Source organism: Oncorhynchus gorbuscha, linkage group LG09 (genome assembly GCF_021184085.1).
Source record: "Oncorhynchus gorbuscha isolate QuinsamMale2020 ecotype Even-year linkage group LG09, OgorEven_v1.0, whole genome shotgun sequence".
Taxonomy (NCBI): domain Eukaryota; kingdom Metazoa; phylum Chordata; class Actinopteri; order Salmoniformes; family Salmonidae; genus Oncorhynchus; species Oncorhynchus gorbuscha.
The window spans coordinates 87095595-87239773 of record NC_060181.1 but is presented as its reverse complement, the minus strand read 5'-3'; the positions used below and the strand labels follow the sequence as shown (position 1 = coordinate 87239773).

Below are 144179 nucleotides of genomic sequence, written 5' to 3'. Positions count from 1 at the left end.
CACCTCCTCCCTGTAGGCCGTCTCGTCGTTGTTGGTAATCAAGCTTACCACTGTTGTGTCGTCCGCAAACTTGATGATTGAGTTGGAGGCGTGCGTGGCCACGCAGTCGTGGGTGAACAGGGAGTACAGGAGAGGGCTCAGAACGCACCCTTGTGGGGCCCCAGTGTTGAGGATCAGCAAGGTGGAGATGTTGTTGCCTACCCTCACCACCTGGGGGCGGCCCGTCAGGAAGTCCAGTACCCAGTTGCACAGGGCGGGGTCGAGACCCAGGGTCTCGAGCTTGATGACGAGCTTGGAGGGTACTATGGTGTTGAATGCTGAGCTGTAGTCGATGAACAGCATTCTCACATAGGTATTCCTCTTGTCCAGGTGGGTTAGGGCAGTGTGCAGTGTGGTTGAGATTGCATCGTCTGTTGACCTATTTGGGCGGTAAGCAAATTGGAGTGGGTCTAGGGTGTCAGGTAGGGTGGAGGTGATATGGTCCTTGACTAGTCTCTCAAAGCACTTCATGATGACGGAAGTGAGTGCTACGGGGCGGTAGTCGTTTAGCTCAGTTACCTTAGCTTTCTTGGGAACAGGAACAATGGTGGCCCTCTTGAAGCATGTAGGAACAGCAGACTGGTATAGGGATTGATTGAATATGTCCGTAAACACACCGGCCAGCTGGTCTGCCCATGCTCTGAGGGCGCGGCTGGGGATGCCGTCTGGGCCTGCAGCCTTGCGAGGGTTAACACGTTTAAATGTCTTACTCACCTCGGCTGCAGTAAAGGAGAGACCGCATGTTTTCGTTGCAGGCCGTGTCAGTGGCCTCTATTGACAAGGGTTCAAATAACCACCGATGCAGAACCACCACGAAGCGGTTCTGTAGAATATTCCCTCAACACATTCCATTTCCATGCAGAGAAAACCCTGACCGTGCAGAACATGTCACAGAGAGAGACGTCTATGACCTCACAAACCCACATCATGTGACAGGGGTCATTTCTTCATTCATTCACACTATGAGGAAGAGAGGAACAGTTGAGCAATACTGAAAGTGGGGGAAGGAGGGTGGACGGAGAGAGGGGCTGAGGAGGGTGTGGAAGAGAGGGAGAGATGGGGGGGAGAAAGAGGAAGAGAGGAAGAAAAATGGTATGTTGGAAATAAGGAGCACATGACAGGAAGCTGTGGTGATTGTCAGTTCGTTTAGTCAGGATTTTAATGTGGTGTGTTTGTGTTTGTGTCAAATATTATTTGTCACGTGCTTCGTAAATAACATGTGTAAACTAACAGTAAAATGCTTACTTACAGGTCCTTTCCCAACAATGCGTAATTAAAGATAAAAAATGTTTTTTTAAATAGTGGTATGGGGAATAAATACACATGAAATAACGAATAAAATAACATGGTTTTATATAGGGAGTAACGTTACCAAGTCGATGTGCAGGGGAACGAGGTAATAACATGGTGATGTATAGGGAGTACCGTTACCGAGTCGATGCGCAGGGGAACGAGGTAATAACATGGTGATATATAGGGAGTACCAGTACCAAGTCGATGTGCAGGGGAACGAGGTAATAACATGGTGATATATAGGGAGTACCGTTACCGAGTCGATTTGCAGGGGAACGAGGTAATAACATGGTGATATATAGGGAGTACCAGATACGAGTCGATGTGCAGGGGAACGAGGTAATAACATGGTGATATATAGCGAGTACCAGTATCAAGTCGATGTGCAGGGGAACGAGGTAATAACATGGTGATATATAGGGAGTACCGTTACCGAGTCGATTTGCAGGGGAACGAGGTAATAACATGGTGATATATAGGGAGTACCAGTATCGAGTCGATGTGCAGGGGAACGAGGTAATAACATGGTGATATATAGGGAGTACCGTTACCAAGTCGATGTGCAGGGGAACAAGGTAATAACATGGTGATATATAGGGAGTACCGTTACCAAGTCGATTTGCAGGGGAACGAGGTAATAACATGGTGATATATAGGGAGTACCGTTACCGAGTCGATTTGCAGGGGAACGAGGTAATAACATGGTGATATATAGGGAGTACCAGATACGAGTCGATGTGCAGGGGAACGAGGTAATAACATGGTGATATATAGGGAGTACCGTTACCAAGTCGATGTGCAGGGGAACAAGGTAATAACATGGTGATATATAGGGAGTACCGTTACCAAGTCAATGTGCAGGGGAACGAGGTAATAACATGGTGATATATAGGGAGTACCAGATACGAGTCGATGTGCAGGGGAACGAGGTAATAACATGGTGATATATAGGGAGTACCAGATACGAGTCGATGTGCAGGGGAACGAGGTAATAACATGGTGATATATAGGGAGTACCAGATGCGAGTAGATGTGCAGGGGAACAAGGTAATAACATGGTGATATATAGGGAGTACCGTTACCAAGTCGATGTGCAGGGGAACAAGGTAATAACATGGTGATATATAGGGAGTACCGTTACCGAGTCGATGTGAAGGGGAACGAGGTAATAACATGGTGATATATAGGGAGTACCGTTACCAAGTCGATGAGCAGGGGAACGAGGTAATAACATGGTGATATATAGGGAGTACCGTTACCAAGTCGATGTGCAGGGGAACGAGGTAATAACATGGTGATATATAGGGAGTACCAGTATCGAGTCGATGTGCAGGGGAACGAGGTAATAACATGGTGATATATAGGGAGTACCAGTATCGAGTCGATGTGCAGGGGAACGAGGTAATAACATGGTGATATATAGGGAGTACCGTTACCGAGTCGATGTGAAGGGGAACGAGGTAATAACATGGTGATATATAGGGAGTACCAGTATCGAGTCGATGCGCAGAGGAACGAGGTAATAACATGGTGATAGGGTCCAGATTGTCTAGCCCGGCTGATTTGTAGGGGTACAGATTTTGCAGCTCTTTCAGAACATCAGCTGTACGGATTTGGGAGAAGGAGAAATGGGGAAGGCTTGGGCGAGTTGCTGTTGGGCGTGCAGTGCTGTTTACCGGGGTAGGAGTAGCCAGGTGAAAAGCATGGCCAGCTGTAGAAAAATGCTTATTGAAATTCTCAATTATGGTGGATTTATCAGTGGTGACAGTGTTTCCTATCTTCAGTGCAGTGGGCAGCTGGGAGGAGGTGTTCTTATTCTCCATGGACTTTACAGTGTCCCAGAACTTTTTTGAGTTAGTGTTGCAGGAAGCATGGTGGTGGCTGCATCATGTTATGGGTATGTTTGTAATCGTTGAGGACAGGAAAGTTTTTCAGGATAAAAAAGAAACTTATCAAAGCACAGGCAAAATCCTAGAGGAAAACCTGGTTCAGTCTGCTTTCCACCAGACACTGGGAGATGAGTTCACCTTTCAGCAGGACAATAACCTAAAACACAAGGCCAAATCTACACTGGAGTTGCTTACCAAGATGACAGTGAATATTTTCAGAGTGGCCGAGTTCTCGTTTTGACCTAAATCTGCTTGAAAATCTATGGCAAGACATGAAAATGTTTGTGTGGCAATGATCAACAACCAATTTGACAGAGCTTGAAGAATTCTGTACAATCCAGCTATCCAAAGCTTTTAGATACTTATCCATAAAGACTCACAGATTTAATCGCTGCCAACGGGGTTTTCTACCATTTATTGACTCAGGAGTGTGAATACTCATGTAAATGAGATATTTCTCTAATTAATTTTCAATACATTTGCTAACATTTCTAAAACACGTTTTCACTTTGTAATTGTGTGGTATTATTGTGTGTAGATGGGTGAGAGAGTAAAATCTATTTAATCCATGTTTTATTCAGGCTGTTACACAAAATGTGGAATAGGTTGAGGGGTAAGATTACTTCCTGAAGGCTCTGTATATACAAGGTAAGTTCCAATTCCATATTCACAATGTGCAGGGATACTGGAATGAGAAAGGTAGATATATATATATACGGGAAAGGTGACTAGGCATAATGATATGTGATAAACAGAGTAGAAGCAGTGTAGATTTTGTTTGTGTGTGTGTGTGTGTGTGTGTGTGTGTGTGTGTGTGTGTGTGTGTGTGTGTGTGTGTGTGTGTGTGTGTGTGTGTGTGTGTGTGTGTGTGTGTGTGTGTGTGTGTGTGTGTGTGTGTGTGTGTGTGTGTGTGTGTGTGTGTGTGTGTGTGTGTGTGTGTGTGTGTGTGTGTGTGTGTGTGTGTGTGTGGTGAGCTGCGATTGTGTGCACGTTCGCATGTGTGTCTGTGTGTAGTAATCAGCTGAGTACCCTTTTTCCACTGGGGAAGACAAACCTGTTCCATACCACGTGATTCTCTCTGTCACATACACTCTCTACACACACTTTCCCCATTCACAGCAGACAGTACTTCCTTCTAGAGTAGAGTAGACCTGAGAGTGAATGGAAAATTGAGATGAGCTGCTGTGTGTTTTATCATAGGGGACACAGTCAAAGACCCTGATACTGACACACAGCCCTGGGAGAAACATTCAGTCAGTGGGTGAAAGGCTGAGAGGGGTAAGATAGTGAAAGACTGAGAGGGGTAAGATGGTGAAATGGAGAGAGGGGTAAGATGGTGAAAGACTGAGAGGGGTAAGATGGTGAAAGACTGAGAGGGGTAAGATGGTGAAAGCCTGAGAGGGGTAAGATGGTGAAAGCCTGATAGGGGTAAGATGGTTAAAGGGAGAGAGGGGTAAGATGGTGAAAGTGAGAGAGGGGTAAGATGGTGAAAGACTGAGAGGGGTAAGATGGTGAAAGACTGAGAGGGGTAAGATGGTGAAAGACTGAGAGGGGTAAGATGGTGAACGCCTGAGAGGGGTAAGATGGTGAAAGCCTGAGAGGGGTAAGATGGTGAAATGGAGAGAGGGGTAAGATGGTGAAAGACTGAGAGGGGTAAGATGGTGAAAGAGTGAGAGGGGTAAGATGGTGAAAGACTGAGAGGGGTAAGATGGTGAAAGGCTGAGAGGGGTAAGAAGGTGAAAGGGAGAGAGGTGTAAGAAGGTGAAAGACTGAGAGGGGTAAGATGGTGAAAGGCTGAGAGGGGTAAGATGGTGAAAGACTGAGAGGGGTAAGATGGTGAAAGACTGAGAGGGGTAAGATGGTGAAAGACTGAGAGGGGTAAGATGGTGAAAGCCTGAGAGGGGTAAGATGGTGAAAGCCTGATAGGGGTAAGATGGTGAAATGGAGAGAGGGGTAAGATGGTGAAAGACTGAGAGGGGTAAGATGGTGAAAGACTGAGAGGGGTAAGAAGGTGAAAGGGAGAGAGTGGTAATATGGTGAAAGACTGAGAGGGGTAAGATGGTTAAAGGGAGAGAGGGGTAAGATGGTGAAAGACTGAGAGGGGTAAGATGGTGAAAGACTGAGAGGGGTAAGATGGTGAAAGACTGAGAGGGGTAAGATGGTTAAAGGGAGAGAGGGGTAAGATGGTGAAAGGGAGACAGGGGTAAGATTGTGAAAGGGAGAGAGGGGTAAGATGGTTAAAGGGAGAGAGGGGTAAGAAGGTGAAAGGGAGAGAGGGGTAAGAAGGTGAAAGACTGAGAGGGGTAAGATGGTGAAAGGGAGACAGGGGTAAGATTGTGAAAGGGGAGAGGGGTAAGATGGTGAAAGACTGAGAGGGGTAAGATGGTGAAAGACTGAGAGGTGTAAGATGGTGAAATGGAGAGAGGGGTAAGATGGTGAAAGACTGAGAGGGGTAAGATGCTGAAAGACTGAGAGGGGTAAGAAGGTGAAAGACTGAGAGGGGTAAGATGGTGAAAGGCTGAGAGGGGTAACATGGTGAAAGACTGAGAGGGGTAAGATGGTGAAAGACTGAGAGGGGTAAGATGGTTAAAGGGAGAGAGGGGTAAGATGGTGAAAGACTGAGAGGGGTAAGATGGTTAAAGGGAGAGAGGGGTAAGATGGTGAAAGGGACAGAGGGGTAAGATGGTGAAAGACTGAGAGGGGTAAGATGGTTAAAGGGAGAGAGGGGTAAGATGGTGAAAGGGACAGAGGGGTAAGATGGTGAAAGACTGAGAGGGGTAAGATGGTGAAAGACTGAGAGGGGTAAGATGGCGAAAGACTGAGAGGGGTAAGATGGTGAAAGGCTGAGAGGGGTAAGATGGTGAAAGACTGAGAGGGGTAAGATGGTGAAAGACTGAGAGGGGTAAGATGGTGAAAGACTGAGAGGGGTAAGATGGTGAAAGACTGAGAGGGGTAAGATGGTGAAAGACTGAGAGGGGTAAGATGGTGAAAGACCGAGAAATTAGATGGTAAAAGGCTGAAAGGGGTAAGATGGTGAAAGACTGAATGGGGTAAGATGGTGAAAGACTGAGAGGGGTAAGATGGTGAAAGACTGAGAGGGGTAAGATGGTGAAAGGCTGAGAGGGGTAAGATGGTGAAAGACTGAGAGGGGTAAGATGGTGAAAGGCTGAGAGGGGTAAGAAGGTGAAAGGGAGAGAGGGGTAAGATGGTGAAAGGCTGAGAGGGGTAAGATGGTGAAAGGCTGAGAGGGGTAAGAAGGTGAAAGGGAGAGAGGGGTAAGAAGGTGAAAGACTGAGAGGGGTAAGACATCAGGGGTAAGACAACGCAGGAGTGGCTTGGGACAAGTCTCTGAATGTCCTTGAGTGGCCCAGCCAGAGCCTGGACTTGAACCCAATCGAACATTTCTGGAGAGACTGAAAAGAATGAGAGAAACTCCCAACATACAGGTGTGCCAAGCTTATAGGGTCATTCCCAAGACAAACTTACGGCTGTAATCGCTGTCAAATGTGCTTCAACAAAATACTGAGTAACGGATCTGAGTACTCAATGTAAATGTCATATTTTGTGTTTTTTTGTTTGAAATACATTTGCAAAAATGTCTAAAAACCTGTTTTTGCTTTCTCATTTTGGGGTATTGAGTGAACATTGAGGAAGGAAAAAAGCAATTTAATCAACTTTAGAATACATTTGAACCTTTATATAGCCAGTCAAGTCAGTTAATAACACATTCTTATTTACAATAACAGTCTACTGGGGAACTGCCTTGTTCCGGGGCAGAGTGACAGATTTTTACCTTGTCAGCTTTGGGATTCGATCCGGCAACCTTTCGGTTACTGGCCCAATGCTCTAACCTCTAACTAGGCTACCTGCCGCCCCAAGGCACCTAGTGGTTGTAACGTAACAAAATGTGGAAAACTCAAGGGGTCTGAATACTTTCCGAAGGCACTGTAATTCCCACCCAGCCCGCCCAATGGCTGCCCACCCTGCCCGCCCAATGGATGCCCACCCAGCCCGCCCAATGGATGCCCACCCAGCCCGCCCAATGGATGCCCACCCAGCCCGCCCAATGGCTGCCCACCCAGCCCGCCCAATGGCTGCGCCCCTGCCCAGTCTTATGACATCAATAGATTAGGGCCTAATTATTTTTTTTTCATTAACTGATTTCCTTATATAGAACTGTAACTCAGCAACATCTTTGAAATTGTTTTATGTTGCATTCATATTTTTGTTCAGTATATTCAATTCAATTCGAGTCTTGATTGTCAGTTGTTGTAAAAGGAACCAAAACGTCTGACTCCTCTGTAAACTTAAGGGTTAACCTCACAAAGCAGAGACTGAAATCTGAGAACTGACAGAGGAAACAGAAAGAGATGGGGACTGGTGACTTCTGGGTATTGAAGAGAAGAGGAAGAATCCCTCCCTCGCATTGAGGGCTGTCCTTCTGCTATTCTGACTGACACAACCCACTCTCTCTCCCCCTGCTCTCTCTCTCTGTCTCTTTCCATCCCTTCCTCCTCCGTTAGTGCCGTCTTTGGTCTGACAAGGCAGGACTGGACAGGAAACCACAGAGGGGGACCACATTCAGTGTCGCGCACAGACGGTACTTGCTGAACTGTTAAATTGTTCCCTCCCTTACTGCTCTGGGCTAATTCAGCCTCAAGGAATGTGCTAGAGCTGAGTCACACTTCCTCCTGGATATGACAGCACTTCCTCCTGAATATGACAGCACTTCCTGTCCTCCACGCTACTGATGTAACCCCACCCTCTCCCTGCTTCCCTCACTCCTCCTCCCTCAACCCTCTCTTCCCCTCACCCCCGCCCAATCTGCTTCCTCTTAAATTTAAAGCTTTTAAGGGGACATTAACAACAGCCACAATCAATGGATCTCTGAGGCGCCTGTACAGGACGCCTCTCTAGCTTAGCACAGGACTACAATGGATCTCTGAGGCGCCTGTACAGGACGACTCTCTATCTTAGCACAGGACTACAATGGATTTCTGAGGCGCCTATACAGTACGCCTCTCTAGCTTAGCACAGGACTACATTGGATCTCTGAGGCGCCTGTACAGTACGCCTCACTAACTTAGCACAGGACTACAATGGATCTCTGAGGCGTCTGTACAGGACGCCTCTCTAGCTTAGCACAGGACTACAAACAGCTGTCATTCAGTCATTTGTTGAATTTACATTTTCTTTCTATCCTGTATGGGAAAGTTTAAATTCATCGATTGATGCATCAATTGAGTGAGTTGAAATGGAATGAAGCGCAACCTTTCTAAGTCATCCCTATCCTTCGTTTTTAAACTAAGCTCCCATTATGTTATCTATCTAGGGTTAAAGTTCAGGTTATGTTTAAGGTTAGGTTTAAAGTTAGGGTCCCATTCTTAGCCTGGTCAGATATAGAAAAGACTGTGGGATACACTTTTGTTATTAAACAATGGTTATTTGTGTGGCGTTTGCACAATCTGATCCACTTTATCACTGTGATTATTACAATGAGAACTAAAGTGAGCACCACAAGTATTGGGACAGTGACAATGTTATGGTTGTTTTGGCTCTGTACTCTGTACTTTGGATTTGAAATGATACAATGACTATGAGGTTAACGTGCAGACGGTCAGCTTTAATTTGAGGGCATTTTCATCCATATCGGGTCAACTGAAATTACTGCACTTTTTGCACATAGTCCTCCCATTTTAGGCCCACAAAGGTATTGGGAAAGATTCACTTATATGTGTATTAAAGTAGTAAAAAGTTTAGCATTTTGTCCCATATTCCTAGGATGCAATGATTAAATCAGTCTTGAGACCAAATTGTTGGATGCATTTGCTTTTTTGATTTCGTTGTACTACAGATTATTTTGTAACCAATAGTAATGAACGATAAATAATGTATTGTCGTTTTGGAGTCACTTTTACTATAAGTAAAAATAGAATGTTTCGAAACACTTCTACATTCATGTGGATGATACCATGGTTACGGATAATCCTGAATTAATCGTCAATTATGATGAGTGAGAAAGTTTACAGACAAACAAATATCATACCTGCCACAAAAATAAAAATAATGGAGGTCTGATATTTGTGCGTCTGCATCTTTCTCAGTCAGAATCATCCATAATTCACTCAGGACTGTAATTTCTGAACAGTTCAATATAACCTCAAATTAAAGCTGACAGTCTGCACTTTAACCTCATGGTCATTGTATAATTTCAAATCCAAAGTGATGGAGTACAGAGACAGAACAACAACAACATGTATCACTGTCCCAATACTGTTGGAGCTCATTGTATGATTCACAAGACTCTTGGGCTGGAGCCAAGGGACTCACTCAGTCCAAAACCCCCTTACTTCCCTCTCCTTCACTCACACACACACACACACACACACACACACACACACACACACACACACACACACACACACACACACACACACACACACACACACACACACACACACACACACACACACACACACACACACACACACACACACACACACACACACACACACACAGGGCTGTGCACAGACCTTTCAGGGGCAGGTGTTCAAATTTTAAAAAACAACTCTCTTCTGCTTGTAACAATCAACCAGTCTGCCCTACTGTATCACCTGCTCAGAAGACCAATACTCGGGGAACTAAAACTCTTTTCTTATTAAAATGCTATAGAAATGTCCTAAATGCATTCATTCCATGGTAGAAAAATAGAATCCTGTATGTAGGCAATTACCGCTGGATCTGCCAAAAGGTCTGGACTAGTATAGCACATGATAACCACAGAGTCACTGGTTCATCTAGCTGTTCCTTCTTAACTGCTACATTAGTAATGAAGTTATTAGAGATATTGAGGGAGCGTTGACCCTTCACCTACTTTACTCTGTATGATTGTAATGTGTCTGAATATGACTAAACCTAACCTTAGCCACAAGGGATTAACATGTGCCCACTGTTTCAAATGAGCAATGTGCTACAGGCACGTTGTAGGTTATTTACGGGAACATCCCTGTAAATATATATTTTTTTTACAACATTCAACTGACAAAAATAAAGTTGGGTTTGTAAAAAACCCTCACCTGTAGAGTAAAGATCTCCTCCAGTGATATCAATCTCTGACAACAACAAAAAGTCCCATCTCACGTGTTGCCCTTACAGAAAAATAACAGCAGAATAACAGTTATACTGCAATCTAACCACAAAATTACTGCAATAAAATAAAATAAATGTTATTTTTGGACAGAGTGTTGCAGTATACTGCACTTTGACTGAAATATTTTTTCCAAAGGGTCATGATACGGATTTTCTTGTGAACACTGCCACCACATGGCTTTTTTCTTTGTCAATATTGACCACATGCATCAAGTAGGACAGACTACATTGATGAATGTCTTTTTAATGGAAAAACTATGGAAACCGAGATAAACGAAATCTTTACCCAATGCAATCCTTCTAACAATAAGATGTATCATGTTTGGTATAACTAAGGCATGTGGAATGTCCTATCATATTCCTTTGGAGAGCACAAGTCTCTGACAAGAATGTCCTGTAACGCAAACTTAAAAGTACCCCATGTGTGTTACTCACAATGGGAAATAAACCCCCCATTAATAAAATAAATAAATATTGAAACATGCTATAACTAAACCATTGTGCCCAAACCAATTTAACATCTCACTGCAGAGCGACCTCAATTTAACGTCTCACTGCAGAGCGACCTCAATTTAACGTCTCACTGCAGAGCGACCTCAAGGTCTTAATCCCCAGATCTGCTTTCACTCCTGAATTAGTCATAGGTCATATAGGAATGCACAGGAGTGGTGTTGTTGACAAATATAGCGCGAGTAGACAGAGCTTCCCACTGAGTCCTCCTCCAGTCTGCAAAACACGGGTACGATTCAGTGGATGAAAGCAAAGTGAAGTAGTTTATTATTTTACACCTGGCATTATTATATTAATCCTGTGACTCGATGCGTTACGATGCAAACCTCTAGAAACAACACTCTGCACATCCGATGAGTCATGGCAGAGAGCAGCCTGTAACCTGACAGGAATCTAGGGGAATTCTACCAGAATGTGGCTTTACATGCATTAGCGATGCGCTGGTTGACTCATAACCCGCAGTCCCGATGTTTATATCTGTAGGGCAGACAGGTTTAGGGGTTGGAGGCGCCATATGGAGGGTGTGATGCACACAACACCAGCCACTTGAATAATGGGAATTGATGGGAATGATGTAAATATATCACTAGCCACTTTAAACAATGCTACCTTATATAATGTTACTTACCCTACATTATTCATCTCATATGCATACGTATATACTGTACTCTATATCATCTACTGCATCCTTATGTAATACATGTATCACTAGCCACATGAACTATGCCACTTTGTTTACATACTCATCTTATATGTATATACTGTACTCGATACCATCTACTGTATCTTGCCTATGCTGCTCTGTACCATCACTCATTCATATATCTTTATGTACATATTCTTTATCCCCTTACACTGTGTATAAGACAGTAGTTTAGGAATTTATAGTTAGATTACTTGTTGGTTATTACTGCATTGTCGGAACTAGAAGCACAAGCATTTCGCTACACTCACATTAACATCTGCCAACCATGTGTATGTGACAAATAAAATTGGATTTGATTTGAAATTGAGCACCGTACCGTGTCGCTGTGCACCTCTCAAATTGTTCAACAATTGGGAGGGCTTCGTATAGCTCTGCATTGACATGATTGGTTGAGGGTAGGTGAGGGCAAGAGGTACTGTATAAACACAAACTCACTTCCTTGACAACTTCCTTCACAACGGCTCTACCACTGCTCGGGAAGTGCAAGAAGTATGAATGTCCTGACTTCTGCAGAGGCCATTTCACTGTAAATGATGCACGACCTATGCAGAGGTCAGCATGAACATACAGCTCCTTTAAGGTAGTTCAATGTACCATAGCTATGTGGTAAAACACAAAGGCAAAATGGTGTGTTAACCTCTCAATCAAAACAGAGGGCTTTAGACACACCCACTCCTGTCCACACCTCTACTACTTTCCTTTAGACACACCCACTCCTGTCCACACCTCTACTACTTTTCTTTAGACACACCCACTCCTGTCCACACGCCTACTACTTTCCTTTAGACACACCCACTCCTGTCCACACCTCTACTACTTTCCTTTAGACACACCCACTCCTGTCCACACCTCTACTACTTTCCTTTAGACACACCCACTCCTGTCCACACGCCTACTACTTTCCTTTAGACACACCCACTCCTGTCCAGACGCCTACTACTTTTCTTTAGACACACCCACTCCTGTCCACACCTCTACTACTTTCCTTTAGACACACCCACTCCTGTCCACACCTCTACTACTTTCCTTTAGACACACCCACTCCTGTCCACACCTCTACTACTTTCCTTTAGACACACCCACTCCTGTCCAGACGCCTACTACTTTCCTTTAGACACACCCACTCCTGTCCAGACGCCTACTACTTTCCTTTAGACACACCCACTCCTGTCCACACCTCTACTACTTTCCTTTAGACACACCCACTCCTGTCCACACGCCTACTACTTTCCTTTAGACACACCCACTCCTGTCCAGACGCCTACTACTTTTCTTTAGACACACCCACTCCTGTCCACACCTCTACTACTTTCCTTTAGACACACCCACTCCTGTCCACACCTCTACTACTTTCCTTTAGACACACCCACTCCTGTCCACACCTCTACTACTTTCCTTTAGACACACCCACTCCTGTCCAGACGCCTACTACTTTCCTTTAGACACACCCACTCCTGTCCAGACGCCTACTACTTTCCTTTAGACACACCCACTCCTGTCCACACCTCTACTACTTTTCTTTAGACACACCCACTCCTGTCCACACCTCTACTACTTTTCTTTAGACACACCCACTCCTGTCCACACGCCTACTACTTTCCTTTAGACACACCCACTCCTGTCCACACCTCTACTACTTTCCTTTAGACACACCCACTCCTGTCCACACCTCTACTACTTTCCTTTAGACACACCCACTCCTGTCCACACCTCTACTACTTTCCTTTAGACACACCCACTCCTGTCCACACCTCTACTACTTTCCTTTAGACACACCCACTCCTGTCCACACCTCTAATACTTTCCTTTAGACACACCCACTCCTGTCCACACCTCTACTACTTTCCTTTAGACGCACCCACTCCTGTCCACACGCCTACTACTTTCCTTTAGACACACCCACTCCTGTCCACACCTCTACTACTTTTCTTTAGACACACCCACTCCTGTCCACACCTCTACTACTTTCCTTTAGACACACCCACTCCTGTCCACACCTCTACTACTTTCCTTTAGACACACCCACTCCTGTCCACCGCCTACTACTTTCCTTTGACACACCCACTCCTGTCCAGACGCCTACTACTTTTCTTTAGACACACCCACTCCTGTCCACACCTCTACTACTTTCCTTTAGACACACCCACTCCTGTCCACACCTCTACTACTTTCCTTTAGACACACCCACTCCTGTCCACACATCTACTACTTTCCTTTAGACACACCCACTCCTGTCCAGACGCCTACTACTTTCCTTTAGACACACCCACTCCTGTTACTACTTTAGACACACCCACTCCTGTCCACACCTCTACTACTTTCCTTTAGACACACCCACTCCTGTCCACACGCCTACTACTTTCCTTTAGACACACCCACTCCTGTCCAGACGCCTACTACTTTTCTTTAGACACACCCACTCCTGTCCACACCTCTACTACTTTCCTTTAGACACACCCACTCCTGTCCACACCTCTACTACTTTCCTTTAGACACACCCACTCCTGTCCACACCTCTACTACTTTCCTTTAGACACACCCACTCCTGTGCCTACTACTTTCCTTTAGACCACACTCCTGTCCAGACGCCTACTACTTTCCTTTAGACACACCCACTCCTGTCCACACCTCTACTACTTTTCTTTAGACACACCCACTCCTGTCCACACCTCTACTACTTTTCTTTAGACACACCCACTCCTGTCCACACGCCTACTACTTTCCTTTAGACACACCCACTCCTGTCCACACCTCTACTACTTTCCTTTAGACACACCCACTCCTGTCCACACCTCTACTACTTTCCTTTAGACACACCCACTCCTGTCCACACCTCTACTACTTTCCTTTAGACACACCCACTCCTGTCCACACCTCTACTACTTTTCTTTAGACACACCCACTCCTGTCCACACCTCTACTACTTTCCTTTAGACACACCCACTCCTGTCCACACCTCTACTACTTTCCTTTAGACACACCCACTCCTGTCCACACGCCTACTACTTTCCTTTAGACACACCCACTCCTGTCCAGACGCCTACTACTTTTCTTTAGACACACCCACTCCTGTCCACACCTCTACTACTTTCCTTTAGACACACCCACTCCTGTCCACACCTCTACTACTTTCCTTTAGACCACCCACTCCTGTCCACACCTCTACTACTTTCCTTTCACTCCTGTCCAGACGCCTACTACTTTCCTTTAGACACACCCACTCCTGTCCAGACGCCTACTACTTTCCTTTAGACACACCCACTCCTGTCCACACCTCTACTACTTTCCTTTAGACACACCCACTCCTGTCCACACCTCTACTACTTTTCTTTAGACACACCCACTCCTGTCCACACCTCTACTACTTTCCTTTAGACACACCCACTCCTGTCCACACCTCTACTACTTTCCTTTAGACACACCCACTCCTGTCCACACCTCTACTACTTTCCTTTAGACACACCCACTCCTGTCCACACCTCTACTACTTTCCTTTAGACACACCCACTCCTGTCCACACCTCTACTACTTTCCTTTAGACACACCCACTCCTGTCCACACGCCTACTACTTTCATTTGGACACACCCACTCCTGTCCACACGCCTACTGCTTTCCTTTAGACACACCCACTCCTGTCCACACGCCTACTACTTTCCTTTAGACACACCCAGTCCTGTCCACACATCTACTACTTTCCTTTAGACACACCCACTCCTGTCCACACGCCTACTACTTTCATTTGGACACACCCACTCCTGTCCACACGCCTACTACTTTCATTTGGACACCACCTCACCATATTGGGCTGCAGCTACCCAGTTCTCTTCACATCTGGAGGGACACAGGACCGCAACCTCAAAGGGCATGTGCGCTCGGTGACTCACAGGGGCGCGCGAGGAACCTATTTCTGGGCTGTATTTATAGAGCCATGCGCACATGTGGAGACAAAGTTTTACTACAGTAGTTGACAGACAGGAGACTGAATCTGAAGGACAGATAGGAGACAAGAGACTGAATCTGAAGGACAGACAGGAGACAAGAGACTGAATCTGAAGGACAGACAGGAGACAAGAGACTGAATCTGAAGGACAGACAGGAGACAAGAGACTGAATCTGAAGGACAGACAGGAGACAAGAGACTGAATCTGAAGGACAGACAGGAGACAGGAGACTGAATCTGAAGGACAGACAGGAGACAAGAGACTGAATCTGAAGGACAGACAGGAGACAGGAGACTGAATCTGAAGGACAGACAGGAGACAAGAGACTGAATCTGAAGGACAGACAGGAGACAGGAGACTGAATCTGAAGGACAGACAGGAGACAAGAGACTGAATCTGAAGGACAGACAGGAGACAGGAGACTGAATCTGAAGGACAGACAGGAGACAAGAGACTGAATCTGAAGGACAGACAGGAGACAGGAGACTGAATCTGAAGGACAGACAGGAGACAAGAGACTGAATCTGAAGGACAGACAGGAGACAGGAGACTGAATCTGAAGGACAGACAGGAGACAAGAGACTGAATCTGAAGGACAGACAGGAGACAGGAGACTGAATCTGAAGGACAGACAGGAGACAGGAGACTGAATCTGAAGGACAGACAGGAGACAAGAGACTGAATCTGAAGGACAGACAGAACAGTGTGGTCAGATTCTGGAACAAAGGGTTTTTTCATGTGCGTGTTCTTCATTGCACTGTCCTTGTTTATTCCTGTTGACTGTTGAACAACTGAATGGCAATATGAGATTGTGTCATTGTAATACCTTTACTATGGGACCAAGATACAATATGCTTGCCCTGTAGTCCTAGTGAAAGTTGGATAACGCAATTAAGAAAGCTGCCAGGAATTCAAATGGGGGAAAAAGAATGGCTAAATATTTCATTCATATTTTTTCTAAGCAGGACCAGAAAGGGAATAAACTACATCATGATCAGATTGCACTGTGATGGTCCTGATGGTTTAGAAGGGATAAAAACTGTCCATCTTCAACCAAAGATACAGCCTCTGCATTGGCTGAAGCATCGTAAAAGGCACCTTCAAATGTAACTGCATAAACTATATTTAAAATCATAAAATATAAATTCCATGTATTAGCATATTCTGGTTGAGAAACAGAATCTTTCCAATCCCTATCCCATGAACATGCTTCTAACCCAGTGAACCATGTCCGTCACATTTTTTCAACAGCCCACCACTTCCACCACTGACTGTGCTTCCCTATGGGCTGGTGAAATATTATTCTACCCTGCTGTACATCCAGTTTCCTCTCCCAAAACATTGACATGTGTGTTATGTGCTGAAGTGTGTGTGACTCACGGGATATAAGAGTAAAAACGAACTGGAATGCAACGCACTCCATCTGAGTCACCCACTTAAAATACACCTTCATCATTTAACAACTGCTTTGAACTAAGAATCTGTTCTTTCTTGTATGGGTGGGTGTCAGAGGAGGCTGGTGGGAGGCACTATAGGAGGACAGGCTCATTGTATTGGCTGGAATGGAATTAATGGAAGGGTATCAAACACATGTAACAAATGAAACATGTTTGACTCCGTTCCATTTGAATATGTCTGATGTGTGGAGTAATTACAATGTTGTTGATCCGTCCACAGTTTTCTCCCATCACAGCCATTAAAATCTGTAGCTGTTTTAAAGTCACCATTGGCCTCATGGTGAAATCCCCGAGCGGTTTCCTTCCTCTACGCCTACGGCAACTGAGTTAGGAAGGACGCCCGTATCTTTGTAGTGACTGGGTGTATTGATACACCATCCAAAGTGTAATTAATAAATCATTAATAAACATGCTCAAATGGATATTCAATGTCTGTTTGTTTGTTTTCAAATCTGCCAATAGGTGCCCTTCTTTGCAAGGCATTTGAAAACCTCCCTGGTCTTTATGGTAAAATCAGTGTTTGAAATTCACTGCCTGACTGAGGGACCTTAAAGATAATTGCATGTGTGGGGTACAGAGATGAAGTAGTCATTAAAAAATCATGTTAAACACATGCAAATTATTATATGATTTGTGAAGCACAATTGTATGCGACTTGTGTGACGGGTACAGGTTTCTATGGGTACAGGTGTCTATGGGTACAGGTGTCTATGGGTACAGGTGTGTATGAGCACATTCTTATCCCTGAATGTATTTAGGCTTGCCACAGCAAAAGTGGTTGAATACTTATTGACTTAAGACACTTCAGCTTTTCAATTGTAATTCATTTGCGAACATTTCGAAAAACATAATTCCACTTTGAATATTATGGGATATTGTGTGTAAGCCAGTCACATGAGATCTCTATGTAATGAATGTTAAGTTCTGGCTCGAACACAACAACATGTGGAAAAGGTTGAGGGGTTGTGAGTACTTTCTGAAGGTACTGTATTATTACTGGTGTCACTACGTCAGACTTGCCACTGGGTTACCCTCTGAAGTTTAGCTAGAGGGACACCTACTGGTTATGCATTAGTTCTGCACACTACAATTATAAGACCAGAATGTTCATACATAAAAAGGCCCAAAGCAGCCATTTTTATCTCAATATCAAATTATGAAGTACCTTACTGTGACTGTTTTCAATTAAAATTGTTTAAAAGAATACATTAAAAAAAGACATTTCTCAAACAAGAATTTAGCTAGGACTGGCTGGGAGTGGTCTGAGTGGGGAGGGGAAAACTGAAAACTAGCTGTTGGCAAAGAGGTTTGGAACTCTCTTTCATATTGGTCTATTAACTAATTAAACACCGGACAAATCTCCATCCAACCAAAACAGGCTGAAATTTTCTGCGGTCATTTCAAACAGTTTTTACACTAAAAGGGCATTATTATAATTTTCACAATTTTCACATTATTGTTCCAACCTCATAGTGTGGAAATATATATAAAACACAGAGAAATCACATTTTTCACTGCACTGGGCCTTTAGCTAAGTAAGGCAACACAAGATTGTTTATTCACTTAGTTCAATTAATCAATCAATCAAATGTATTTATAAAACACTTTTTACATCAGCAGACGTCACAAAGTGCTATACAGAAACCCAGTCTAAAACCCCAAACAGCAAGCAATTAAACATGGGACTAACACTTTACATGTTGCGTTCATATTTTTGTTCAGTGCTTCTTATTATTATTATTATTATTTCCCTATTGAACACAACCAGGATTATTTTGCTCGTAATTCAGGGGTGTTCCTTTAAGCGTGACTGTAACTCCGTATTAGAGTAACTCCGTAATTTACTGAGATGATGTAATTGTCTACAAAGAGAAGAAAATGCTACCCTGCGAGCAGTGAGTGTACAAACAGAACATCTAAAAACTGTCAGATAAATAGTTCTAATAACCAGAGTCCTAAGGTTAAACAGTAGTTGTCTGAAGTAACTGCAAAGTTCCTTTACCTTATGAAACAAAAAAACAATATGTTCCACTGTTCTATCAGATCTACAAAAGCCCAGTGGGGATATGTAATGATGTCTGCTGTCTTTGTGTACAGTGGCATCATATGGAAGATTGGGTTGGAATTGCGGGGGAAATAGACCCACACACAGACTAAGAGAGAGAAGCTGATTTCTGGCAGTATTTTCGAATTTAGTATTTTATTAGGATCCCCAATTAAATGCTGCCAAGGCATCGGCTACTCTTCCTGGGGTCCAAACAGAAATACCTTATTTACATAAATATTAAGACAATTTGCTGAGATTTGAAATTGAGCTCAGGTGCATTCTGTTTCCATTGATCATCCTTGAGACGTTTCTACTGTAACGGTTTTCCCCTCTTCCCCTCTTCTGAGGAGGAGTAGGAAAGATCAGACCAATGCGCAGCGTGGTAAGGGTCCATATTTTAATGAAATATAACCAAACACTGAATACAAAAGAACAAGAGAAATAAATGAAAACCGAAACAGTTCTGTATGGTAAAACACAGACACAGAAAACAACTACCCACAGCCCCTAGTGGGAAAACAGGCTGCCTAAGTATGGTTCTCAATCAGAGACAGCGATCGACAGCTGCCTCTGATTGGGAACCATACCGGGCCAAACACAGAAATACAAAACCTAGAATACACAACATAGAATACCCACCCCAACTCACGCCCTGGCCAAACTAAAGCAGAGACATAAAAATGGAACTAAGGTCAGGACATCTACAACTTGATTGGAGTCCACCTGTGGTACATGATTTGGAAAGGCACACACCTGTCTATATAAGGTCCCACAGTTTACAGTGCAAGTCACAGGAAAAACCAAGCCATGAGATCAAACAAATTGTCCATAGAACTCCAAGACAGGATTGTGTCGAGGCACAGATGTGTGGAAGGATACCAAAACACTTCTGCAGCATTGAAGGTCCCCAAGAACACAGTGGCCTCCATAAGAAGTTTGGAACCACCAAGACTTTTCCCTAGAGTTGTCCGCCTGGCCAAACTGAGCAATCGGGGGAGAAAGGCCTTGGTCAAGGAGGTGACCAAGAACCCGATGGTCTCTCTGACAGAGCTCTAGAGTTCATCTGTGGTGATGGGAGAACCTTCTGAAATGACAACCATCTCTGCAGCACTCCACCAATCAGGCCTTTATGGTAGAGTGGCCAGACGGAAGCCAATCCTCAGTAAAAGGCACATGACAGCCCGCTTGGAGTTTGCCAAAAGGTACCAAAAGACTCTCAGACCATGAGAAACAAGATTCTCTGGTCTGAGGAAACCAAAATTGAACACTTTGGTCTGAATGCCAAGTGTCACGTCTGGAGGAAACCTGGCACCATCCCTACGATGAAGCATGGTGGTGGCAGCATCATGCTGTGGGGATGTATTTCAGTGGTATGAATTGGGAGACTAGTCAGGATCAAGGCAAAGATGAAGGTAGCAAAGTACAAGGAGATCCTTGATTAAAACCTGCTCCAGAGTGCTCAGGACCTGGGGCGAAGGTTCACCTTACAATAAGACAACGATTCTAAGCAAACAGCCAAGAAAACAGGAGTGGCTATGGGACAAGTCTCTGACTGTCCTTGAGTAGGGCAGTCACGAAATTTCATCAGCCAGTGATGAACTGTCAGTCTTACGGTAATTGACCGAAAAGTAACATAAACACATTTAGCATCTCCTGGCTTCCACACATAACCTACAACCCAGATCGAGGGAGATTATCAGTAGTCTTGTATGTCTTCCATTTCCTAATAATTGCTCCCACAGTTGATTTCTTGCAGATTCAGTCTTCCCAGCCTGGTGCAGGTTTACAATTTTGTTTCTGGTGTCCTTTGACAGCTCTTTGGTCTTGGCCATAGTGGAGTTTCGAGTGTGATTGTCTGAGGTTGTGGACAGGTGTCTTTTATACTGATAAGTTCAAACAGGTGCCATTAATACAGGTAACGAGTGGAGGACAGAGGAGCCTCTTAAAGAATAAGTTACAGGTCTATGAGAGCCAGAAATATTGCTTGTTTGTAGGTGACCAAATACTTATTTTCCACCATCATTTGTAAATAAATTCATAAAAAATCCTACAATGTGATTTTCTGGATTTTTTTCTCTACATTTGTCTGTCATAGTTGCAGTGTACCTATGATGAAAATTACAGGCCTCTCTCATCTTTTTTAAGTGGGAGAACTTGTACAATTGGTGGCTGACTAAATACTTTTTTGCCCCACTGTAGCTCAGTATTTGAATAATTTATTTTATACAGTCAATGGGTAGGTCCACGGTTAATTTTGAGACTCCCCCTTAACTCAGTCTGTCTCTCTCCCTCTCTCTCTCTCTCTCTGACATATTGTCCTGCCTGGGTCAGGTTGTGCCCCCCTCCTTACAGCTCCGCCCCCCCACCCAGAGCCTCACTCTGCTCTGCACAGCCCTGCTGCCCTGACTGCTGCTCACATCCAGGGAGAGGGTGGCCGAGCCAACCAGGCTACCCAGGTATGCCGGAGACGTGTCCCTGTTGCTGAGAGTAGGTGCAGACCCGAGCTGGAGGATCATGGCAGCAGTAAGATCTCTGAGGGACCTGCTTAAACCCCTGAGGCCCAGCAACCCACGCTACGCCTACAGATACCCAGAGTGCAGATACAAGCAGGAATACAGAGAGATGGCAGGACTACACTACCCATACTTCCCTGCTAGAACAAAAGGCTACCCGGCGATCTACTTGCCACTCATCTTCGCTAGAACAAACGGCTACCTGGCGATCTACTGGCAACTCATCTAGAACAAAAGGCTACCGGGCGATCTGATTGATCCTTGTCATAGACAATGTTAAGTCCACAGGTGCAGATATGACCAGATATGAAACCTGGTGGGACTGCAGAGCTTTGAGATCGGACTGGCACAGGGACTTTAGAAACGTTATGGAACAGGACAGAACTGATGCCAGGGGGGTGTGTGCTGGAATTGACTATGCATACAAAGGGGGTGGTGCTTCTACACAGGGTTGTGCATGTGATCTGTCGTAACAGCTTGTAGTGCTTGCTTGTGTAGTAATGAGGCCTGTCAAAGTTAACTAATTCACTTTTTGTCATTTTAGTGTACTAATATTTTTTAATTGTGATAAACCGCATTGTGATCAAATACACTGAAAACATCCGAAATACATAATCTACAGCTAAATACAACAATGTGATGTCAAAAGTTGACAGTGATGTTAACGTAATGTTAAAGTAATGCTTTATTAATGTACCTGATTGTGGCGTGGGCACAGATGAGGATCTACCTGTGCAGAGCAACACATGCCCCTTTGCCCTTCCAGTCTCCAAAGTGCCCTTTTTGTGGTGGTATAATTTCCCCCAAAAGTTTTTTTTTTTCTTTCCCCCATACATTTTGGGTCGGTTGTTCTTTAAATTCTCATCTATGTTTCAGAATCAAAAAGTTGAGAGTCTTGATTCTTGACCAGTTTGCAACGTGGGCATGCACATCCAGTGACCAAAAGTAACTTTAAAAAAAATGTATTCCAGTTTCGCAAAAACAGAGTTGGCCTAAGTTTATCATCCATAGAAAATTCAGTTTATCAAAATCTACGAGTGAGTCATTTTCACTAGAACAAAAGGCTAGCTGGCGATCTACTAGCAACTAATCTAGAACAAAAGGCTACCTGGCGATCTACTAGCGACTCATCTAGAACAAAAGGCTACCTGGAAATCTACTAGCGACTCATCTAGAACAAAAGGCTACCTGGAAATCTACTAGCGACTCATCTAGAACAAAAGGCTACCTGGAAATCTACTAGCGACTCATCTAGAACAAAAGGCTACCTGGCGATCTGATTGACCCTTGTCATATTTCAGATACTGTAGGGGCAGTCCGGTGGCTAGGGGCAGATCATACACACATGCCCGACTTAGACACAGGCAGTAGTGCTGACAGAACACTGGCAATAGATTAGTGTTTGTCAACCATTTCCCGTACCAGTGACTGTTGAGACATGGTCCTCCTCTTTCAACCAGCTCACGCCATGGCTGCAGATCCAACTTTTTCTGGATTTTTTTGTCCCTGACTACAAGATCAGGAGCTTCCAGAAGATTGTGTGTATGCAGAGAACGCGCTACTCAGGTGAAAGGTGCCTGTTTAATAAAGTTAGATCAAGCTGAATCGACGTATGCAAGATCGCACATAATGATCACAGTATTCGACATAACAGAACCAAGTATAACAGCATAGCGTTACTGTAAGACAAAAGAGCAACCGCATTTAATCGTGAATGATATATTCTTAAAGTTTTACCCACAGTACTCCAACCATTTGATCTCAGATCAGTTTCATGGGGATATATGCATTTAAATCTGGAATTTTTGAAGTAGCCTTCAGTGATGTTTTGAATGATGTACAATGAGCTAATTTCAGAGCAGATGGTGTGAACTGTAGCGTAGCCTACCTGTGTATTTTGCCTAGTGGCGTGCGCTGTTCATTTTGGCCACGCGCAAAAAATGAGGTGAAGGTTTAGTCTTACAGTAACATTACACTATGCTATTATATTCAGTAATGTTTTGTAGAATACTGTGATGCGTGTTTAGTATAGAACATACAGTAGACAACTCCAGATCTTTTAGTCGGAGGACTAAAGATCCAGAAAACGTTGGATCCACAGCCAAAACAACTACAATATTTCAAAACACCCCAGGAGATAACTGTTCCTCTGTCTGGAGATACAACTCACCACTATAACTGTTCCTCTGTCTGGAGATACAACTCACTACTATAACTGTTCCTCTGGAGATACAACTCACTACTATAACTGTTCCTCTGGAGAGACAACTCACCACTATAACTGTTCCTCTGTCTGGAGATACAACTCACCACTATAACTGTTCCTCTGTCTGGAGATACAACTCACCACTATAACTGTTCCTCTGGAGATTACAACTCACCACTATAACTGTTCCTCTGTCTGGAGATACAACTCACCACTATAACTGTTCCTCTGTCTGGAGATACAATACTGTTCCTCTGTCTGGAGATACAACTCACCACTATAACTGTTCCACTGTCTGGAGATACAACTCACCACTATAACTGTTCCTCTGTCTGGAGATACAACTCACTACTATAACTGTTCCTCTGGAGATACAACTCACTACTATAACTGTTCCTCTGGAGATACAACTCACCACTATAACTGTTCCTCTGGAGAGACAACTCACCACTATAACTGTTCCTCTGTCTGGAGATACAACTCACCACTATAACTGTTCCTCTGTCTGGAGATACAACTCACCACTATAACTGTTCCTCTGTCTGGAGATACAACTCACCACTATAACTGTTCCTCTGGAGATACAACTCACCACTAGAACTGTTCCTCTGTCTGGAGATACAACTCACCACTATAACTGTTCCTCTGTCTGGAGATACAACTCACCACTATAACTGTTCCTCTGTCTGGAGATACAACTCACCACTATAACTGTACCTCTGTCTGGAGATACAACTCACCACTAGAACTGTTCCTCTGTCTGGAGATACAACTCACCACTATAACTGTTCCTCTGTCTGGAGATACAACTCACCACTATAACTGTTCCTCTGTCTGGAGATACAACTCACCACTAGAACTGTTCCTCTGTCTGGAGATACAACTCACCACTATAACTGTTCCACTGTCTGGAGATACAACTCACCACTATAACTGTTCCTCTGTCTGGAGATACAACTCACTACTATAACTGTTCCTCTGGAGATACAACTCACTACTATAACTGTTCCTCTGGAGATACAACTCACCACTATAACTGTTCCTCTGGAGAGACAACTCACCACTATAACTGTTCCTCTGTCTGGAGATACAACTCACCACTATAACTGTTCCTCTGTCTGGAGATACAACTCACCACTATAACTGTTCCTCTGGAGATACAACTCACCACTAGAACTGTTCCTCTGTCTGGAGATACAACTCACCACTATAACTGTTCCTCTGGAGATACAACTCACCACTATAACTGTTCCTCTGGAGAGACAACTCACCACTATAACTGTTCCTCTGGAGATACAACTCACCACTATAACTGTTCCTCTGTCTGGAGATACAACTCACCACTATAACTGTTCCTCTGGAGAGACAACTCACCACTATAACTGTTCCTCTGGAGATACAACTCACCACTATAACTGTTCCTCTGGAGATACAACTCACCACTATAACTGTTCCTCTGGAGATACAACTCACCACTATAACTGTTCCTCTGTCTGGAGATACAACTCACCACTATAACTGTTCCTCTGGAGAGACAACTCACCACTATAACTGTTCCTCTGTCTGGAGATACAACTCACCACTATAACTGTTCCTCTGGAGATACAACTCACCACTATAACTGTTCCTCTGTCTGGAGATACAACTCACCACTATAACTGTTCCTCTGGAGATACAACTCACCACTATAACTGTTCCTCTGGAGATACAACTCACCACTATAACTGTTCCTCTGGAGATACAACTCACCACTATAACTGTTCCACTGTCTGGAGATACAACTCACCACTATAACTGTTCCTCTGGAGATACAACTCACCACTATAACTGTTCCTCTGGAGATACAACTCACCACTATAACTGTTCCACTGTCTGGAGATACAACTCACCACTATAACTGTTCCACTGTCTGGAGATACAACTCACCACTATAACTGTTCCTCTGGAGATACAACTCACCACTATAACTGTTCCTCTGGAGATACAACTCACCACTATAACTGTTCCTCTGGAGATACAACTCACCACTATAACTGTTCCTGTCCTTTAGCCATTTGGTTTGCCTCGCTGTTTGTGCTGTCTCAGCATCTTCTCTGCTGTCAATCTGTACTTCTTCTTGTTCTCTGTCTGTCTGCCTGCTTAAGCCTGATACGTTATGTTGCCAGAGTGCCTGTCATATGTGTTCCCGTGAATCAACACCTACCCTATGTGTTAATTATTATTATTACGGGGCTCCAGACTAACATTTTCCCTTGGCCCCTGACCAAATCATTGAGTAGTCATCTTACAAAGTAGTTCATTAAGAACTTAATAAATATACTGAGCTCTTCAAGAAATACATTATTTCATCTAACACGTCCAAGCAGGAATGCATGACAAGATATTTTCTGCAACCTAATCCAGTGATTGTCAAGAATTTGGGGTTGACAATTAGACTATAGTTACTCTTATTTTACTGTCAAAATAGGACTCCTTTCCAGATTTATTTTTGTTCAATAGAGATGAATTACATACATATTTATGTGCAATAAGTAATATCACAGGTATTTTGGGTTTAACACCTAAGGAAGTGGAACCTCAACACATTAACTACAGTGAGGTCCAAAAGTATTGGAACCGTGATACATTTAGTTGTTTTGGCTCCGTACTCCAGCACTTTGGATTTGAAATTATACAATGACTTTAATTAAGGTTAAAGTGCAGACTGGCAGCTTTAATTTGACGTTATTTTCATTCAGATCAGGTGAACTGTTTAGAAATTAACACACTTCTTATACATAGCCCAACCCATTTTTAGGGGACAAAAAGTATTAGGACAAATTCACAAAAGTAGTAAAAAGTAAAGTATTTGGTATCATATTCATAGCATGCAATGACAACATCAAGCTTGTGACTCTACAAATGTGTTGAATGCATATTGCCAGATGGCCAATCCACCCTACTACTGGCTATATGTCTAAAGAGATGCAGCTGTAACATGGCACTGCTTTCAACCTTATAGGATGAAGATGGAATATTGTGGTAATTTGGAGCCCTCTGCATGCAGGCTGCCCTCCACAATGACAAAGTGAAAACATGTAAATAAATGTTAGCAGATCTATTGAAAATGAGATACAGAAATATCTCATTTACATAAGTATTCACACCCCTTAGTCAATACATGTTAGAATGACCTTTCTGGGTTAGTCTCTAATAGCGTTGCACACCTGGATTGTACAATATTTGCACATTATTCTATTAAAATTCTTCAAGCTCTGTCAAGTTGGTTGTTGATCATTGGTAGAAAGTCATTTTTAAGTCTTGCCAGAGATTTTCAATTTGTTGACTGTGGCCTGTGGAATGTTGTCCCACTCCTCTTTAATGGCTGTGTGAAGTTGCTAGATATTGGCGAGAACTGGAACACGCTGTCATACACGTCGATCCAGAGCATCCCAAACAGGCTCAATGGGTGACATGTCTGATGAGTATGCAAGCAATGGAAGAACTGGGAAATGTTCAGCTTTGAGGAATTGTCTACAGACCTTTTGACATGGGGTCGTGCATTATCATGCTGAAACATGAGGTAATGGCGGCAGATGAATGGCACGGCAATGGGCCTCAGGATCTCATCACTGTATCTCTGTGCATTGAAATTGCCATCAAAAAAAGTATGTGTTTATTGTCCGTAGCTTATGCCTGCCCATACTATTACTCCACCATGGGGCACTATGTTTACAACATTGACATCAGCAAACCGCTCGCCCACGCGACGCCATATATGGCTGTTTGCCATCTGCCCATGAAGAGCACACGTCTCTGAAGTTGGTTGCGACGCCAAACTGCAGTCAGGTCAAGACCCTGGTGAGGACGACGAGCTTCCCCGAGACTGTTTCAGACAGTTTGTGCTAAAATTATTCGGTTGTGCAAACCCACAGTTTCCTCAGCTGTCCGGGGGGCTGGTTTCAGACGATCCCGCAGGTGAAGAAATGTGGAGTTCTGGGCTGGTGTGGTACAACATGGTCTGCGGTTGTGAGGCTGGTCGAACGTATTGCCAAATTCTCTAAAACGACATTTGGAGGCAGCTTATGGTAGAGAAATGAACAAATTATCTAGCAAAAGCTCTGGTGGACATTCCTGCAGTCAGCATATCATTGGCACACTTTCTCAAAAATTGAGATATGTGACATTTTAAAGTAGCCTTTTATTGTTCCCAGCACAAGGTGCACCTGTGTAATGATCATGCTGTTTAATCAACTTCTTGATATGCCACACCTGTCAGGAGGATGGATTATCTTGGCAAAGGAGAAATGCTCAGTGACAGGGATGTAAACAAATTAATGCACAAAATATGAGAGAAACAAGCTTTTTGTACGTATGGAACATTTTTATTTCAGCTCATGAAACATGGGACCAACACTTTACATGTTGCGTTTATATTTTTGTTTAGTGTATGAAGTGTGGTGACGTGTTGGATTTGCCCCCAACAAAATGCTTTGTATTCAGGACAAAGTTTATTTCTTTGCCACATTTTTTTGCAGTTTTACTTTAGTGCCTTATTGTTTTGGAATGGAAAGGCTTCCTTCTGTTCACTATGTTGTTTACGAGGCCAATAGTGACTTTAAAACCGTTACAGAGTATTAATGGCTGTGATAGGAGTCAACGGAGGATGGATCAACAACATGGTAGTTACTCCACAATACTAAAATGAAATCCCTGAGAGGTTTTCCTTCCTCTACAGAAACAATTAAGAAGGACTCCTGTATCTATTGACTGGGTATATTGATACACCATCCAAAGTGTAAATAATAACTTCACCATAGTCTAACGTATATTCAACGCCGGTTTTTTCTATACCCATCTACCAATAGGTGCCCTTCTTTGCGAGGCATTGGAAAAGCACCAACAAACATCGAGGGGTGTAAATACTTTCTAAAAAGGCACTGTAGCCAGAGTATGGCTATGAGTAACAAAAGGAACAGTAGCAGCAGCGTTTATGAGTGGGAAAGGATGGTGTGGTGTCAGTATGTGAATCCAGAGATGAACTCAATTTCATTTTGATAGCCCTAGTAGTAATGCTTGCCTTCGTCAGACCTCAGCAGTGGTGTATTGGAGAAGTGGGTATACTCTTCATTTTTCCCAAAATCTCCCAAAATACACGCTGAATGACCTAAAATTATCAATCCCATAATTGGTTTTTAGTAGACCTACTATTGAAATATGAGGCTGTCAAATGAGTCAGAAATTCACAGGCTTCAGAGGCTTATTTTTCTTCAGGTTCTCTCTCTCAAAGTTCCACTTCTTTTTCTAGAAAAACAACATAGGATGTTTTAAGTCCACAACAATCCTTAAACCACATCGGGAAAATCGTAGAAAAGTAGATTTGAGTGTAGTTACCCTTTATTTCAACCGTGCAGGCACTTAGCACTGTTGTTTGGTTTCTGTAGTGGACACGAGATGGATTACTGACGCAAACAATCACCATATCAGTGTGCCAGGTAAGTATATGCTACTTTGGGAGATACAGCAGTTAACGTTGAATGGAGGATTTCGGGAAAGCCATTCCATCTACCAGAAGAGTGTTAAGGCCTATCATTAGCATCGCTATATTCATTAGCATCGCTATGTCTTACCTTGTTTCAAAGCAGCCTATAGCCAAAATCCCACCATAGAAACGTGGAGGCAATTATTTAATAAAGACTTCCTCATATGCGCTCTCCTGTTCTTTTGGTTTTCAAAGCAACTTTCTTTCATAACCAAATGCATTATCCTCGTTATATTAGCAACCCAAATGCATTATCCTCGGTATATTAGCAACCCAAATGCATTATCCTCGGTATATTAGCAACCCAAATGCATTATCCTCGTTATATTAGCAACCCAAATGCATTATCCTCGTTATATTAGCAACCCAAATGCATTATCCTCGTTATATTAGCAACCCAAATGCATTATCCTCGTTATATTAGCAACCCAAATGCATTATCCTCATTATATTAGCAACCCAAATGCATTATCCCCGTTATATTAGCAACCCAAATGCATTATCCTCGTTATATTAGCAACCCAAATGCATTATCCTCGTTATATTAGCAACCCAAATGCATTATCCTCATTATATTAGCAACCCAAATGCGTTATCCTCGTTATATTAGCAACCCAAATGCATTATCCTCGTTATATTAGCAACCCAAATGCATTATCCTCGTTATATTAGCAACCCAAATACATTATCCCCGTTATATTAGCAACCCAAATGCATTATCCTCGTTATATTAGCAACCCAAATGCATTATCCTCGTTATATTAGCAACCCAAATGCATTATCCTCGTTATATTAGCAACCCAAATGTAGTTTTTGCATCTTTGGATCGCCCCTCTTTCTAAATTTCTAATGGGATATTTCCATCTCTGTCCATGAAACTGCTCGCATGTGTGGTGTGCATTTTATTAGTGTCTTCGCGCAAATTGCATTTAGAAATATTTGTGAGTAGGCCTACCACCGTGTGCACATCGCTGTGCTAAAAATGTGAAGTAGTTTATCAACACTATAAGCTAAAAGTTCTGATCTGTTCCATCAGTCTTCATTTATATTGCATATACCTCCACTACACTACTTTGACACGCATCGTGGGGATTAAGGAGTATGCTCAATGCCGACAAAACGTAGTGGGTATACCCACCACTGCACAACTGGACCTTGGCTAGCCAGTATCAGGTAGTGAAGTGGTCAGCAGCTGACCTTGGCTAGCCAGTATCAGGTAGTGAAGTGGTCAGCAGCTGACCTTGGCTAGCCAGTATCAGGTAGTGAAGCGGTCAGCAGCTGACCTTGGCTAGCCAGTATCAGGTAGTGAAGCAGTCAGCAGCTGACCTTGGCTAGCCAGTATCAGGTAGTGAAGCGGTCAGCAGCTGACCTTGGCTAGCCAGTATCAGGTAGTGAAGCGGTCAGCAGCTGACCTTGGCTAGCCAGTATCAGGTAGTGAAGTGGTCAGCAGCTGACCTTGGCTAGCCAGTATCAGGTAGTGAAGTGGTCAGCAGCTGACCTTGGCTAGCCAGTATCAGGTAGTGAAGTGGTCAGCATCTGACCTTGGCTAGCCAGTATCAGGTAGTGAAGTGGTCAGCAGCTGACCTTGGCTAGCCAGTATCAGGTAGTGAAGTGGTCAGCAGCTGACCTTGGCTAGCCAGTATCAGGTAGTGAAGCGGTCAGCAGCTGACCTTGGCTAGCCAGTATCAGGTAGTGAAGTGGTCAGCAGCTGACCTTGGCTAGCCAGTATCAGGTAGTGAAGTGGTCAGCAGCTGACCTTGGCTAGCCAGTATCAGGTAGTGAAGCGGTCAGCAGCTGACCTTGGCTAGCCAGTATCAGGTAGTGAAGCGGTCAGCATCTCTGTGCATCAGAGGAGAGATGAAACAAGAGAAGAAACACGAGAGAAGTTCCAGATGTAAATGAATACAACTTCTGTTTAATGACTCGAACATCCTTCAAACAATAAAACCATTTCAAGGAGTCTCTGGAAAAATGCTTTTCTAAAGCAGTTTTATTTGTATAGAAAACGTAGGAAGGGTCGTGTATAAAACTCCTTTAAATGGCAGGTCATCTGTGGGAGAAAAAATGACAGCATTCGATCAACAAATATTTTCAAGCAATAAATATACATTTTATAAATAGTGTAAATTTACAACAAAGGTTAGAGAAAAAAAAGTCTCTTGGTGACTTGGCTGTTAATTTCTCTCTCATTGGAATACTATTTTACCTACAGAACCAAACCATATGGTTCCAAAATAACAAAAACAGTAAAAAAATATATATATTACTTTACAAAATGTTTTCTTCTTCTTATTTTCTTGCCCAAAGACGACTTCTATTGACTAACATACAAAAGACCAGTGATTCTAGGACGTAGACTCAAGGGGGACACACACCAACTCAGAGCACGTTTGTATCAGCCCACAAACATCATTAAAAAAGGGAAATGTGTATCAAGTCAATAGTCTTTGTGTGATGTTGATACTGAAGTATATTTAAAACCATATAGTAGACTTTTACTCAAGTAGTATTTTACTGGTGGCTGGTGATTTTCTATCAAGGTATCTTTACCTCTACTCAAGTATGACAATGGGGTACTTTTTCCACCACGGCTGGTGGAGAAGGCAGCAGTAATGCCCTCCCCCTCCAGTCCTCTAGGAGGAGACACCTCACCTCCACTCTGGGCAGGTTGCATAGACGCACAGCTTTTCACCCAGCTGCCTTGTGGAATATCTACAGAAAGCAGAAGAGGACTGCTGGCTCACTTCCTGAATATCAGAAAAGGGGCTTCCGGTGGCTTCTGGGAGTACAGCATGGATTCTTATTGTCCTCAGAACAACAGAATGTTACCGTCAAGAGGATGATGGCAAAGGAGGAGCCTGTGGAGGGAGAACGAGATAGGGATGAGAGAGAGATGAGATTCATGTAAACTGGTTGAAGACTTACTAATGAACAAGCTAGTACCTTTTTTCAAAAAAATAACTCATGAATTTAACTCACTAGTGTGTAGACTTACTACTGTGAATGCCACCATGTGTAGGGTAATGCTTTTTATGGGATGTCCACATATTGACATCATATGTAGGGTAATGCTTTGTAAGGGGTGGAAGTAATTATGCAAGGAAGAATGATTGCTTAGTGAAAGTGAATGTTGGCTCCTCGCATAATGCACATTTCCTTCTGCATCTGGATTGTCAATATCCTGTTTGTGTCAATTTTTCCACTTGTTTAAACTTCCATCCTTGGAACAGTAACTTAAACTAAAAAAGAAACGTTCTCTCACTTTCAACTGTGTTTATTTTCAGCAAACTTAAAGGGGAGGGGGGCAAAATCAAAAGTGACAGTCAGTATCTGACCACCAGCAGCATTAAGTTCTTAGTGCTAGGGGGCAGTATTCAGAAGTTTGGATTAATGAGGTGCCCAAAGTAAACTGCCTGTTACTCAGGCCCAGAAGCTAGGATATGCATATAATTGGTAGTATTGGATTGAAAACTCTAAAGTTTACAAAACTGTTAAAATAATATCTGTGAGTATAACAGAACTGGCGAAAACCCGGAGGACAATCAATCCAGATTTTTAAAATATACAATGGTTGGAATGGGAATATAAAAGCAAGTCATTCCAGATTGCAGTTCCTAGGGCTTCCACTAGATGTCAAGTCTTTAGAAAGAGTTTCAGGCTTGTTTTTTGAAAAATTATCTAGAATTTTGTGGCTCTCATTTTGGCTGTAGTGTTTGTAGTGCGTTCTGGTGAGGGCGTGCACTTCATTATTTATCTCCGATAATGACAATACTATTCTCAGTCTTACATTTGATTGTTTATTTACATATTAGGGTACCTGAGGTTTGATTAGGAACGTTGTTCGTGGTCCTTCTGTAGCTCAGTTGGTAGAGCATGGCGCTTGTAATGCCAGGGTAGTGGGTTCGATCCCCGGGACCACCCATACGTAGAATGTATGCACACATGACTGTAAGTCGCTTTGGATAAAAGCGTCTGCTAAATGGCATTTATTATTATATATTATTATTATATTTGTTTGACTTGTTTTGAAGAAGTTTATTCATTTTGTATGCATTTTGAATGAGGGAAACCGGTGGATTACTGAGTCAAGCGTGCCATTGAAACATACTTTTTGGGGATATAAAGCACGTTATCGAACAAAATGACCATTCGTTATGTAGCTGGGACCCTTGTGATTGCAACTAGATGAAGATCTTCAAAGGTAAGCAATTTATTTTTTCGCTATTTCTGACTTTTGTGACGCATCTGCTTGGTTGGAAAATGTATGTAATGCTTTTGTGTGTGGGGCGCTGTCCTCAGATGTTGCAGCATGCCTAAGCGGCTGGATTAACAAGAAGCTTTTAAATTATGTATGATACTTGTATTTTCATGAATGTTTATTGTTCCGATTTCTGTCATTTCAATTTGGCGTTCTGCAATTTCACTGGATGTTGGCCAGGTGGGACGGTAGCGTCCCAATGATCCGCAAGAAGTTAAGTACTGCAGTGTATCTCCTCCTCATGGACTGCACCAGATTTGCCAGTTCTTGCTGTGAGATGTTACCCCACTCTTCCACCAAGGTACCAGCAAGTCCTCTGACATTTCTTGGGGGGGGCAGGTGGGGCCCTGGCACTCACCCTCTGATCCAACAGGTCCTAGGCGTGCTCAATGGGATTGAGATCGAGGCTCTTAGCTGGCCATGGCAGAACATCGACATTGCTGTCTTGCAGGAAATCACACACAGAACAAGCAGTATGGCTGGTGGCATTGTCATGCTGCAGGGGCATGTCAGGATGAGCCTGTAGGAAGGGTACCACATGAGGGAGGAGGATGTCTAACCTGTAACGCATAGCATTGAGATCGCCTGCAATGACAACAAGCTCAGTCTGATGATGCTGTGACACACCGCTCCAGACCATGACGGACCCTCCACCTCCAAATCGATCCCACTCCAGAGTTGGTGCAACGCTCATTCCTTCGACAATAAACGTGAATCCAACCATCACCCCTGCCTTACAACAGGCCTACAAGGTCTCAGTCCAGGCTCTGTCAACCTATTGCGGACAGTCTGAACACTGATGGAGGGATTGTGCATTCCTGGTGTAACTCGGGCAGTTTTTGTTGCCATTCTGTACCCGTCCCTCAGGTGTGATGTTCGGATGTACTGATCCTGTGCAGGTGTTGTTACAAGTGGTCTGACACTGCGAGGACAATCAGCTGTCCGTCCTGTCTCCCTGTAGCGCTGTCTTAGGCGTCGCACTGTACGGACATTGCAATTTATTGCCCTGGCCACATCTGCAGTCCTCATGGCTCCTTGAAGCATGCCTAAGGCACGTTCACGCAGATGAGCAGGGACCCTGGGCATCTTCATTTTGATGTTTTTCAGTAGAAAGGCCTCGTTATTGTCCTAAGTTTTCATAACTGTGACCTAATTGCCTACCGTCTTTAAGCTGTTCTTGTCTATATTACTTCATCTAAATACTCCTCCTTGGTGGACTTGTACAACATTTTTACATGTTTTAATACATAACCATTCTCTTTCAGGGCGATGAATCTATCAAAATGTATTGAAAATACCAGAACACTTCTCTCCTGTGTGCAAACAAATATGTCTGTCACAGACTCAATGGCCGAAACCCAGAGTTGATACAATGTTGCAAATTTGCTAGCGAGAACTCAAGACAGGCAGAGTATCTACACACAATACCCTATAATGACAAAGCAAAAACTGTTTTCTAGACATTTTAGCAAATGATTTAACAATAAACCTGAAATATCACATTTACATAAGTATTCAGGCACTTTACTCAGTACTTTGTTGAAGCACCGTAGGTAGCGACTACAGCCTTGTGTATGATGCTACAAGCTTTGCACACCTGTATTTGGAGAGTTTCTCCCATTCTTCTCTGCAGATCCTCAAGGTATGTAAGGTTGGATGGGGAGCATCGCTGCACAGCTATTTTCAGGTTTCTCCAGAGATGTTCGATTGGGTTCAAGTCCGGTCTCTAGCTGGGTCACTCAAGGACATTGAGACTTGTCCCGAAGCCACTCCTGCATTGTCTTGGCTGTGTGTTTAGGATCATTGTACTGTTGGAAGGGGAACCTTTGCTCCAGTCTGAGGTCCTGAGCGCTCTGGAGCTGGTTTTCATCAAGGATCTCGATGTACTTTGCTGTGTTCATCCTTCCCTCAATCCTGATTAGTCTCCCAGTCCCTGCCGCTGAAAAACATCCCCAAAGCATAATGCAACCACCACCATGCTTCACAGTAGTAGTAAGGTTTCCTCCAGATGTGACACATGGTAATCAATCTTGATTTCATCAGACCAGAGAATCTTGTTTCTCATTGTCTAAGAGTCCTTTAGATGCCTTTTGGTAAACCAAGCGGTCTGTCATGTACCTGAGGAGTGGCTTCCATCTGGCCACTCTACCATAAAGGCCTGATTGGTGGAGTGTTGCAGAGACGATTGTCCTTCTGGAAGGTTCTCCCATCGGAGAAGGACAACCATCTCCACAGAGGAGCTCTGGAGCTCTGTCAGAGTGATCATTGGGTTCTTGGTCACCTCCTTCTCCCACGATTACTCAGTTTAGCCAGCTCAAGGAAGAGTCTTGGTGGTTACAAACTCCTTCCATTTAAGAATGATGGAGGCCACTATTCTTGGGGACCTTCAATGCTGCAGAAATGTTTAGGTACCCTGTCCCGGATCTCTACAGACAATTCCTTTGACCTCATGGCTTGGTTTTTGCTGACATGCACTGTCAACTGTGGGACCTTATATAGACAGGTGTGTGCCTTTCCAAATCATGTCCAATCAAAAGAAATGTACCACAGGTGGACTCCAATCAAGTTGTAGAAACATTAAGTATGATCAATGGAAACAGGATGCACCTAAGCTTAAATTTGAGTCTCATAGCAAAGGGTTGAGTACTTCAGTAAATAAGGTCTGTTTTTTATTTATAATGTATTTGCAAAAAAAATCTAAAAAACAGTTTTTGCTTCGTGATTATGGGGTATTTTGTACGTTGAAGAGGGAAAACATTAAATACATTTTAGAATAAGGTTGTAACGTTAGAAAATGTGAAAAAAGGGAAGGGGTTCTGTAGCTCAGTTGGTAGAGCATGGCGCTTGTAACGCCAGGGTAGTGGGTTCGATTCCCGGGACCACCCATACGTAGAATGTATGCACACATGACTGTAAGTCGCTTTGGATAAAAGCGTCTGCTAAATGGCATATATTATTATATTAAAACTATCCAAATTAACTATGTATGTATATACAGTACCAGTCAAAGAATTTGGACACCTACTCATTCAAGAGTTTTTCTTGACTTTTCAAAACTATTTTCTATAATGTAGAATAATAGTGAAGACATCAAAACTATGAAATAACACGTGAAATCAAAAATTATTTATATATATATTTTTGATTTTAGATTCTTCAAAGTAGCCACCCTTTGCCTTGAAGACAGCTTTGTATACTCTTGGCATTTTTATCAATATCTTGTAGCAGCATCTTGGTCTTCTTGCCATTGCAAATTACACACACTCTCACTATATACTCTAAGTAAGTCAGTAGACCGAAAACTACTGATACCGTGTAGATAACATTGAGATGATAATTAGAATATACCAACACAAAAGAATTAGCCCTTCCTGTTTTTCAATCACAAATATGACTCATTTCAGGAAACTAGGTGTATGTCGCGCGTCACAGGAGAGCCTTCACTTCACAGGAGAGCCATTTGAACTTAAACTTTAATTATATATATTTTTTAATCGTTTTTTGGCAGAAATACCTTCTGGAATATGTGAACTTTGGTGTGCCTTAATAACCTTTTTGGGATAGGGGGCAGCATTTTCACTTTTGGATGAATAGCGTGCCCAGAGTGAACTGCCTCCTACTCTGTCCAAGAAGCTAATATATGCATATTATTATTAGTATTGGATAGAAAACTGTTTGAATGATGTCTGTGAGTATAACAAAACTCATATGGCAGGCGAAAACCTGAAAAAAATCCAACCAGGAAGTGGGACATCAATTAGTAGTTTTTCAAAGCTTTGCCTTCCTAGGGCTTCCACTAGATGTCAACCGTCTTTTGAAACTTGAATGAGGATTCTACTATAAAGGAGGGGCTCATGAGACCTCTTTGAGCAGAGAGCCTTGGTCTCATGACGCGCGCTCCTGACAGAGTTACCTCTCGTTCCAGTGCTTCTCTGAAGACAAAGGAATTATCCGGTTGGAACTTTATTGATGTTTCATGTTAAAAACATCCAAACGATTGATTCCATACATCGTTTGACATGTTTCTGAAGGACTTTTTTTGTCTGGATGAAGTGCCTGCGCCTCATGAAGATGGATTAGAGGGCTGAACACGCTAACAACAAGTGGCTATTTGGACATAAATGATGAAACTTTATGGAACAAATCAGTCATTTATTGTCGAACTGGGATACCTGGGAGTGCCTTCTGATGAAGATCATCAAAGGTAAGTGAATATTTATGGTGTTGTTTCGAACTTTGTTGATTCCAAAATGGCGGATATTCCTCTGGCTGTTTTGGGGTCTGAGCGCCATTCTCAGATTATGCCTTTTCCGTAAAGTTTTTTTGAAATCTGACACAGCGGTTGCATTAAGGAGAAGTCTATCTTTAATTCTGAGAATAACACTAGTATCTTTTATCAATGTTTATTATGAGTATTTCTGCAAAATCACCGGATGTTTTGGAATCAAAACATTACTGCATGTAAGGTGCCGATGTAAACTGAGATTTTTGGATATAAATATGCACATTATCGAACAAAACATACACAATACATGTAACATGATGTCCTATGAGTGTCATCTGATGAAGATCATCAAAGGTTCGTGATTCATTTTATCTATATTTCTGCTTTTTGTGACTGGCTGTGTTTTTTTGACTTGCCGGTGATCTAACATAATCATATGTTGTGCTTTAGCTGTAAAGCATTTTTTCAAATTGGACACAATGGGTAGATTAACAAGATGTTTATCTTTCATTTGCTGTAATGGACTTGTTAATGTGTGAAAGTTACATATAAAAAAAAAAAAAATTGAATTTCGCGCACTGCCTTTTCAGCGGAATGTTGTTGAGGGGTTCCGCGCGCTAGATGGCATACAACAAACTTGTATGCCATCTGTAAATACAAATAAAATTGTTGGTTTAGCCATGTAAAAAGTCAGCAACCTTCCCGCTAGCCATGATTGGCTGAGATAATGAGTGGGCTGGACATGCCGAGAGATGAGTTCGGATTGGTCTGCCATGTAGCTCGCTTCTGTCTATAATATTAGCTGGTCAGTATGTGTAGGTAATCCTTTCTAATGGGGCTTAAAAAAAAAGATATCACAAAGTAGAACTACATAAGTGTTGCTCTCCACTGTCTGGAGGACCAAGTTTTGAAATCAGTGGAATTAGAGTATGACAGCTAAGGAAATGCAGAATATTCTGCCTGTTTGATTGCAAATATGCAAACGAAAAGTGAACACACAGCAGGCGGTTGTATAAATCACCCGTCTCCGGATTACATATTCAAATCCATTTGCATTGCTAATTATAGCCTAATGTTAGCTAGCTAACATTGCACCTGGTTGTTTTGAGTTGGGATTATGGTTCATTGTTTACCTAGCTAGCTAGCTAGAGCACAGAATAACTGGCACATTTACGAACGCTCAACACCCGTTGAATATGGCCTGTGTCAGTGAACTTTGGCAAAAAAGCATAATTAAATTGTTGCCAACAGCACAGTTGCAGTCACCAAACCTCTGGATAACATAAAAACAGCCTACCCAGCTCTGTTAGAACACTCCCAGAAAACACTCTGGCCCTCCAGATGAAATTTACGAACACACCCGTAGTAATCTTTGGTTGTTTAGTACACAGCCTCACATGTGAATTTTTAAAGAGATGGGTGGGGTTAAAGCTTAAGATGGTGTGAACGATACTGAATGGTTGTAGACAAAGATGAGCTCTCCAGTAGTAGTGCCAAAACATTCAAAGGCCATTTTCTCAAAAGTGATTTTACAAATGTATCAACTTTCAAAGCAGAATTACTTTCCCATTGTTCCTCAACTGTAGTGTATGAAATATAATTTTAGAGCTCCGAGTCTCTACTTTTATCGATTGTAAAAAACACAATTTCAAATTTTGCTACATATGACCGAACGAATCGAGACGGTCGGTCACAATTGGTGATTACACAATAATGCATTGTTTGTGTCTCCTCGCTCATCCATTCTCCCTCGTTCTCATCCATCATACTTGTTTCTTAATTTATTTAATCTGTTATATGTGTGAAATTAGTTTCGGTACAATTTAGGTTCGCCCTATGGGACTCCCAATCACGGCAGGTTGTGATAGAGCCTGGAATCGAATCAGGGTCTGTAGTGACGCCTCCAGCACGGAGATGCAGTGCCTTAGACCACTGCGCCATTCAGGAGCCCAGGGTATCAACTGGGCACCGTACCTTCCACTGTTGTGAGAAGGAGCAGAGCATGCCCTACTGTCGGGAAGGAGGAGGAAAACCATTCATAAAATGGCATGCTGGTTAGAACGCCAGTTCTGCTTGTGACATTAAGATTCTAACAATGACAGTGTGGATTAAAGGATAAGTCAAAGACGGGCAGAGTAATAAATGGTTTTAAATTCACGAGCAGTCAAAATGGCTGCTTTAGCTGGTCTAGTGTTAACCTACTGGTCATCATATAGTCACTCGTGTCCTTGTTGACTTACGAGTGTGAACTGGTCGTAGACCTGTGTGAGGTCGTCCATCTTGTACTGCTCCAGCACCACAAAGTTGTCCAGGTTAGAGCTCCCCCTACGGGCACAGTCCTGACAGTGCACCACGTAATTCTTCCTGCTGTTGCTCTCACTGGTTACAAACAGTAGGGCAAACACCTCCACCTGGAAATAGGGCAAAAGTGAGTGTGTGAGGAGAGGTAGATGTGTTTGTTTTGCTTTTACTCTCCTTGTGGGGACCAGAAGTCCTCACAAGGAGAGTAAAACAAGGACAATTCAGACAAGAGGGGACATTTCGCCAGCCCCTACAAGGAAAAGGGCTATTTTAGGTTTAGGGGTTAAATGATACTTCGGGATTGTGGCAACGAGGCCCTTTAGTTACTTCCCCAGAGTCATCCCCACAAGAGGAGAACACATGTTTTACTCCAGCAGCAACGAGCTGAGGAGCAGCAGGAGAACCACATGTTTTACTCCAGCAGCAACCAGCTGAGGAGCAGCAGGAGAACCACATGTTTTACTCCAGCAGCAACCAGCTGAGGAGCAGCAGGAGAACCACATGTTTTACTCCAGCAGCAACCAGCTGAGGAGCAGCAGGAGAACCACATGTTTTACTCCAGCAACAACCAGCTGAGGAGCAGCAGGAGAACCACATGTTTTACTCCAGCAACAACCAGCTGAGGAGCAGCAGGAGAACCACATGTTTTACTCCAGCAACAACCAGCTGAGGAGCAGCAGGAGAAATCCCACTCAGAATAGACTCTGTATGCTGTGTGCATGTGATAGTTGTGTTGGACAAATAAGATGGTGACTAACGAAGAAAAAAAAAACTGGCCAATTTATTTCTAGTAAATTAGGCAAATTAACCAATAGACTGATAAGCATGACGGTCAACTGTATTTCTATGAAGTGGTATTACCATTAATTAATAAAAAGCATTATTTTGCAAGGGGATAATTGTTTCTCCCGGTCGTTTTGGTCGGCAACAGTTTTACATAATCGGCCATACCTCCTTTTTTAAAATCATCACCGGCTAACGGAAACCCCACTTACGGAAAATAGGATTTTTGAATTGGAATCAATTGTTTGAGCCCCACAAGGACAGAGTGTGTGTGTACCTCACAGATGCTGCAGTAATGTGCGGGTTCGTCCCTGGTCCTGCCGTGCCACACCAGCTCCTTGCCTGACGCCTGGAGTAGCTCCCGCAGCATCTGACACTGCTTCAATGTCCGCAGCAGACAGTACCTAGCAGAGACCGAGACACACAGGGGTTAGGTGTGTGTGTGTGCGTGCACGAGCGCAGGTGTTTATGAGTGAGAGGCCGAGCAAAAGAAAATTGTGCATGTGTGAGAGGCCGAGCAAAAGGGAATTGTGTGTGTGTGTGTATGTGTGTGTGAGAGACTCACTTGATCATCTGGAAGAGCTTGCTGTCGGAGACTTTGATATTCCTGGCCATGTTCCAGGAGAGGTGTATCATGGGGACAATGGACTTGACGCTCTGCAGCTTATTCCATTCATATCGCTCTGCTGCCAGCTTATACTGGTACGCTGAGGAGGGAGGGAGGGAGAGAAAGAGAGACAGAAAGAGAGCGCAAGAGAGATTGAGAGAGAGCGGGGGAGAAAGATAAAGTGAGGGAGACAGAGGGGGAGAGGGAGAAGGTAGAAGGGGGTTATTAATGACAATATCATTTCAATTTCACAATGTCAAGGCTTGTCAGAATCCATCTATCATATTTAAATGATGCTCCAACGAATTCAGCATTAAAACCCATAAAACAGCAGTGCATGTTCATAGTAAGTATATCCCCCCCCTTGTTCTCCCCGTCTTACCAGTGAGGGGTCCTACGTTCCAGGCGATGTTGTTGCACCAGCCAATGGCCTGGACCCAGTGGACGGTGCCCGTGTTGAGCCACACCAGGTCTCCGGGGCGCTGGATGAAGCGGTAGACGGGGACATCTGCCTCGTACAGGTCCTCCAGGTTGGGCCACCATGACCCCATCAGGAAGTTGATGTTGTTCCTGGAGGAGAGAGACACACAGGATGTTAGAAATACAATTACTGCCGACTCCTTGCAGTTCATCAAATCAAATAGATTGTTCCATCATCAATGAATGATTGTTACATCATCAATGAATGATTGTTACATCAATGAATGATTGTTACATCATCAATGAATGATTGTTACATCAATGAATGATTGTTACATCATCAATGAATGATTGTTACATCATCAATGAATGATTGTTACATCATCAATGAATGATTGTTACATCATCAATGAATGATTGTTACATCATCAATGAATGATTGTTACATCATCAATGAATGATTGTTACATCATCAATGAATGATTGTTACATCATCAATGAATGATTGTTACATCATCAATGAATGACTGTTACATCATCATTGAATGATTGTTACATCATCAATGAATGATTGTTACATCATCAATGAATGATTGTTACATCATCAATGAATGAAAATATGAAAAAAACTATTCTACTTTCATTAGCATTAGGTCAACTATAGTCAAAGCAGAGTAAGACGTGTCTGTGACTTCAGATTGTATTGGCTGTAAACTGACAGAGGTAGGAGATGCACTCTGTGTTGAGCTAGAAGCAGGAGATTTTTGTTGACATACTTTTCACAGAAGTCGTTGATGATTCCCCAGTAAGGCTGGGGCACAGAGAACCACTCACAGTCCCCCGGGCCAATGTTGATGTTCACTGAACAGAAGTTGTTGTTCTCTTGGTGACCTAAAAGACAAGACAAATACCTCATAAAACAAAATGACTACAAAAAAAAACAAGTTGTGTGTCAGACCTGGAATCAAATATATGATTATTTGTTATTTAAATACATATTTTCTGTGTATTTGAGTACATTTACATTTAAGTCATTTAGCAGACGCTCTTATCCAGAGCGACTTACAAATTGGTGCATTCACCTTATGACATCCAGTACTTTCAAATAATGTGAATCAACCACTAAGCATTTTATTATGTTTTATTGTCACATACAACAGATAGGTGCAGTGTAATGTGTTGTTTTACAGGGTCAGACATAGTAGTATGATAGGTGTTGTTTTACAGGGTCAGACATAGTAGTATGATAGGTGTTGTTTTACAGGGTCAGACATAGTAGTATGATAGGTGTTGTTTTACAGGGTCAGACATAGTAGTATGATAGGTGTTGTTTTACAGGGTCAGACATAGTAGTATGATAGGTGTTGTTTTACAGGGTCAGACATAGTAGTATGATAGGTGTTGTTTTACAGGGTCAGACATAGTAGTATGATAGGTGTTGTTTTACAGGGTCAGACATAGTAGTATGATAGGTGTTGTTTTACAGGGTCAGACATAGTAGTATGATAGGTGTTGTTCTACAGGGTCAGACATAGTAGTATGATAGGTGTTGTTTTACAGGGTCAGACATAGTAGTATGATAGGTGTTGTTTTACAGGGTCAGACATAGTAGTATGATAGGTGTTGTTTTACAGGGTCAGACATAGTAGTATGATAGGTGTTGTTTTACAGGGTCAGACATAGTAGTATGATAGGTGTTGTTTTACAGGGTCAGACATAGTAGTATGATAGGTGTTGTTTTACAGGGTCAGACATAGTAGTATGATAGGTGTTGTTTTACAGGGTCAGACATAGTAGTATGATAGGTGTTGTTTTACAGGGTCAGACATAGTAGTATGATAGGTGTTGTTTTACAGGGTCAGACATAGTAGTATGATAGGTGTTGTTGTACAGGGTCAGTCATAGTAGTATGATAGGTGTTGTTTTACAGGGTCAGACATAGTAGTATGATAGGTGTTGTTTTACAGGGTCAGTCATAGTAGTATGATAGGTGTTGTTGTACAGGGTCAGTCATAGTAGTATGATAGGTGTTGTTGTACAGGGTCAGTCATAGTAGTATGATAGGTGTTGTTTTACAGGGTCAGTCATAGTAATATGATAGGTGTTGTTTTACAGGGTCAGACATAGTAGTATGATAGGTGTTGTTTTACAGGGTCAGTCATAGTAGTATGGCGTCCCTAGAGCAAATTAGGGATAAGTGCCTTGCTCAAGTGCACGTTGACAGGTTTTTCACCTTGTCGGCTCAGGTATTCAAACCAGCGACCTTTCGGTTACTGGCCCAATGCTCAAATAGCTGAGTTAAATGCATGGGACTTCATTTGAGTCAGTGTATTTGAGTATTTCTAAATACATTCCAATATTCAACTCCTCGTCTTAAAAAAAAAAAAAAACATTTCAATATTTACTTGGAAATGTGAAAGTAACGTAGATATTTGAAATAGTATCTGAACCCAGGTCTGGTGTTTGTGTTGCATTTAGGTGTGTGTGTGTATGAGTGCATCTGTGTCTGTGTGTACCTGGCGTCCTGCTCCCAGGGACCTTCATGTAAAGCTGGACAGTGTTCATGCCCAGGATGGTGTGTCCTACGTGGCTGAGCAGGTTTCCAGCAGACACCACCCTGGCAAAGGCTGGCAGCTTACTGAGCTCCTGCAGATGCAGTTTCCACCTTGGATGAGGTCAGAGGGCAAGGGTCAGCACTAAACTCTACAGCACAGACACACACCGCACGCAACCTCATAGATCCTCATCATGAAAACAATGCCTAATCCAAAACCAGCCCTTCTCCCTAAGCCATACCTCGTGTCTGTTTCTACCACCAAACGGTCTGGAGACAGCTCCACCTGTAGACCCTAACCAGTCTGTTTTTGGACCATGCGATATAATCTGGTTTACATGAAAAGGTCAAACTAAAGTCTCTCGTTAACCGAACTACATAATGTTGTCAGTGAGAGTTGTGTGGAACACTTACTTCCTATCGTCGGACAGGTCGATGTTGGTGCCAAACTTGATGTGTTTGAAGGGCCCTTTCTTCCGGCACACCACACTGCAGGATCATGGGAGATGTAGTTTAGACAGAGCAGAGCGATATGACACACAGACCGAGACAGACGGCCAGGGAGGGAGGGAGGGACAGAGACAGACAGACGGCCAGGGAGGGAGGGAGGGACAGAGACAGACAGACGGCCAGGGAGGGAGGGAGGGACAGAGACAGACAGGCGGCCAGGGAGGGAGGGAGGGACAGAGACAGACAGACGGCCAGGGAGGGAGGGAGGGACAGAGACAGACAGACGGCCAGGGAGGGAGGGACAGAGACAGACAGAGGGCATCTTACCTCTCTGCGTTGGCTGCCTCTGCTTCCAGCTCCATCTTCTTCTCCTCCTGGGAAATACATTCAATATAAATTTACGTTGTCTAGTTTGAGTGACAGAGTCAGGAGAGAACATGTGAATATACAGTGTCTGATAGGGGTTGGTTCTCAGCACAGTGAACACACGGCCTTTCAGAGAACAGGACCCAGCTCAAAACTTATTGAGTTAATCAACAAGGTATTGTATTGAGAGCATTTGCAATGGTGATGGTTCCCTGTGTCGGTCTGTCTGTGTGCCAGTCACGGACCAGGATGTCTTGCTCCCAGGCAGACTAAATAACTTTTTTGCCCGCTTTGAGGACAATACAGTGCCACTGACACGGCCTGCAACGAAAACATGCGGACTCTCCTTCACTGCAGCCGAGGTGAGTAAGACTTTAAACGTGTTAACCCTCGCAAGGCTGCAGGCCCAGACGGCATCCCCAGCCGCGCCCTCAGAGCATGCGCAGACCAGCTGGCCGGTGTGTTTACGGACATATTCAATCAATCCCTATACCAGTCTGCTGTTCCCACATGCTTCAAGAGGGCCACCATTGTTCCTGTTCCCAAGAAAGCTAAGGTAACTGAGCTAAACGACTACCGCCCCGTAGCACTCACTTCCGTCATCATGAAGTGCTTTGAGAGACTAGTCAAGAACCATATCACCTCCACCCTACCTGACACCATAGACCCATTCCAATTTGCTTACCGCCCAAATAGGTCCACAGACGATGCAATCTCAACCACACTGCACACTGCCCTAACCCATCTGGACAAGAGGAATACCTATGTGAGAATGCTGTTCATCGACTACAGCTCGGCATTCAACACCATAGTACCCTCCAAGCTCGTCATCAAGCTCGAGACCCTGGGTCTCGACCCCGCCCTGTGCAACTGGGTACTGGACTTCCTGACGGGCCGCCCCCAGGTGGTGAGGGTAGGCAACAACATCTCCACCTTGCTGATCCTCAACACTGGGGCCCCATAAGGGTGCGTTCTCAGCCCTCTCCTGTACTCCCTGTTCACCCACGACTGCGTGGCCACGCACGCCTCCAACTCAATCATCAAGTTTGCGGACGACACAACAGTGGTAGGCTTGATTACCAACAACGACGAGACGGCCTACAGGGAGGAGGTGAGGGCCCTCGGGAGTGTGGTGTCAGGAAAATAACCTCACACTCAACGTCAACAAAACTAAGGAGATGATTGTGGACTTCAGGAAACAGCAGAGGGAACACCCCCCTATCCACATCGATGGAACAGTAGTGGAGAGGGTAGCAAGTTTTAAGTTCCTCGGCATACACATCACAGACAAACTGAATTGGTCCACTCACACAGACAGCATCGTGAAGAAGGCGCAGCAGCGCCTCTTCAACCTCAGGAGGCTGAAGAAATTCGGCTTATCACCAATATCACTCACAAAATGGGAAATGATGTAAAATATATTACTAGCCACTTAAAACAATGCTACCTTATATAATGTTACTTACCCTACATTATTCATCTCATATGCATACGTATATACTGTACTCTATATCATTGACTGCATCCTTATGTAATACATGTATCACTAGCCACTTTAACTATGCCACTTTGTTTACATACTCATCTCATATGTATATACTGTACTCAATACCATCTACTGTATCTTGCCTATGCTGCTCTGTACCATCACTCATTCATATATCTTTATGTACATATTCTTTATCCCCTTACACTGTGTATAAGACAGTAGTTTTGGAATTAGATTAGATTACTTGGTTATTACTGCATTGTCGGAACTAGAAGCACAAGCATTTCGCTACACTCACATTAACATCTGCTAACCATGTGTATGTGACAAATAAAATTGGATTTGATTTGCCTGTATCCTTCAGCCGCTGCCTCTACTAACCCGTAGTGAATCCTGGAAGGACGACGCCTGATATTGGGCGTACTTGGCGATGGTGGTGTGTGACTGGCTGCTCTGGCAGCGCCACATCTTCCTGGTGCCGCTCAGGTCCCAGTTCTCATCGGTGGGCTGAGACAGCTGAGTCCGCACCTCCACCAGGTGGTCTGGGTTAGCCTCCACCAGGGACTTAGTAGAGAACAGACCCAGGTCTGACAGAGTGGGGGAGAAGGGTGGAGGGAGAGAGAGACGGGTGGAGGGAGAGAGAGACGGGTGGAGGGAGAGAGAGACGGGTGGAGGGAGAGAGAGACGGGTGGAGGGAGAGAGAGACAGAGAGCAGGAGAGAGAGACAGAGAGCAAGAGAGAGAGACGGGTGGAGAGAGAGAGAGACAGAGAGCAGGAGAGAGAGACAGAGAGCAAGAGAGAGAGACGGGTGGAGGGAGAGAGAGACAGAGAGCGAGAAGGGTGGAGGGAGGGAAAACAGCGAGGGAAAGGAAAGATGTGGGAGACAGAGAAAGGGATGGGAAATGAGGAAAAGTGGAGAGATAAAAAGAGAAAGGTGCATCACAACTTGCATCTGCAAAAAATGTCACTTCAGCTAATTCCTGACAGCATGGCTAAAAAGTATTTCCCAGTGCAGTTAAACAAAGAGTTCAGAAGCACTCTAGCTTAATGAAATACAAACTATTTATCCATCCAGATATTTTGAGTGAGTTTCAAGCAGGTACACTAGGGGCACCGTACTACTACGGCTGACCCTGTAAAACAACACATTACACTGCACCTATCATACTACTATGACTGACCCTGTAAAACAACACCTATCATACTACTATGACTGACCCTGTAAAACAACACCTATCATACTACTATGACTGACCCTGTAAAACAACACCTATCATACTACTGTCTGACCCTGTAAAACAACACCTATCATACTACTATGACTGACCCTGTAAAACAACACCTATCATACTACTATGTCTGACACTGTAAAACAACACCTATCATACTACTATGACTGACCCTGTAAAACCACACCTATCATACTACTATGACTGACCCTGTAAAACCACACCTATCATACTACTATGACTGACCCTGTAAAACCACACCTATCATACTACTATGACTGACCCTGTAAAACCACACCTATCATACTACTATGACTGACCCTGTAGAACAACACCTATCATACTACTATGACTGACCCTGTAAAACAACACATTACACTGCACCTATCATACTACTATGACTGACCCTGTAAAACCACACCTATCATACTACTATGACTGACCCTGTAAAACAACACCTATCATACTACTATGACTGACCCTGTAAAACAACACCTATCATACTACTACAGCTGACCCTGTAAAACAACACCTATCATACTACTATGTCTGACCCTGTAAAACAACACCTATCATACTACTATGACTGACCCTGTAGAACAACACCTATCATACTACTATGACTGACCCTGTAAAACAACACCTATCATACTACTATGACTGACCCTGTAAAACAACACCTATCATACTACTATGTCTGACACTGTAAAACAACACCTATCATACTACTATGACTGACCCTGTAAAACAACACCTATCATACTACTATGTCTGACCCTGTAAAACAACACCTATCATACTACTATGACTGACCCTGTAAAACCACACCTATCATACTACTATGTCTGACCCTGTAAAACAACACCTATCATACTACTATGGCTGACCCTGTAAAACAACACCTATCATACTACTATGACTGACCCTGTAGAACAACACCTATCATACTACTATGACTGACCCTGTAGAACAACACCTATCATACTACTATGACTGACCCTGTAAAACCACACCTATCATACTACTATGACTGACCCTGTAAAACAACACCTATCATACTACTATGTCTGACACTGTAAAACAACACCTATCATACTACTATGACTGACCCTGTAAAACAACACCTATCATACTACTATGTCTGACCCTGTAAAACAACACCTATCATACTACTATGACTGACCCTGTAAAACCACACCTATCATACTACTATGTCTGACCCTGTAAAACAACACCTATCATACTACTATGGCTGACCCTGTAAAACAACACCTATCATACTACTATGACTGACCCTGTAGAACAACACCTATCATACTACTATGACTGACCCTGTAGAACAACACCTATCATACTACTATGACTGACCCTGTAAAACCACACCTATCATACTACTATGACTGACCCTGTAAAACAACACCTATCATACTACTATGTCTGACCCTGTAAAACAACACATTACACTGTACCTATCATACTACTATGTCTGACCCTGTAAAACAACACCTATCATACTACTATGACTGACCCTGTAAAACCACACCTATCATACTACTATGACTGACCCTGTAAAACCACACCTATCATACTACTATGACTGACCCTGTAAAACCACACCTATCATACTACTATGTCTGACGCTGTAAAACAACACATTACACTGCACCTATCCAGTGTGTGTTGATGCAACAGTAGAGAACTGATGGAGTGAGGGAGCCAATATATTTTATATGCAGCAAATACTTTACTCCACATGCTACATTGAATGTAATGACACTCTCTGCTGGCAGGTGGTGCTGTTCTCATACATGTAAAAGTTGTTCAACAGGCACACACACACCCCCCAAGCCAGTGAATGAATGCACACACACACACACACACACACACACACACACACACAGCTTTACTACGTTAAACAAAAATGAGACAGAAGGACTAGACAGCTGACTGGAATGCGACCAGCAGCAGTACTGTGTGTAATGGCGGTATATGACTGCCAGCCGCGCGTGTAACTCACCCAGTTTGAGCGCCCCGGCCAGCCCTCTGATGACAGTGACAGGGTTGGAGGGGTTGGTGCAGAACTGGTGAAGCGGAGGGAAGAAGGCATCTCTCTTATTCTCCAGCTACACACCATGGGAGAAACAGACAGATCAGAGACCACACACACACACACACACACACACACACACACACACACACACACACACACACACACACACACACACACACACACACACACACACACACACACACACACACACACACACACACACACACACACACTCTCTCTCTCTCTAATGTCGAGTATAGCCAAACCACACTACCAAACTGTAACCAACTGACTACCAGATGATTTACATTTAAGTCATTTAGCAGATGCTCTTATCCAGAGCAACATACAGGAGCAATTAGGGTTAAGTGCATTGCTCAAGGGCACGTCGACAGAGCCTCGTCAGCTCGGGCATTCGAACCAGCAACCTTTCAGTTACTGGCCAAACGCTCTTACCACTAGCCTACCAGCCCACCTCTAACCACCAGCCCACCTCTAACCACCAGCTGCCCTAAATGTTGACTTGAAATGCAAACTAGACCATTAGTTGTAATAAACACTAAGACCATAGAGCCCAGGCCAGCCATAGAGCCCAGGCCAGCCACAGAGCCCAGGCCAGCCACAGAGCCCAGGCCACCCATAGAGCCCAGGCCAGCCACAGAGCCCAGGCCAGCCACAGAGCCCAGGCCACCCATAGAGCCCAGGCCACCCATAGAGCCCAGGCCAGCCACAGAGCCCAGGCCAGCCACAGAGCCCAGGCCACCCATAGAGCCCAGGCCAGCCACAGAGCCCAGGCCACCCATAGAGCCCAGGCCAGCCATAGAGCCCAGGCCAGTAGGAACGACAACTACATTTATCTGAGAGAGTAAAAAGCACAGGAATGAAATCCCAACCAGTGTTTCTGTTAGGAAAATGAGGCGCAGGATATTTGACCGGCAACATTATAAATTTACCGGACATTGGAGAAATCTGCCGGACCCATATGCATAACCTGATTAGGGCGTCCACCCACAGTGCTCCGAGTGACATCACACTTAGAATATGGTAATACAGATTAACAGGTCGAGGATGCAACTTTAAAAAGTAACGAGTCTGACGCAACAGATCAGAACGTTTATCTTAAAATATGAATAAGCTATTATTTATTCACATTACAAGCGCAGCAATGCGCACAAGGCAGTAAGTAGTAGGCTACAAGTGAATGTTTGTTCCATAATGCAAACGGCAGGAAAGCAGTGTCAAAAGGGCGCCTGTCACTCAAACGGTGACAGAGATTCAAATAGCTGTTAGAAATGTAGAAAGAGAGGAGATCTAATAGGCTACTTTGAAGACATGCCTCATATGTTTTAAAATGTTCAGGTTTCAAACACTTAAGTAGTCACAGCCTACTGCCGTCAGCTCATTGCAAAGTGGCGTGTGACACGCTGATGAAGCCTGCCTTCTGATGGTTGTTTGAGATGCTGCAGCAGCAGCTCTCACGCTGATGAAGCCTGCCTTCTGATGGTTGTTTGAGATGCTGCAGCAGCAGCTCTCATGCTGATGAAACCTGCCTTCTGATGGTTGTTTGAGATGCTGCAGCAGCAGCTCTCACGCTGATGAAACCTGCCTTCTGATGGTTGTTTGAGATGCTGCAGCAGCAGCTCTCATGCTGATGAAACCTGCCTTCTAATGGTTGTTTGAGATGCTGCAGCAGCAGCTCTCATGCTGATGAAACCTGCCTTCTGATGGTTGTTTGAGATGCTGCAGCAGCAGCTCTCACGCTGATGAAGCCTGCCTTCTGATGGGTGTTTGAGATGCTGCAGCAGCAGCTCTCATGCTGATGAAACCTGCCTTCTGATGGTTGTTTGAGATGCTGCAGCAGCAGCTCTCATGCTGATGAAACCTGCCTTCTGATGGTTGTTTGAGATGCTGCAGCAGCAGCTCTCATGCTGATGAAACCTGCCTTCTGATGGTTGTTTGAGATGCTGCAGCAGCAGCTCTCACGCTGATGAAGCCTGCCTTCTGATGGTTGTTTGAGATGCTGCAGCAGCAGCTCTCACGCTGATGAAACCTGCCTTCTGATGGTTGTTTGAGATGCTGCAGCAGCAGCTCTCACGCTGATGAAGCCTGCCTTCTGATGGTTGTTTGAGATGCTGCAGCAGCAGCTCTCACGCTGATGAAACCTGCCTTCTGATGGTTGTTTGAGATGCTGCAGCAGCAGCTCTCACGCTGATGAAACCTGCCTTCTGATGGTTGTTTGAGATGCTGCAGCAGCAGCTCTCACGCTGATGAAGCCTGCCTTCTGATGGTTGTTTGAGATGCTGCAGCAGCAGCTCTCACGCTGATGAGGCCTGCCTTCTGATGGTTGTTTGAGATGCTGCAGCAGCAGCTCTCACACTGTCTGACAGAGTTACTGCTCCTCTGTATCTGTATGTTGTATGCATGTGATAAATAAGATATATAATGAATATACTGTAGCCTACACACACACACACACACACACCAATTTAATTCCACTAAATTCTGCAAATTCAAGAGGGATCTTTTCTTTTCTTCTTCTCCCGGACAATTGGCCAGCGCCAATTTCATTCATCTGCTTTTCTAAAAATAAAAATAGTCCAAAAGCCGACTATTACAGGCTAACGGAAACCCTAATCCCAACATACAGACATGAGTAAAAACCCTCACAGCTATTTACTCACGTAGATACTGGGTGTGGAGGGGTTGAGTTTGTCCTTCGGCAGCGAGGGTGAGGGGGGCTGGGGGGGCCTGGGCGGGGGACACTGATCAAGGAAGATACTTCTGCTGGACAGGCCATTCTTCCCCAGGTTCCTAAAGACACAGGGGGGGGGGGGGGGGTGATAGAGAAAACACCAGGCCTCAGAAACAGTATTTTTAAACTGCTCCAATAACAATGCTTTTTGTTGTATCTCTCCCATCTCTCCTCTTTAATTGGCTAGGTGAGACAGCACAGATCCCATCTCTCCTCTTTAATTGGCTAGGTGAGACAGCACAGATCCCATCTCTCCTCTTTAATTGGCTAGGTGAGACAGCACAGATCCCATCTCTCCTCTTTAATTGGCTAGGTGAGACAGCACAGATCCCATCTCTCCTCTTTAATTGGCTAGGTGAGACAGCACAGATCACTGTTCAGCTAAGAGCAGCAGCACAAACCAACACGGTGAATCTGGAGTCTGGACATGCATTGTGGAGTGGAAAACAGATCACCGTTAAAACAGATTCCAGATTAACTGGTACTATGGCTAAACAGTTTTTATTTGACTTTTGACAAATCAGATCAGCTTTGGGGAAAAAACTCCCCCTGTGCTTTGGGGAAAAAATAAATCTGATGTGAAAATTTGGTCTAAAGACCAAATAGTGAGGAAAAAAAAGAAAGATTCTAATTGGGCTGCCTGTGTAAACAGCCTATTGAAGTGCTTCAGTAAGAGAAAGAAGCCTAGAGAAGCTAAGCTCCAGTCATATACAGAACTGTAGATGTACAGTAGAATAACAGCTATGGCTTAGGTTGTGTACACACAGGGCTTACTGCTCAGGAACTCTACAACCCTGTCAGTTCCTGGCCACTTCCTGTAAACACTAAATCAAATCAAATCAAATCAAATTTATTTATATAGCCCTTCGTACATCAGCTGATATCTCAAAGTGCTGTACAGAAACCCAGCCTAAAACCCCAAACAGCAAACAATGCAGGTGTAAAAGCACGGTGGCTAGGAAAAACTCCCTAGAAAGGCCAAAACCTAGGAAGAAACCTAGAGAGGAACCGGGCTATGTGGGGTGGCCAGTCCTCTTTCTGGCTGTGCTAGGTAGAGATTATAACAGAACATGACCAAGATGTTCAAATGTTCATAAATGACCAGCATGGTCAAATAATAATAAGGCAGAACAGTTGAAACTGGAGCAGCAGCACAGTCAGGTGGACTGGGGACAGCAAGGAGCCATCATGTCAGGTAGTCCTGGGGCACGGTCCTAGGGCTCAGGTCCTCCGAGAGAGAGAAAGAAAGAGAGAATTAGAGAGAGCATTAACAGTCCTCTTCTGGCTGTGCCAGGTGGAGATTATAACAGAACGTGGCCAAGATGTTCAAATGTTCATAAATGACCAGCATGGTTGAATAATAGTAAGGCAGAACAGTTGAAACTGGAGCAGGAGCATGGCCAGGTGGACTGGGGAAGCAAGGAGTCCTCATGTCAGGTAGTCCTGGGACATGGTCCTAGGGCCCAGGCCAGTTGAAACTGGAGCAGCAGCATGGCCAGGTGGACTGGGGACAAAGGAGTCATCATGTCAGGTAGTCCTGGGGCATGGTTCTAGGGCTCAGGTCCTCCGAGAGAAAGAAAGAAAGAGAGAAGGAGAGAATTAGAGAACAGCACACTTAGATTTACACAGGACACCGAATAGGACAGGAGAAGTACTCCAGATAAACAAACTGACCCTAGATGTACACATAAACTACTGCAGCATAAATACTGGAGGCTGAGACAGGGGGGTCAGGAGACACTGTGGCCCCATCCGAGGACACCCCCGGACAGGGCCAAACAGGAAGGATATAACCCCACCCACTTTGCCAAAGCACAGCCCCTAAACAGATGTGCTATTAACAAATAACCCATCCATCCAGACACATCCCCTAGGGCCCAGCCTAGTCACTGGTGTCCACCCGAGGACATCCCCCTAGCCTATCAGAGAGGAAAGCTAGTGGAGATCTGCCATGTTCATCATGTACAGGTCCTTCAGATCTACACTTTTTATTGATTGTATTTAACTAGGCAAGTCAGTTAAGAACAAATTCTTATTTACAAAGACAGTGGGTTAACTGCCCTGTTCAGGGGCAGAATGATAGATTTTTACCTTGTCAGCTCAGGGATTCGATCTAGCAACCTTTCAGTTACTAGTCCAACGCTCTAACCACTAGGCTACCTGCCGCCCCCTAATGAGCACAACAATGAAACAACTATTTGGTAACCCAGAGCGGAACGTAACAGGTAAGACTAACTAAAAGGCAAACTAAGGGTTAACTAAAAGGCTAACTAAGGGTTAACTAAAAGGCAAACTAAGGGTTAACTAAAAGGCAAACTAAAGGGTTAACTAAAATGCCAACTAAAGGGTGAACTAAAAGGCAAACTAAAAGGCTAACTAAAAGGCTAACTAAAAGGCTAACTAAGGGTTAACTAAAAGGCTAACTAGGGGTTAACTAAAAGGCTAACTAAAAGGCTAACTAAAAGGTTAACTAAAAGGCAAACTAAAAGGTTAACTAAAAGGCTAACTAAAAGGTTAACTAAAAGGCTAACTAGGGGTTAACTAAAAGGCTAACTAGGGGTTAACTAAAAGGCTAACTAAAAGGCTAACTAAGGGTTAACTAAAAGGCTAACTAGGGGTTAACTAAAAGGCTAACTAAAAGGCTAACTAAAGGGTTAACTAAAAGGCTAACTAAAGGGTTAACTAAAAGGCTAACTAAAGGGTTAACTAAAAGGCTAACTAGGGGTTAACTAAAAGGCTCACTAAAGGGTTAACTAAAGGGTTAACTAAAATGCCAACTAAAGGGTGAACTAAAATGCCAACTAAAGGGTGAACTAAAATGGCAACTAAAGGGTTAACTAGAAGGCTAACTAAGGGTTAACTAAAAGGCTAACTAAAGAGTTAACTAAAAGGCTAACTAGGGGTTAACTAAAAGGATAACTAAAGGGTTAACGAAAAGGCCAACTAAAGGGTTAACTAAAAGGCTAACCAAGGGTTAACTAGAAGGCTAACTAATGAAAGGGGGATACCTAGTCAGTTGTACAACTGAATGCATTTAACTGAAATGTGTCTTCCACATTTAACCAAACCCCTCTGAATTCTTGCTCAGGGGCGGAACGACAGATTTTTACCTTGTCAGCTCGGGGTTTCAAACCAGCAACCTTTCGGGTTACAAGTCCAGCGCTCTAACCACTAGGCTACCTGCCACCAACTAAAGGCTAACTAAGGGCTACAGGCCCTTAAGGCCAGGCTGGCTGGCTACAGCACAAAGACCTTCAAGAGGCAACTCAAACCACAGTTGTCTTTTTCACCAAAATAAATAAGTCATCAGCAACTCAGCCAGCCTGCCACACCAGCCAGTCAGCCACACCAGTCAGTCAGTCAGCCACACCAGTCAGTCAGTCAGCCACACCAGTCAGTCAGTCAGTCAGTCAGCCACACCAGTCAGTCAGTCAGTCAGTCAGTCAGTCAGCCACACCAGTCAGTCAGTCAGTCAGTCAGCCACACCAGTCAGTCAGTCAGTCAGCCACACCAGTCAGTCAGTCAGTCAGTCAGTCAGCCACATCAGTCAGTCAGTCAGTCAGCCACACAGTCAGTCAGTCAGTCAGTCAGTCAGCCACACCAGTCAGTCAGTCAGTCAGTCAGCCACACCAGTCAGTCAGTCAGTCAGCCAGTCAGTCAGTCAGTCAGTCAGTCAGTCAGTCAGTCAGTCAGTCAGTCAGTCAGTCAGTCAGTCAGTCAGTCAGTCAGTCAGTCAGTCAGTCGGCCACACCAGTCAGTCAGTCAGCCGGCCACACCAGTCAGTCAGCCACACCAGTCAGTCAGCCACACCAGTCAGTCAGCCACACCAGTCAGCTCCATTTGACTCAGACAGTGAACTCTAGTTAGTATGACATTTACAATGAAACACTGCATAACAATACAGACTTTACCACATCCATACATACACTCCGATCAAAACGCAAATGGGCTACAATTGAAGTGTGATGTGACAGAAGGATATGATGTCCTACCTGCATGCTTTGAGCACCTGGTTTGAGCTGGGGTAGATGGATACTGAGGACCATGAGGCCAGGGCTGGCCTTCTGTGAGACAGCTCAGTGGGATCCACCTTGACTGGGCTGCGAGAGTCCTCTAGCCCCTTACCATTGACCTGTGGGGTAGTGGTGGTACCGGTGGTTCCTCTGTTGGATGGGCTGCTGTTAAGGCTGGCGAGGTTGCTGGCTGTCGGGGGGTTAGTGGAGCGGTGGGGGGAAGGGGTGGTGACGGACATGGCTGAGAGGGGCGAGGACGCCACAGAGTGTTCCGACAGGGGTTTGGGACCTCCATGGTGGACACCCGGGTGGATGTTGTTGACCTTGATATTATCGTCCGTGGTGGCTCCTTGATTAACACCACGATGATGATGATTATTATTACTATCGTGGTTTTCATCATCCTTATTATTGTCCTTTCCTCTGAGCAAGGCTGAGAGCTGAGGGTCGTCTGAACTGAACGCGTCCGGAGGAGGAGAGCCGGGCTGGGATTGGCTCTCCGAGCTGTACGTGGTGGTCACCGCTCCCTGCTGGATGTGATTAGCCAATCCGCTGCTGCTTCCTAAAGGTGTGGTCTCTTTGGTTTGGGCCCCTGAGGTAGTGGTGGTGGAGGGGAGGGGAGAGGAGGGGAGATAGTTTGAGGCACCGCCCCTCTGTGGCGAAGAGGAGAAGGAGGAGAGGGAGGAACAGGAGGAGGAAGAGGAGGCAGGGCAGGGCCCGGTGGAATGTCCGACCTGATTTAGACTTTGAGAACCAGGGCCAGCTGCCTGGGTAGGATGGGAGGGGGAGGAAGGGTGTTCTCCATTGGGACCTGCCGAATATGAACCTGGACCTTTGTGAAGCCCCTGACAGAGAAACAAAACAACAACGGACATTAGAGGGTGAGACAAAACAGCAATGAACATTAGAGAGTGAGACAAAACAGCAACGGACATTAGAGGGTGAGACAAAACAGCAATGAACATTAGAGAGTGAGACAAAACAGCAATGAACATTAGAGAGTGAGACAAAACAGCAATGAACATTAGAGAGTGAGACAAAACAGCAATGAACATTAGAGAGTGAGACAAAACAGCAATGAACATTAGAGAGTGAGACAAAACAGCAATGAACATTAGAGAGTGAGACAAAACAGCAATGAACATTAGAGAGTGAGACAAAACAAGAAAGAGTGAGTCCTAGAAAGAGTGAGTGCTAAAAGAGAGCTAGAACGAAGGAGATTAGACAGACAATATGAGCAGCTCAACTGAGACAGTACCATCAATATGTACCTCTGGGGAGTTGGTGTGTTGCTGGCTCTTCCAGGCCTCCTCTGCATTACTGGTACTGTTACTGCAGTGACTGGTGTTGTTGCTGGTAGGGGTACTGGTATCACTAGCGGCTGCGCAGTTGTGAGGTAGACAGTTCTGCTGCAGGTAAGGCACGTTTCTGTTACTCCCGCCACTTTCCGTTAGACCCCCCGGTAAAGTCCCTGCACCCGGTAAACCGGGAGTGTGATTATTGCCCATGGTCCCCGCCTTCTGATTACCCAGCTGTCCCAGGTGACATAAAGATAAAGGTCCGTTGGCCATTGGCTGAGGAGTGCAGGGAGGGTGGGCTGTGGTGTGACTGATAGGTGAAGCCCGGGAGAGGGGGTGAGGTGAGGGGAGGGAGTTTGGAGATAGCGAGGGGCCGTTGGGTTGTGTGGGCCACAACTGGCCTGCTGCCTGCTGTTTCACCTAGAAAATAAAAACGGAGAGATGGAAGAGAGACAGAAAACCTGTACTAGCACGTCCTTTTCTTATATATAGCACTCCAAATGTCTTTAAACACTGGAATGGAACGATGGCTTAAGTTATTCATACATAAAGCCACAGGTTTGTTTGAGTGTGTGTATGTACCTGCTGTTGATGCTGCTGCATGAGGGAGAACTGCTTTTCCAGCTGATCCAGCATCTGTACCTGTGGTGGTTTCAGACTGGTCCGGTTGGTCCAGAGCTGATCCAGGAGCTAGAGGTGGAGGGAAAGGTATTTAGAACCATCCTTAACGATTTACATTCTGAATTGTTTCTCTTAAGACTTTTATTCTTACTATTCAGTCCTCAAGTTGCTTTGGAAAAGGGCTGAGTCTAAAATTACTCGAATTAAAACCCAGTAAAGCTGATTGATGCTCCACAGCGTCAAACACTGACGTCATTTTGAATCCTGAATCTCCCCGTGTGTTTATACTAGAGACCTACCGTTGAGCTGCAGCTCCCCGTGTGTTTATACTAGAGACCTACCGTTGAGCTGCAGCTCGACCCTGCCTCACACTGGAAGCGGCGCAGGTCCTAATCCAGGCACTTGTCATCTCCCGTCTGGATTACTGCAACTCGCTGTTGGCTGGGCTCCCTACCTGTGCCATTAAACCCCTACAACTCATCCAGAACGCCGCAGCCCGTCTGGTGTTCAACCTTCCCAAGTTCTCTCACGTCACCCCGCTCCTCCGCTCTCTCCACTGGCTTCCAGTTGAAGCTCGCATCCGCTACAAGACCATGGTGCTTGCCTACGGAGCTGTGAGGGGAACGGCACCTCAGTACCTCCAGGCTCTGATCAGGCCCTACACCCAAACAAGGGCACTGCGTTCATCCACCTCTGGCCTGCTCGCCTCCCTACCACTGAGGAAATACAGTTCCCGCTCAGCCCAGTCAAAACTGTTCGCTGCTCTGGCCCCCCAATGGTGGAACAAACTCCCTCACAACGCCAGGACAGCGGAGTCAATCACCACCTTCCAGAGACACCTGAAACCCCACCTCTTTAAGGAATACCTAGGATAGGATAAGTAATCCTTCTCACCCCCCCCCCCCCTTTAAGATTTAGATGCACTATTGTAAAGTGACTACTTTAAAGTGACTACATCTACTGGATGTCATAAGGTGAATGCACCAATTTGTAAGTCGCTCTGGATAAGAGCGTCTGCTAAATGACTTAAATGTAAATGTATACTAGACATACCGTTGAGCTGCAGCTCCCCCTGTGTGTTTATACTAGAGACCTACCGTTGAGCTGCAGCTCCCCCTGTGTGTTTATACTAGACATACCGTTGAGCTGCAGCTCCCCGTGTGTTTATACTAGAGACCTACCGTTGAGCTGCAGCTCCCCCTGTGTGTTTATACTAGACATACCGTTGAGCTGCAGCTCCCCGTGTGTTTATACTAGACATACCGTTGAGCTGCAGCTCCCCCTGTGTGTTTATACTAGACATACCGTTGAGCTGCAGCTCCCCGTGTGTTTATACTAGACATACCGTTGAGCTGCAGCTCCCCGTGTGTTTATACTAGAGACCTACCGTTGAGCTGCAGCTCCCCCTGTGTGTTTATACTAGACATACCGTTGAGCTGCAGCTCCCCGTGTGTTTATACTAGAGACCTACCGTTGAGCTGCAGCTCCCCCTGTGTGTTTATACTAGACATACCGTTGAGCTGCAGCTCCCCCTGTGTGTTTATACTAGACATACCGTTGAGCTGCAGCTCCCCCTGTGTGTTTATACTAGAGACCTACCGTTGAGCTGCAGCTCCCCCTGTGTGTTTATACTAGAGACCTACCCGTTGAGCTGCAGCTCCCCTGTGTGTTTATACTAGAGACCTACCGTTGAGCTGCAGCTCCCCTGTGTGTTTATACTAGAGACCTACCGTTGAGCAGCAGCTCCCCCTGTGTGTTTATACTAGAGACCTACCGTTGAGCTGCAGCTCCCCGTGTGTTTATACTAGACATACCGTTGAGCTGCAGCTCCCCCTGTGTGTTTATACTAGAGACATACCGTTGAGCTGCAGCTCCCCCTGTGAGTTTATACTAGAGACCTACCGTTGAGCTGCAGCTCCCCCTGTGTGTTTATACTAGACATACCGTTGAGCTGCAGCTCCCCGTGTGTTTATACTAGAGACCTACCGTTGAGCTGCAGCTCCCCCTGTGTGTTTATACTAGAGACCTACCGTTGAGTTGCAGCTCCCCCTGTGTGTTTATACTAGACATACCGTTGAGCTGCAGCTCCCCCTGTGAGTTTATACTAGAGACCTACCGTTGAGCTGCAGCTCCCCCTGTGTGTTTATACTAGAGACCTACCCGTTGAGCTGCAGCTCCCCCTGTGTGTATACTAGAGACCTACCGTTGAGCTGCAGCTCCCCCTGTGTGTTTATACTAGACATACCGTTGAGCTGCAGCTCCCCCTGTGTGTTTATACTAGACATACCGTTGAGCTGCAGCTCCCCCTGTGTGTTTATACTAGAGACCTACCGTTGAGCTGCAGCTCCCCCTGTGTGTTTATACTAGAGACATACCGTTGAGCTGCAGCTCCCCCTGTGTGTTTATACTAGAGACCTACCGTTGAGCTGCAGCTCCCCCTGTGTGTTTATACTAGACATACCGTTGAGCTGCAGCTCCCCCTGTGTGTTTATACTAGACATACCGTTGAGCTGCAGCTCCCCCTGTGTGTTTATACTAGAGACCTACCGTTGAGCTGCAGCTCCCCCTGTGTGTTTATACTAGAGACCTACCGTTGAGCTGCAGCTCCCCCTGTGTGTTTATACTAGAGACCTACCCGTTGAGCTGCAGCTCCCCCTGTGTGTTTATACTAGAGACCTACCGTTGAGCTGCAGCTCCCCCTGTGTGTTTATACTAGAGACCTACCGTTGAGCAGCAGCTCCCCCTGTGTGTTTATACTAGAGACCTACCGTTGAGCTGCAGCTCCCCGTGTGTTTATACTAGACATACCGTTGAGCTGCAGCTCCCCCTGTGTGTTTATACTAGAGACATACCGTTGAGCTGCAGCTCCCCCTGTGTGTTTATATTAGAGACCTACCGTTGAGCTGCAGCTCCCCCTGTGTGTTTATACTAGAGACCTACCGTTGAGCTGCAGCTTCCCCTGTGTGTTTATACTAGAGGCCTACCGTTGAGCTGCAGCTCCCCCTGTGTGTTTATACTAGAGACCTACCATTGAGCTGCAGCTTCCCCTGTGTGTTTATACTAGAGGCCTACCGTTGAGCTGCAGCTCCCCCTGTGTTTATACTAGAGACCTACCATTGAGAGTGTCCCTATTTGTGTTATTGGTGACATTTGTTTGTAGCTCCAACAATTTGGTCTGGACAGTTGGTTTTGTGAGAAGACTTCTTCAAAGTCAGAATGTCCGTCAAATTGATAAAATGAGTGAAAAAAATGATGACAAAATATGGATCTAAAATATATAACTACAAATCCTGACTTATATATCTCTCAGATACAAACACTTTAAAACATTGTTTGTAAAAATCCAAATAACTTCACAGATCGTCATTGTAAAGGATTTAAACACTGTTTCCCATGCTTCTTCAATGAAGCATAAACAATTAATGAACATGCACCTGTGGAACGGTCGTTAAGACACTAACAGCTTACAGACTGTAGTCAATTAAGGTCACAGTCATGAAAACTTAGGACAGTAAAGAGGCCTTTCTACTGACTCTGAAAAACACCAAAAGGAAGATGCTCAGGGCCCCTGCTCATCTGCGTGAACATGCCTTAGGCATGCTGCAACAAGGCCTGAGGACCACAGATGTGGCCAGGGAAATAAATTGTAATATCTGTACTGTGAGACGCCTAAGACAGCGCTACAGGGAGACAGGACGGACAGTGGCAGACCACGTGTAAACAACACCTGCACAGGATCGGTACATCCGAACATCACACCTGCGGGACAGGTACAGGATGGCAACAACAACTGCCCGAGTTACACCAGGAACGCACAATCCCTCTACCAGCGCTCAGACTGTCCGCAATAGGCTGAGAGAGGCTGGGCTGGGGGTGTGTAGGCCTGTTGTCTGGTGAGGACCTGCCTTACATCACCGGCAACAACGTAGTCTATGGGCACAAACCCACCATCGCTGAACCAGACAGGACTGGCAAAAAGTGCTCTTCACTGACGAGTCGCGGTTTTGTCTCACCAGGGGTGATGGTTGGATTCACGTTTATTTTCAAAGGAATGAGCGTTACACCGAGGCCTGTACTCTGGAGCGGGATCGATATGGAGGGTCCGTCATGGTCTGGGGCGGTGTGTCACAGCATCATCGGACTGAGCTTGTTGTCATTGCAGGCAATCTCAACGCTGTGCATTACAGGGAAGACATCCTCCTCCCTCATGTGGTACCCTTCCTGACATGAACCTCTAGCATGACAATACCACCAGCTATACTGCTCGTTCTGTGCGTGACTTCCTGCAAGACAGGAATGTCAGTGTTCTGCCATAGCCAGCGAAGGGCCCGGATCTCAATCTCATTGAGCACGGCTGGGACCTGTTGGAATGGAGGGTGAGGGCTGGGGCCTTGGTGGAAGAGTGGGGTAACATCTCACAGCGAGAACTGGCAAAAGTGGTGCAGTCCATAAGGAGGAGATGCACTGCCTTACTTAATGCAGCTGGTGGCCACATCAGATACTGACTGTTACTGTTACTTTTGATTTTGACCCCCCCTTTGGTCAGGGACACATTATTCCATTTCTGTTATTCACATGTCTATGGAACATGTTCAGTTTATGTCGCAGTTGTTGAAACTTGTGTTCTTACAAATATTTACACATGTTAAGTTTGTTGAAAATAAACGCAGTTGACAGTGAGAGGATGTTTCTTTTTTTGCTGAGATATATATATATATATATATTAGAGGCCGGCCGATTAATCGGAATGGCCGATTAATTAGAGCCGATTTCAAGTTTTCATAATCTGAAATAGGTATTTTTGGCACCGATTTGCCATTTTTTATATATACCTTTATTTAACTAGGCAAGTCAGTTAAGAACACATTCTTATTTTCAATGACGGCCTAGGAACAGTGGGTTAACTGCCTGTTCAGGGGCAGAACGACAGATTTTCACCTTGTCAGCTCAGAGGATCCAATCTTGCAACCTTACAGTAAACTACCCCAACGCAATAAAGACCTGCCTCTCTCTCGTTGCACTCCAAAATGAGACTGCAGTATGCCAAGGTAAATTGCTAGCTAGCATTAAACTTATCTTATAGAAACAATCCATCATAATCCCTCGTTAACTACACATGGTTGATGATATTACTAGATATTATCTAGCGTGTCCTGCGTTGCATATAATCTGACTGCTCATACAAGTATCTGACTGAGCGGTGGTAGGCAGAAGTAGGCGCATAAACATTCATTCAAACAGCCCTTTCGTGCGTTTTGCCAGCAGCTCTTCGATGTCCGTCAAGCATTGCGCTGTTTATGACTTCAAGCCTATCAACTATCAACTCCCGAGATGAGGCTGGTGTAACCGAAGTGAAATGGCTAGCTAGTTAGCGTGCGCTAATAGCGTTTCAAACGTCACTCGCTCTGAGCCTTATAGTAGTTGTTCCCCTTGCTCTGCATGGGTAACGCTGCTTCGATGGTGGCTGTTGCAGTTGTGTTGCTGGTTCGAGCCCAGGGAGGAGCGAGGAGAGGGACGGATGCTATATGGTTACACTGGCAATAGTAAAGTGCCTATAAGAACATCCAATAGTCAAAGGTTAATGAAATAGAAACGGTATAGAGGGAAATAGTCCTATAATTCCAATAATAACTACAACCTAAAACTTCTTACCTGGGAATATTCAAGACTCGTGTTAAAAGGAACCACCAGCTTTCATATGCTCTCATGTTCTGAGCAAGGAACTGAAACATTAGCTTTCTTACATGGCACTTATTGCACTTTTGCTTTCTTCTCCAACACTTTGTTTTTGCATTATTTAAACGAAATTGAACATGTTTCACTATCTACTTGAGGCTAAAGTGATTTTATTGATGTATTATATTAAGTTAAAATAATTGTTCATTCAGTATTGTTGTAATTGTCATTATTACAAAAAAATACAAAAAAATAATAATAAATAAATAAATAAAATCGGCCGATTAATCTGTATCGGCTTTTTTTGGTCCTCCAATAATCAATACCGGCGTTGAAAAATCATAATTGGTCGACCTCTAATAGATATATTTATGTTTTATTTCACAATCAAATGGCTTCATCGTCATCTTAAAACAATTACATATGTTAACTTAGTAGATATGGCAATTTATGGGCTTAGACCTATAGGGGTTAACAAATACCCACCTGTAGTCTCTGTGGCGTTAGGTACCAGCTGGGGATCTGCTGTTGTACCGGGTCGTTTGTCCACAAGTCGACACCACTCTGTGCTCAGAGAAAAGAGAGACGCTCGTCAATCTAAATGTTTCATTCAGCGTCATTCCTTTATGCGTTCACCAGTTGTGTGATGGAGTGGACAGTTCCTAGGCTTTAGTACCAGAGCTGGATTGTAAAGGCACCACATGGATGAAAACTTACTGAAAAAGGGCAGGACTACCTGGACATGTCCAATAAGAAACACTCACTTTAGTTATCCGTTGAAACACATTTGAATGAATGCCTTAATGAATAGGGTCAGTTGGGTGGGTAAAAGACTGAATCCTACCTTAGCTGGGCTGGTGGTGCATTTTCTCTTGGCAGGGCTGGCCTGACTGTCAGTGTGGCTTGGATGGGGAGAGACCTGTGTCTGCACCTGGCCTCCCTCACCTCCCTGGTGGGGCTTACATGCCTGGGGGGGGGGGCAGGAGAGGAGGGGGAGGCAGGAGAGGAGAGGAAGGTTATGGGGGGGGGGGGGGCAGGAGAGGAGGGGGAAGGCAGGAGTGGAGGGTTATAGAGGGGGCAGGAGATGAGGGGTATGGGGGCAGGAGAGACCGGCGAGGAGTGGGTGAGTTATAGGGGGAGGTAGGCGAGGAGTGGGAGGGGTGGTGGGGGGGAGGAGAGGATGGTATAGGGGGGCAGGTAAGGAGTGGGGGGGTGGTGGGGGGGGGCAGGAAGGAGAGGAGGGTATAGGGGGAGGCAGGTGAGGAGTGGGGGGTGGGGGATAGGAAGGAGAGGAGGGTATAGGGGGAGGCAGGTGAGGAGTGTGGGGGTGATGGGGGGCAGGAAGGAAAGGATGGTATAGGGGGAGGCAGGCGAGGAGTCGGAGGGGGATAGGGTGGCAGGAAGGAGAGGAGGGTATAGGGGGGAGGCAGGAGAGGAGTGGGATGGTTATGGGGGGAGGGAAGAGAGGAGGGGGTCAGAGCAGATGCCACAATCCTGGCAACAACCTAAGTGATACTTCTCATCAGGAATCTCAGAGCCAACAAACTGTGTGAAGTCTTTTTTTCTTGGCAAGAGGAATGCGATGAAACATAAGAAACAAAAATATCTGGCTTACCACCGTTTACCATCAAACCTTTGGTGCCAAGGTCGTTTTAATGTCAAACAGTCATCCAAGAAAAAAAGACAACACATACAAGTTGACAATGAATGAAATATTCATAGTCACTAACAGATAAACAGCATATCAGTAGTTTACATTCATTCTGTACATGTCATGTCCAACAGCTAGTCAGGGTGAGGAGATGGGGTGAGAAAAGTGACTTGACTTATGACCTGTACTGCTGTATAATGAACCACACAGAGAATTACACCTGGTAAATCTACTGTATTATGAACCACACCTAGTTAAATGTACCGTATGTGAGCTTAGTGTTTGTGAGGGGGATTCTCTCAACTCCTTTGGTTTGTCTGCACTGATACAAAACGTTTCTAGACGGTCAGGCGAATGCAGATAAGGCTACAGAGCATCCACTCTATTCAACAATGCTGAATTTGCAGATCAGTGCCAATGAGGGGAGGAAGACGAGGAAAGATGAAGGCTATTAAGATGCACCGGGACAGGTTAGTTTAGGTAGTAGTAGTAGCAGGGGTTTGTTATCTGGGGGGGTCTCTAGAGGTCTCACCTGCTGCTGTGCCTGTGGCCCTGGGCTGCCTGCTGCAGTGTTCAGGCCCCCCTGTCTGGAGGTGAGCTCAGCGGGGATGGGCAGGCTCCACGCCTCCTCAATACTAGGAAGCATTTTACCACCCTTCCCCCCCGCAACACTACCTGTCTGAGGGTGAGCCTATAGGAGGGGGGGGGGGCATAAAGACACATTTCAGTATTTCAGTACTGCTCTACGTTATGTTAGGACAACCCACGGACACTGCTGACCGAGCACCTTGTTACACTATTAGGTAATTGCACATTAAATACAGCCTCTCCAGAGATGAGATGAGGTCAAATGAAAATAATCACTCAAAGAATGGTCAATGTCATGACATTATGTCTTACGATTACTGGTGAGAATGTGTAGTATGACATCAATATGAATCAGTGATCATATCTCAATGATTCAAATAAAAAAATTGAATAATCACAGCCTGTACAATAAACAGGGACACACACATGTATAAAATACAACTCTTTCAGAGAGTGAATAATGTCATTGGCTTTAAAACACATACACACACTGCAACACAACACACAGCACTACGTTTAACAGAAAACAGCCAGTCAAATCATTTGTTTCTGCTTGGTGTGTGTGTGTGTGTTTACATATCTCTGCATGTGTGTGTATGTATCCCTCCCTCTCTGCGTCCCTGCCTACCTGGAGCAGTTTAATGCGGTGTATGAGGGCAGCGGTGTTGGTGCAGGCCTTGCTGCGCGTGGCGTTGATGTAACACTTGATTGCGTCGTGCGGCTGCCCGCAGGACTCGTAGAGCGTGCCCAGGTCCATCCAGGCAGCCGCATGACTGTGGTCCAGCTGCACTGCACAGATGTACGCCTGCAGAGCATCCATAGGCTGGTTCTGCTGCTGGTACAGAACACTGGGGGAGGGAGGGGGGGAGGAGAGAGAGGGGAAGGAGGGAAAGAGGGAGAGGGGAAGGAAGGAAGGGAAGAGAGAGAGGGGAGGGAGGGAGAGGGGAAGGAAGGGGAGAGAGGGGCGGGAGAGAGAAGGAGGGGGGGAGAGGGGGTGGGAGAGAGAGGAGTGGGAGAGAGGGGAGGGAGGGAAGAAGGAAGAGAGAACGTGAGAAAGAACAAGTGAGGGGGAGAGGGGGGAGTGCATGGAGTTTTTAGTGTCCTCTCTCCCTCGAGTGGCCACACGCCAAGTCTATCCATATTTAACTCTAGGGACCACTACCTCCCTCCTGTTGCCATGGCCAACACCTACAAGCCTTCAGATTGAGTAATCATTTAAGACTTCTCCAAGGATCCTACAGACAGATGATAGGTGAGTACACGCTGGCTGCAGTGTCAGGTCTTACCCTATGGAGCACCAGGTGTCAGCGCTGGACTCAGACTTGTCAATGGACTGTCTGTAGGAGATGAAGGCATCCTGGACTTTCCCAATACTGGAGTAGCACCTGGAGAGAACACACATTATGCTTAGTACTATCAATATGAGTATGAAGAGAGAGATACTGTCAGACCGTCAGAGACCAAGAGGTGAGAGACCGAGAGGGAGCGAGAGTGAGACCGACAGGAAGCGAGAGTGAGACCGAGAGGGAGCAAGAGTGAGACCGAGAGGGAGCAGCGACTCCTGTGGCGGGCCGGGCGCAGAGCACGCGCTAACCAAGGTTGCCAGGTGCACGGTGTTTCCTCCGACACATTGGTGCGGCTGGCTACCGGGTTGGATGCACGCTGTGTTAAGAAGCAGTGCGGCTTGGTTGGGTTGTGTATCGGAGGGCGCATGACTTTCAACCTTCGTCTCTCCCGAGCCGTACGGGAGTTGTAGTGATGAGACAAGATAGTAGCTACTAAACAATTGGATACCATGAAATTGGGGAGAAAAAAGGGGTAAAATTCTAAACAAAAAAAGGTCAATCTGTAGTGTTTTCAGAAAGTATTCATACCCTTTGACTTAATGCACATTTTGTTGCTACAACACAACCCATCTACACGAAATACCGCATAATGATAAAGTAAAAACATGATTTTATAAATGTTTGCACATTTATAGAAAATGAAATACAGAAATATCTGTATTCACACCCCCGAGTCAAAACTTTGTAATCGCACCTTTGGCAGCGATTACAGCTGTGAGTGTTTCTGGGTAAGTCTCTAAGAGCTTTCTCCACACCAACGTTTGCCCATTGGTCTTTTCAACATTCTTCAAGCTCTGTCAAATTGGTTGTTGATTGTTGCTAGACAACCATTTTCAGGTCTTGTCATACATTTTCATGTAGATTTAAGTCAAAACGGTAACTGGACCACTCAGGAACATTCACTGTCTTCTTGGTAAGTAACTCCAGTGTAGATTTGGCCTTGTGTTTTAGGTTATTGTCCTGCTGATAGGTGAATTCATCTCCCAGTGTCTGGTGGAAAGCAGACGACCAGGTTTTCCTCTAGGATTCTGCCTGTGCTTTGCTTCATTCTATTCCTTTTTATCCTGAAAAAACTACTTAGTCCTTAACAATTACAAATATACCCATGACATGATGAGGGTGGTACTCAGTGTTGTATTGGATTTGCCCCAAACATAACACTTTGCAGTCAGGACAAAAAGTGAACTGCTTTGTCACATTTTTTTCAGTATTACTTCAGTGCCTTGTTGATACAGGGATGCATGTGTTGGAATATGTTTATTCTGTACAGGCTGCCTTCCTTTCACTGTCTATTAGGTTAGTATTATGGAGTAACTACAATGTTGTTGATCCCTCTTCAGTTTTCTCCTATCACAGCCATTCAACTCCGTAACTGTTTCCAAGACACCATTGGCCTCATGGTAAATCCCTGAGCGGTTTTCTTCCTCTCCGGCTACTGAGTTAGGAAGGACGCCTTTATCGTTGTAGTGACTGGGTATATTATTACACCATCCAAAGTGTAATTAATAACTTCACCATGCTCAAAGGGATATTCAATGTCTGCTTTTCTTATTTTTACCAATCTACCAATAGGTGCCCTTCTTTGCGAGGCTTTGGAAAACCTCCCTGTTCTTTGTAGTTTAATCTGTGCTTGAAATACACTGCTCGACTGAGGGACCTTATAGATAATTGTATATATATATTTTATATGACATACATTTTTTGTTTGTTAATTAGTAAATAGTAGCCTACAGCAAAGTGTGTTTAAATAATTTCTAAATTATTTTAAATCAAAACAATTTCTGCTAGTTAGTTTTAGCTTGCTTGAGCCTGCTAACTGAGGAGTGTTAATTCACTTGTTTCAATACATGTTTCATTTTAAAACATGTATCTTACAAAGGAGTTGTTTAATCTAACTGCTTAACTATTTATCTGTACATGGAATTGTATTTGGGGTTTTTCTCATCTTTACAGGAAAATGCCACGGGCCCTATCTGATGTGTGGAGACATTTCACTGCCGCTAATATAGAAGGAAAAGCTGTGTACATTTGCAAATACTATTCCAAATCATATGTGAAGAATGCAACAAAGATGCTGAATCATCTGGCCAAGTGCATGAAGTTCCCTCAGCGCTCACAACAAGCAACCTCTGACAAAAGTCCCTCTACTTCTATTCGAGGTGAAAATTATGAATCAGACACCGTATCGATAGCAACAGCTCATGGTCCTCCTGGAATCTGAAGGTTTTTGACTTAATGGAGAAACAGAGAAATGCTGATGAATGTCTTGCTCGAGCTGTGTATGCAACTGGTTCACCCCTGATGCTCACAGGCAATGTGACATGAGAAAGAGCAAGAATGCCAAGGAGAAAACAATCAAACCCACAGCCCGTCAAATTAGACGGTGTGGAGTGTGAACCAGGATGCCTGGTTCTGGACAGTGACTTCCTGCTTAGTGGAGAGCTCTGTGAGTTTGGAGTCACAGAGATCATGGGGCTGGACAGAGACACAGGTATGACAGTGTTCTCTCTGAGTGATGACGGCACCAGCCTTCCAGCTTCGGGTGACTCAGCCTTCCCAGCATTCCTCTCCTGTAAGGGGTGCCGCCAACTGATGGGGGCCGACCTTGACCTGGGAGCAGGACTTGACTTGGGGGCGGGACTCTACTGCCTGAGCTGCGAAGAGGGCCTCCAATCAGAATCACACACAGCCATGGAGGATACCTCACAGGGGGAGGAGCCAACCCCGGCTGTCCAATCCAGTGGGGGGAAGAACAGGAAGAGGAGTAAGGCGGGTGATGAAGAAGTCTGCATGAAGCTGTACACGTGCTCTCTGTGTAGTTTCTCCTCTCGCTACTCCAACCATCTCAAACGCCACATGAGAACCCATGACGGAGAGAAGCCCTACCGCTGTCCCCACTGCCCCTACGCCTCTACACAGAGGGTCAACCTGCAGAGACACACGCGCACACACACCGGGGAGAAGCCCTACCTCTGCAACGCCTGCAGCTATGCCTGTAGTTCCCTGGGGAACCTGCGGAGGCACCAGCGCTCGCACAGCCAGGAGCCTCAGCCCCGGCCGCAACGCACACACACACTGAAGAGACGCAGCAGACGAAAACACAGAGAAAACGGTGAAGATGCCATTTTGTCAGACCTGACAGTGTGTGTGAGGAAGGACTCTGATTTCCTCCAGTCCCTAGGGGGGGTAGCCTCTCCCTCCCTCCCCCCCTCTCCCTGATCTCCTCTTCCCCCTCTGTTGTCGCTCCTGTGGCCTCACCCTGGAAGGAGAGAGAGAGGCGGAGGGCAGAGAACTGATGTGTAGTCAATGTTCTGAGTTTGTCCTCTCTAAGGATATAGGCTCCTCCAGCCCCACTGACACAGACTCGCACACAGTCCGGCCGGGGGCCAGCAAGCTGTACCGCTGCCCTCTCTGCCCCTTCCTCTCCCTCTACCCCAACCACCTGGCCCGACACGCCCACACCCACAGCGGGGAGAAGCCCCACCGCTGCCCTCAGTGCCCTTACGCCTCGGCCCACCTGGACAACCTGAAACGCCACCTCCGGGTCCACACGGGGGAGAAGCCCTACCGCTGTCCCCAGTGTGCCTACGCCTGCGGGAACCTGGCCAACCTGAGGCGTCATGAGAGGATTCACTCTGGAGCCAAGCCGTTCCACTGCTCTGTGTGTGGCTACAGCTGTAACCAGAGTATGAACCTGAAGAGACACATGCTGAGACACACGGGGGAGAAGCCGTATGGCTGTGCTGAGTGTGACTACACTACGGGACACTGGGACAACTACAAACGCCATCAGAGGAAACACGGACACAACACACACAGCTGGGACAAACACACACACCAGGACACTACAGCAGACAGCAACACACAGCACTGAGACACACACACACACGCACACACACACACACACACACACACACACACACACACACACACACACACACACACACACACACACACACACACACACACACACACTCCACTGAGACACACACACACACTCCACTGAGACACACACACACACACTCCACTGAGACACACACACACACTCCACTGAGACACACACACACACTCCACTGAGACACACACACACTCCACTGAGACACACACACACTCCACTGAGACACACACACACACTCCACTGAGACACACACACACACTCCACTGAGACACACACACACACTCCACTGAGACACACACACACTCCACTGAGACACACACACCACTGAGACACACACACCACTGAGACACACACACACACAGCACTGAGACACACAGCACTGAGACACACACACATATACGTAGAATGTATGCACACATGACTGTAAGTCGCTTTGGATAAAAGCGTCTGCTAAATGGCATATATTATTATTATATTATTATATTGGAAGAGATTTCTGAATGTTCTTCGCCCAGCATACACCCCTCCAAACAGACATGCTTTATCTACTCATTTACTGAATGCAGAGTTCCACAGAGTTCAAGTGAAGGTCAAGCAAATCATAGAGAAAGCAGACTATTGCAATCATCTCTGATGGGTCATTGAATGTTCGTGGGCAAGGAAGAATGAACTACATAATCTCCACCCCTCAACCAGTATTCTACAAGAGCACAGACACAAGACACACCGGTCTCTACATTGCAGATGAGCTGAAGGCAGTTATTAACGACCTTGTGCCACAGAAGGGATTTGCAGTGGTGACAGACAATGCTGCGAACATGAAGGCTGCTTGGTCTAAAGTGGGAGGAGTCCTACCCTCACATCACACCCATTGGCTGTGCTGCTCATGCATTGAATCTGCTCCTCAAGGACATCATGGCACTGAAAACAATAGATACACTCTACAAGACAGCCAATGAGTTGGTTAGGTATGTGAAGGATAATCAAGTTAAAGCAGCAATCTAGCTCACCAAGCAAAGTGAGAAGAATAAGAGCACCACATTGAAGCTGCCAAGCAACACCCATTGGGGGTGGTGTTGTCATCATGTTTGACAGTCTCCTAGAGGGGAAGGAGTCTCTCCGAGAAATGGCCATATCACAGTCTGCCGATATAGACAGCCCCATCATGAGGATCCTCCTGGATGATGTATTTTGGGAGAGAGTGGTAAGCAGCCTGAAACTCCTGGATCATTGGGGATCATTCAATATTCCCTTTTGTTGTTCAGTGAAATCATCCCATGTGAAGTCAGCTCTTTTAATTTCAAGTTAAAATCGTAACTAAACCGTTTTTTTTTCCTACAGGAAGGATTTAATCATTTGCAATTCTGTCTACTTATGATAAGGTAAACAGTTTATGTTTCTGTCTCCATATGATATGGTAAATAGATCCAATGCAAAAAACATCTACATTTAAATGGTATTAATATTAATTTGCATATATTTCCGTTAATTCCCATGGAAAGTATCCACCCCTAAATACTCCCCAAAATGTACAACCCTGCTGAAGGCACTGGATATATACCCAATGATTCTTGAATAATATAACCTACAAGCGCTTCATAAGCTTACTTCAACTGTCAAACTCCATCAGAACCACAAATATAACATGGTTTGGGGTGAGTTGGACCGCAGAGTGTAGGAAAAGCAGGCAACAAGTGCTCAGCATATGTGGGAACTCCTTCAAGACTGTTGGGAAAAGCATTCCAGGAGAAGCTGGTTGAAAGAATGCCAAGAGTGTGCAAAGTTGTCGTGAAGGAAAATGTGGCTATTTGAAGAATCTTAAATATAAAATATACTTTGATTTGTTTAACACTTACCCCTATTTAACACGATTCCATATGTGTTATTTCATAGTTTTGATGTCTTAACTATTATTCTACAATGTATAAAATAGTATAAAATAAAGAAAACCCTTGAATGAATAAGTGTTCTAAAAATTTGGACCGGTAGTGTAAATAAATGCTGTATAGCCTCATAACATGGTTAAAACAATAATCTTCATATCATGGATGGTCAGTCGTTGCATTAATAGCGCTGTCTATTCATCTGAGTGGTCACATTTCTCCAGGCCCATCCCTCAGCGTTTTACCAAAACAGATGTCGACTTGCCCTTTAAACAGCTGCATATTATCAAGATGTCAGTGTCCCCAACGAAAAGGTAAACAGGTCCATAGCAAATGCAGCATATGGGCATTCATTTTTCACGTGTAAATAGCACTTTTCAGTAGTGCTCAAAGCATGCCACTCCATGAGAACAGCATTTATTTATCAACTCAAATCAATGAGCCCAATCAGTCCTCAATGACAACAAAATCATAAACAACAGAGTAGGGCTGGCTAATAAATCTTTTGTTTTGGGTCATGCTCAGGCAAAACAATTTGACTAATCTATACCTTCATATTTCCAAGTGCTATTCTTGAAGATCTAGGGGTATAACATTTATTGGAATGACTGGCATTCTGATAGACTTTGGTTTTTAATGTAAAGATATCATTCAATTGTATTATTTATGTAGTAGAAGGCGATGGGTCTCAAGAAGCCTACATAACCATCCCATATAGTAAAATTGAACATCCATATTTAGCCATGTGAACATTAACAGTGATTTATCCTGCAATAGATGTTGTTCAATTGGTAACATACATTTTGTCTTCTTCTAATGCCTCTTAAGGGGAATGTAATCTAAAAGTAACTGAATGTAATCAGATTACATAACTGCGTTTGGGTAATCCAAAAGGTTCGTTACCGATTACAATTTTGGACAGGTAACTAGTAACTAACATATTACATTTATAATGTAACCTACCATTTATAAAGTAACCTACCTTTTAACTTCTCTCAGAGCCGCTAACACAACAACATACTGCTGCAGCCCTTAGTTGTACTACAGGATTCACAGACAGGAGGCCATCTATCCACTGCAACACTGTCTGCCACACTAGCCAGACCAGGTTAACTGTGGTCTAATGATCTATACTAAAACAAGTGGATTAAATAAGTAAGCACTATATAAAAGCCTTTATAAAAGCGTGTGGAATAACAGAAAGCAACAATTCCATCTAATTAATAGCTCAGATTTACAGAGCTATTAATCAATAGGTCTCTGTGTAACACCGCTGTCTTCCCAGAGAGTACAGACTTGGATCAATAATAATCAGAGGAGGAGCAGCTCTGAAACCGCTCCAGTTTCTAGGCCTATAGATTGTAGAGAAACAGCTGAGACAGGAGCTGCAGAGAGAAAAGACCTTCAGGGCCGAGTCTTATTCAACACACAGCGGTTTAAAGTTTTTACACACTCGCTAAAAGGAAAACAAGAGCCCGCAGGAATTCACTATGAAAGAAAATGCTTTTACCTGCCGAGGAAGTACCAGGACTGTCCAGAGTTGGGGTCTGCTTCTAGTGACTTCTGCAGACACTGGATGGCATAGCTGTCCTTGGAGCCTGGGTCCCCTAACCGCTCCACTGTGTGATGCATCCAGCCTGGAGGAGACCAGGGGAGTTAGCAGGGTGAAGGATCCAACAACCACCACTGCTAGTCTGGGTCCAGGGCTAGCATTCTGCTAGCTGGTCAATAGAACCACTGCTAGTCTGGGTCCAGGCCTAGCCTTCTGCTAGCTGGTCAACAGAACCACTGCACTTTACACCACTGCTAGTCTGGGTCCAGGGCTATCCTTCTGCTAGCTGGTCAACAGAACCATTGCTAGTCTGGGTCCAGGGCTAGCCTTCTGCTAGCTGGTCAACAGAACCACTGCTAGTCTGGGTCCAGGGCTAGCCTTCTGCTAGCTGGTCAATAGAACCACTGCTAGTCTGGGTCCAGGGCTAGCCTTCTGCTAGCTGGTCAACAGAACCACTGCTAGTCTGGGTCCAGGGCTAGCCTTCTGCTAGCTGGTCAACAGAACCACTGCTAGTCTGGGTCCAGGGCTAGCCTTCTGCTAGCTGGTCAACAGAACCACTACACTTTACACCACTGCTAAGTCTGGGTCCAGGGCTATCCTTCTGCTAGCTGGTCAACAGAACCATTGCTAGTCTGGGTCCAGGGCTAGCCTTCTGCTAGCTGGTCAACAGAACCACTGCTAGTCTGGGTCCATGGCTAGCCTTCTGCTAGCTGGCCAACAGAACCACTGCTAGTCTGGGTCCAGGGCTAGCCTTCTGCTAGCTGTTCAACAGAACCACTGCTAGTCTGGGTCCAGGGCTAGCCTTCTGCTAGCTGGTCAACAGAACCACTGCTAGTCTGGGTCCAGGGCTAGCCTTCTGCTAGCTGGTCAACAGAACCATTGCTAGTCTGGGTCCAGGGCTAGCCTTCTGCTAGCTGGTCAACAGAACCACTGCTAGTCTGGGTCCAGGACTAGCCTTCTGCTAGCTGGTCAACAGAACCACTGCTAGTCTGGGTCCAGGACTAGCCTTCTGCTAGCTGGTCAACAGAACCACTACACTTTACTCCAATAGTAAGTCAACACAACTGATCCTGCAGGTACTTCTGCTAGTCCATTACCAGGTCTAGTACTACACTAATATCCACAACATATTAAAACTACACTAGACTGTCAGTCAGAGAGGGGAACACTGCTGTCTGCCTGGTATGTAAAAGCACCAGTCTCATAAAAAGGACCAAAAGGCTCATCTATCTAGAGCTTTCTAAAGAAGAGGGAGGAGAAAGAGGGAGGGAGGGAAGGAGAGCGGGGGATTCGTCGTCCATACACACATCAGCCGTGTCTTCAAAGGTCTAAACAACTCACCCCTGGGGTCGCTCCCACCTCTCTCTCTCTCTACACACACCTCCCTAAGGACGGGCACACACACAGACAAAAACACACCTCCCTAAGGACGGACACACACAGACACAAACACATCTCCCTAAGGACGGACACACACAGACACAAACACGCCTCCCTAAGGACGGGCAGACACACACATACACAAACACACCTCCCTAAGGACGGGCACACACACAGACAAAAACACACCTCCCTAAGGACGGACACACACAGACACAAACACATCTCCCTAAGGACGGACACACACAGACACAAACACACCTCCCTAAGGACGGGCAGACACACACATACACAAACACACCTCCCTAAGGACGGACACACACACAGACACAAACACACCTCCCTAAGGACGGACACACACAGACACAAACACACCTCCCTAAGGACGGGCACACACACACCTCTCTAAGGACGGACACACACAGACACAAACACACCTCCCTAAGGACGGGCACACACACAGACACAAACACACCTCCCTAAGGACGGGCACACACACAGACACAAACACACCTCCCTAAGGACGGGCACACACAGACACAAACACACCTCCCTAAGGACGGGCACACACAGACACAAACACACCTCCCTAAGGACGGGCACACACACACCTCTCTAAGGACGGACACACACAGACACAAACACACCTCCCTAAGGACGGGCACACACACAGACACAAACACACCTCCCTAAGGACGGGCACACACACAAACACAAACACATCTCCCCATCGCTCAACACAACAGCTGTGGCGAGCCTTGCTGGAAGGCCACCACCAAATAACATTTTATTGATCACCCACATATTTATCAGATGTTATTGCTGGTGTAGCGAAACACTTGTGTTCCCTAGTAGGGTGGCTGGCAGGGCAGAAAAAGAGAATGTTTTTCAGACCCGAGGGAACATCCCAAACTGGGGGAAGACGGCAAGAAAAAAGACAAGAGCTGTCTGTGTTCAGAGAGGACTACGTCGGGGAAGGTATGTGTGTATAGTGTGGGGGTTGGGGTACAGACACTAACACCTCCATAATGAGCAGTTGCATGAGTCAGGCCAGGGCAGAGAGAGACTTGGGAAACGTGTGATGGGAGCAGGGAAGAGGTGGGGATCTGGGAATACTGTCCCAGTTGGGAATATGGTAAACAATAAGGAGCACAACTTCTCCCACAATGCAATGCAATCCTGTGTCATCAGCCTTATACACCTGGTACATAGTAGTACCTTCAGCAACAAATGGTGCCGTTTGAGGACATGTGGAAGAAATGTATTAGGGTGCTGGAGATGGGGCTAGTGGATATGGGCAGGTGTGATGCAGTAATGTTTGTATGTTTTGGTATTGTTTATAAAAAATATATAAAAAAATACTAGAGAGGCATAAATGTGGTAAAGTAACTTGACTCAAAACACCACACACTCGTCCTATAGACACTGCTCTAGAAAGTTAAACACTTTTTGTACATAACATGTAAAAGAATGCACTTTTTAAATAGAACCTTCAAGAACAAACTAGGATACATATTCAACAAGACGCAAAGACAAATATAGGTTCATGTTATCAAAAGGACAAGTGACATATTGCTTGTAACAAGTGGGCCCAAATGCATCGTCTTCGATGCCGTAGTACATAGGAGAGAGGAAAGAGGACTTACCTAGTTGCTGCAGTGTAGCAGCCTTCACCTGTGCAGGAAGATTCTCTGTCTGGAGTAAATTCTCATACGCTTCTTTTGCTGTTCTGAATTTCTTCTGCAGAATGACAGTGGGGGAAAGAGTGATAGAGAGAGGGGGGAAAGAGTGATAGAGAGAGGGGGGAAAGAGTGATAGAGAGAGGGGGGAAAGAGTGATAGAGAGAGGGGGGGAAAGAGTGATAGAGAGGGGGAAAGAGTGATAGAGAGAGGGGGGAAGAGTGATAGAGAGAGGGGGGGGAAGAGTGATAGAGAGAGGGGGGGGAAAGAGTGATAGAGAGAGGGGGGAAAGAGTGATAGAGAGAGGGGGAAAGAGTGATAGAGAGAGGGGGAAAGAGTGATAGAGAGGGGGGAAGAGTGATAGAGAGGGGGGAAGAGTGATAGAGAGAGGGGGGAAGAGTGATAGAGAGAGAGGGGGGAAGAGTGATAGAGAGAGGGGGGAAGAGTGATAGAGAGAGGGGGGAAGAGTGATAGAGAGAGGGGGAAAGAGTGATAAAGAGAGGGGGGAAAGAGTGATAGAGAGAGGGGGAAAGAGTGATAGAGGGGGAAAGAGTGAAAGAGAGAGGGGGGGAAAGAGTGATAGAGAGAGGGGGAGGAAAAGAGAGAGAGGGGAAGGATGTTTAAAGCCAGACCAAAGAGTCCGTGTGTTTTATGGTCTCACTGGTCAGAGACAGAAGTTTGGACACATCAGACCACCACCAGATACACTACAGGCTAAAAGTATGTGGACACCCATTCAAATTAGTGGATTCGGCTATTTCAGCCACACCTGTTGCTGACAGGTGTATAAAAATCAAGCACCCAGCCATGCCATCTCCATAGACAAGCAGTGGCAGTAGAATGGCCTTACCGAAGAGCTCAATGACTTTCAATGTAGCAGCATCATAGGATACCACCTTTCCAACAAGTCAGTTCGTCAAATTTCTGCCCTGCTAGAACTGCCCCGGTCAACTGTAAGTACTGTTATTGTGAAGTGGGAAGTCTAGGAGCATCAACGGCTCAGCCACTAACTGGTAGGCCATACAAGCCCACAGAACGGGACCGCCGAGTACAGAAGTGTTTTTGCATTCCAGTTGAAGCAGGCAGCAGGTGTTTTTGCATTCCAGCAGGCCAGGCAGCAGGCTGTTAGCCAGCCTGCCAGCATAGTGGAGTCTGCCACTAGCACAGTCAGTGTAGTCAGCTCAGCTATCACCATTGAGACCGTGTCTGTGCCTCGACCTAGGTTGAGCAAAACGAAACATGGCGGTGTTCGCCTTAGCAATCTCACTAGGATAAAGACCACCTCCATTCCTGTCATTCCTGTCCATTCCTGTCATTACCACCTCTATTACTCCATTCCTACTCATTCCAAGGCTTCTCTATTTTTACTGTTTGGACACACCTACTCATTCCAAGGCTTCTCTATTTTTACTGTTTGGACACACCTACTCATTCCAAGGCTTCTCTATTTTTACTGTTTGGACACACCTACTCATTCCAAGGCTTCTCTATTGTTACTGTTTGGACACACCTACTCATTCCAAGGCTTCTCTATTGTTACTGTTTGGACACACCTACTCATTCCAAGGCTTCTCTATTGTTACTGTTTGGACACACCTACTCATTCCAAGGCTTCTCTATTTTTACTGTTTGGACACACCTACTCATTCCAAGGCTTCTCTATTGTTACTGTTTGGACACACCTACTCATTCCAAGGCTTCTCTATTTTTACTGTTTGGACACACCTACTCATTCCAAGGCTTCTCTATTGTTACTGTTTGGACACACCTACTCATTCCAAGGCTTCTCTATTGTTACTGTTTGGACACACCTACTCATTCCAAGGCTTCTCTATTGTTACTGTTTGGACACACCTACTCATTCCAAGGCTTCTCTATTGTTACTGTTTGGACACACCTACTCATTCCAAGGCTTCTCTATTTTTACTGTTTGGACACACCTACTCATTCCAAGGCTTCTCTATTTTTACTGTTTGGACACACCTACTCATTCCAAGGCTTCTCTATTTTTACTGTTTGGACACACCTACTCATTCCAAGGCTTCTCTATTTTTACTGTTTGGACACACCTACTCATTCCAAGGCTTCTCTATTTTTACTGTTTGGACACACCTACTCATTCCAAGGCTTCTCTATTGTTACTGTTTGGACACACCTACTCATTCCAAGGCTTCTCTATTGTTACTGTTTGGACACACCTACTCATTCCAAGGCTTCTCTATTTTTACTGTTTGGACACACCTACTCATTCCAAGGCTTCTCTATTGTTACTGTTTGGACACACCTACTCATTCCAAGGCTTCTCTATTGTTACTGTTTGGACACACCTACTCATTCCAAGGCTTCTCTATTTTTACTGTTTGGACACACCTACTCATTCCAAGGCTTCTCTATTTTTACTGTTTGTGTAACCCAAAAAAAATGTGTTAAATCAAAATATATTTTATATTTGAGATTCTTCAAAGTAATCACCCTTTGCCTTGATGACAGCTTTGCAAACTCTTGGCATTCTCTCAACCAGCTTCATGAGGTAGTCACCTGGAATGCATTTCAGTTTATTTGTGGAATTTCTTTCCTTCTTGGTATACAGAAGATAGCCCTATTTGGTAAAAGACCCAAGTCAATACTATGGCAAGAACAGCTCAAATAAGAAAAGCGAAATGACAGTCATTACTTTAAGACAAAGGTCGGTCAATCCGGGAAATCAGAGTTCAAGTAACAGACATCTCAACAACTATTCAGAGAAGACTGTGTGAATCAGGCCTTTATAGGTCAAATTGCTGCAAAGAAACAACTACTAAAGGACACCAATAAGAAGAGACTTGCTTGGGCCAAGAAACACGAGCAATGGACATTAGACCGGTGGAAATCTGTCCTTTGGTCTGATGAGTCCAAATGTGAGATTTTTGGTTCCAACCGCTGTGCCTTTGTGAAACGCAGAGAAGGTGAAAGGATGATATCCACATGTGTGGTTCCCACCATGAAGCATGGAGGAGGTGGTGTGATGGTGTGGGGTTGCTTTGCTGGTGACACCGTCTGTGATTTATTTAGAATTGAAGGCACACTTAACCAGCATGTCTACCACAGCATTCGGCAGCGATACGCCATCCCATCTGGTTTGGGCTTAGTGGGACTATCATTTGTTTTTCAACAGGACAATGACCCAACACACCTCCAGACTGTGTAAGGGCTATTTGACCAAGAAGGAGAGTGATGGAGTGCTGCATCAGATGACCTGGCCTCCACAATCACCCGACCTCAACCCAATTGAGATGGTTTGGGATAAGTTGGACCGTGAAGGAAAAGCAGCCAACAAGCTAGCATATGTAGGAACTCATTCAATACGGTTGGAAAAGCATTCCTTGTAAAGCTGGTTGAGGGAATGCCAGGAGTTTGCAAAGCTATCATCAAGGCAAAGGGTGGCTACTTTGAAGAATCAAAAATCTACTTAGATTTGTTTAACACTTTTTTTGTTAGTACATGATTCCATATGTGTTATTTCATAGATGTCTTCACTATCATTCTACATTATAGAAAATATTAAAAATAAAGAAAAACCCTTGAATGAGTAGGTCCAAACTTGACTGACTCGATAAGCGCATTCACAAAAAGTTAGCATTTTATAAGTGTGTGTAGACTATGTGTTGGTACTTTAATTCCATACAGATACAGCTGACAATACATGTTGTTAATGTTTCTAGTTGTCACTAACAGGTCCATTCGAGGCGGACGACATGTTGACTGTTGCCTTGTTTCAGTTTGCATATGCCTCTACTTCCTGCTGTCACAAAGGACAAAGAAATAACGGTTTGTGTAGACCACAAGGTAAACAGACCACAAGGTAAACAGACCACAGGGTAAACAGACCACAGGGTAAACAGACCACAGGGTAAACAGACCACAGGGTAAACAGACCACAGGGTAAACAGACCACAAGGTAAACAGACCACAGGGTAAACAGACCACAGGGTAAACAGACCACAGGGTAAACAGACCACAAGGTAAACAGACCACAGGGTAAACAGACCACAGGGTAAACAGACCACAGGGTAAACAGACCACAGGGTAAACAGACCACAGGGTAAACAGACCACAAGGTAAACAGACCACAGGGTAAACAGACCACAGGGTAAACAGACCACAGGGTAAACAGACCACAGGGTAAACAGACCACAGGGTAAACAGACCACAGGGTAAACAGACCACAAGGTAAACAGACCACAAGGTAAACAGACCACAAGGTAAACAGACCACAAGGTAAACAGACCACAGGGTAAACAGACCACAGGGTAAACAGACCACAGGGTAAACAGACCACAGGGTAAACAGACCACAGGGTAAACAGACCACAAGGTAAACAGACCACAAGGTAAACAGACCACAAGGTAAACAGACCACAGGGTAAACAGACCACAGGGTAAACAGACCACAGGGTAAACAGACCACAAGGTAAACAGACCACAAGGTAAACAGACCACAAGGTAAACAGACCACAGCTACCTTCCCTTTTAGGAGTAATGACAACAACTGATAAGGGATTAGAAGATATGCCATTTTATAAGGTATATAGTGATACTAGGTCACTCGAAGATCTATACGAGGTCAACTCAACCTATCCACCACCAAAATGTACAGCAGACTTCTCAGCATCCTTCACTACCAGCACCAGAGAAAAGGGGGAAATAAGGAAGGATTTCTTACCTGAATCTCATATAAATGAGCGATGTGGAACTGAACTGTAAATAGAAAGAGAGAGTTAAACTGATACAAAGGACTGGAGATTAAATCACTTTCATAGTGTGCTCTCTCACATTTCCCCTTAGAGATGAAACCAAACAGAAGCTCCAGCTGGTAGAAATTCATGAAATGGAGAAAAACATGTTGTTGTTTTTTACAGCGAGAGCTATGGCAAATATATCCATGCACTGCCTCTGCCTCCCCCTGTGGTACTGCTTCTGACTCCCCCCTGTGGTACTGCTTCTGACTCCCCCCTGTGGTACTGCTTCTGACTCCCCCCTGTGGTACTGCTTCTGACTCCCCCTGTGGCACTGCTTCTGACTCCCCCTGTGGCACTGCCTCTGACTCCCCCTGTGGCACTGCCTCTGCCTCCCCCTGTGGTACTGCTTCTGACTCCCCCTGTGGTACTGCCTCTGACTCCCCCTGTGGCACTGCTTCTGACTCCCCCTGTGGCACTGCTTCTGACTCCCCCTGTGGCACTGCTTCTGACTCCCCCTGTGGCACTGCTTCTGACTCCCCCTGTGGCACTGCTTCTGACTCCCCTGTGGTACTGCTTCTGACTCCCCCTGTGGCACTGCTTCTGACTCCCCCTGTGGCACTGCCTCTGCCTCCCCCTGTGGTACTGCTTCTGACTCCCCCTGTGGCACTGCTTCTGACTCCCCCTGTGGCACTGCTTCTGACTCCCCCTGTGGCACTGCTTCTGACTCCCCCTGTGGCACTGCCTCTGCCTCCCCCTGTGGTACTGCTTCTGACTCCCCCTGTGGCACTGCTTCTGACTCCCCTGTGGCACTGCCTCTGCCTCCCCCTGTGGTACTGCTTCTGACTCCCCCTGTGGTACTGCTTCTGACTCCCCCTGTGGTACTGCTTCTGACTCCCCCTGTGGTACTGCTTCTGACTCCCCCTGTGGTACTGCTTCTGACTCCCCCTGTGGTACTGCTTCTGACTCCCCCTGTGGTACTGCTTCTGCCTCCCCCTGTGGTACTGCTTCTGACTCCCCCTGTGGTACTGCTTCTGACTCCCCCTGTGGTACTGCTTCTGACTCCCCCTGTGGTACTGCTTCTGACTCCCCCTGTGGTACTGCTTCTGACTCCCCTGTGGTACTGCTTCTGACTCCCCCTGTGGTACTGCTTCTGACTCCCCCTGTGGTACTGCTTCTGACTCCCCCTGTGGTACTGCTTCTGCCTCCCCTGTGGTACTGCTTCTGACTCCCCCTGTGGTACTGCTTCTGACTCCCCCTGTGGTACTGCTTCTGCCTCCCCTGTGGTACTGCTTCTGCCTCCCCCCTGTGGTACTGCTTCTGAGTCCCTGGGTGCAGACGGAAGGACTCTGCATGGTGTGTGGCAACAGATGGGAGAGAGGTTAGGTCCCCAATGTGTGTGTGTGTGTGTGTGTGTGTGTGTGTGTGTGTGTGTGTGTGTGTGTGTGTGTGTGTGTGTGTGTGTGTGTGTGTGTGTGTGTGTGTGTGTGTGTGTGTGTGTGTGTGTGTGTGTGTGTGTATGCATAAAATTGCTCACATGTACGTGTGGCAGAGTCTGGGCTCTAGCGAGCAGCTCTTTGCTGATCCCTTCTAATGTGGTCTCCTAGGCAACTCAATCTAAGGCAGGTGGTCGGAATGAGCGTGTGTGTGTGTCGCCTTGAAAACCCCAGGGTCATGCATAGACCATGGGGAAATGGCACGGCAACCGGGAGTATATAATGAAATTATAAAAATACCCAGATAGCGTTCTGTGCCCTTTCCTTTACGTGGGTTAACACTGACAAATTACATTACATTACATTACATTACATTACATTACATTACATTTAAGTCATTTAGCAGACGCTCTTATCCAGAGCAAGTCAACCTGACACTGTCATTATGGATAATGCATCATCTCACATAGCCAGTGAGTACGTAACTCCACATACTGGGGAAAACAGGAAGGGGAATTCATTGGGGTTTCAGTGACGGTACCAAACAGGAAGGGAATGGTGTGCTTGAGTGTGAGTGTAGAAGAGAGAAATGGGGATGTAATGGTTCTTACTTTCAGCTTTGGACAAAGTGCAGGGGTTGGAGTCAATCAAAGCCAGCTGAAAATGCTGCAGAGAGAGAATGCATGTCATTAAGTAGGGTTTCTATGCAGAGTTCGTCCATTATGACAAAAGGTTAGCATTTCACATGAAGTAGACAAAACATGTCTGGTCCCGCCAGGCTTACAAACAACAGCTAAAGTATGACAGCGCAACGGACAGAGAGGACGTTCAAAGACCGGGTTGACCATGTGACTAGCCTGCACAACCCTGCTGCAGTGTCTCCTCAACAGCAGACCCAACTCTCCGCGGACGCACACGGCCTGACAACCAGCCTCTCCAACCCGGTTCCTGGAGAGCTACAGTCCTGTGGGGGAGTTTTCCAACCCGAATCTAGCACATACAAATCTAATAATTAGCTGGTTGATAAGCTGAATCAGGTTATTTACACCAGGGTTGGAGTGAAAATATACAGGAGGGTAGAGGACAGGGTTGGAGTGAAAATATACAGGAGGGTAGAGGACAGGGTTGGAGTGAAAATATACAGGAGGGTAGAGGACAGGGTTGGAGTGAAAATATACAGGAGGGTAGAGGACAGGGTTGGAGTGAAAATATACAGGAGGATATAGGACAGGGTTGAAGTGAAAATATACTGGAGGGTAGAGGACAGGGTTGAAGTGAAAATATACAGGAGGTTAGAGGACAGGGTTGAAGTGAAAATATACAGGAGGATAGAGGACAGGGTTGAAGTGAAAATATACAGGAGGTTAGAGGACAGGGTTGGAGTGAAAATATACAGGAGGATAGAGGACAGGGTTGAAGTGAAAATATACAGGAGGGTAGAGGACAGGGTTGGAGTGAAAATATACAGGAGGATAGAGGACAGGGTTGAAGTGAAAATATACTGGAGGGTAGAGGACAGGGTTGGAGTGAAAATATACAGGAGGATAGCTCTCCAGGGAAAGGGTTGGAAAGCCCTGCCTTAGAAAATATAATTTCCCCAACTCCCCTAGTCCTGTGTGTAGACCTGATTGGGACTGGATATGTGTATAGGGTATGTTGTTCCCATGGTGACCATTAAAACCTACTCAAAACCTAGAGTCCTCAGAGCATACGCAGACCAGCTGGCTGGAGTGTTTACGGACATACTCAATCTCTCCCTGTCCCAGTCTGCTGTCCCCACTTGCTTCAAGATGTCCACCATTGTTCTTACCCAAGAAATCAAAGGTAACTGAACTAAATGACTATCACCCCGTAGCACTCACTTCTGTCATCATGCAGTGCTTTGAGAGGCTGGTTAAGGATCATATCACGTCTACCTTACCTGACACAATAGACCCACTTCAACTTGCTTAACGTCCCAATAGATCCACAGACGATGCCATCGCACTGCAGACTGTCCTATCCCGCCTGGACAAAAGGAATACCTATGTCAGAATGCTGTTCATTGACGACAGCTCAGCCTTCAACACCATAGTACCATCCAAGCTCATCATTAAGCTCAAGGCCCATGGGTCTGAACTCCGCCATGTGCAACTGAGTCCTGGACTTCCTGATGGGCCGCCCCCAGGTGGTGAAGGTAGGAAACAACACCTCCACTTGGCTGATCCTCAACACTGGGGACCCACAATGTTGCGTGCTCAGCCCCCTCCTGTACTCCCTGTTCACCCATGACTGCGTGGCCACGCACAGCTCCAACTCAACCATCAAGTTTGCAAATGAGACAACATTAGAAGGCCTGATTACCAACAATGACAAGACAGCCTACAGGAAGGAGGTGAGGGCCTTGACAGAGTGGGGCCAGGAAAATAACCTCTCTCTAGACATCAACAAAACAAAGGAGCTGATTGTGGACTTCAGGAAACAGCAGAGGGAGCACGCCCCTATCCATATTGACGGGACAGCAGCGAAGAAGGTGGAAAGCTTCAAGTTCCTTGGCGTACACATCACTGATGATCTGAAATGGTCCACCTACAGAGACAGTGTGGTGAAGAAGGCGTGACAGCGCCTCTTCAACCTCAGGGGCCCGAATAAATTATTCTTTGCCCCTAAGACCCTCAGAAACTTTACAGATGCACAATTGCTAAAAAGATCATCAACCACCCAAGCCATAGCCTGTTCACCCCGCTATCATCCAGAAAACGAGGTCAGCACAGGTGCATCAAAGCTGGGACCGAGGGACTGAAAAACAGCTTCTTTCTCAAGGCCATCAGACTGTTAAATAGCCATCACTAGCCGGCTAACATCCGGCAACTCAACCCTGCATCTTAGAGGCTGCTGCTCTTACATAGACATGGAATCACTGGTCACTTTAATAGTGTTTGCATTGCTGCCTCTTTTAGCCTGTCATCTCATGTGTATATCCCTGCATTCTATTCTACTGCATTTTAGCCAAAGCCACTCCGACATTGCTCGTCCTAATATTTATATATTTCTTAATTCCATTATTTTACGTGGAGTTAGAGGTATTGTTATCAATTGTTAGATAACTGCACTGTTGGAGCTAGGAGCAAGCATTTTCATCTCAACCACAATAACATGTGATTTGATATGGAGATATGGAATGGCTCGATCAGACAACACTCCTCCAAGGTCTCCCATATATCAAAACCCACCGTGTCTCTCATATATCAAAACTCCACCAAGGTCTCCCAGCGGGGTATATCAAAACTCCTCCCAAGGTCTCTCTATATCAAAACTCCACCAAGGTCTCTCATATATCAAAACTCCATGGTGTCACAGTATATCAAAGCCCCACCAAGGTCTCATCCTTATCATCAAAACTCCACCAAGGTTCCCTCATATATCAAAGCTTGATGCCTTGATAAGGTCTCTCTTTCCTATCAAAACTCCACCAGGTTCTCACTTTCAAAACTCCCCAAGGTCTACCTATATCAAAATTCCACCAAGGTCTCCTTCTTTCAAAACTCCACCAAGGTCTCCCACCCTATCAAAACTCCCCCCACTCACAAGGTCAGGCATATATCAAAACTCATCACCAAGCTGTTCTTCCATATATCAAAACTCCCCTCCAAGTCTCCCATACCACTACCAGGTCTGTATATCAAAACTCCACCAAGGTCACCCATATGACAAAACTCCACCAAGGTCTCGGATGGTATCAAAACTCCCACCAAGGTCTCTCACTATATCAAAACTTCCATCCATCAGGTCTCCCATTTGACAAAACTTCCTCCAAGGTATCCCTATGACAAAACTCCACCAAGGTCTCCCTCCTATATCAAAACTCCATCCTTTGACTCCCATATATCAAAACTCCACCAAGGTCTCCTATATCAAAACTCCAAGGTCTGACTCCATATAACAAAACTCCACCAAGGTCCCGGATATAAGGAAAACTCCACCTGCAGGTCTGGCATATAACAAACCCTCCTCTCCTACATTTCTCCTCCACCTGTCTCTGCTGCTAAAAAACTTTCCACCAAGGTCTAAATATCAAATCTGCCCACCAAGCTGTCTCCCATATATCCTCCCTCCTGAATCCTCCCCTCCCCCTCCTCCATATCTGCAAAGAGGACAAGGTCAACCATTTTGAAAAAACACCACCAAGGTCATCCGATCAAAACTCCTCAAGGTTGCTAAGTCAAAAACACCACCAAGGTCTGCTCATATATCAAAACTCCACCAAGGTCTCCCTATATCCAGAAAACTCCACCAAGGTCTCCCATATATCAAAACTGCCCGCTTGACCCTAGGTCTCTCTTATCAGAAAACTCCACCAAGGAGACCTTCTATATCAAAACTCACCAAGGTCTCATCAACTCATCCCCACCAAGGTCTCCCTATCAAAACTCTTCACCAAGGTCTCCCTTCTAAAAAACTCCACCAAGGTCCTCCATATATCAAAACTACCACCAAGGTCTCCCTTATATCTTTTCTCTCCAAAACTCTTATCAAAACTCCACCAAGGTCTCCCTATCTCTCTCTGAATGACCTTCTTGATCCAAATCAGTCAGGTTTCAAGATATCAAAACTCCACCAAGGTCTCTCCTCTATCAAAACTCCACGGAGGCGCTCCGCACTGCTAAAAACTCCACCCTCCTCTGCTCTCATCCTTCAAAATCCACCAAGGTCTGCCATTCGACAAAACTCCACCATCAGATCCTCCATATCTCAACCCTCTCCAAGGTCTGGGCATCTCAAAACTCCACCAAGGTCTCCCATATGACAAAACTCCACCAGGTCTCCCATAGATCATCTGTCTCCCACCAAGGCTCTCACCACTGGTGTCAAAACTCTGTTCAAGGCCCTCTCCTATTATCAAAACTCCACCAAGGTCTCTCTATCAAAACCTCACCAAGGTCTCCCTATCAAAACTACCAGTCTCCAACAAACAAAATCTTCTCCTTTCCCCCTTCTGATGACCAAAACTCCACTCTGCATGTCTCAGACATATCAAAGTGTGGATGAAGGATCACCACCTCAAAACTCGGCAAGACTGAGCTGCTCTTCCTCCCGGGGAAGGACTGCCCACCAAGGTCTCCCATCACAGTTGAAAACTCCACCAAGGTCTCCCATATAACAAAACTTCGTGATCCTGGACAACACCCTATATCAAAACAACATCAAGGTCGGTGGCCCTTCCTATAGGTTCAAAACTCCACAAGGTCCGCATATACAAAACTCCACCAAGGTCTCCCACATATCAAAACTCCACCAAGGTCTCCCATAGGTCAAAACTCCACCAAGGTCTCCCGTCTGGATATCAAAACTCCACCAAGGCTCTCCCTGCCTGTGCCATTAAAACCCTTCAACTCATCATATCAAAACTCCACCAAGATCCGTCTATATCAAAACTCCACCAAGGTCTCTCATATCATCAAAACTCCACCGTTCTCTCCACTGGCTTCCAGTTGACAAAACTCCACCAAGACCAGGTCTCCCATATATCAAAACTCCACCAAGGTCCAGGCTCTATCAGGCCCAAAACCCAAACAAGGGCACTATCAAAATCCACCTCTGGCCTCTCGCCTCCCTATATGAGGAAAACTCCACCAAGGTCAGCCCAGTCAAAACTCCACCTCTGGTCCCCCATATGGAACAAAACTCCACCAAGGACGCCAGGACAAAATCACCACCTTCCGGAGACACCTCAAAACCCCACCTCTTTCAAAATACCCAGGATAGGATCAAAATCCACCTCACCCATAAGACAAAATGCACATTGTAAAGTGTGTTCCACTGGATGTCATAAAAACTCCACCAAGGTCTCTCTGGATCAAAACTCCACCAAGGTCTTAAATGTAAATCCAAATTCTCCCATAGACATGGAATCACTGGTCACTTTAATAGTGTTCAAAACTCTTTACTCATCTCATGTGTAAAACTGTATTCTATTCTACTGCATTTTATCAAAACTCCACCATTGGTCTCCTAATATTTATAATTTCTTAATTCCATTATTTTACTTTTAGATGTGTATTGTTATCAATTGTCCAGATATTCTCCCACTGTTGGAGCTAAAGCTCCACATTTTCACTACAACCAAAATAACAAGGTTTGATATGGAGATATCAGAAACTATAGGCAACCAAGGTCTCCCAATAAAAACTCCACCTAGGTCTACCCCTAGGTATAACAAAACTCCACCAAGGTCTCCCATATATCAAAACTCCACCAAGGTCTCCCATATATCAAAACTCCACCAAGGTCTCTCATATATCAAAACTCCACCAAGGTCTCCCATATATCAAAACTCCACCAAGGTCTCCCATATATCAAAACTCCACCAAGGTCTCCCATATATCAAAACTCCACCAAGGTCTCCCATATATCAAAACTCCACCAAAGTCTCCCATATATCAAAACTCCACCAAGGTCTCCCATATAACAAAACTCCACCAAGGTCTCCCATATATCAAAACTCCACCAAGGTCTCCCATATAATCAAAACTCCACCAAGGTCTCTCATATATCAAAACTCCACCAAGGTCTCCCATATATCAAAACTCCACCAAGGTCTCCCATATATCAAAACTCCACCAAGGTCTCCCATATATCAAAACTCCACCAAGGTCTCCCATATGACAAAACTCCACCAAGGTCTCCCATATATCAAAACTCCACCAAGGTCTCCCATATATCAAAACTCCACCAAGGTCTCCCATATATCAAAACTCCACCAAGGTCTCCCATATATCAAAACTCCACCAAGGTCTCCCATATATCAAAACTCCACCAAAGTCTCCCATATATCAAAACTCCACCAAAGTCTCCCATATCAAAACTCCACCAAGGTCTCCCATATAACAAAACTCCACCAAGGTCTCCCATATATCAAAACTCCACCAAGGTCTCCCATATATCAAAACTCCACCAAGGTCTCCCATATATCAAAACTCCACCAAGGTCTCCCATATGACAAAACTCCACCAAGGTCTCCCATATATCAAAACTCCACCAAGGTCTCCCATATATCAAAACTCCACCAAGGTCTCCCATATATCAAAACTCCACCAAGGTCTCCCATATAACAAAACTCCACCAAAGTCTCCCATATATCAAAACTCCACCAAGGTCTCCCATATATCAAAACGATGGTTGTGTTAAACTATTTTACTGCAAAAGCGGTTAAATCTATAGATATTTAGACACGCTCCCATATCTGAAACAGTAAATGGTAATGCCTGGGGGGGGGGACACACACACAAAGTAATGTAACCCAAAATTGCACGGCCAGATTGATGTGGAATATGAGTAGTCAATTGTCTGCCCTACATATAACGCATTCGAAAGTATTCAGACCACTTGACCTTTCCCCCCTTTTGATAAGTTCCAGCCTTGTTCTAAAATGTATTAAATTAATTGTTTTCCTCATTAATTTACACACAATACACCATCGTGACAAAGCAAAAACAGGGTTTAGACTTTTGTAAATGTATTTAAAATAAGAAACAAATACCGTATTTCCATAAGTATTCAAGTACTTTGCAATGAGACTCGAAATTGAGTTCAGGTGCATCCTGTTTCCATTGATCATTCGAGAGATGTTCCTACAACTTGATTGGAGTCCACCTGTGGTAAATTCAATTGATTGGACGTGATTTGGAAAGGCACACCTGTCTATATAAGTTCCCACAGTTGACAGTGCATGTCAGAGCAAAAACCAAGCCATGAGGTCGAATGAATTGTCTATAGAGCTCAGAGACAGGATTGTGTTGAGGCACAGATGTAAAACATTTCTGTAGCATTGAAGGTCCCCAAGAACACAGTGGCCTCCATCATCCTTAAATGGAAAAAGTTTTGAACCACCAAGACCACTCCTTGAGCTGGCTGCCAGGCAAAACTGAGCAATCACGGGAGAAGGGCCTTGGTAAGGGAGGTGACCAAGAACCCGATGGTCACTGCCAGAGCTCCAGAGTTCCTCTGTGGAGATGGGAGAACCTTCCAGATGGAAGATCAACATTCTCAAGGCTCCACTATTTCAACATTTTGTTGTATTAAATCATTAGAGTCTAAACTGTGACTTAGAATGAAATGAAAAATGCCTTATTAGGCTCCATCTACAGTGCCTTTGAATATTTAAAAAAAAACATGAGTGTGGCCAGTGTGGCTTCAGGCTCATGCGTTGGTGCCCGAATAGCAGACCAGCAGTGAAGAATATCAGAACTTGCAGAGCCACTGGGAATGCTAAACACCCTTCTGGTCACCCTTTCCAGGCTGGGCAGGGATGTATAGTTGTTTTTTTCCCTGTAGGTAAGCCTAAAGGATTATAGGCAAAATAACCCTATCAAAATAGAAAGCTTCTTGAGAGGTAACTTGCCAGGCCTATTGGGCCTAAATCAATGGCAGCCTATTGTATAGATAATATAACGAAAATTAATTAAACTTTTAAGAGATCTGATTTTTTTTGTTTTGCTACAATGACACACTTCGCTAGCTATCCACCTCCTTCCGTTATGTTATAGCACGTGCACATACCATGTCCACCATCATGCTTTTGGGATACTTATCTTTTCAGATTTCACAATGATTCTTTAATTGTGGACACTACATCACCACACTCCCTCTCTTGCTCTTGGTCCTCCTAATCTTTAGCGGAACACAAGTAGACCACAAATGCATGCTGGGCTGGGCATGCAATGAGCTCGTGAAGTGAGTGTACCCGAGGTAGGCGGCAGGCCCCAGTCTCAACATGTAGTTCAGGCCTCTACTGGTTTCAGTGTCATGTTCTGGTCATGACCCAGTAATGCTGGACAGCTGCAGGCTTTTGTTCCAGCCGAGCTATACCACACCTGATACCACAACCTACATTTAGGCACCAAGTGTTAGTGTTGGGCTGAAGCGAAAGCCTGCACATGCTACACCCCTATCAGAGTATTACTAGCAGAGCGAAGCTGGAGTGGAGCGAGCAATGGAGCGTGCCCAATTTGACTGGAGCGTGGCGCCAATTTCCCCAAAGGCTGGAGTGTTGGCCTTCTTGCCCGGTCCAATTACGCTCCAGTAACTTTCACTTCACGAGCTCAGGGCATGCCTGGCCCAGCATGCATTGGTAGTCAAAGATGAGGAGGAAATGTAGTGTCCACAACTAAAGAATCATTGTGAAATCTGAAAAGACAAGTATCCCAAAAGCATGATGGTGTACTTAGTACATGCACATGCTATAACATAAAGTAACCAGGTGGGTAGCTAGTGTGTCATTGTAGCAAAGTATTTCTAAACTAAAAATCAGATCTCCTAAAAGTTTTGTTCATTTGTTCTATTATCTATACAATAGGCCATCATTGATTTCGGCCTAATATGCCTGGCATATTACCTCTCAAGGAGATTTTCTGTTTTGATAAGGACATTAGGTAAAATAACCCTTATGTCTACCAAGAGAGAAAAATAATTAATAAAACACATCTCTGCCCAGCTTGGTAAGAGTGGCCTGAAGGTTGTTTAGCATCCCCAGTGGCTCCCCAAGCGCTGAGAGGGTAGTCTCTACTGCTGGCCTGCTCTCCGAACGCTCAGAGGGTAGTCTCTACTGCTGGCCTTCTCTCCGAGCGCTGAGAGGGTAGTCTCTACTGTGGGCCTGCTCTCCGAGCACTGAGAGGGTTGTCTCTACTGCTGGCCTGCTCTCCGAGCGCTCATAGGGTAGTCTCTACTGCTGGCCTGCTCCTCGAGCGCTCAGAGGGTAGTCTCTACTGCTGGCCTTCTCTCCGAGCGCTGAGAGGGTAGTCTCTACAGCTGGCCTGCTCTCCGAGCGCTGAGAGGGTATACTCTACTGCTGGCCTGCTCTCCGAGCGCTGAGAGGGTAGACTCTACTGCTGGCCTGCTCTCCGAGCGCTGAGAGGGTATACTCTACTGCTGGCCTGCTCTCCAGACATCATCGCTTGAGCCTGAAGCCAAACTCATGTTTCGAAATGTTGTCTAAATGCTGAGTGCCAGCCTAGAGTGTCCCTCTCGCAATTGCTTCACAATGTAGTTTTATAGACTATGGCCTAGAAATAATTGAAATAAAATAGCATAAATAATACGTTTTTATTCGTTTTTAGACTACCTGTCTGGATGAGTATTTATATGCTTTTTAAAAACGACATGTAGCCTATTTGAAATTAGTGATTTTAATGAATGGAGCAAATTCGGAGCATCAGTTTTTTTTTTTTTAAATGTAAAAAAAAATTCCTTCGGGGGAGCGGTTTTTAGCAGAGCGGTTGGAAAGGTTGTGCGCAAGCTTGGAGCTTGGAGCTTTGATTTCCGACTGCTCAGCTCAGATACTCTGACGCCTACACAAATACACCATGACAATAATGCTTAAGCTCCAAGAAAAAAAAACATATCACAGGTTCTGCAGCACACCTTATTACTCTGTGTTAGACAACATCTTATTGCCATCACCAGCCTGTGACACACCAACAGAACATAGTATAATTAAGCAGTAAGGCACGAGGGGGTGTGGTATATCGTCAATATATCACGGCTAAAGGCTGTTAGGCGCGACACAAACTCCCGAGGTGCCTTATTGCTATTATAAACTGGCTACAAACATAATTAGAGCAGTAAAAATGTATGTTTGTCATACCCGTGGTATACGGTGACATATACCATGGCTGTCAGCCAATCCGCATTCAGGGCTCAAACCACCCAGTTTATAATAAAATACATACTGTAACATATGAACACTCTGTACTGGTAATGCAACACTGGAAACAGGAAGCAAAGGAATGTAACCCAAATCAAAGAGATAAGGCATAACACCTCATCAAAAATAACAGACAGAGGCGCCTGTCTAAAATAAACATACTTAACGGTGTCACACACACAGAGTCACTTGTCAATGTCAGGCAGATAAAAATCAGGCTCCCTCAGCCAACCTCCCCCCCCACTCCTCCCTCAGCCAACCTCCCCCCACTCCTCCCTCCCCCCACTCCTCCCTCAGCCAACCTCCCTCCCCCCACTCCTCCCTCCCCCCACTCCTCCCTCAGCCAACCTCCCTCCCCCACTCCTCCTTCAGCCAACCCCCCCCCCACTCCTCCCCAGCCAACCCCCACACCCAGTCAGAGTGTACACTCCTCCCTCAGCCAATCCCACACCTCAGTCAGAGTGTAAGTCACAGGCTCAGGAGAACATCACACACACAGCTGAGGAGAACACACACACACAGCTGAGGAGAACACACACACAGAGCTGAGGAGAACACACACACACAGAGCTGAGGAGAACACACACACACAGAGCTGAGGAGAACACACACACACAGAGCTGAGGAGAACACACACACACAGAGCTGAGGAGAACACACACACACAGAGCTGAGGAGAACACACACACACAGAGCTGAGGAGAACACACACACACAGAGCTGAGGAGAACACACACACACAGAGCTGAGGAGAACACACACACACAGAGCTGAGGAGAACACACACACACACAGAGCTGAGGAGAACACACACACACACAGAGCTGAGGAGAACACACACACACACAGAGCTGAGGAGAACACACACACACACAGAGCTGAGGAGAACACACACACACACAGAGCTGAGGAGAACACACACACACAGAGCTGAGGAGAACACACACACACAGAGCTGAGGAGAACACACACACACAGAGCTGAGGAGAACACACACACACAGAGCTGAGGAGAACACACACACACAGAGCTGAGGAGAACACACACACACAGAGCTGAGGAGAACACACACACACAGAGCTGAGGAGAACACACACACACAGAGCTGAGGAGAACACACACACACAGAGCTGAGGAGAACACACACACACAGAGCTGAGGAGAACACACACACAGAGCTGAGGAGAACACACACACAGAGCTGAGGAGAACACACACACACAGAGCTGAGGAGAACACACACACACAGAGCTGAGGAGAACACACACACACAGAGCTGAGGAGAACACACACACACAGAGCTGAGGAGAACACACACACACAGAGCTGAGGAGAACACACACACAGAGCTGAGGAGAACACACACACAGAGCTGAGGAGAACACACACACAGAGCTGAGGAGAACACACACACACAGAGCTGAGGAGAACACACACACACAGAGCTGAGGAGAACACACACACAGAGCTGAGGAGAACACACACACACAGAGCTGAGGAGAACACACACACACAGAGCTGAGGAGAACACACACACACACAGAGCTGAGGAGAACACACACACACAGAGCTGAGGAGAACACACACACAGAGCTGAGGAGAACACACACACAGAGCTGAGGAGAACACACACACACAGAGCTGAGGAGAACACACACACACACAGAGCTGAGGAGAACACACACACACAGAGCTGAGGAGAACACACACACACAGAGCTGAGGAGATATACCCGGAACAAACAAACACATCTTCAAAGTCACATACACTCAACATGGAAAATGTATCACTAGACCAAAACACAAACAATACTCTACCATGCATGCCAAACCTTCTGTACGATGCAGGACCTCCCTGAAACATCATAATATCTTCCAGCAGCTCTCTACAGCCCCTTCTCTCCTTCTACAGCTCCTCCTTGCCCCTTCTCTCCCTCTACAGCTCCCACTTGCCCCTTCTCTCCTTCTAGAGCTCCTCCTTGCCCCTTCTCTCCTTCTAGAGCTCCTCCTTGCCCCTTCTCTCCCTCTACAGCTCCTCCACTCACACTCACAGCTCCTCCTTGCCCCTTCTCTCCTTCTACAGCTCCTCCTTGCCCCTTCTCTCCCTCTACAGAGCTCCTTGGAGATATACCCTCTAAGCTCCTCCAAACACATCTTCAAAGCTCCTCCTTCCCATACACTCAACATGGAAAATGTATCTCTAGACCAGCTCCTCCAAACAATTCTCTACAGCCCTGCTTGCCCCTTCCTCTCTCTACAGCTCCTCCTTGCCCCCTCCTCTCTACAGCTCCTCCTTGCCCCTTCTCTCTCTACAGCTCCTCCTTGCCCCTTCTCTCCTTCTAGAGCTCCTCCTTGCCCCTTCTCTCCCTCTACAGCTCCTCCTTGCCCCTTCTCTCTCTCTACAGCTCCTCCTTGCCCCTTCTCTCCCTCTACAGCTCCTCCTTGCCCCTTCTCTCCTCTACAGCTCCTCCTTGCCCCTTCTCTCCCTCTACAGCTCCTCCTTGCCCCTTCTCCCTCTACAGCTCCTCCTTGCCCCTTCTCCTCTACAGCTCCTCCTTGCCCCTTCTCTCCCTCTACAGCTCCTCCTTGCCCCTTCTCTCTCTCTACAGCTCCTCCTTGCCCCTTCTCTCCTCTACAGCTCCTCCTTGCCCCTTCTCTCCCTCTACAGCTCCTCCTTGCCCCTCTCTCTCTCTACAGCTCCTCCTTGCCCCTTCTCTCCTCTACAGCTCCTCTCCCTCTACAGCTCCTCCTTGCCCCTTCTCTCCCTCTACAGCTCCTCCTTGCCCCTTCTCTCCCTCTACAGCTCCTCCTTGCCCCTTCTCTCCCTCTACAGCTCCTCCTTGCCCCTTCTCTCCCTCTACAGCTCCTCCTTGCCCCTTCTCTCCCTCTACAGCTCCTCCTTGCCCCTTCTCTCCCTCTACAGCTCCTCCTTGCCCCTTCTCTCCCTCTACAGCTCCTCCTTGCCCCTTCTCTCCCTCTACAGCTCCTCCTTGCCCCTTCTCTCCCTCTACAGCTCCTCCTTGCCCCTTCTCTCCCTCTACAGCTCCTCCTTGCCCCTTCTCTCCCTCTACAGCTCCTCCTTGCCCCTTCTCTCCCTCTACAGCTCCTCTTTTCCCCTTCTCTCCCTCCCTTTCCACAGCTCTCCAGACTGCTGCAGTAGAGGATCTCCCTCTCCCTCACTCCCCAGGAAGAAGGATCCTCATCAGCTGACTAATATGTACCAATCAATTCCTCTAGTGATCCATAACCCTTTCCCTTGGTCTCCCTCACTGTCTACATTAGCACCTGCTGAGAGAGTAACTGAGGTGGGTGTGTTTGTTGTAGATACAGTAGCATGTGGTGTCAAAAGCACATCAATTTATGCCAAATGGCTGGATATTTCCATAGGTTGGCTCATTGATTCCCTTTACATGAAAATACAAACCGTCTCTATGCCTTTTCTCTATCCAGCCAACTTGCCTCTCCCCCCTCCCTCTTTCAGGAGGGAGGGAAACCACTTCCACTAGGCCGTATGCACCACCCCTCCTTTACCCTCTCCCCCCTCCCTCTTTCAGGAGGGAGGAGGGTATGCACCACCCCTCCTTTACCCTCTCCCCCTCCCTCTTTCAGGAGGGAGGGAAACCACTTCCACTAGGCCGTATGCACCACCCCTCCTTTACCCTCTCCCCCCTCCCTCTTTCAGGAGGGAGGGAAACCACTTCCACTAGGCCGTATGCACCACCCCTCCTTTACCCTCTCCCCCCTCCCTCTTTCAGGAGGGAGGGAAACCACTTCCACTAGGCCGTATGCACCACCCCTCCTTTACCCTCTTCCCCCTCCCTCTTTCAGGAGGGAGGGAAACCACTTCCACTAAAAGGAACCACCAGCTTTCATATGTTCTCATGTTCTAAGCAAGGAACTGAAACGTCAGCTTTCTTACATGGAACATATTGCACCTTCACTTTCTTCTCCAACACTTTGTTTTTCCATTATTTAAACCAAATTGAACATGTTTCATTATTTATTTGAGACTAAATTGATTTTATTGATGTATTATATTAAGTTAAAATAAGTGTTAATTCAGTGTTGTTGTAATTGTCATTAGTACAAAAAAAAATCATTTTTTTTTTTTTTTAATTGTCAGATTAATTGGTATCGGCTTTTTTTTGTTCTCCAAAAATCGTTATCGGCGCTGAAAAATCTTAAAATCGGTCTACCTCTATTGGACAGATCCCTGAGGACTATTCCCCTAATCCAATATACTGCACGCAAATCCATAGTTACATGGTAAGAAGCCTAGCGCAGGGGTTTTCAAACTGTGTCCACTATTGAAAAAATATTTGTAGGGATTTGTCCATGTAAAAACCATTATTTTATAAATATCGCTAGCTGGAACAGAATACCATCGTGGATACCACTTATTTGTTTCTGCGTCCAGAATGAAGGAAGTTATCATGTTAGCTGTTCCTGTTCATCCAACTCTGGGGAAGTAGATAAAGGGATTCATTGACAAAATCTCAAACTATCCCTTTAATATGGAGTTAATTACAGGTTTTTTTTCTGTATAGATAATTCTTAGGTGGGCCGACTTACTGGTAATTTTCAGAATGTACAAACAGTTTGTGTCAACTTAAACAACCAAAACCAGATAAAAAGTACACTGAACTACATATATCTATATTTTTTTTATAATACCATCTCTGAGAACTAACAATCAAATCAAATCTGGACAGTCAGGGAGAATATTACATTCAGGGAACATGCATTGATTTAGTTCCATGTTTGAACAGAGGAACAACATTAGCCATGGCAAAATGCATTGAATTGGGGGAAATGAGCTTGAATTGCAAAATGGTCCCTCATCTCCATGCCAAAATGTGTAGAATTTCCAAAAATGTGCTTAAAAATGGCTAATTTTTCTTAGCTCAATGGGAACATTTATAGAATTGCAGAAAATGTGCTTTACAACAGCAACATGTTATCTCCACCGCCATGATACCTTTCTAGATAATAGACTGTCAGAGTTTACACTTAGTATGTAAACCCACCGTCCCACACTCCATGTAAACCCACCGTCCCACACTCCGTGTAAACCCACCGTCCCACACTCCGTGTAAACCCACCGTCCCACACTCCGTGTAAACCCACCGTCCCACACTCCGTGTAAACCCACCGTCCCACACTCCGTGTAAACCCACCGTCCCACACTCCGTGTAAACCCACCGTCCCACACTCCGTGTAAACCCACCGTCCCACACTCCATGCAAACCCACCGTCCCACACTCCATGCAAACCCACCGTCCCACACTCCATGTAAACCCACCGTCCCACACTCCATGTAAACCCACCGTCCCACACTCCATGTAAACCCACCGTCCCACACTCCATGTAAACCCACCGTCCCACACTCCATGTAAACCCACCGTCCCACACTCCATGTAAACCCACCGCCCCACTCCATTCCATGAAAACCCACCGTCCCACACTCCATGTAAACCCACCGTCCCACACTCCATGTAAACCCACTGTCCCACACTCCATGTAAACCCACTGTCCCACACTCCATGTAAACCCACTGTCCCACACTCCATGTAAACCCACCGTCCCTCCATTCCATGAAAACCCACCGCCCCACTCCATTCCATGTAAACCCACCGTCCCACTCCATTCCATGTAAACCCACCGTCCCACACTCCATGTAAACCCACCGTCCCACACTCCATGTAAACCCACCGTCCCACACTCCATGTAAACCCACCGTCCCACACTCCATGTAAACCCACCGTCCCACACTCCATGTAAACCCACCGTCCCACACTCCATGTAAACCCACTGTCCCACACTCCATGTAAACCCACCGTCCCACACTCCATTCCATGTAAACCCACCGTCCCACACTCCATTCCATGTAAACCCACCGTCCCACACTCCATTCCATGTAAACCCACCGTCCACACTCCATTCCATGTAAACCCACCGTCCACACTCCATGTAAACCCACCGTCCACACTCCATGTAAACCCACCGTCCACACTCCATGTAAACCCACCGTTCCACACTCCATGTAAACCCACCGTTCCACACTCCATGTAAACCCACCGTCCCACACTCCATGTAAACCCACACTCCATGTAAACCCACTGTCCCACTCCATTCCATGAAAACCCACCATCCCACACTCCATGTAAACCCACCGTCCCACTCCATTCCATGAAAACCCACCGTCCCACTCCATGCCATGTAAACCCACCGTTCCACTCCATTCCATGTAAACCCACCGTCCCACACTCCATGTAAACCCACCGTCCCACATTCCATGTAAACCCACCGTCCCACACTCCATGTAAACCCACCGTCCCACACTCCATGTAAACCCACCGTCCCACTCCATTCCATGTAAACCCACCGTCCCACTCCATTCCATGTAAACCCACTGTCCCACTCCATTCCATGTAAACCCACCGTCCCACTCCATTCCATGTAAACCCACCGTCCCACATTCCATGTAAACCCACCGTCCACACTCCATGTAAACCCACCGTCCCACTCCATTCCATGTAAACCCACCGTCCCACTCCATTCCATGTAAACCCACCGTCCCACTCCATTCCATGTAAACCCACCGTCCCACTCCACTCCATGTAAACCCACCGTCCCACTCCACTCCATGTAAACCCACCGTCCCACATTCCATTTTAGACTCAGACAGTCTACTACATGCTCCTCCTCTCTAAGCTCTGCTGGTAATAATAGCACCATTCAACCCCTATCCAATGCATGGCAGCTCTAACCCCATCTGGTTCAGAAGCCCTCAGGTGCGCCGGTCTGGTCTGGACAAAACAAAGCAGAACAAAGTATACATTCAGACATATCACTTTCACAGAGGAGAAAAGACACAGAGATCCACCCTAGCTTATAGTGTCAATGACCCCAGACAGGCCTACACACCCACCAGACAGGCCTACACACCCACCAGACAGGCCTACACACCCACCAGACAGGCCTACACACCCACCAGACAGGCCTACACACCCACCAGACAGGCCTACACACCCACCAGACAGGCCTACACACCCACCAGACAGGCCTACACACCCACCAGACAGGTCTACACACCCACCAGACAGGTCTACACACCCACCAAACAGGCCTACACACCCACCAAACAGGCTATTCTTTTCTACATATACTCCAGTAGGGAAGATTGTTCTGTGAAATAGGAGACAGACTGTCATAAAGGAGAGCACTGATAGATACCTAGGCTTATACAGCAGCAGGCTATCCCTGACTAAAGAAAATCTTGGTCGACCAAAAGTTGTCTGTTCTTTCAACCAATCGATTGGTTTACATTTTTAAAAGTGTATTTTTACATATATAGACACACCCTGTGTGTTTTTAATAGAATCAACGATATGCATTGAGCTGGTCTGATTCTTTAAGCTTACGGTTTGATGAAATAAGACAAAATGACTCAAGAGAGAGGCAGAGATCTAGATATGTTGACATTCTCGATATTGTTGATATTCTAAAATTAGAGACCCAAGCCAATAATAATAACAACATGCCTAATGATACACTTCTCCGATCATTCATTACTGCTGCAGTGTGTGATGTAGCACTGAGTGGAAAAATAGGAAGAACATTTTGTCTTATAAAAAAAAAATGTTGAAAGTGCTGTGTAAGAACTTAAAACATGAATTCACTCAAAAACAGCAGGTCTTCGCTGTATTCTTTGACAGTCTCTCTCTAGTCATTGCTTTAAATGTTTTGAAACCTCACAAGATCAACTTTGCTGTAGCTTTCTCTTATGCCAGCGGTAGATTTATAGTGCACTTGATTTGCTCAAAATAAGGATTAGGCACAATAGAGGAATTTGTGGTTTGCCTTCAAAATAAAGGTATGTCATCGACAGTGATACAAATTAATACAAAAGGTAGAATTATGTCATACTTTTATTTTGATGGCTAACAGCAAACGCCACTATTGTGACTAATCCGTATTGTGTCTAGCTTCACATTGATGGGTCCAACCACCATCAATCAAATAAGAACTGTCTTATAAATTAGGGTTATTTTAGATGATGACACCTAGATTGCAGTTTTGCTATGTTTCTGGGGAAAAACATTGTTTGCATCAATGAGCTAGCTTTTCTTTTTTTTTATGACCAGCACTGTAGGTGCGCGAGAGAACTTTACCATCATCAAGGAATATGAATCATTGTGACGTGAAATACGAGTGATAGTGTAATCAATGTGTAATAACTACGTAAGAAATGCATGAATGCGTTAAATTATTATGTGACGTGCAGTCATATTCAGGTCCTGATTGGTCAACAAGCTTATTTGACATGTCAAAAAATATACATGTTAAATAACACTATTTGACAAGCAAAGACCCAAACGGCGTTCCCATAGAAATCCTGGTTGAGAATGAAACAACGGAACAAATGAACAACAAAACAGCACAGCAAGCAAAGTGAAAGAAATAGGTTTTGATGATGTTTTACTGGTAATGGGGACATATGTAAATGCCAACAAAATAACTTTTTGGTCAGTGTGTGTGTGTGTGTGTGTGTGTGTGTGTAACCTTTATTTAACTTATTTACAATGACGGCCTACCCCGGGCCAATTGTGCGCCACCCTATCGGACTCCCAATCACAGCCGGATGTGATACAGCCTGGATTCAAACCAGGGACTGTAGTGATGCCTCTTGCACTGAGATGCAGTGCCTTAGACCGCTGTGTCCATGTGTGTTAACTATTTAACTATACTAGAATGCTTCAAAAGGCAGCTAAAAATTTGTATTTAAGTTATCGGTATCTTTTTTTTTGGCAAGTAAAATATCGGATATCGGTATCGGCCAAAAAGGGCATATCGGTGCATCACTACCCAAACCTATTTCAGTCCAAGTCAAGCACTGACAAGAAGTAATCAGGTAGGCTTGTTCTATGATGTTTCCACTGGATCAGAACATGACATTATTCTCTTTCACGCTGAGAGTTTTTTGAGAGGGAGAGCGCTGGAAAGATTTTTCAAATACATTGAGGAATTGGTTGTCATTCTCAATGAATGTAAAAACAGAATTTGTTTGCTTGATGTTTTGAGGTGAAGAAAACATTACTCTGAGAAGCTCCACAGGTCATTAGTGGTGGCAGGTGAAGCAAATCAGGAACACCATCACATCCCCATAGACACTTGCTCGCAGCCCAGATAGCTTATATACTTCTATGCATAATCAGGTGCGCGTCCTTACTCAACATTGACAGAATCGCTCCAAACTAAACATAATGACTAAATTGAATTGACAAAACTTGTAAATGGAATGAAAATAACCAAAAACGTGTTTCTTAAAAGCGTAGCACAGGTTGTTCACTCTGCAAACACTGTGTCCACTCCAACAATGTGAACAGTAAGACTGGACTCATTCAAATAAGCATAAATTGAATGCATTAACATAAATTACCATAATCGATAGGAAGAAACGATAGGAAGTACGGTAAACGTACTACTGATGATACATGTAATGGGGAAGTGATATAGACTAAAAATCAAATGCAGTCGACTAATTGGGATCAGCCCTTTAATAGTACATACCTTCAGACTGGACTTGTAATTGGTGTTGCCTTTAAACATGAGGCCCAGTCTCATGTGGATCTCTGTGGCTCGGGAGAAACTGGGGTCAATATAGAGCCCATCCTGAAATGCTTTTATCGCCCTGCATACAGAGAGAAACAGGAGGAGAGTGTTAAACATAGGATGGAACAAAACACACACCAAAAAAAAAAAAAAATTCACAAAAGCAAAAATGTGTAGAAATAACGATATGTTAAATGAGGCTGATTTTTTTCTGGGATAAAAAAAATTGACGAACAAAAACCTTGACATGCTCCTACTATTGTAAAATACATTTGTATTTTACATTCAGAGGCGTGGAAGAGTCCTGCAGCTCTCTGCCTTGCAAGAGCATCTCTGGATTGATCCACAGAGAACGAGAGAGAATGAGCAGAAGCAAGAGAGCAAGCAGCGCTGTTACCGTGGCAACATAACCCCCATCCATAACAACACTGATGTAAACCACATAAACAAACTATATAGGCTGCAAAATAAACCTGACCCACTCTACTGCTTCACCCCTCTGATATACAAATACCCGTATTCAACACATAAACAAACAATTACAAGAACCTACACAAACCAAAACAATCCACCCACAGTGCAGTTGTGAAAACAAAGGCTATCGCATGTCAGGGCCACAGCACGAGAGACGACAGTAGAAACACTGATCTCACTACACACAAACTCACAGGATAAACATTCTGAACCCATTGGCCCCCCTCCCCTTCTCCCTCTCCCTCTCCCCCTCCCCCTCCTTTCCCTGTTCCAATCCTTCATCCCTCCCTCCCTCTTATTCATTCCTTCCAGAGTGGTAGGCACATTAGCTTCTCTAGGCTGAAAAAGATTGGCAGTGAAAATGAGTGCACAGCAGACAAGCTAACAGAAAACCAGAATGGTAGAGAAAGGAGGAATAACATTAAAAAGTCCCCAGGCCAGACAGACTGATAGAGACACGAGGAATAACATTAAACAGTCCCCAGGCCAGACAGACTGGTAGAGACAGAGGAATAACATTAAACAGTCCCCAGGCCAGACAGACTGGTAGAGACAGAGGAATAACATTAAACAGTCCCCAGGCCAGACAGACTGGTAGAGACACGAGGAATAACATTAAACAGTCCCCAGGCCAGACAGACTGGTAGAGACAGAGGAATAACATTAAACAGTCCCCAGGCCAGACAGACTGGTAGAGACAGAGGAATAACATTAAACAGTCCCCAGGCCAGACAGACTGGTAGAGACAGAGGAATAACATTAAACAGTCCCCAGGCCAGACAGACTGGTAGAGACAGAGGAATAACATTAAACAGTCCCCAGGCCAGACAGACTGGTAGAGACAGGAGGAATAACATTAAACAGTCCCCAGGCCAGACAGACTGATAACATTAAACAGTCCCCAGGCCAGACAGACTGGTAGAGACAGAGGCATAACATTAAACAGTCCCCAGGCCAGACAGACTGATAGAGACAGGAGGAATAACATTAAACAGTCCCCAGGCCAGACAGACTGGTAGAGACAGAGGGAGAACATTACTGGTGAATGCACCAATTTGTAAGTCGCTCTGGATAAGAGCGTCTGCTAAATGACTTAAATGTAATGTAAATGTAAACATTAAACAATGCAAAGTGTTCTCTGACTGAACCCCAATAATACTATAATTATGCTATTACTGACAAAATCCTGTTGTATTATCTAATGTAGAGAATATGTCCCACCGCTCTACTAGTCCAGCCCTGTAGCTCCCTGTAGCTCTCTAGGACCAGACTACTGCTCTACTAGTCCAGCCCTGTAGTTCTCTAGGACCAGACTACTGCTCTACTAGTCCAGCCCTGTAGCTCTCTAGGACCAGACTACTGCTCTACTAGTCCAGCCCTGTAGCTCTCTAGGACCAGACTACTGCTCTACTAGTCCAGCCCTGTAGCTCTCTAGGACCAGACTACTGCTCTACTAGTCCAGCCCTGTAGCTCTCTAGGACCAGACTACTGCTCTACTAGTCCAGCCCTGTAGCTCTCTAGGACCAGACTACTGCTCTACTAGTCCAGCCCTGTAGCTCTCTAGGACCAGACTACTGCTCTACTAGTCCAGCCCTGTAGCTCTCTAGGACCAGACTACTGCTCTACTAGTCCAGCCCTGTAGCTCTCTAGGACCAGACTACTGCTCTACTAGTCCAGCCCTGTAGCTCTCTAGGACCAGACTACTGCTCTACTAGTCCAGCCCTGTAGCTCTCTAGGACCAGACTACTGCTCTACTAGTCCAGCCCTGTAGCTCTCTAGGACCAGACTACTGCTCTACTAGTCCAGCCCTGTAGCTCTCTAGGACCAGACTACTGCTCTACTAGTCCAGCCCTGTAGCTCTCTAGGACCAGACTACTGCTCTACTAGTCCAGCCCTGTAGCTCTCTAGGACCAGACTACTGCTCTACTAGTCCAGCCCTGTAGCTCTCTAGGACCAGACTACTGCTCTACTAGTCCAGCCCTGTAGCTCTCTAGGACCAGACTACTGCTCTACTAGTCCAGCCCTGTAGCTCTCTAGGACCAGACTACTGCTCTACTAGTCCAGCCCTGTAGCTCTCTAGGACCAGACTACTGCTCTACTAGTCCAGCCCTGTAGCTCTCTAGGACCAGACTACTGCTCTACTAGTCCAGCCCTGTAGCTCTCTAGGACCAGACTACTGCTCTACTAGTCCAGCCCTGTAGCTCTCTAGGACCAGACTACTGCTCTACTAGTCCAGCCCTGTAGCTCTCTAGGACCAGACTACTGCTCTACTAGTCCAGCCCTGTAGCTCTCTAGGACCAGACTACTGCTCTACTAGTCCAGCCCTGTAGCTCTCTAGGACCAGACTACTGCTCTACTAGGACCAGGGTTGGTTGGAGACCACAGCTCTAGCCCTGTAGTTCTCTAGGACCAGGGTTGGTTGGAGACCACAGCTCTAGCCCTGTAACTCTCTCAGACCAGGGTTGGTTGGAGACCACAGCTCTAGCCCTGTAGCTCTCTAGGACCAGGGTTGGTTGGAGACCACAGCTCTAGCCCTGTAGCTCTCTAGGACCAGGGTTGGTTGGAGACCACAGCTCTAGCCCTGTAGCTCTCTAGGACCAGGGTTGGTTGGAGACATCTGGTAACATTACATTTGATAGTGCTGCATTCCTCTGTAGCCTCTAGCTGTTTAAAGTAAGTTGTAGTACATAGAGGGAACCCAGATTACATGCTTCCCTGTAGCCCCCTAATCAAAGTTTGTTTGCGTACACAGATTTGCAGAAATGTTTTTGTTTCTAGCTCCAACAGGGCAGTAAGACCTAGCAATAGAACAATAGATATATAATCCAGGTCGAGGTGAGAATTATTTAAGATATTGTTTGAAGGTTAGGGTTTCAGATGTTTTCGGAAGACGGCCATGGCTCTGCTGTCCTAGCTGAGCAGGAGCTGCCCTCCCTTAGGGGTGGGAGGACCAAGAGACCTGAGGTGGAAGAACAGAGTACTCGGATTGGGGTGCAGGGTTTGAGCATAGCCTGAAGGTGGGGAGGGGCAGTTCCTCTTCCTCTTCCGTAGGTAAGTACCATGGTCTTGTAGTGGATGCGACCTTCGACTGGAAGCCAGTGGAGTGTACGGAGGAGCAGGGTGACATGAGAGAACTTAGGAAGGTTAAAGACCAGGCGAGCTCCAGTGTTCTGGATAAATTGCATGGGTTTGATGGCCCAGCCAACAGTGAGTTGCAGTAGTCCAGACAGGAGAGAACAAGTGTCTGGATTAGGACCTGTGCTTCTTCCTGTGTGAGGTAGGGTCGTACTCTACGGATGTTGTAGAGCATAAAACTGCAGGAGCAGGTCACTGCTTCGATGTTTGCAGAGAACGACAGGGTGTTTCTCCAGGGACACACCAAGTTTCTTTGCACTCTGGGAGGGCGTCACTGGAGTTCTCTACCGTGATGTAGATGCATAATGACTACCTATACAACATGTAGATTCAAGACAGCTCCTAGTCAGGGCAATATGACCTTTCTAGATGCATTATTGTCTATGGAATTCAAATGTAGATGCATAATGACTGCCTAGACCTAGATTCAAGATGGGCAATATGACCTTCCTAGCTGCATTATTGTCTATGGAATTACTCAAATGTAGATGCATAATGACTGCCTAGACAACATGTAGATTCAAGATGGCTCCTAGTCAGGGCAATATGACCTTCCTAGCTGCATTATTCTCTATGGAATTACTCAAATGTAGATGCATAATGACTACCTAGACAACATGTAGATTCAAGATGGCTCCTAGTCAGGGCAATATGACCTTCCTAGCTGCATTATTCTCTATGGAATTACTCAAATGTAGATGCATAATGACTACCTAGACAACATGTAGATTCAAGATGGCTCCTAGTCAGGGCAATATGACCTTCCTAGCTGCATTATTCTCTATGGAATTACTCAAATGTAGATGCATAATGACTACCTAGACAACATGTAGATTCAAGATGGCATCAAGTTGCGTCAAAGACACATTCTAGCAGATTTTCTCCATATGGAAACCAACATAGCGGGCCTACCTTCTCTGTCCTGCCTGGGCCTCTGAGGAGGAGGGCTGCACTGACCTAGACAGGGAGAAAGGGCACCTACAGTAGTCAATATCAGCCACAGATGCCTAACACCACTACACAGCAAAGTACTTACTCAACAAGGTCCCAACTCTCCCGAGAGAGAGGTCAACTCTCTCGAGAGAGAGAGAGGTCCCAACTCTCCCGAGAGAGAGGTCCCAACTCTCCCGAGAGAGAGGTCCCAACTCTCCCGAGAGAGAGGTCCCAACTCTCCCGAGAGAGAGGTCCCAACTCTCCCGAGAGAGAGGTCCCAACTCTCCCAAGAGAGAGTATTTTGGTAAAAAGCTTCTGGGGTACTTTTTATTTTGTGATTTAAAATGATGTAGTTAGGCTTATTCGGTTATAGTGGCATCTGTACACTTTACAGGCTTGAAAAGTGGTAGAAAACAGTGAGGTAAGCATGTGAAGAGACCGAGCCACAGTACTGTTAACAACACAGCAGGGTCTGGTAACTGGTTACTTGGCTGAGACAGATAACGAAGACTGAGCACTGGATTCCACACACAGAGCACCCCACTGCAGAAGCAAACTGTGAGCAGACAAATAAAATTGTCCAGGAGAAAAATAACATCCCATTGCAAAAATAATGCTTTTTAGCCTATTCATCGATGGAAATACCAGTTGATGTAAATCTGTCTATGAATTAATTTGCATAATTTAAAGGAACTAAATTGGTGTGTATTCGTTATGCATCTTTATTGATCACATGCACACAGCATACAGACAGACAGACAGAACGCGAAAACCGTCAGACAACGCTTTTATAAGCCCAATCATAGCGCAACATTTCTAAATGCAATCGTGTGTTAAAAAAAAAAAAAACGTTTTTGGGGCCATGATTACAAAGTGTGCTTCTCATTCGCCATTCATATGCTTAGGCAACGAGCTGGAGGCTGGAGGCATTTTTTTTTTTTTTACTTGAACGATTCACTACATATGAGGCATGTTTAACCTCGTTTCAAAGTAGCCTAGGCAAAACGCAACCATATCCGTGGGAGACAATAGTTTTATAAAGACTTCCAAAAGCCTTTGAAACCAGTAGGCTATTTCTATTGGTTTTCAACTTGCTTTCATTGTCCAGTAGGCTATTTCTATTGGTTTTCAACTTGCTTTCATTGTCCCAGTAGGCTATTTCTATTGGTTTTCAACTTGCTTTCATTGTCCAGTAGGCTATTTCTATTGGTTTTCAACTTGCTTTCATTGTCCAGTAGCCAAATGCACACTTGTGCGTAGCCTACTGCCTTGTGCGCTAATCATTTTAATAAATTATAGTTTATCATTATTTTAAGCTAAATGTTCTGATCAGATTCATTGCTTTTTAAGTACTTTATTTTTTAATGTAGTCTAGACCTACTGGTTGTATGAATTTGGGATCTATCGTCCCACATCTGTCCTAGAGTCTGTTTGGGTTATTTCTTTCTCGACAAGTTGACCAATTGAATAGGTCACCTTTTCTACTATGGGGGAATAGAAGATTGACATAGGATCAGAGGCGCCGCGTCCATAATGTTAAGGGAAGCTTTCCCCAAGTAATTATATAGCCTACTTCTGTCTATACATAAATAAATACAATCATTCAAAATAGACTACTGAAGCATGATTTGAACACAGAGGATCATTAGCTTGTTTTAAACCGCATTGCCTACAGTTGGAAGGCAGGCAGCGCATGTAATTTGGGCAACGTGCGTGAGTTATACCAAATAGACGATTGTTGAGTTGCAACTGTCAGTGAAAAGTAGAGGCCCAGCCAGGCATATTGCAATTTTTACCAAATGTAATCGTGGGAAAACATAAGTTTGGAAAGCAAATGGCTCTTGCTGTAAAGAGAACACAATTTTAAAAAACAAATCTGCTGTTTAATTATCAAAATTCTCAACTTAATTGATCGAACAACAGTAGGCCTATAGCCTATCTTATTGGCACCAGTGGAAAGCATCGGCCATATTCCCGGTGAGTGAGCACTGTGCATATTCACCATCATTGCTGGGTGTTTAGACAATAATTTACCCCTCCAGTTTAGATGAACGTCATATTCTATTCATCTCCCCCTTCTCATAAATCTTATATACACTACCGTTCAAAAGTTTGTGGTCACTTAGAAATAGCCTTGTTCCTGAAAGAAAAGCTCATTTTTTGTCCATTAAAATAAAAAATTGATCAGAAATACAGTGTAGACATTGTTAAATGTTGTAAATGACTGGTGGAGCTAGAAACGGCTGGTTTTCAATGGAATATCTACATAGGCGTACAAAGTAGAGGTCGACCGATTATGATTTTTCAACACCGAAACCGATTACTGGAGGACCCAAAAACCCGATACCGATTAATTGGCCGATTTTTTTGAAACATCTATTTGTTATAATGACAATTACAACAATACTGAATGAAAAACTTATTTTAACTTAATACATCAATAAAATACATTTAGCCTCAAATGTTTTATTTGATTTCACCTTTATTTAACCAGGTAGGCCAGTTGAGAACACCTTTATTTAACCAGGTAGGCCAGTTGAGAACACCTTTATTTAACCAGGTAGGCCAGTTGAGAACACCTTTATTTAACCAGGTAGGCCAGTTGAGAACACCTTTATTTAACCAGGTAGACCAGTTGAGAACACCTTTATTTAACCAGGTAGGCAAGTTGAGAACATTTTTATTTAACCAGGTAGGCCAGTTGACAACACCTTTATTTAACCAGGTAGGCCAGTTGAGAACACCTTTATTTAACCAGGTAGGCTAGTTGAGAACCCCTTTATTTAACCAGGTAGGCGAGTTGAGAACCCCTTTATTTAACCAGGTAGGCTAGTTGAGAACACCTTTATTTAACCAGGTAGGCAAGTTGAGAACACCTTTATTTAACCAGGTAGGCAAGTTGAGAACAAGTTCTCATTTACAATTGCGACCTGGCCAAGATAAAGCAAAACAGTTCAACAGATACAACAACACAGCGTAACACATGGAGTGAAACAAACATACAGTCAATAATACAGTAGAAAAATAAGTCTATATACGGCGAAGTAAATACAATATAGCAAGTAAAACTCTGGAATGGTAGATTTGCAGTGGAAGAATGTGCAAAGTAGAAATAAAAATGGGGTGCAAAGGAGCAAAATAAATAAATACAGTAGGGGAAGAGGTAGGTGTTTGGGCTAAATTATAGATGGGCTAAGTACAGGTGCAGTAATCTGTAAGTTGCTCTGACAGCTGGTGCTTAAAGCTAGTGAGGGAGATAAGTGGTTCCAGTTTCAGAGATTTTTGTAGTTCGTTCCAGTCATTGGCAGCAGAGAACTAGAAGGAGAGGCGGCCAAAGGAGGAGTTGGTTTTGGGTGTGACCAGAGAGTTATACCTGCTGGAGCGCGTGCTACAGGTGGGTGCTGCCAACGTAACCAGCGAGCTGAGATAAGGGGGGACTTTACCAAGCAGGGTCTTGTAGATTACCTGGAGCCAGTGGGTTTGGAGACGAGTATGAAGCGAGGGCCAGCCAACGAGATTATACAGGTCGCAGTGGTGGGCTGTATCACCGCCTGGTACGGCAACTGCTCCGCCCTCAACCGTAAGGCTCTCCAGAGGGTAGTGAGGACTGCACAACGCATCACCGGGGGCAAACTACCTGCCCTCCAGGACACCTACACCACCCGTTGTTACAGGAAGGCCATAAAGATCATCAAGGACATCAACCACCCGAACCACTGCCTGTTCACCCCGCTATCATCCAGAAGGCGAGGTCAGTACAGGTGCATCAAAGCTGGGACCGAGAGACTGAAAAACAGCTTCTATCTCAAGGCCATCAGACTGTTAAATAGCCACCACTAACATTGAGTGGCTGCTGCCAACACACTGTCATTGACACTGACCCAACTCCAGCCATTTTAATAATGGGAATTGATGGGAAATGATGTAAATATATCACTAGCCACTTTAAACAATGCTACCTTATATAATGTTACTTACCCTACATTATTCATCTCATATGCATATGTATATACTGTACTCTACAACATCGACTGCATCCTTATGTAACACATGTATCACTAGCCACTTTAACTATGCCACTTTGTTTACTTTGTCTACACACTCATCTCATATGTATATACTGTACTCGATACCATCTACTGTATGCTGCTCTGTACCATCACTCATTCATATATCCTTATGTACATGTTCCTTATCCCCTTACACTGTGTATAAGACAGTAGTTTTGGAATTGTTAGTTAGATTACTTGTTGGTTATCACTGCATTGTCGGAACTAGAAGCACAAGCATTTCGCTACACTCGCATTAACATCTGCTAACCATGTGTATGTGACAAATAAAATTTGATTTGATTTGATTTGATTTGGGTAGTGTATGGGGATTTGGTGACAAAACGGATGGCACTGTGATAGACTGCATCCAAATGATTAAGTAGGGTAATGGAAGCTATTTTGTAAATGACATCGCCAAAGTCGAGGATCGGTAGGATGGTCAGTTTTACGAGGGTATGTTTGGCAGCATGAGTGAAGAATGCTTTGTTGCGAAATAGGAAGCCAATTCTTGATTTAACTTTGGACTGGAGATGCTTCATGAGAGTCTGGAAGGAGAGTTTACAATCTAACCAGACACCTAGGTATTTGTAGTTGTCCTATATTCTAAGTCAGAACCGTCCAGTGTAGTGATGCTGGGCGGGCGGGCAGGTGCAGGCAGCAATCAGTTGAAAAGCATGCATTTAGTTTTACTTGTATTTAAGAGCAGTTGGAGACCAAGGAAGGAGAGTTGTATGGCATTGAAGCTCATCTGGAGGGTTGATAACAGTGTCCAAACAAGGGCCAGAAGTATACAGAATGGTGTCGTCTGCATAGAGGTGGATCAGAGACTCAGCAAGAGCGACATCATTGATGTATACAGAGAAGAGAGTGGGCCCAAGATTGGAACCCTGTGGCACCCCCATAGAGAATGCCAGCGGCCCGGACAATCATTTGAGAAACCAAGGCTATCGAGTCTGCCGATGAGGATGTGGTGATTGACAGAGTCGAAAGCCTTGGCCAGGTCAATGAATACGGATGCGCAGTATTGTATCTTATCGATGGCGGTTAAGATATCTTTTAGGACCTTGAGCGTGGCTGAGGTGCACCCATGACCAGCTCTGAAACCAGATTGCATTGGAGAAGGTGCGGTGGGATTCGAAATGGTCGGCAATCTGTTTGTTGACTTGGCTTTCGAAGACCTTAGAAAAGGCAGGGTAGGATAGATATAAGTCTGTAGCAGTTTGGGCCAAGAGTGTCCCCCCCTTTGAAGAGGGGGATGACCGCAGCTGCTTTCCAATCTTTGGGAATCTCAGACAACACGAAAGAGAATTTGAACAGGCTAGTAATAGGAGTTGCAACAATTTTGGCAGATCATTTTTAGAAAGAAAGGGTCCATTGTCTAGCCCGGCTGATTTGTAGGGGTCCAGATTTTGCAGCGCTTTCAGAACATCAGCTGACTGGATTTGGGACAAGGAGAAATGGGGAAGGCTTGGGTGAGTTGCTGTTGGGGGTGCAGTGCTGTTGACGTCGCGACGGAGGGGCCAGTTGGATAACTCCCTCGTGTAGATAAGTAGTCGGTAGTCCAGTCGTGAAGGCCCGGTGGGGCCCCGTATCGGCATTAAAACGGGTCCGGATAGGTGATTGTAGCCCAGGAGTGGCTGATGGAACTCTTCTGCTGGCTAGCTCCAGGATAACTGATGTTTGCTCCGGGACCGACGTAAGCCAATAGTCACTCGGATACCAGCTAGCTAGCTGCAAGATCCAGGAGTAAATGTCCAGAGCTTGCGGTAGAAATCCGGGGGTATGGATAGAAAATAGGTCCGGTATGCTCTGGTCTGAGTCGCGTTGTACAAAACTGGCGATAACTTTTCGAGCTAAAGGATAGCTGATGACCGCCAACTGTAGTTAGCTGAATACTAACGTTAGTTAGCCAGCTTCTGGCTAGCTTCTGAATAATGAAACTTGTTTTTTTGCATTATGTAAACCAAATTGAACAAGTGTTGGAGAAGAAAGTAAAAGTGCAATATGTGCCATGTAAAAATGCTAACGTTTAAGGTCCTTGCTCAGAACATGAGAACATATGAAAGCTGGTGGTTCCTTTTAATATGAGTCTTCAATATTCCCAGGTAAGAAGTTTTAGGTTGTAGTTATTATAGGAATTATAGGATTATTTATCTCTATACCATTTGTATTTCATATACATTTGAATATTGGACGTTCTTATAGGCACTTTAGTATTGCCAATGTAAAAGTATATCTTCCGTCCCTCTCATTTACATTTACATTTAGGTCATTTAGCAGACGCTCTTATCCAGAGCTCGGCGGGCTCGAACTAGAAACACATCGACAACAGCCACCCTCGAAGCAGCGTTACCCATCGCTCCACAAAAGCCACGGCCCTTGCAGGGCAAGGTGAACTCCAAGTCTCAGAGCGAGTGACGTCACCGATTGAAACACTATTAGGGCGCACCCCGCTAACTAGCTAGCCATTTCACATCGGTTACACCAGCCTAATCTCGGGAGTTGACAGGCTTGAAGCCAAAAACAGCTCAATGCTTGAAGCACAGCGAAGAGCTGCTGGCAAAACGCACTAAAGTGCTGTTTGAATGAATGGTAGGCAGCAGCAGACTCGTACGCATCGCTCAGTCAGACAGCTCTATCAAATATCAAATCATAGACTTAATTATTATTATTGTTATTTTTTTATTTCACCTTTATTTAACCAGGTAGGATAGTTGAGAACAAGTTCTCATTTGCAACTGCGACCTGGCCAAGATAAAGCATAGCAGTGTGAACAGACAACACAGAGTTACACATGGAGTAAACAATTAACAAGTCAATAACACAGTAGAAAAAAAGGGAGTCTATATACATTGTGTGCAAAAGACATGAGGAGGTAGGCGAATAATTACAATTTTGCAGATTAACACTGGAGTGATAAATGATCAGATGGTCATGTACAGGGATATTGGTGTGCAAAAGAGCAGAAAAGTAAATAAATAAAAACAGTATGGGGATGAGGTTGGGAAAAAAAAAAGGGGGTGGGCTATTTACCGATAGACTATGTACAGCTGCAGCGATCGGTTAGCTGCTCAGATAGCAGATGTTTGAAGTTGGTGAGGGAGATAAAAGTCTCCAACTTCAGCAATTTTTGCAATTCGTTCCAGTCACAGGCAGCAGAGAACTGGAACGAACGGCGGCCAAATGAAGTGTTGGCTTTAGGGATTATAACATAATACCACAGAAATATGAGCCTTTGGTCATTAATATGGTCAAATCCGCAAACTATAATTTTGAAAACGAAACATTTATTCTTTCAGTGAAATACAGAACCGTTCCGTATTTGATCTAATGTGTGGCATTCATAAGTCAAAATATTGCTGTTACATTGTACAACCTTCAATGTTATGTCATAAATACGCCAAATTCTGGCAAATTAGTTCGCAACGAGCCAGGCGGCCCAAACTGTTGCATATACCCTGACTCTGCGTGCAATGAACGCAAGAGAAGTGACACAATTTCACCTGGTTAATATTGCCTGCTAACCTGGATTTGTTTTAGCTAAATATGCAGGTATAAAAATATATAAACCCGTGCATTGATTTTAAGAAAGGCATTGATGTTTATGGTTAGGTACAGTCGTGCAACGATTGTGCTTTTTCGCAAATGCGCTTTTGTTAAATCATCCCCCGTTTGGCGAAGTTGGCTTTCTTTGCTAGGAAGAAATAGTCTTCACACAGTTCGCAACGAGCCAGGCGGCACAAACTGCTACATATACCCTGACTCTGTTGCAAGAGAAGTGACACCATTTCCCTAGTTAAAAGAAATTCATGTTAGCAGGCAATATTAACTAAATATGCAGGTTTAAAAACATATACTTGTGTACTGATTGCAGGAAAGGCATTGAGGTTTATGGTTAGGTACATGTTGGAGCAATGACAGTCCTTTTTCACGAATCCGCATGGCATCGATTATATGCAACGCAGGACACGCTAGATAAACTAGTAATATCATCAACCATGTGTAGTTAATTAGTGATTATGATTGATTGATTGTTTTGTATAAGATACGTTTAATGCTAGCTAGCAACTTAACGTGGCTTCTTACTGCATTCGCCGTAACAGGCAGGCTCCTTGTGGAGTGCAATGTAAGGCAGGTGGTTAGAGCGTTGGACAAATTAACCGTAAGGTTGCAAGATTGAATCCCAGAGCTGACAAGGTAAAAATCTGTCGTTCTGCCCCTGAACAAGGCAGTTAACCCACCGTTCCTAGGCCGTCATTGAAAATAAGAATGTGTTCTTAACGGACTTGCCTAGTAGTTAAATAAAGGTGTAAAAAATAATAATTTAAAAAATTTAAAATTAAAATCTGTGTCCAAAAATAGCGATTTTCGATTGATATGAAAACTTGAAATCGGCCCTAATTAATAGGCCATTAAGATAAAATGGTCTGACCTCTAGTAGAAAGGCCCATTATCAGCATCCATCACTTGTGTTCCAATGGCACGTTGTGTTAGCTAATCCAAGTTTATCATTTTAAAAGGCTAATTGATCATTAGAAAACCTTTTTTCAATTATGTTAGCACAGCTGAAATCTATCGTGCTGATTAAAGAAGCAATAAAACTGGCCTTCTTTCAACTAATTGAGTATCTGGAGCATCAGCATTTGTGAGTTTGATTACAGGCTCAAAATGTCCAGAAACAAAGAACTTTCTTCTGAAACGTGTCAGTCTATTCTTGTTCTGAAGGATGAAGGCTATTTCATGTGAGAAATTGCCAAGAAACTGAAGATCTTGTACAATGCAGTGTACTACTAACTTCACCATTGCACATACTGGCTCTAACCAGAATAGAAAGAGAAGAGGCCCCGGTGTACAACTGAGTAAGAGGACAAGTACATTAGAGTGTCTAGTTTGAGAAACAGATGCCTCACAAGTCTTCAACTGGTGGCTTCATTAAATAGTTTAATTAAATAGTACCCGCAAAACACCAGTCTCAACGTCAACAGTGAAGAGGCGACTCCAGGATGCTGGCCTCTTAGGCAGAGTAGCAAAGAAAAGCTATATCTCAGACTAGCCAATAAAAATAAAATATTAAGATGGCCAAAATAACAGACACTGGACAGAGGAACTCTGCCTAGAAGGCCAGCTTCCCGGAATGGCCACTTCACTATTGATGTTGAGACTGGTCGCACCCCTATCACACTACGCCCTCTCCCCACGCTTTAACCTTTTCATCGTAACTTAAGCTCTTGAGTGTATGAACGTAAATGGATTTCCTTTCCCTGAACTGTCAGCTGCCTAACTTCCTCATTCCACCCCCCACCCAAAACTCAAACAGGCTCTAGTCTTGCTGCATATCAAATCTTCTATATTTACTGTAAGTAGTATTCTGGGCTATGTCTGACCTACAATTGACAGAGGCAGTAAATAGCAACATTCTTAGAAAAACAAGTGTCATACAAAGCAATGGCAGCACTGATAAACAGAATTTACAGAGAGACTGAAAAACAGCTTCTGTCTAAAGCCATCAGACTGCTAAACAGCCATCACTAACACAGAGAGACTGTTGCCTACATTGAGACCCAATCACTGGACACTTAATAAATGGATCACTAGTCACTTTAAACAATGCCAATTTAAATAATACCACTTTAATAATGTTTACATTACTCATATCACATGTATATACTGTATTTTATACCATCTACAGCACCTTGTCTATGCCGTAAGGCCATCGCTCATCCATATACTTACATGTACATATTCTCATTCACCCCTTTAGATTTGTGTGTATTAGGTCGTTGTTGGGGAATTGTTATATTACTTGTTAGATATTACTGCACTGTCAAAACTAGAAGCACAAGCATTTTGCTAAACATCTGCTAACCATGTGTATGTGACCAATAAAATGTTATTGGACTTTAAACTAGGAGTTTATAGAATGAAAGAAGCATAATTGACTATTCAACAGTTAATCCCACCAGGGTTCAATGGAAACATATACACAGTAAGAAACATACAATAGCTACACAAATGTAATGTACTATATAGCCTGCGTATCACTACACAGATCCACGAGGCCAAGCTAATAAAAACACACTACAGTGCAAAGGAAAATACTGTCCATGCGTACTTACCAGTGAAATGTGTTGTAATGGAAGTAGACCAAACCAAGGCCATATAAAAAGGCAGCATTCTTGAGAGAGGGAGAAAAACCATTATTGGCAGGAACATTTAGTCTATTTCTCAAATGGCACTGGTAAAAATAAAATAAAATACATTTAAATGTTTTTTTAAAGATACTGTCTGAACAACACATTGCTCAGTCAAGTTTCAACAAAAAAGGACACGTCACAGTCCCTCTAGGATTTAGCTGAGATTTTGTTGTGATATTTGCAGAGAAGGGGACACTTCATTTTGCAGTGCCAATTGACATTTTCTGCATTGCAATATGCAAAGATCCAATTTGTCACGAAAAAGCACAAAAATTGAGATGATTTTACTGTTTTGAGGAAATAGTGCCGTGACTAGTCAAGTTTGCAGGCCCTCGCATAGCCTAATATGAAGGGAATTGTTGATTTTGCCCACAAAAAAATGATAATGTAATCCTGGAGGGATTGATATCACTAACATACAGTCCTGACTGAGTCATCTAAATGGAAAGTGTTTAGTTGGCCTAGCCAAAAAACAGCAGCTCCTCATCCCTCTCAGGATTAAAGTGCATTCTATGCCCATAAGGTCAATGGCAGAGTAGAGGCCTAAATACCTACTGCAGTTCATTTCCAAAGAGTGAAATTCAGAGGTTACCATTGTGTCCCAGTAATTCACCTTTCAGAGGTTACCATTGTGTCCCAGTAATTCACCTTTCAGAGGTTACCATTGTGTCCCAGTAATTCACCTTTCAGAGGTTACCATTGTGTCCCAGTAATTCACCTTTCAGAAGTTACCATTGTGTCCCAGTAATTCACCTTTGAGGTTACCATTGTGCCATAGTTTCACATGACACTGTAGTACCGGTATCAGTCACAACCGAAAGCCTCTAAGCACAGAACCTCCTACCCATACAGACATACCAATCAAACAGAAAACAAGAGAGCAGATCAGACCGACAGCATGGCTGAGGAGTTAGAAGGAGAGAGGATCAGACAGACAGCATGGCTGAGGAGTTAGAAGGAGAGAGGATCAGACAGACAGCATGGCTGAGGAGTTAGGAGGAGAGAGGATCAGACAGACAGCATGGCTGAGGAGTTAGGAGGAGAGAGGATCAGACAGACAGCATGGCTGAGGAGTTAGGAGGAGAGAGGATCAGACAGACAGCATGGCTGAGGAGTTAGGAGAGGATCAGACAGACAGCATGGCTGAGGAGTTAGGAGAGGATCAGACAGACAGCATGGCTGAGGAGTTAGGAGGAGAGAGGATCAGACAGACAGCATGGCTGAGGAGTTAGGAGGAGAGAGGATCAGACAGACAGCATGGCTGAGGAGTTAGGAGGAGAGAGGATCAGACAGACAGCATGGCTGAGGGTTTCCACACGAGGTCAATATCATTACATTTGACTTTTTAGATTTGAATGTATGCATTAATGAATCAATTATATAAATCACACAGTCAATTTGACAAACTGTTTCCTTTCCATTTGGGACTTATTTTATTGATCAACAACATCTGCATAGAAGAAGTAATCTGTTATTTTATAAAAGTCTGCACTGTCTCTTTAAGACACATGACATCTCAGACAGCGAGGCTCAAACGAAGATGATCTTGACTGGGAAAGAGGTGAGGCGGGGGAGATGAAGTGAATGAATAAAGTTATATAATGGACATTGTTTTGCGAACAGTAATTAAATATTTTCAACATTTCTACATGCATTATTAGAGTTAACTGATGCAGCCCAGACTCCCAGTGAGTGCAGTGGTTCCTCAGAACAGACAGAATCTAGCCGCTAGAACTAGCAATGAGTAAGTGGAGCAGACGATAAGAGGACATCGGCTGCACTGACAGACTTGATCCTCTCAAATCAGTAGACGACGTGAGACACATTTGACAGAAGTACCGAAAGCAACAAACATTTTAGTATCAAACCATTTTTCAGGTTCTAGTATCGGGAAAAAGTACAGAAGTTTCAGTATTCCATGCAACACCAGTAATAATTCATCGATATGCATCGGTCCCTAGAGTAAGACGATGTGAGAGTTGAGAAAGTGAGAGAGGATGCGAGAGTCTGAGTAAGAATGTTTCTGACAGCCTGGCAGCCTACCCTTCACATTCACCTCCCATGAGACAGAACCGACTCAGTCAAGTTCAGTCAATGTTTTGACCATTTCTTCCACAGACTCAGGGAGTACAGCCTACCTCCCTGCTCCTCCCAGTCTCAGCATAGCTCAGTCCTCTACCCGAGACCTGGCTCCTCGCCAACAGTCGTGAGACTCAAGCTCCAACCCTACACCCGGCCCCTAGTCTAAAGCCCAACCTGATGCTCGGTCCAGAAAGCCTCGATCAAGCTCCAACCCTATACCCCAGCTTCAGCCCTCTGCCCAGTCCCAGGTAGCCCTTCCTTACTCCAGTCTAAAGCCATAGCCCTTTCTCCCAGGCAGGCCCAGTCACAGTCCCAGAACCAGAACCGCAGTGAACAGGGGCAGAAACACAACGGTCACGTCCCCACCACGGTCACGTCCCCACCACGGTCACGTCAACCATTTACAGTCACGTCAACCATTTACAGTCACGTCAACCATTTACAGTCACGTCAACCATTTACAGTCACGTCAACCATTTACAGTCACGTCAACCATTTACAGTCACATCAACCATTTACAGTCACATCAACCATTTACAGTCACATCAACCATTTACAGTCACATCAACCATTTACAGTCACATCAACCATTTACAGTCACATCAACCATTTACAGTCACATCAACCATTTACAGTCACATCAACCATTTACAGTCACATCAACCATTTACAGTCACATCAACCATTTACAGTCACATCAACCATTACAGTCACATCAACCATTACAGTCACATCAACCATTACAGTCACATCAACCATTACAGTCACGTCCCCAACACCTCATCTCCACTCACAGGCCAATTGGCACCACGGCAGACTGGAACTAACATCCATCCCCCTCTTATCCCCCCACACTGGGCAGGGAGAGGACACACCGCATGATAAGAGCTGGTGGCTGGCCTGGCCGGGTCAAACAGTCAACTGAATATGACCTAGACACTGGAGAACAGCTTCCCTAGTCTAACACCTTTCCTTTATGAACAGACTGTCAACGTCAAGGTATGCAGTTGAATGCCAAGAAAACAAGGGGTCAGCTGTCAACATTTAGATCTACTTGGGTACATGATGTTTCAGAAAGTAGCAGTCTACAGCTACATCTACTTGGGTACATGATGTTTCAGAAAGTAGCAGTCTACAGCTACATCTACTTGGGTACATGGTGTTTCAGAAAGTAGCAGTCTACAGCTACATCTACTTGGGTACATGGTGTTTCAGAAAGTAGCAGTCTACAGCTACATCTACTTGGGTACATGATGTTTCAGAAAGTAGCGGTCTACAGCTACATCTACTTGGGTACATGACGTTTCAGAAAGTAGCAGTCTACAGCTACATCTACTTGGCTACATGGTGTTTCAGGAAGTAGCCACTCACCTTCCAGTAGTCCGACTGTAAACTGTAGTACCTCTGATATGCAGATAATGCTGAGAGGACAGACCAGTTAGTGAACAGATCAAAACAATGCTGTAACAATTAGCCAACATTACATCATCTTCATTCACTCAACACACAATCTTGTGGTGCCACTACCTCATCAGCAATACAGGCCAAATAAAACACAAAGCATAACAATAAAACAGCTCTTCAAACTTAAACACTCAAGCATGAAAACGCACACGACCTACATTTCCTCAAGAAACTCCCCCAGACTTGTAGTCATATAAAGCCCAGAGACATCCACATAAAATGGCAGTGGAATTACATAACGGCAGAGAAGTGATGGACTCTGTGTGACAACAGGGACAGCAGAGAAGTGATGGACTCTGTGTGACAACAGGGACAGCAGAGAAGTGAAGGACTGTGTGACAACAGGGACAGCAGAGAAGTGAAGGACTCTGTGTGACAACAGGGACTCCGTGTGACAACAGGGACAGCAGAGCATGCCACACACCAACATAACTGCCTACTATTATTTGTCATTTCCAGACACCTTTTACAGGGTTTGGGAAGAATAAGAGGGAGGGCGTGTAGTCTGTCTGGCAACTGCTGCTACCTTTAAAGGACAAATTCCAACACCGAAATTCTACATTCTGCCAAACATACAATTTCAAAAGCATTGTTATTACTAAATTAAGGATGTGATCTGGTGTAGACTGTGTGTGTGTGTACGTTTGATCACCTTTTGGATAGTCCTCCAGGAGAAGATTGAAGTGGCCCAGCTGGCAGAACATCTCTGGCTCTACTTTCCCTTCTGACTTCAGGATGGCAGAGTCATAGCAGCTTACAGCCTATGGGGAGAGGGGAGAGGGGGAAGAGGGGAGGGGGCAGAGGGGATGGGGAGAGAGGGAAATCATTTCAACACCCTGTATTAAAAATGGTGGCCTAAAGAATGCCCCAAGTTTTAGAAGTCCACACCAAATCAGTTTGAGCTTATAGGCCTAAATTTCCTAAACACGTTGGTTACGGTCTGTCTAATGGCAAAAAATCCTAATGAGGAACATATGAAAACAATAACAACCAACTAAAGTGTTACAAAACAGCAACTACAAGTCCCTAAAACAACTTGATCATCACTGAACCATATCGCTGCACCTCTCATAAAAATAGATACAGGTTTCTGGCAGGTCGCCCCAGGCACACAGGTGTCCCCTCCCACCTTTCAGTGAGAGGGTGCATTGCAAGGCTTTCACGGCCCAAGTCGTTTGGCAAGGTGACAAGCCAAGGCTCCCATGCCAAAGTTGGGGTTACAGCCTGGCAAAATGTAAATAACAGCCACACAAAATCACCACCACAGACTTTCAAAGAGGGAAGAGGGAGGTGTGCCTACCCAGTTTGGCTGAGGGCCAAATGAGAGAGCAGCACCTAGAAACAGGCTGGAGGATGGAGAGTCACTGGCTGAATAAAAAGTATGTGCACCCCAGCTGTATATCACCAGGACCAGTGGCCGGGATATAGCCTAGCCACTCAGAGAGAGAAAAGGGAGCAGTTCGGTCGAGCCATTTCAAATCCGCCAACTGGATATCAAAACGACATTTGCATTTGTTAGGAATGTTATTACAGTGCAGGAGCAATGGCATACCAGGAACCAGGGTGAAGCGGTAGCCATGTGTTCCTCATTTGACGCACAATGTAGAGCAGGTGACACTGTAGAGCTGTATTGACTAGGAGGGGCATCTCAGAGTCAGTCCGGCAGCCAAGTGTCAGACAGAGTGGGTGGGTGAGTGAGTGAGTGAGTGAGTGAGTGAGTGAGTGAGTGAGTGAGTGAGTGAGTGAGTGAGTGAGTGAGTGAGTGAGAAAAATAAAGGAGAAAGAGAGGAGAGAGGTCAGTGCAGTCCTGAGGGGAGACAGAGACACACAGACAGCGTAGTCTCAATCGTCACACCACAGCCCTGTCTCATCCATTCAGATCTAGCCAGCCAGACAGACATCCCAGACACCGTGCTACAGGATCACTCAAGACCCGACTGAAGCAGACAGTGGCTGATATGAACCAGACAAATGTCACCCCCCCCAAACACCACGCCATTCCAGTCACCCCCCTCCCCCCCCCAAACACCACACCAGGTCACCCCTTCCGCCCCAAACACCAAACCATTTCAGGTCTCGCCCCCAAACAACACACCATTCCAGGTCACCCCTCCCCCAAACAACACACCATTGTAGTCACCCCTTCCCCCCAAATAACATGCCATTGCAGTCACCCCCCTAAATACCACATCATTGCAGGTCACCCCCCCAAATAACACACCACTCCAGAGCACTATTTGACCACCCTATGTGGGCTATATTTCCCATATACCCCTGGGTACAGTGCTCTGTCCCGAGTTGCCAGATGAAGAGCCAGCCGTCCAATCAGGCACTGCATCTAGGCTCCATAGCATGAGAAGCCTAATGAAGAACAGGGATGTGTGGCAGGGTATGAAATTAACAGCCTGCGGGTTGATTTTGGCATTGGCGGGTAAGATATCTATTCACCAGCCACGTTGGAAGGTGTTCAGGGCTCCACAGTGTGATCATTTCTTCAATAAAATAAAAAAGTCAAGTATGATCACATTTATAGTCAAATAAATGCTGCAGTAGCTGTTTAATTTTATAGCTGGTAAATGAAAGTCAAACTACGAATCCTATATAGCCCATTCCCCCTGGCGCTGCAACTGCCTGGCTGGGGATCTGTGCACACGTAAAGTGCTGAGTGAAAGATTCCTTTATATAAGCCCTGTGAACAGGCATAAAAGTTAGTCTAATTGACATGAAACAAAAGTCTACTGAAGTGAAACTTTGTCCTTGTGTTTCTTGGCTATTTACAATGTTTTGATCACAACTTCCGTTGCTTTTCTGTTTGAGTTTCAACTACAAAGGAAGAGAAGACGACACTTCCACTATTCGGACTCAATCTCACAGGCACAAACTCAGGTAACAAAAATATAAACATAACATGTAAAGTGTTGGTCCCATGTCTCATGGGCTGAAATAAAAGATCCCAGAAATGTTTCATATTCACAAAAAGCTTCTTAGAGAAGGCCACTAAAATGGGGGGGGGGCACAATAGAAGGCCACTGAGCTGAGAAGTAGTTCTGTCTGTAGTTAAGCCCATTTGTGGACATTCTGATTCTTACCCGCAAAAACCCAGTCTCAATGTCAACCGTGAAGAGGTGACTCCAGGATGCTTGCCTTCTATGCAGAGTTGCAGAGAAAAAGCCATCTCTCAGACCAGTCAATAAAAATAAAAGATTAAGAGGGACAAAAGAACACAGAAACGGGACAGAGGAACTCTGCCTAGAAGGCCAGCATCGCGGAGTCACCTCTTCACTGTTGACGTTGAGACTGGACAGAGGAACTCTGCCTAGAAGGCCAGCATCGCGGAGTCACCTCTTCACTGTTGACGTTGAGACTGGACAGAGGAACTCTGCCTAGAAGGCCAGCATCGCGGAGTCACCTCTTCACTGTTGACGTTGAGACTGGACAGAGGAACTCTGCCTAGAACAGGGCTCCGGGCAGCCGAGCGGAAATGGAAGAAAACTCGCCTCCCTGCGGACCTGGCATCCTTTCACTCCCTCCTCTCTACATTTTCCTCCTCTGTCTCTGCTGCTAAAGCCACTTTCTACCACGCTAAATTCCAAGCATCTGCCTCTAACCCTAGGAAGCTCTTTGCCACCTTCTCCTCCCTCCTGAATCCTCCGCCCCCCCCCCCTCCTCCCTCTCTGCAGATGACTTCGTCAACCATTTTGAAAAGAAGGTCGACGACATCCGATCCTCGTTTGCTAAGTCAAACGACACCGCTGGTTCTGCTCACACTGCCCTACCCTGTGCTCTGACCTCTTTCTCCCCTCTCTCTCCAGATGAAATCTCGCGTCTTGTGACGGCCGGCCGCCCGACAACCTGCCCGCTTGACCCTATCCCCTCCTCTCTTCTCCAGACCATTTCCGGAGACCTTCTCCCTTACCTCACCTCGCTCATCAACTCATCCCTGACCGTTGGCTACGTCCCTTCCGTCTTCAAGAGAGCGAGAGTTGCACCCCTTCTGAAAAAACCTACACTCGATCCCTCCGATGTCAACAATTACAGACCAGTATCCCTTCTTTCTTTTCTCTCCAAAACTCTTGAACGTGCCGTCCTTGGCCAGCTCTCCCGCTATCTCTCTCTGAATGACCTTCTTGATCCAAATCAGTCAGGTTTCAAGACTAGTCATTCAACTGAGACTGCTCTCCTCTGTATCACGGAGGCGCTCCGCACTGCTAAAGCTAACTCTCTCTCCTCTGCTCTCATCCTTCTAGATCTATCGGCTGCCTTCGATACTGTGAACCATCAGATCCTCCTCTCCACCCTCTCCGAGTTGGGCATCTCCGGCGCGGCCCACGCTTGGATTGCGTCCTACCTGACAGGTCGCTCCTACCAGGTGGCGTGGCGAGTATCTGTCTCCTCACCACGCGCTCTCACCACTGGTGTCCCCCAGGGCTCTGTTCTTGGCCCTCTCCTATTCTCGCTATACACCAAGTCACTTGGCTCTGTCATAACCTCACATGGTCTCTCTTATCATTGCTATGCAGACGACACACAATTAATCTTCTCCTTTCCCCCTTCTGATGACCAGGTGGCGAATCGCATCTCTGCATGTCTGGCAGACATATCAGTGTGGATGACGGATCACCACCTCAAGCTGAACCTCGGCAAGACGGAGCTGCTCTTCCTCCCGGGGAAGGACTGCCCGTTCCATGATCTCGCCATCACGGTTGACAACTCCATTGTGTCCTCCTCCCAGAGCGCCAAGAACCTTGGCGTGATCCTGGACAACACCCTGTCGTTCTCAACTAACATCAAGGCGGTGGCCCGTTCCTGTAGGTTCATGCTCTACAACATCCGCAGAGTACGACCCTGCCTCACACAGGAAGCGGCGCAGGTCCTAATCCAGGCACTTGTCATCTCCCGTCTGGATTACTGCAACTCGCTGTTGGCTGGGCTCCCTGCCTGTGCCATTAAACCCCTTCAACTCATCCAGAACGCCGCAGCCCGTCTGGTGTTCAACCTTCCCAAGTTCTCTCACGTCACCCCGCTCCTCCGTTCTCTCCACTGGCTTCCAGTTGAAGCTCGCATCCGCTACAAGACCATGGTGCTTGCCTACGGAGCTGTGAGGGGAACGGCACCTCAGTACCTCCAGGCTCTGATCAGGCCCTACACCCAAACAAGGGCACTGCGTTCATCCACCTCTAGCCTGCTCGCCTCCCTACCACTGAGGAAGTACAGCTCCCGCTCAGCCCAGTCAAAACTGTTCGCTGCCCTGGCCCCCCAATGGTGGAACAAACTCCCTCACGACGCCAGGACAGCGGAGTCAATCACCACCTTCCGGAGACACCTGAAACCCCACCTCTTTAAGGAATACCTAGAATAGGTTAAGTAATCCCTCTCACCCCACCCCCCCTAAGTTTTAGATGCACTATTGTTAAGTGACTGTCCCACTGGATGTCATAAGGTGAATGCACCAATTTGTAAGTCGCTCTGGATAAGAGCGTCTGCTAAATGACTTAAATGTAATGTAAATGTAGAAGGCCAGCATCGCGGAGTCACATCTTCACTGTTGACGCTGAGACTGGACAGAGGAACTCTGCCTAGAAGGCCAGCATCGCGGAGTCACCTCTTTACTTTTGACGTTGAGGCTGGTGTTTTGCTACTATTTAATGAAGCTGCCAGTTGAGGACTTGTGAGGCATCTGTTTCTCAAACTTGACACTATTGTACTTGTCCTCAAGCTCAGTTGTGCTCCAGGGCATCCCACTCCAATTTCTATTCTGGTTAGAGATAGTTTGCGCTGTTCTGTGAAGGGAGTAGTACACAGCGTTGTACGAGAACTTCAGTTTCTTGGCAATATTTTAAGAATGTGAAATTTCAGAATATAAGTAGAGAGAATTATTTATTTCAGCTTTTATTTCTTCTTTCACATTCCTAGTGGGTCAGAAGTTTACATAAACTCAATTAGTATTTGGTAGCATTGCCTTAAAATTGTTTAACTTGGGTCAAACGTTTTGGGTAACCTTCCACAAGCTTCCCACAATAAGTTGGGTGAATTTTGGCCCATTCCTCCTGACAGAGCTGGTGTAACAGAGTCAGGTTTGTAGGCCTCCTTGCTCGCACATCCTTTTCAGTTCTGCCTACAAATTTTCTATGGGATTGAGGTCAGGACTTTGTGATGTCACTCCAATACCTTGACTTTGTTGTCCTTAAGCCATTTTGCCACAACTTATTAAGTATGCTTGGGGTCATTGTCCATTTGAAAGACAGATTTGCAACCAAGCCTTAACTTCCTAAATCAAATCAAATGTTTGTCACATACACATGGTTAGCAGGTGTTAATGCAAGTGTATCGAAATGCTTGTGCTTCTAGTTCCGACCATGCAGTAATATCTAACAAGTAATATAACCTAACAATTTCACAACAACTACCTTATACACACAAGTGTAAAGGAATGAATATGTACATAAAAATATGAGCGATGGCCGAACGGCATAGGCAAGATGCAGTAGATGGTATAGAGTACAGTATATACTGACTGAGGTCTAGAGATGTTGCTTCAATATATCCATATAATTGTCTTCCCGTTTGATGCCATCTATTTTGTGAAGTGCACCTGTCCCTCCTGCAGAAAAGCACCCCTTCAAATTGATGCTGCAACCCCCATGCTTCACGGTTGGGATGGTGTTCTTCAGCTTGCATGCCTCCCCCTTTTTCCTCCAAACATAATGATGGTCATTATTTGACAGCTCTTTGGTCTTGGCCATAGTGGGGTTTGGAGTGTGACTGTTTGAGGTTGTGGACAGGAGTCTTTTATACTGATAACAAGTTCAAACAGGTGCCGTTAATACAGGTAACGAGTGGAGGACAGAGGAGCATCTTAAAGAAGTTACAGGTCTGTGAGAGCCAGACATCTTGCTTGTTTGTAGGTGACCAAATACTTATTGTCCACCATAAGTTGCAAATTAATTAATTAAAAATCCTACAATGTGATTTTCTGGATTTTTTTCTTCTCATTTTGTCTGTCATATTTGAAGTGTACCTATGAAGAAAATTGCCAGTTGAGAACAAGTTCTCATTTACAACTACGACCTGGCCAAGATAAAGCAAAGCAGTGCAACACAAACGACACAGAGTTACACATGGAATAAACAAACGTACAGTCAATAACACAATAAATGTAAATGTAAAATAGGAAAGTCTATATACAGTGTGTGCAAATGAGGTAAGATTAGGGAGGTAAGGCAATAAATAGGCCATGGTGGCAAGGTAATTACAATTTAGCAATTAAACACTGGAGTGATAGTGTTGGTGAATTAAATGTATTGGTGAATTATATTAATCAAACATTGAAATACATCCATCTATTCTGCCCACAATACCTTCATGTATGTCATGGAATGTTGAGGAAAACAGAACCTATTATTAAAACCTCTTATAAAGTTGGTTTTGTAGCATAAACTGGGAAATGTATATTTTTGACTGATATGATTGTCTGTTTCATATCTTCAAAGTAGTTCAAACGCCTTCAGATCCACTTTAAGGAACACACATTAGTATGTAGCCTACTGACTTGTACACATTGCTGCGCTTATAATGAGATGAAATAATAGTGTTATCAACATTTTAAGCTAAACGTTCTGTTCTGTTGCATCAGCATCATTGCTGTCACATTTTTGCCAGATGTAGCCTAGTCGGTTTGGAATAGCATATTTCTTTCTCGCACATAACGAAAAACTGACCAATAGAGTGTAAACGTGTCTACTTACGGGGATAGTAGATTGACATAGGCTAGTGATGTTGCTGTGCATTACTGGTCTTGTTGGCTGAGGAGAAGCCAATGTGTCAGTTACTCTAACAGCGCATCGGAAATTTGGTAAAGGACGCACGCAGTTGCATCCTACAGTTGCATGTTCTGTTAAAATTAATTACGATCATCAAAATGTGACTTGTGTCATTATGAGCACCGTGGGTGGACGCCATAATCAGGTTACGCACCCAATGCATTTCTCAAATGTCCTGTAACATTAGTTAAATTAAAATGCTGCCGGTGTCACTTTTCCACATTTTGTCTAGATACAACTATAATTCACACTGACTGGAAAGGGAATTCATTAACGTAATATCCACCCACTTGTGCGCCTGGCTTCTAGCTAATGGAAGGGGTTTGTGGTTAAATGTCCAGCAGGTCCCTGACACTTATTCCAGATATGCACGAATCAGGAGTGACAGCGGAGGGGCGACTCTGGTCCTATCTGTGGCATACCTTTAACAGCAAGGCCTTCGTTCTGGCGCCATCTTCATGAAGCCTCTGAAATCCAAATAGTGAACTGCAAGCAGAGGACAACACAGGAGGTTCCGTATATTACTTGGGGCATTTTAGGTCGTTTTAAAATACTTTAATGTACGAAAATGCAACACACAAAAACGTAGACAAAGAAAGCAAATGCATTGCTCATTCGCTAACCTGTCAATTTCGACCAAGCTCTCTCTCTCCTGCGCTGTTAGCTTCAGAAAGTCCAATTCTATTCCATTCGCTTTTCCCGCCGCCATTTTCTTTTCCTCATCACCAGCAGCGCCGAGACTTCGAGCAGCAGCCGCGTCGAGCGACACTCCGCACGATTGCATAGAAAAGGAACAGGGAAGCGGGCGACAAAACTCCCCCAAAATATAAGAACGAAAGTACACCACCGTATGTAGTACTGAAAACGTTGCTAGCTCAGCCGAGTGATTGCCAAATCCTGGAGGAAAACAAGACCCGTCCAAAAACAGCCTTATCGCATGATTGTACACAAAATACTACATGTATGTATTTGCCAAATAATGCAAGGAGTAGAGTTGATGCCGGTTTTTTACGATAGGGCGTTATTTGGTAATATAGTAAACTTCCCCCCACACCAGCTCAAAGTTGTTGTAATTGTGTCACATAGGCGAATGCACGCCGCCACCGTAGGAACGCCCTCTTCTCACTGTGACCAACGAATGTATCTGTGTGTAATCATGTGACTTCATTTTTCTTGGGTGTCGTTCCTCACACACACGAATAACAACCCCTCAACTTTACGCAGTTCCACAGGTTCTATCGATTCGTTTCCAATATTGTATTGTGATAAGCATTACCTTTTTCTAAGTCTACTTTGAGGTATCTTATTGGTTAAGGTAACTGTCCTTTTCAAGGGTTGCCAGTATGGTTAGTGATGATTTGGGATCCTTGGGGCGTCCATACACTAAACCCTAATCCTAACCTTTACTATAAACTTTTAACATAACCCTTTTCTTTTTTTTACTAGGAAAGTATAGTTACCTAACCCTAATGTTAACCCTTACCTTGACCATTTGAAACCTAAACTACATGGGGGTATGGACGTCCCAAGGATTCTGGAGAGCAGGGATGGGGATGGGGGTACAGGTCAGTTGGTTGCCAAGGATTATGCATGAATGCTCCAGTGTTGCTATTACTATTACGGCAGGGTAGCCTAGTGGTTAGAGCGTTGGACTAGGAACCGCAAGGTTGCAAGTTAGTAATCCCTGAGCTGACAAGGTACAAATCTGTCGTTCTACCCCTGAACAGGCAGGTAACCCACTGTTCCTAGGCTGTCATTGAAAATAAGAATTTGTTCTTAACTGACTTGCCTAGTAAAATAAAGGTAAAAAAAAAATCTGATGTGATTGCTTTGTTATCACTGTTTGCTATAACAATGTAGTGTGTGATTTACAAAATTATAGTTTATAATACTTCAGAGAATGCCAAGAGTTTGCAAAGCTGTTATCAAGGCAAAGGGTGGCTACTTTGAAGAATCTAAAATATATTTTGATTTGTTTAACACTTTTTTGGTTACTACATGATTCCATATGTATTATTTCATAGTTTGATGTCTTCACTATTATTCTATAATATAGAAAATAATACAAATAAAGAAAACCCCTGAATGAGTAGGTGAGTCAAAACGTTTGACTTGTACTGTATATAAGTGCTAAGTGTTACAAGTGTTAGCATAGACAAATGTGTTTATTTTTGCAAGATGCCAATGACGTTGTAGACAAGATGCTGTATCTTCAGACATATGCCAAACTAGATCTTGCCAGAAAGGCATTTCACTGTACTTGTGCATGTAACAGTGAAACTTGAAGCTTCTCTAAATGGTCTGATGCTGGAGTATTCATATTGGAGCTGACTAAACATCTCCATCACAACACAACAGGCTTTGGGGAGTTGGGGTTGTTACCAATGTTCAACTCATAATGACACAAGGTGAAGATTTGGATATTGGATGAAGTATATGGGGAGCCTTGATCCTGCTGGCTGTTGTCGTTGTCTCCTGCAGACGGTGTGGCTTCGTCCATTAGACTTGATAACTCAGAGCAGAGGTCGCTTTCCAGTTCGATTGGAATGCCCCCTGCGCCAAAATATAGGCTGGGCTGTAAATCTGTCATCACTGTCATGGTGACAGAGATAGATGGCCACCTGTCGCCGTCTTGTAACAGGAAGGGGAAAAGAAAGGGATCAAATTAATCTCCTGGTTTCATTTAAATCAATGAAGCATAATGGTTATCAAACACATAGGCAGCAAGCCCAATATGCATAGGCCTACCAAATCTGCTAATTATTTTTCCCAAGATTCAACAGTACATCATTTAGCATTTTAGATATACTGTAGAAACACGTAACTTTTGCACATGGAGTTTATCTAATAAAATCTGTCCATGAAATGTGTGGGCTGCCAAAGGGATGAAACACAGACTCCAGATTGTGTCTTTTCAATATAAAGGAAATAATAACTGACCATGAAGTCATAGAATAGGCTTAGTTACATAAAGCTCAAGAGCTCTTAGATATCGGAGACATTGAGTTAGGTTATGTGTAATCCTAAAACATTTCCCAGAATACCAGGTCACTTGTCATACTGTACAGTTGTCATATCACATACCATACAATAGTACCACAGGGTATATTATCCATAAATCACTCTGATGAATGTTAATATGAAATGCACAAAAAACAATCAGTCATTTATTGCAAAGGCTACAGACCCGACTCTATTATAGCTATAATCCTGCTCCAAAATAACAGACTGAAGTAGCCCATTCTGTGCTGTTACATTTACTGTGTACAGTTATATACTTTGCAAACTATACCTTTTTTGGGGGGTAAAACATTTTATTTGTCAGTTTTGTTTATTTGTGAGGCAACCTACATTTATGAAAGCTGCATTACATTAGAAACTGTATTGAGACATTCTAATAAGATAAATAATTCGAGTGATATTTTTTTTAAATGCATGAAATTCTGTTTGACTGTCTGACAAACTATGCAAACCATGTATCCCATCACGCCTGTGACAGCATTTGTCAACAACATTCAAATCAAGACACTCCAAAATGGCGGATCGTGAAGAGGGTAAGTGTCGCTCTCAGACCAAAAAACGACCTTTATGTTTCCATATTTGGTCCCATATTTCCATCTTAGATATACGCTATAGAGCATTAAATCATACCCATATATGTCAAATATGTGGCAACCTACTCGCTAAAAAAACGATTAGGTCTACTCTTTCGGTTTCTGATCGCACTCACTCGGTATGTTTCAATGTATCAACGTCATAGATTATATCAAGATAAGAATGGCTACAGTTGCAACATTGTTACCACGTTATAACACCATGCAATTTGACGTTTTAGACTGCTATTTCCCCACATACGCGAATGGATTATTATGCCAAGATGTGCCTGTAAGAAATTAGACTCATAATCCTCTCCTTCCAACATGGTTTGACGTGACTTCATTTGTACTGTTGCCAATGGAATATGGCACAATCATCCAACACGTCTGACGGGGATATTAATACGTGTGAAACTGCCAATTGTTCGCCTCTTGTACATAAAGTGCTCTACTTTGTGTCTCCCGCCCCAAGACCCAGAGAATGAGGACACATGTGAGGTGGTCGACCTGACACAATATGCTAGGCGTCAACAATGGTGGGGCTGCCTATTTGGTGGGAACAATTCGGGTCCTATGGCTGAGAAGTATTCGGTGGCCACACAAATAGCACTGGGTGGTGTGAGTGGCTGGTAAGTCCTGCAGGCCAAGGTAGCCTATGTTGATTATGCAACGGAGCATCCTCAGGACTGTTCTTTATCATTTGATGTATCTCTCTCATGGTGGTCAATGCTACTGTACTTTAATGCATGGTATGATCAAAATACAGGCTTCCTCTGTAGAGGATTCTATTGCCCTGTCTAGTGTACTACATGCAGGATAGGGTTTCATTTGAGTTTTGCATTGTCTCTCGCTGCCAGGTGTGCGGGATATCTTTTCCAGAAGGTGGGGAAGATCGCAGCCACCGCTGTGGGTGGAGGATTCCTGTTGTTACAGGTGGGAACTCAACACAAGTTTTTAATGTACAGTATAAAAGTCTAAATTAGTTATTTCACATGCTGGTCACCCACTGCGAAGAGAAGCTTGCTCTTTAGCTACAATACTATTAGCTAAAATTCTTATTGTCATGGATTATTTTACATAGCATTTTTGCTTAGTTTTATTAATAGTCCCTAAAATAAATAAAAATGTATATTATATTCTCCAGATAGCCAACCACAGTGGCTATGTGCAGGTGGACTGGAAGAGAGTGGAGAAGGATGTCAACAAAGCCAAGAGGCACCTGAAGAAGAAAGCCGACAGGGCTGTACCAGAGCTCAACTCTTTCATCGACCAGGTAGCCCTACACCTGTTGTATTCGGCACATGTGACAAATAGCATTTGATTTGATTTGATTTGTGCATGACAAAGCAGTGTGAATTGAACTACATTCATACTGACATAATACAAATTCTGCCTACTTGTACAGACTAGGCTGCTAAGTCAAGGGATCAGTTATCCATATGCATTCAGATTTGTTATTCGTCTTAAAAGGATATTGCACTTTTCTTACATTTTAATACTGTTATTTATCTCAATCCCTCCCAGTCCACAGAGTTTGTGAAGACAAACATGATCGTCACCAGTGGATTCTTTGGAGGCTTCTTGCTTGGGCTGGCATCCTAAGAACACCCCAGGGGCCTGCAGTTTTAGATAAGAATCACTTGAGAGGTCTGGCTGTGAAGTGAAATGCCCTTTTAAAAACGTGGTGGGAACAACAAGAACAGATGCACAGCACAATATATCAAATTGAGCCAATTACACAACCTGCAAAAAAAGGTAATGTAGTTGTAAATACTCTGTAATGTGTACTTACTATGCTGTTTCACAATACCCACCTGTCTATCTACCATGTAATTGCATGGTTTTAGCACCACCTGATAGAAACTGGAACCAAGATATCCTGCTGCTCCACCATATAAACAAAACCGTGTTTCTAGCTAGGCTTTTAGCCCCCAACTCAAGGCAATTGGGTACAACCCAAAACCTTGTTTCTAGCTAGGCTTTTAGCCCTCAACTCAAGGCAATTGGGTACAACCCAAAACCGTGTTTCTAGCTAGGCTTTTAGCCCCCAACTCAAGGCAATTGGGTACAACCCAAAACCGTGTTTCTAGCTAGGCTTTTAGCCCCCAACTCAAGGCAATTGGGTACAACCCAAAACCGTGTTTCTAGCTAGGCTTTTAGCCCCCAACTCAAGGCAATTGGGTACAACCCAAAACCGTGTTTCTAGCTAGGCTTTTAGCCCCCAACTCAAGGCAATTGGGTACAACCCAAAACCGTGTTTCTAGCTAGGCTTTTAGCCCTCAACTCAAGGCAATTGGGTACAACCCAAAACCGTGTTTCTAGCTAGGCTTTTAGCCCCCAACTCAAGGCAATTGGGTACAACCCAAAACCGTGTTTCTAGCTAGGCTTTAGCCCCCAACTCAAGGCAATTGGGTACAACCCAAAACCGTGTTTCTAGCTAGGCTTTTAGCCCCCAACTCAAGGCAATTGGGTACAACCCAAAAGGAACTAGCGTTTTGGGTCCTGTGGGAAACGCTGGTCTACAAAACAGTTATTAATCAAAATGCGATAAGAGCACACAGGTGTTGCGACCCTGTAGATGGGATCCGGTGTTCCTGGCTCACTCTGATTCATATATTCATCATATGAGAGATAGAAACACACTCACTTCCAATGGCTCTGAGCTGCTGCTGGAGATGGACGTATGTACATATGTAAAAAACGATAGGAAGATGAAAAACACTGAGATTGATGCTGTATTTATTCAGATCGACTGTGTGGTCTTCAGCAGAACTTCATGCATGTGTACAGTATATGTACAGTGTACTGTTACACTTGTTACACATACACACCTAATTGGGCTGCAATGTGGGAACTTATTGATTACATTTGGGTCTAGTTCTTTCGAGTGTTTTCTGGTCAATATAGTCCTACTCCGCAAGTATACCCAAGTCATGCAATGCACCATGTTTGCACAATATATGCCCTTTTCATTCATTTGTATGAGTTAATACTTCTATCACATTATATGTATTGATTTAGGATTACCATGACTATCTTTATTTTGTCTTTACGAGCGGTGCAATATTTGCTTGGAGGTAATTTAGCCTCTTTTGTGTTTTCTCTTTCACTGGAAAGCAATTTACCTTTGTTATTGAATTACAATGCTGTTGTCGTTTGTGTATATATTCTTAATATAAAATACCAAATGCAACCAACAATCATGGCTTTCTTTATTTCAAATGAAAGAATAGGCCTATGTCTGTGTCAAGTTTAGCTTTAAAAAACAGATTTTAAAAAACATTGTATCACAGCACCTCTGCTATTTCTAAAGATCTAATTTACCTGTACTGTATATAAGAATATGAATATGTATGTATAGTGTGTAAATTATATTTTTCTTGTCTCTTGGTGTCTCATATATATATATAACTTGTTTTTTATTTAGTGTAATGTATTTAATTTAAAATCTTATATTGTTCTTGTCTATTACTGTTCTGTACTTTGTCATGTATTTGAGTGTTTTATGTGGACTCCAGGAAGAGTGCAGTAGCTAATAGGGATCCCAATAAACTAAACTTCCTTCAGTACTTTGAGTTTAGGGGGCAGATCAGTTCCTGCCCTCCAATTTGACTTAAATTACTTGAATGAGCAAGCATTTATCTTTCAAGTCATCGTTACTATGTCATTGAAATTGTATATTATTTCCAAATGTTGTTGCAATATTGCAAAAATGTTCCTGTGCGGTGTTACCATTTTCAGAGAAGAATGTTGCAAAAAAATCCAACTGAAACCCTAGACTGTCGCTGCACCGTTGCCGGGCAACGGACGATAACCGGCACGCTCCATGGCAACCTAAAACTGGTGAAGAACGGAAGTTGTTCTCACGAAGTATAAAGTACATTTATATTCCAAATACTGACTCTATTGCGCTGCCGATGCCGCCTGGCAATTCTCTTATCAAAAACGTAAGGTTTGTAGTGGATATTTTTTACTTTATTTTGTTTATTGAATGACCATATATATACTCTATGCTTGGCGAATTGAAGCGAACGGAAAAAAACAGCTCACGCTAACGTTATATATCGACTAGCTGCGTCCACAGATTGTGCAAGTGCTTTGCTTTATATAGTGCATTCCTGTTTGCTGCGAGGAAATTGAGGCAGCAATTTGCATCTTATGAATTCCTGCTTGTCTGACTTTATCCTCTTACAACAAACCATAATATTCCCCTGCAATTGGCTCTGTTGTCTTTTCTTGACTCATTTGTGACTTCCTTATCCTATAGTTGGGGAAAGACAAATTCCACAAGTCCTAGTATTTTGACTGTTCCAAAGGGGGTCCCTATGATGGTGGGTTCAGGGAAGCCAGGCATTGAAGGGGAGTTGCTGCTGGGCCAGAAGGCACAACCAAACTACTCTTGTCTTCCCCAAAGGAGAGGGCAGTGACACTCTGTCATGAGTGGCTTTTGACAGGTCTGTCATGGAACTGTTATGGGCTTTCCAAAGAATCTTGGAAAGTGCATACACATTGTGGTTAATTGTTGTCAAGAAGGATGACGACAGACTGCTATATTTTCACCATCTCTCCCCCTCAGGTGCTGAGCTTCGACACATTATTTTGGGAGACTGTGCCTCAGAAGCGAGAGAAGTATCACGTAATTTAAAAAAAATGTTTTACTTAACCTTTATTTAACTAGGCAAGTCAGTTGAGAACAAATTATTATTTACAATGACGGCCTACCGGGGAACAGTGGGTTAACTGCCTTGTTCAGGGGCAGAAAGACATATTTTTACCTTGTCAGCTCGGGATTCGATCCAGCAACATTTCAGTTACTGGCCCAACGCTCGAAGGCCTAGGCTACCTGCCGCACCTCAAAAAAACAAGAGCGCCCAATGTGGGGCGCGAATCCACGACCCTGAGATTAAGAGTCTCATGCTCTACCGACTGCGTGTAAGATCTGTTTCTATCTGTTGTACAATGCCATCCAGGTGGTATATCCAGAATTCAAGAACAGTGGGACTAGGAGACAATTGAATGGCCGGGCCAAGCTTGCAAAACCAGGTATGGGCCTACTGTAATAACCAGCAAATCCGAGGAAAGACTGCACTTGTTTTACTGTCTGAGAGACGGCCCAGCCAGCTCTGGACGATGGCAATCTTCTCTGGATCGGGGGCAACCCAATCTCCACTGAAAATTTGTCCCAGGATCTTGACCTGTTTGTGAAACAAAGTACATTTGTCAGGGTGCAGTTTCAAACCAAATTTCTTCAGCCTTTCAAACACCATAATATAATAATAATATATGCCATTTAGCAGACGCTTTTATCCAAAGCGACTTACAGTAATGTGTGCATACATTCTACGTATGGGTGGTCCCGGGAATCAAACCCACTACCCTGGCGTTACAAGCGCCATGCTCTACCAACTGAGCTACAGAAGGACCACTATATCCAGGTCAAGTGTTTCAAAGTCTGCTAAATACACAATGAAGCTGTCAAGGGAGACCAAAGGGGACTCTGCTATAAAGGTACCCAAACAGCTTTGCATTAGTCTTTGGAAGATTGCGGGGGCATTGCACGACCCAAAGGGCATGCGTTCAAACTCCTAAAGGCCAAGCGGGGTTCATAAAGACATTTTCTCACGGTATTGGTCTGTCACTTCCACCTGGCCAAATCTAGGGTGGAATAGTAACTGGCTTTTGTGAGTGTGTTCGGTGCTTCCCCAATTCTGGGCAACGGATGGGCATCTTTTATGAGTTTACATTTTTTATTTTCTGATAACACAAATTCAAAGTTCTCCGTTCTTCTTTCTGACTAAGACAGTTGGTGCGTCCCTGGGGCTTGTGCTTCCCTTACTAGTCCTGTTTTCTGCACGGTCCCTAAGAGACTATTAACCTCTTGGTACATGGTGGGAGGTGTAAGTCGATCTGGATAAGAGCGTCTGCTAAATGACTTAAATGTAAATGTAAAATGTATTGTGGTAGCATGGCAATATGACTGGAAAGGAGTTTCGATTTTTCACCTTGACTGGTACCCACACCTTTTATGTGGGTGTTGTGGAGGCCTGGATCTGTGGCTGAGGGGTCAACAGATGTGGGGCGGCAGGCTAGCCTAGTGGTTAAACTACTAACTGGAAAGTTGCAAGTTCAAACCCCTGACCTGACAAGGTACAAATATGTCATTCTGCCCCTGAACGGGCAGTTAACCCACTATTCCTAGCCTGTCATTGAAAATAATATTTTTTTCTTAACTGACTTGCCTAGTTAAATAAAGGTAAACATTTTTAAAAAGTGTTGTAAAGAACTCATATTTCATCTGTGAATCAGAGAGAGATGTATCCCGTCATGATGTTACTGCCTATATTGGGTAGGGAGTCAGGGTTATTGAGTTCACTCCTTGAAATCACAATCCCTTTGTACTTCAACACAAGCTCTCCCACCTTTACATCTGCTAGTACATAGCCAATGTGAGGGATTTGTAACCCATTTGCTGCAGTCAGTGTCAGCCAGCCAAGGTCCTCCTTGGAGCCAACATCCTGTTCTGGAAAAAGTTGGTTAAAACAAGCCTCTGTCATAAGGGTAACTAGGGACCCATTGTCCATTTACAAAGAAGTGTCCTCATACCTCACCCTGGTTCCTCAAAGCTTTTCCCAGATGGTTCAGCTGAGCTCTGCCATTTTCTCCTTCATCTCAGCAAGCGGTTCACTTTTTAGCTCTTTTTTCCAAGAATAATGTTTGGGTTATTTGGAAGATCCCAAGCCAACGCCCATCTTCCTCAAGGTACAGGGCCTCCTGGCGCAGCTGATGGAAGTTATGGTCGGGGTCATAGTTTCTGACCTTTCTCGCAGACCCGAGGATGTACTGGTCATGTGTGTCTGTCTGCTTGGCAGTGGTCCTGTGGGTCTCAGTTTTGAAAGGACTGCGCCAGCTCACATAGGTGCAGGGCATATGAACGTGCAGACTCCTCAGGCTTCTCTCTCCAATTAAAAAACAGAGCACGTAAAGCACCAGTAGATATATCAAATATTGGAAAATGAGTTACGGGGTAGCTCGTACGTCCTCTTCAAGAATGAAGATTTCTCTACGGGCCTCTCCTTCCAATGCACTCATGATGAAACCACATGGCTTGAATCTGATCTTTCCAGTCTTCATAGCGAACATCTGAGCCTTGGAATATTGGCACCCATGGTGCTCCAATAAAAATTGTGCAGCCGTACCTTTACACTCATGGGGCTTCTTGTCATGTTTGTCATTCATTGTCATGTCTTGTCCCTGTGCTCCCCATGCTATTCGTTTCCCTCTGCTGGTCTTGTTTGGTTCTTTCCCTCCTTCTATCCCTCTCTCTCCCCCTCCCTCTCTCACTCTCTCGCTCTCTCTTCTCTCTGTCGTTCCGTTCCTGCTCCCAGCTGTTCCTATTCCCCTAATCATCACTTAGTCTTCCCACACCTGTTCCCGATCCTTTCCCCTGATTAGAGTCCCTATTTATTCCTTTGTGATCCGTTCCTGTCCCGTCGGTTCCTTGTATTGTATTCACCATGCTGTGATTGCGTTTCGCCCTGTCCTGTCGTGTTTTTGCCGTGATTGTGTATCACCCTGTCCTGTCGTGTTTTGTGCCTTCATCAGATGCTGCGTGTGAGCAGGTGTCTCAGTCGACTACGGCCTGCGCCTACCCGAAGCGACCTGCAGTCTGTGGCCGCTTCTCCAGTTGTTTCCCCTCTACAAGTCTAGAGGATTTCTGTTATTCCGTTTTGGACTTTAATAAACTCTGTTTCTGTTAAGTCGCTTTTGGGTCCTCTTTCACCTGCATGACAGAAGGAACCGACCAAGGAATGGACCCAGCGACTTCAGACGCTCGTTACACTGCCGTCGAGATCCAAGGAGCCATGCTCGGCAGACACGAGCAGGAATTGTCTGCTGCTCGCCATGCCGTGGAGAACCTGGCTGCTCAGGTTTCCGACCTCTCTGGACAGTTCCAGAGTCTACGTCTCGTGCCACCTGTTACTTCCTGGCCTGCCGAGCCTCCAGAACCTAGGGTTAATAACCCACCTTGCTACTCCGGGCAGCCCACTGAGTGCCGCTCCTTTCTCACGCAGTGTGAGATTGTGTTCTCTCTCCAACCCAACACATACTCTAGAGAGAGAGCTCGGGTTGCTTACGTCATTTCACTCCTTACTGGCCGGGCTCGAGAATGGGGCACAGCTATCTGGGAGGCAAGGGCTGATTGCTCTAACGTATTCCAGAACTTTAAAGAGGAGATGATTCGGGTTTTTGACCGTTCAGTTTTGGTGGGGAGGCTTCTAGGGTCCTGGCTTCCTTATGCCAAGGTGAACGGTCCATAACGGATTATTCCATTGAGTTTCGCACTCTTGCTGCCTCTAGTGAGTGGAACGAGCCGGCGCTGCTCGCTCGTTTTCTGGAGGGACTCCACGCAGTGGTTAAGGATGAGATTCTCTCCCGGGAGGTTCCTTCAGATGTGGACTCTTTGATTGCTCTCGCCATCCGCATAGAACGACGGGTAGATCTTCGTCACCGGGCTCGTGGAAGAGAGCTCGCATCAACGGTGTTTCCCTGCTCCGCATCGCAACCATCTCCCCCCTCTGGCTTTGAGACTGAGCCCATGCAGCTGGGAGGGATTCGCATCTCGAATAAGGAGAGGGAACGGAGGATCACCAACCGCCTGTGCCTCTATTGCGGAGTTGCTGGACATTTTGTTAATTCTTGTCCAGTAAAAGCCAGAGCTCATCTGTAAGCGGAGGGCTACAGGTGAGCGCAACTACTCAAGTCTCTCCATCAAAGTCCTGTACTACTTTGTCGGTCCACCTACGCTGGACCGGTTCGGGTGCTACATGTAGTGCCTTGATAGACTCTGGGGCTGAGGGTTGTTTCATGGACGAAGCATGGGTTCGGAAACATGACATTCCTTTCAGAGAGTTAGATAAGCCTACGCCCATGTTCGCCTTAGATGGTAGTCATCTTCCCAGTATCAGATTTGAGACACTACCTTTAACCCTCACAGTATCTGGTAACCACAGTGAGACTATTTTTTTTTGATTTTCCGTTCACCGTTTACACCTGTTGTTTTGGGTCATCCCTGGCTAGTATGTCATAATCCTTCTATTAATTGGTCTAGTAATTCTATCCTATCCTGGAACGTTTCTTGTCATGTGAAGTGTTTAATGTCTGCCATCCCTCCCGTTTCTTCTGTCCCTACTTCTCAGGAGGAACCTGGCGATTTGACAGGAGTGCCGGAGGAATATCATGATCTGCGCACGGTCTTCAGTCGGTCCCGAGCCAACTCCCTTCCTCCTCACCGGTCGTATGATTGTAGTATTGATCTCCTTCCGGGGACCACTCCTCCTCGAGGTAGACTATACTCTCTGTCGGCTCCCGAACGTAAGGCTCTCGAGGATTATTTGTCTGTGTCTCTTGACGCCGGTACCATAGTGCCTTCTTCCTCTCCGGCCGGGGCGGGGTTCTTTTTGTTAAGAAGAAGGACGGTACTCTGCGCCCCTGCGTGGATTATCGAGGGCTGAATGACATAACGGTTAAGAATCGTTATCCGCTTCCCCTTATGTCATCAGCCTTCGAGATTCTGCAGGGAGCCAGGTGCTTTACTAAGTTGGACCTTCGTAACGCTTACCATCTCGTGCGCATCAGAGAGGGG

At 44.9% G+C, this 144179-nt stretch overlaps 2 protein-coding genes across 10 annotated transcripts; one reads left to right on the top strand and one right to left on the bottom strand.

The window, feature by feature from the left end:
* Positions 1-31167: 31167 nt before the first annotated feature.
* Positions 31168-132031, bottom strand: LOC124044230 (lysine-specific demethylase 6A-like). 9 transcript variants are annotated; one of them, XR_006840457.1, is made up of 32 exons: positions 131564-132031; positions 131363-131426; positions 123773-123881; positions 123028-123077; positions 119497-119555; positions 109308-109352; positions 104745-104865; positions 85103-85157; positions 83043-83077; positions 78309-78402; positions 75241-75367; positions 67890-67988; positions 67232-67451; positions 66548-66706; positions 65209-65331; positions 64851-64928; positions 58650-58757; positions 58041-58487; positions 56749-57614; positions 52686-52815; positions 49972-50077; positions 47107-47312; positions 45198-45244; positions 44835-44909; positions 44383-44531; positions 42643-42757; positions 41829-42016; positions 41405-41546; positions 41117-41243; positions 39996-40166; positions 31823-32130; positions 31168-31322 (listed from the first exon to the last, which is right to left on the bottom strand). XR_006840457.1 is itself a non-coding variant. In XM_046363820.1 (31 exons), exons 1-31 carry the CDS (start codon positions 131722-131724, stop codon positions 32104-32106), a joined length of 4503 nt encoding a protein of 1500 aa, XP_046219776.1. In that variant the 5' UTR covers positions 131725-132031; the 3' UTR covers positions 31168-32103. The 9 variants fall into 9 exon arrangements, 6 of the variants coding, with proteins under 6 accessions (XP_046219776.1, XP_046219777.1, XP_046219779.1 ...); XR_006840458.1 differs by having other exon boundaries at positions 31925-32130; XR_006840459.1 differs by having other exon boundaries at positions 32017-32130.
* Positions 132032-134422: 2391 nt separating this feature from the next.
* LOC124043009 (FUN14 domain-containing protein 1-like) lies at positions 134423-137736 on the top strand. Its single transcript, XM_046361187.1, has 5 exons — positions 134423-134494; positions 135009-135165; positions 135394-135469; positions 135681-135809; positions 136061-137736. Exons 1-5 carry the CDS (start codon positions 134476-134478, stop codon positions 136136-136138), a joined length of 459 nt encoding a protein of 152 aa, XP_046217143.1. The 5' UTR covers positions 134423-134475; the 3' UTR covers positions 136139-137736.
* Positions 137737-144179: the final 6443 nt, after the last annotated feature.

Bases quoted from the DNA above. Each gene is read 5' to 3' on its own strand.
- LOC124043009 (XM_046361187.1), top strand. The intron at 135,166-135,393 runs GTAAGTCCTGCA...TCTCGCTGCCAG, and splicing joins CTGGGTGGTGTGAGTGGCTG to GTGTGCGGGATATCTTTTCC. The intron at 135,810-136,060 runs GTAGCCCTACAC...AATCCCTCCCAG, and splicing joins TCAACTCTTTCATCGACCAG to TCCACAGAGTTTGTGAAGAC.
- LOC124044230 (XM_046363820.1), bottom strand. From the start codon at position 131,724: ATGCAATCGTGCGGAGTGTCGCTCGACGCGGCTGCTGCTCGAAGTCTC. The intron at 83,078-85,102 runs GTAAGAACCATT...TTCTATTTACAG, and splicing joins CACTTTGTCCAAAGCTGAAA to TTCAGTTCCACATCGCTCAT. The intron at 44,532-44,834 runs GTAAGTGTTCCA...ACCTCATCCAAG, and splicing joins GACCTGTCCGACGATAGGAA to GTGGAAACTGCATCTGCAGG.